Source organism: Oncorhynchus tshawytscha, linkage group LG27, assembly GCF_018296145.1.
Source record: "Oncorhynchus tshawytscha isolate Ot180627B linkage group LG27, Otsh_v2.0, whole genome shotgun sequence".
NCBI lineage: Eukaryota > Metazoa > Chordata > Actinopteri > Salmoniformes > Salmonidae > Oncorhynchus > Oncorhynchus tshawytscha.
This window is the reverse complement of record NC_056455.1, coordinates 2,942,473-3,055,254: the sequence shown is the minus strand read 5'-3', so window position 1 is coordinate 3,055,254 and position 112,782 is coordinate 2,942,473. Positions and strand designations below refer to the sequence as shown.

Sequence of the window (112,782 nt, the reverse complement as noted above, 5' to 3'; positions counted from 1 at the left end):
CAGGGAGTAGAGTCACCATTGTACAGCGCGCCTGGAGCAATTAGGGTTAAGTGCCTTGCTCAAGGGCACTGTGGCAGATTTGTAAAAAAAAATGTTTACCTTGTCGTCTCAGGTATTCAAACCAGCAACCTTTCCGTTACTGGCCCAAACCTCTATGACACCACAACAGTCTATATACCGTTTAACTGCACATAATCGTGACTTTGTGATTTGTGTCTCAGCTAAGTCTAACAGGAAGCAGTCAATCTGTGTACCAAATCTAGACTCAGCCAGCATTACCCCAGTATATGTCCCACTCAGAGCCCCTGGACAAGAGACAGAACCCAGGCTTCCCAGGCCTCTCCTGAAGCTACAGCAATGTGATGGATACCCAGGTGAGTCAACAACACGCTCTTCTCGTGTTTCATTACATCTCGGTTCTTCTAATCAGTTTTCCTGTCAGAACCAGCATAGAAGATGCTGCTGTGCAGAGGCCGGGGCCTCTTCCTCTTTTTCCCCTCTCATTCTTCCCTTTCTAGTCTGGCTCACTTTGTTTTGCAGTTAATGTTCCAATTTGATTGATGAACTGTTTTGACAGACCTCCAATCAGACTGGCTTCCTAACAGACTATCGGAGCCCCGATAGTTTAGCAAAAAATAAGCCTTCCCCTCCTCCTCTCCTATGGCCTGTGAGACCCCCTCGGTCCCCCATGATGTCCCGCTCCTCTTCAGCCTCTTCAGAGTATGAGAGGACGCTACCAGAAATGCACCTACTACAGCCTCAGGTGAGAGAGAGAGTACTTCATATTCATTGCAAAGAAGAAAAGACATCAATGTTCACTGTTTTATCAGTGTAACTTTACTTTCTGTCAATCAGATATCTTTGCTTTCTTTGTATTGGTATAGGATTCCATAGAACGAAAGCACAGTCAGTCCCCTCACCCTGTAGACCACCAGCTCTACCCAAATCTGAACCCCTGTCCTTGTATGGGGTCTAATGACGTCAATAGATCCCAGAGTCCGACGGTAAGCATCACTCAAGTTACTTTTTAGGCCCTAGTATCAATTCACAACTAACATCGCTTCTGGGATTGTACATGTTCAATAGCCCTCAAACACAGACAATGAGAGGTTGCCTCGCCCCTCACAGCCCCCACCATGGTCGGGAGGGCCCCCCTCCCCCCTCCCACACCCGGTCTCATTCCCCCTCAGGGATTGGCCACACAACTCCAACCCCTGCTGCAGGAGAAAGCCGTACATGCCCCTGTCTCCAACTGGTGCTGACAGAAGCACAAACGCAGCTCACGACTATACATACACACATGGTGCCATTCAAAGGATATAGTACACCATTTATTTATTGTGATATGCTTTCATCTGAGGTGAAACAGATACTGCATGTGTGTGACAAAGACAGGGAAGTGTTCACAGTGAAATATAACTACCTCTATTTATGTTCCTTCCTTCCTGAAACTCAAAAAGTCCCCTTATGGTTATTAAATGTACTTGTGTCTTGTTGATTTGTTGTTTTTGTTCACATGTGAAAACATGTGTTCTTGGGACACTTCGCATGTGTAAGTGAAATTTCACGTGAAAAACATGGCCCATCTTGCCTGGCGAGGATTCAGTCTCCTCGCCTCCCAGATGTACTCCAGATTGCGATGGTCAGTCCAGATGAGAAAAGGGTGTTTAGCCCCCTCAAGCCAATGTCTCAACGCCTTCAAGGCCTTGACGACAGCCAACAGCTCCCGGTCCCCCACATCATAGTTTCGCTCCGCCGGGCTGAGCTTCTTCGAAAAGAAGGCACAGGGGCGGAGCTTCAGTGGCGTACCCGAGCGCTGAGAGAGCACTGCTCCTATCCCAGCTTCGGATGCGTCCACCTCCACTATGAACGGCAAAGAGGGATCCGGATGAGCCAACACAGGAACTGAGGTAAACAGATCCTTCAGGTGCCTAAAAGTCCTGTTCGCCTCAGCTGACCACTGCAAGCGCACCGGGCCCCCCTTTAGCAGTGAGGTAATGGGAGCAGCAACCTGACCAAAACCCCTGATAAATCTCCGGTAGTTGTTGGCAAACCCTAAGAATCGCTGCACCTCCTTTACGGTGGTGGGATTCGGCCAATTACGCACGGCTGCAATGCGATCACTCTCCATCTCCACCCCTGACGTGGAAATCCGATGCCCCAGGAAGGATACGGACTGTTGGAAGAACAAGCATTTCTCAGCCTTGACGTACAGGTCATGCTCCAACAGGCGACCAACCACTTTGCGCACCAGGGACACATGCTCGGCGCGTGTAGCGGAGTATATCAGAATGTCGTCGATATACACCACTATACCCTACCCGTGCAGGTCTCTGAAAATCTTGTCCACAAATGATTGGAAGACTGATGGAGCATTCATTAACCCATACGGATTGACTAGGTACTCATAATACCCTGAGGTGGTACTAAATGCAGTCTTCCACTCGTCTCCCTTCTTATTAAAACGCACCTGATGCAGGGATTCAGAGACATATATGTCTCCATAGCCACCGTCTCCGCTTGCGACAGGGGATACACGTGACTCCTGGGAAGTGCAGCGTCTACCAGGAGATCTATCGCACAATTCCCGTCGTCGATGGGGTGGTAATTGAGTAGCATTCTTTTTACAGAAGGCGGGAGCCAAATCGGCATATTCTTGGGGGATGAGCACGGTGGAGACCTGGTCTGGACTTTCCACTGTAGTAGCACCAACGGAAACCCCTAAACACCTACCTGAACACTCTTGCAACCACCCCGTGACAGCCCTCTGTGGCCACAAAACAGTAGGGCTATGACAAGCTAACCAGGGTAGGCCCAGCACCACAGAATACGCAGGAGAATCAATAAGAAAAATACTAATATTTTCCCTGCGACCCCCCCCTGCATTACCATACTCAAAGGAGCGGTGGCCTCCCTGATAAACCCTGACCCTAATGGTGACTATCTAAGGCATGAACGGGGAAAGGCATATTTACAGGAACAGGTCCTATTCTCAGTGCCTAAGCCAAAACCAGGCTTCACATGAGGTTTCCCCTCTTTCTGTTGCTGTTCACCTGCATTATTAGATGATATTAATTTCAATTAAATCTAAAAACCTGTGTGTACCTATTTTTGTTTTTCAGCAGGAATTTGAAAGTCTAATGAGATGGATGAAGACAGTGGGATGTGGGTTAAACATTATTACCACAGATGTACAGTACCAGTCAAAAGTTCGGACACACCTACTCATTTCAGGATTTTTCTTTACTTTGACTATTTTCTACATTGTAGAATAATAGTGAAGACATCATAACTATGAAATGACACATATGGAATCATGTAGTAACCAAAAAAAGTGTTAAACAAATCAAAATATATTATCTTTTAGATTCTTCAAAGTAGCCACCCTTTGCCTTGATGACAGCTTTGCACACTCTTGGCATTCTCTCAACCAGCTTCATGAGGTAGTCACCTGGAATGCATTTCACTTAACAGGTGCGCCTTGAAAAAGATCATTTGTGGAATTTCTTTCTTTCTTAATGTGTTTGAGCCAATCAGTTGTGTTGTGACAAGGTAGGGATGGTATACAGAAGATAGCCCTATTTTATAAAAGACCAAGTCCATATTATGGCAAGAACATCTCAAATAAGCGAAGAGAAATGACAATCCATCATTACTTTAAAACATAAAGGTCAGTCATTTGAAAGTTTCTTCAAGTGCAGTCGCAAAAACCATCAAGCGCTATGATGAAACTGACTCTCATGAGAACCGCCACAGGAAAGGAAGACCCAGAGTTACCTCTGCTGCAGAGGATAACTTCGTTACAGTTACCACCCTCAGAAATTGCAGCCCAAATAAATGCTTTACAGAGTTCAAGTAACAGACAACATCAACTGTTCAGAGGAGAATGCGTGAGTCAGGCCTTCATGGTCGAATTGCTGCAAAGAAACCATTGCTAAAGGACACCGATAAGAAAAAGAGACGCCATCCCATCTGGTTTGCACTTAGTGGGACTGTCATTTGTTTTTCAACAGGACAATGACCCAACACACCTCCAGGCTGTGTAAGGGCTATTTGAGCAAAAATGAGAGTGATGGAGTGCTGCATCAGATGAGTTGGCCTGCACAATCACCCGACCTCAACCCAAATGAGATGGTTTGGGATGAGTTGAACCGCAGAGTGAAGGAAAAGCAGACAAAAAGTGCTCAGCATATGTGGGAACTTCAATCAGTCAATCAATCAAATGTGTTTATGAAGACATTTTTACATCAGCAGATGTCACAAAGTGCTATACAGGAACCCAGCCTAAAACCAGAAACAGCAAGCAACGCAGATGTAGAAGCATGGTGGCTAGGAAAAGACTCATGGGAAAACATTCCAGGTGAAGCTGGTTGAGAGAATGCCAAGAGTGTGCAAAGCTGTCAAAGGCAAAGGGTGGCTACTTTGAAGAATCTAAAATATATTTTGATTTAATATCTTTTAGTTACTACATGATTCTGTATGTGTTATTACATAGTCTTCACCATGTGTGTTATGTCAATGTCTTCACTGTTATTTTACAATGTAGAAAATAGTAAAAATAAAGAATCCTTAAAATGACTAGGTGTGTCCAAACGTATGACTGGTACTGTATATCGCATTATTTGACACTACATTACATTGTATTTAATTCATTTTTAAGGATGAAAGAACGTGCAACTGTTCTTCTGTAAAAAAAATCTACTGTTCTCAGCTGTTAGGATGCAATATGTGACCATAGATTACTGAGGGATAATACATTTGGTTTGTAATTGTGTATGTGTCTCTTTCAGGCTGGGAAAACATGCCTCCTTCATTTTATGGCCTCAGTCTAGAGGATGAAACCAGGTGAGACCTGACTAACCTCTTACTGTACACATGTGGTTAATACACCATTTCAAGGATAGAGCTTTGATCTTACATCCAATACAGGCAGGCATACCATTTAATCGGTCTTTCCATCCCACCAGGGAGTTCAACCAGAGGTGCCTCTATGCGAAAAATGGCCTCTGTCTGTTCAACTGCCTGCTAATGAAGCGTAATGATACCCTGCGAGGCCTTTTCACAGAGCTCAACGACCTCGCCGAGAAGCCGGACAAAGTGCAAAAAACCAAAACCATGGCTATCGCAGGGGGCACCACGGACGCCATGGGAGGGACGGTGGCCGTTGTGGGCATTGTCCTCACCCACATGACCATGGGTTCCTCCCTCATAGCCACAGCCATTGGGCGGGCATGGTGGCGTCGGGTAGCGGGATAGGCATCAAAGCGGCCATGGGCAACATCAAAATCAACTCTGTGGACCGGAAGAGGCTGAAGGAGGTGGTGCAGAAGTACAAAGCCGAGATAGCAGACTTGGAGTTGTGTCTTTGTTTCATCCACAGTGGGATGGCTGAGCTGAGGCAGTACAACTTCCACAGGCTCCATCATGCTGATCCTGAGGCCCTGCGGATAGCCAGGGTGCTGGAGGCAGCGCATCCTGGGTGTAATAAGTCCCAACAGTTGGGCATGATGTCTGAGATGATCCTAAAGGGTTTGCCAGAGACATGGACCTGTATTATACTGACAAGGACAGCCGGTTGCTGAAAAGGGCTCTGAGACTAAGTTTGCAACCAGGATTCGTGGTGTGACCCAAGAGCTAAAGGAGGAGCTCAATGAACTGTACCAAGTGTGGCAGACTTTCTCTCTAGCAGCCAGTAGATTTTGAGGTGTGTGTGTGCTGCCGTTAATGCAGTAAAGGTCTGGCAATGTTTTGGACACATACAAGATATAGTTTTTGGGGGGGAGGCCGGAGGGAGGTGCTCATTTTTGAAGTGGGTTGCCCTATTGAAGCCTACATGAAGCCAGCCTTTGCTGACAAGTTACTGAAATTTCAGCCCCCATGAACAGCCTCGGTTATCAGTGCAAACTTGCAGTGATAATATTTGGGAGTCTCAGCCATGTACATAGGCTGACAGTACGTGGCTTTCAGATTGCTGGCCTGAACAGGACAAAGGCAAAGCAGCGGTACTGCTCTGTGTCCGCTGTTTGGGCAGCCATGGTGCTTTCTGTATCCATAAGTCTCCATATATCCATGAACTTTGAAATGTTTGAATCCTCTCGACTGTAATGTGATATGTAGATTCAAATAAAGTATTTAAAATGTACAAGTATGAATGTGAAATGTTTTACTATGCAGTGTGTACTGCTGAGAATATCCACAGGACATTTTATCTATATCCTATTTGTGAATTATCTGAATACTAAAAAGGACATGCAATAAACTTTATTGAAAAGTTGTTGGCTCACATAAATTATGTGATTAGTATAAGACATCACAGGATGATTTCTAAAACTGGCCCCTGTTAACCCCCAATGTGCGGAATGATACGGTTTCCACTAGCTTCTATAGCCACAAAGTCAGATTCCACAGAATTTTTTTTGCTTTGGTCTTAATTTAAATTTAGGGATTAGTCATAAAGTTAGGAAGAGAATTTAAGATGAATTTGTAGAAATGGGTGGGGTTTATGACTTTGTGGCTATAGAAGCTAGTGAGGACCTGTGGAAGGATATCCTAGGTCTGCGTCAGCGATGTATATAAACCCTTGATTGCTAGGGAATGGCCATATATAGTCTTTGAAGCCACTGGTCGGACATATTGGCACTCCCCAGTAGGCGCAGTCCTCCATAGGAATGAATGGAATTCTATTTCACTTTAATGTTTAAAGGACAAAATTACATGTATTTAAGTATTTGTTACTGTAGTGGGGACAGTAACATCAGTAACCTCAAAGAATCTGACTAAGGAAAGTGTTTTTTATTTTTCTACTTTATATGTTTATCTCACATAATATAATGTCAAAGTATGCATTAAGGTGTTTGTAAAAGTATAAACGTGACAAAAATGAATGTAGACATTAATAAATGCTTTTCTTTAACTTCCAAAATCTGGTTTACAATGGGGGGGGGGGCAAGATGGATGCACGGTGGCTTCAACACAAAGCCTCCTATAAGTATTCTAGTGTGTATATATACATCATTGGTCTTTTTGAGCGTTGTATATTACGCTGCGCCCTCAGCATACGCCATTTCCAACCAGGACCCAACAACATTCAAGTGACACCGCTTTCTTGTGCGAAATGGCAGTTTAAAGGTTCGCGGCGGTCCTAGCAGCAGCAAATTCAACAGTGCATCAATCCAGTGCACTGCTTCAACTTCATATTTGTCAAAATGACGTAAGTATATATTTGTAGGCAAGTGGCTGGCTAACGTGAATCTGTGACATGACAATGCGCTCTAACCTCAATCTGTGAAACTATTAGCCTGCTTATGTTGTGTAAGCGAAGTATTTTTATAAATGCATATACTATATCTTGCCGTAAGGTTGCCATTCTCCAGACAAATCCTTGGAATGACATTGGATACAGACGTCACGAGTCAGATCAGAGAACGTTACATTGTATCTCTTTCTGGTAAACTGGCCAGTGAGCTGTTAACATAACAACCCGCGACATTGTCACCAAATTGGTAAAAATATAGATTTTTTTTAAAATAGAATGTGTGATACGATTTTATTCCAGGAATGCCAACCTGGAACAAAATGGTTCGTGTTCTTTTTCTAACAAAATGGCGATATAATCAATGTTTAAGGCGGGAGGGTGAACACAATCGTGGCTGTTAGGGAGGCGGAAGCAGCCATCTCATTCGCTAGACACACTTCCATCACAGATAGAACCATGTTTAGTTATACAAATCTTTGCTTCTGTTCTGACGATGGTTGCTGTGGAAACTGACTGACCTCATTTGGCGCGTGTGCGAGTCACAAGACAAAGGCAGTGAGGGTATTCAGTGCCAGTGCAAGGAGGTGCGCTATAAAATGGTAGGGGCAGTGTTGTGCACAAAACGCATTACAGATATAAACATAAGTTCAGACTTGCATATTTTTTTTGTCACAAGATATAAACATAAGTTCAGACTTACATATTTTTTTTGCCACAAGATATAAACACAAGTTCAGACGTACATATTTTTTTTGCCACCCAATTAAAAATGTGCGCAGACAAATATTACATTACTCAATCACAACATAACATGACTGACCATGACATAATATAGAATCAACATGAAGGAGAAAAGGCCATTTCTTTAGCCCACATTATGAGCTTCGGTTTACATTATTACATGAACTCACCATGTCATCTCCTATCTCTTTCCCAGGTCCCTTGTGGAAACCCTTAGCACTGCTGTAGTTGACAGCATAAAAGAACCGCTCGACCTCCTACTGCAGTACCTACCGTCTCAGATCCTAGTGACTGTACTACAACAACAGAGCTATGACCATGATGAGCTCACAGTTTGGCCTGGACGATATGGAGGCCATACTCTGGGGGCCTTCCTCTCTCATGGCCGACCCCATGGGGTCGCTGCTCCACCATGATGAAGTTACCTTGATAGAGGAGGGGGCTTCACCCCTCTCGTCATCTTCTCCAATTCTCCTTCTATCCCCTCCTCCCTCTCCACCTTCGCTGCTCCTCCAGGAAGAGAAGGCTGAGGTAGACTTGCTGTCCTTCCCTTGGCTATCTGATGACGAGCTAGGCCACACCCATCACATTGCTGCAGATAATGGGAAAGGTGAGGACCACCACGTCCTAAGTCCTCCACACGTATGTTCATACTGGTCGACAGTGTGTAGAAATCCATAGCAATTTATATTTTATTCCCATGATCTGTTTTTTTTTGCAGTATAGAAAAGGTAATAGGTGTTCAAATCAAATTTTATTTGTCACATGTGCCGAATACAACAGGTGCAGTAGACCTTAGAGTGAAATGCTTTTATCACAAATATGAAAACTTAGACTTCCACTTTGACGTTTATGATCACCGCTTGTAATGCGAATATTTGTATTTTCATATTACTTTGGCTAATTGAGCAGTTGAATAACCCGCTTTCTTTGTCCTCCACAGAAGATGCCTTTTCTGGCATGGACTGGATGGCTAAGAGGGTCGACCTGAGTGAGCTGGACTCCCTTATATGTTCCCCCAGCTCCCCTGAAGACCTCATTACTTCCTTTGAGTGTCCCATGGAGCTAGACTCACTCCCCCTCCCAACTCTCCCTACTCCGACGGATCTCCCCACCACCACTGATCCACTCCTCCCCCAAACCGTCTCACAGCCCCAGGAAGACCCCCAGGGGGAGGTCCATTCACCTCCCCCCTGCGTCCCCGATGCCCAGGAGGAGCTGGAGATCAAATCGGAGCCCCAGTCCCCAGCCCCCTCTCTTCTTCCATCTCCCACCTTCACCTTAGAGTTGGGCAGTGAGGTGGATGCCTCAGCGAGTGTCAGCAAGAAGCTGCTTCACCTGGAGTTACCCCAGTCGGTCCCCAGCATCGTGCTGTCTCTGTCCCCAACCCGCATCGTTGTCCTCCTGGCCCCTAAACACGAGGTTGGCGTGACAACCGTCGCCATCCCAGAGATCCTCTCCTCTGACAGTGACAGCAGCTTAAGCACCTCCGGTCAGCTCAACTGGCCCTCCATCGCCACAACTCGGTCAAGGTTCCAAAATAGGAGAAAACCGTACCCAACAACCCCCAAGTCTAGGCCACAACATCCAGACCAGCCATCTCCCACCACCACATCCACTGGAGGACCCCCGAAGGAGAAGAAGCTCAAGAAGATGGTGCAGAACAAGACGGCAGCCACGCGCTACCGCCAGAAGAAGAAGACTGAGCAGGAGGCCCTGAGCGTGGAGTGCGACAAGCTAGAGCAAAGGAACCACAAGCTGTCGGAGAAAGCAGACTCCATCGCCAATGGGATCCAGTATCTCAAAGACCTCATGGAGGAGGTGCGCCAAGTGAAGAGCAAGAAGGGACTCGGTGACCTCTAACCGTAGTGTAACCCACCAAGTATCCTACTATCTATAATGCTTTTTAAATGCATGTATTGAGACTCTCAAAGCCCATGTTCTATTGACCTTCCTACCTGTCTCTTCCTTTGAGTTTAAAGAGACTGTTCTTGTAACTTGAGTTTGATGTAGTCCCTGATCTCTTGTATTAAAACCTTAAGTATTTTCCGAACAGTATATTGACTTGTGTAATTAGTCTGATCTTCTGTCGTCTCTGTCATTGTTTATTCTTATCAAGACGTGTCTATATTTCTGTAGAGCATGTAGTCTTAAATAGGTTTTGAATCCTATTATACATATGTATTTTTACTGTAGTCTGAATTGTATCTAATTGTATTCCTTTCCTTATCTATTAAAAAGTCAAATCCATTTGTTCTTGTGCAATTCATTTAGCAAACTCTGGGAATATACAGTATGATCATAATACAGTGAAGACAAAGTATATTATTAGGACCAATCTTGCCATTTTACTGCGTCTCAAATTAGTATTGAGATTTCCAAATCGTAATTTCAAAATAGGGTCCTCGGCCTCATTTAGCTAATACCGGTGTGAATGTGTTCAGAAGTGCGAGGCCAGTTGTTTAAATATAGCCCAGATATGACCTGCTCCAGTGCCCTCCTGAGCCATACAAAAACTGGTTCAATGGAGGAACATTATCAGTATGTTCTGGCTCAACATAACCATTTACCCAGACACGGGTCAGGTTTAACAATTGCACCATATCCCCTATATAGTTAATTTACTTCGTTTTAGTTCATTCTGGGATACATCAAAGTTCCAACAAATTTTGTATTTTCTGATCATCTTGTGTTGGACACAGTTTCCAGCTACCTCACTGACCTTCACAGTGACACTCTGTATTCAACCTAAAACTGGGACTAGGGTTCTCACACTTTTTTTGTTGCTCTGGGGCTTTTGTCCAGATAGCTTGGGGGAAATTCTCTATTTGGGATTGTGCCAAACCTCTCGGGTAGGTGGGACCCTTGTCCACATGGCCAATAGCCAGGGAAAATGCAGAGTGCCAAATGCAAATACATTTCTATAAAAATCTAACTTTCATTAAATTGCACATGCAAGATATCAAATTAAAGCTACACTCATTGTGAATCCAGCCAACGTGTCAGATTTCAAAATGTCTTTTCGGGGAAAGCATAAGATGCTATTATCTGATGATCGCACACCCGTAAACAATAAGAGAGTAGCATATTTCAACTCTGCAGGTGTGACACAACACAGAAATAAAATATAAATCATGCCTTACCTTTGACAAGCTTCTTTTGTTGGCACTCATATGTCCCATAAACATCACAAATGGTCCTTTTGTTCGATTAATTCCGTCGATATATATCCAAAATGTCCATTTATTTGGCACATTTGATCCAGAAAAACACCGCTTCCAACTTACAAAATATCTCAAAAGTTACCTGTAAACGTTGCCAAAACATTTCAAACTACTTTTGTAATACAACTTTAGGTATTTCTTAACATATATAATCGATTAAATTGAAGACTGGATGATCTGTGTTCAATACAGGAGCAAAACAAACTGACCCTACTTTTCTGGTTACGCGCCTCTATCAAAGGTACACATGAAGTGACATTTGACATTTGCTAAATACGTTCTGTTTTACTCACAGACATGATTCAAACAGTTTTAGAAACTTCAGAGTGTTTTCTATCCAATACTAATAATAATATGCATATATTAGGATCTGGGACAGAGTAGGAGGCAGTTCAGTTTGGGCACGCTCTTTATCCAAAAGTGAAAATGCTGCCCCCTACCCCAAACAGGTTTTAAGTGGTGAATGAGGCACAATGTATGGCTCTCTGAAACCATTCACAAGCTCCCTAAAGAGGCTGTCTGTTCAGTGAGAAGCACAACCAGTTCCGTAGGAAAATTAAACCTAATTTACCACAACTTCTGTTAACTCTTGATGTTACAACTGGTCTGTCTGATAGCTAATTTTTAATTAAACCCTTATGTTGCATCATTTAATAATGGATAATAACCCTCACCGCAAAGCAGGAAGTGTCCTGGCTCCAGGAGTGTCATGCGACTCAGTCTTCCTTGGGAATCTCATGCAAAATCCATAGTGGACATGTTACTGGCCAATCTTGACCCTTGACTGAGACAGTAGGCTTTAACAAGCTGTGGGTTCTGTTGATTCCTCAGTTGTGGTTGGTGTCAGCAACACTTGAAGTTTATGTTCAGTTCACAGACATCTTTTAAATATGGGAAGACATGCAATAGGCCTACATTGGACATATAGACCTACAAAATATCTTTGGATGGTATTTGAATGGTATTGCAAAAAAACTATGAATGTTTGTAAAATACAGTTCAGTACAATAAGCTCTTCATTTGTTTTTTCTTCTAAGTTAATAAAAGTAAAGTAATTCCTTGATTAGTTCCTTGGATCCCTGTTATGATTTTTTGAAATTAGATTGAATAGGAATGGTCTTAAAACTGTCCCTTAAGGCGCTCCTGTCTTTATGTTGCTTAACTGCAATGTAATGAGGGATGTTGTGTGACAACATTGCTATGTATTACTGGAATGAAACATTCCTTTTTTTATATCGCAACTCTGGACACTCCTAATGCTTTACTGACTGTTTCATCTAATAGTATATTGCAGTACACATACTCAAAAAACTTGCACATTCATATTTGAATGTTCAATTGCAATCAATGAAATTTGTGGAAACAACATGTATTGAATCATTTTATACTGTAGGCCTAAAAGCAGCCAACAAGTATTCAGCATATGCGGGAACTCCTTTGAGACTCTTGGAAAAGTATTCCAGGTGAAGCTGGTTGAGAGAATTGCTAGAGTGTGCAAAGCTGTCATCAAGGCAAATGGTGGCTACTTTGAAGAATCTCAATTCTAAAATGTATTTTGATTTGTTTAACACTTTTGGTTACTACATGATTCCATATGTGTTATTTCATAGTTTTGATGTCTTCACTGTAATTCTACAATGTAGAAAATAGTTTTAAAAAATAGAGAAAAACCCTTGAATTAGTAGGTGTGTCTAATCTTTTGACTGGGACTATTGCATAATTTGCAAATAAATTCATAAAAAATCCTGCAATGTGATTTTCTGGATTTTTTTCTCATTTTGTCTGTCATAGTTGAAGTGTACCTATGATGAAAATTACAGGCCTCTCTCATCTTTTTAAGTGGGAGAACTTGCCCAATTGGTGGCTGACTAAATACTTTTTTGCCCCACTGTATTTGGGTACATCTTCCCATTTCAAATGAACTATTATGGCAGCTGAATGACTTTAAATCATTTATACCATTATGATAGAATTGTGCCACCAGTAGGAGTAGTAACACCAAAGAAGGTAACACCAATGAAGGTAACACCAGTGACACATTTGAGGGTAAATTAGGGTAAGTCTTTAGCACTTTAAAAATGATTTACTAAAGTGATATGATGAATCATTTTGCACACAATGTAATTGTCCTTCATTGAGGCGACCACATCAGGTGAGGCAACCCCATATGACAGTCATTAGTAAGTATGCCACATTACATGCAATTACAGCCAACATGTATGCAAGTATATTTGGAATTTGAGTTGCTACTTGTTTACATAAAAATGGAACTTGAATGTTGGCTGTATGGTATATATGAGGGAGGTGTGCCCCTTCCTGTCCAATGAGGTCATTAATAATGGAAGAAAAAAATCATCAAGTAAAAATACGGTCACACACATATTGAGATATTGAGATACTATGCCCTTATTAGTATCACATTGAGACAGTTTCTTGTGTAACTTGCTATTTATTAACAATAACTATTACTTTATTATAACTTGCACTTATAATGAGGTTATTGAGGATTGGCCAGTATTACATGCCTTATAATGTTTGAATAACAAATCACTTAATTAAGCCTTATATATGGTTAATAACACAATAAAGGCATAAGCTACTTATATACATACTTATAAACTAGAAATTAGTGGCTAATATGTGTACCTTCAAATAAAGTGTTACCCTTGTTTGAATTGTTGTTACTAATTGGCCCAAGGCTGCATCATTCGTGGGGGGACAACATGTTTTACTGTTACCTTGTATAGCTTTGTAATGAGTAATGAGATCAGCTATAATATTGCAGATAGTGTGGCTTCTATCAATGTAATTATCTGCATCATTTCCAATCCCCATATTTTTATTATATACATTATGTTCCTTCTTTAATAGCCTTTGTTTGTTTTCATTGAACTGTACAATCTATTTTGTCTACTTTCTAGCATTCAAAATAATAGATATCCCTTAATGCCCAAAATATGTCACTACAACTCTATACTGGGTCAATGTGCTTGCCCTAAGTATTGCATACAGTATTGCAGTATAAAGGACTTGCATTAAGTTTTACCATTGATAAACAGTTCAATACAAACAAACAAATGAATGATGTGCAATTATTTGTCCTTTAAAATGTTTTTCATGGTTGTAAATGCCACAGAAATTCAAGAATGACCCAACTACTTTGAATACACATACAATGCCTTCAGAAAATCTTCACACCCCTTGACTTTTTCCATTGAAAAAGTCAAGTTGTGTGAATACTTTCTGAAGGCATTGTATGTGTTCTTTCATTTAATTTCCAGTGTAATTCTACACCAGGCCATTTTAAAATGTGAATGTTTTGGCTTGGGGTGTGGGAATGTGTCCGCCTTACAGTGTGTAAGCATGTGCTCTTGGCTACTCTCTCCCTTGTCACTACTGGAGCTGGCATCCTCTGCTTTACAGTCCTCTTCAGGGCTGTTGTTCTCAGGTGACTCAGGGCTTTCTTCATCCACTGTCAAACACAAAAGGTCCCAATTATCTCAGAACTTATCCTGGGGGTGGGGTGGGGGGTGGGGTGGTAGTTTATAAGTATGTATAGAATGTTAAAATTATTTGCAAAAATATTGATTTGGTCCTTTAGTACTGTCACGTTCTGACCATAGTTCTTTTGTGTTTTCTTTGTTTTACTGTTGGTCAGGACATGATCTGAGTGGGCATTCTATGTTGTATGTCTAGTCTGTCTATTTCTATGTTTGGCCTGATATGGTTCTCAAACAGAGACAGGTGTTAGTCATTGTCTCTGATTGGGAACCATATTTAGGTAGCCTGTTTTGTGTTGGGTTTTGTGGGTGATTGTTTCCTGTGTCTGTGTTTGTGCCACACGGGACTGGTTCGTTGCCAGTTCACTTTGTTATGTTGTATTTGTGTTCATGTTGAGTTTTCTTATTAAATAACATGGACACCTACCACGCTGCATATTGGTCCGATCCTTGCTACACCTCCTCTTCAGAGGAAGAGGAGGAAATCTGCCGTGACAAGTACTATAGCCCATAGAAACACATTGAATAACACATTCATGAATGGCAAAAAAGACTGGCAAAAAATAAATCATAAGGAATAAGGTTTTGAAGTCAGGAAATATGTTTGTTTTATCAACATGTACCCCTTTATTTTTGTTGGAACAAAACTACCTCCATACTTCCAATTGTTTGTATGGGTTACCTTCAGACGAGTCCTGTGACACTTGTGGGGGTCGTATAGCAAAACGGAGAACACCATCAGGTTTACAAGAGTCCCCCCTTTCATTCAGTGGTCATAATAGTTAAGCAAAACTGTTCGGATGCCACAGACGTTTATGTGAGAAGACCGATTTTCGGGATGTCTCATGGTCTGACAAACACCGCTGTAGCTCGGCCACCTTCCACCGCAGATGCGGAAGGCTGACATGCGGTGGATTGAGACACATCCATTGCAAACATATTTCTAGCTTAAACTGACAGATTTTGATGGGATTTCTTTATATGGGTATGTCAATAGACTCTTAAGGATTTTAAAGGGCAATTATGCCACTTTTCAACTCCATATTCATTACCTCCAGCAGTGTCAACATATAGTGCTTTTGTAACGTTTTTCAGACCCCTTGACTTTTTCCCCATTTTTGTTACATTACAGCCTTATTCTAAAATCGATTAAATAAATAAACATTCTTGGCAATCTAAACACAGTAAGAGATGGCACCGACATATATGGCAGCTCTGCTTCTAGCTCCTAAGCAACTTTGCAGTATTTTTATCTGTTATAGCATACATTATTAGCCCAGAAAAGGTTTTGTGTTATGACATACAGCCGGAAATAACTTTTGGATATCAGAGCGGCGGTAACTCACCAGCATTACAACCAGGAATACGACTTCCCAAATTGGATCCTTTGTTCATACCCCCCAGGACAATGGAGAAGTATTCGGAGTGGAATTCTAGTCCGACTCAGGAGGCGTGCACACCATCTACCAAGTATATTACTTGCTAATGTTCAGTCTCTGGATAATTAAGTAGACGAGCTAAGGGCGAGGGTCTCCTTCGGGATATACTGTCCCAGTCCATTCAGCCATCTGGGTTCTCAGTGCATCGCGCAGGCAGGAATAAAGAAGAAAGGAGGGGGTGTATGTTTAATGATTAACCACTCATGGTGTGATTGTGATAACATACAGAAACTCAAGTTATTTGGTTCCCTCCGTAAGGCAATCAAACAGGCAAAACATCAGTACAGAGACAAAGTGGAGTCCCAATTCAATGGCTCAGACACAAGACGTATGTGCATGGTCTACAGACAATCACAGACAACAAAGGGAAAACAAGCCACGTCGCAGACAGTCTAAACACTTTCTTCACCTGCTTTGAGGACAACACAGTGCCACCGACGTGTCCCGCTACCAAGGACTGTAGGCTCTCCTTCTCCGTGGCTGACGTGACTAAGACATTTAGGCGTGTTAACCCTTGCAAGGCTGTTGGCCCAGACGGCATCCCCAGCCGCGTCCTCATAGCATGCACAGACCAACTGGCTGGAGTATTTACGGACATATTCCTGTTCCAGTCTGCTGTGCGCACTTGCTTCAAGATGTCCACCATTGTTCCTGTACCCAAGAAAGCAAAGGGAACTGAACAAAATGACTATCGTCCCGTAGCACTCAATTCTGTCATCATAAAGTGCTTTGAGAGGCGAGTCAAGGATCAAATCACCTCTACCTTACCTGACACCCTAGACCCACTTCAATTTGCTTACCACCCCAATAGATCCACAGATGATGCAATCGCCATTGCACTGCATACTGCCCCATCTGGACAAGGGGAATACCTAAGAATGCAACCCTGCACCTTAGAGGCTGCTGCCCTCTATACAGAGACTGGGAATCACTGGCCAAACTGAACAATTGGGTGGGGGGGGGGGGCCTTGGTCAGGGAAGGGACCAAGAATCCGATAGTCACTCTGACAGAGCTCCAGAGTTCCTCTGTGAAGATGGGGGAACCTTCCAGAAGGACAACCATCTCTGCAGCACTCCACCAATCAGGCCTTTATGGTAGTATGGTAGAGTGGCCAGACGGAAGCCACTCCTCAGTAAAAGGCCGCTTCAAGTTTGCCAAAAGGCACCTGAAGGATTCTCAGTTTCTGGTCTGATGAAACCAAGATTGAACTCGTTGGCCTGAATACCAAGCATCACATCTGGAGGAAACATGCCACCATCCCTACGGTGAAGCATGGTGGTGGCAGTGTCATGCTGTGGGGATGTTTTTCAGCAGCAGGGACTGGGAGACAAGTCAGGATTGAGGCAAAGATGAACAGAGCATAGTACATACAGATTATTGATGAAAACCTGCTCCAGAGCACTCAGGACCTCAGACTGGGGTGAAGGCTCACCTAACAACATGACCCAAAGCACACAACCAAGACAACGCAGGAATGGCTTCGTGACAAGTCTCTGATTTTCCTTGAGTGGCTCAGCCAGAGCCCGGACTTGAACCCGATCAAACATCTCTGGAGAGACCTGAAAATAGCTGTGCAGCGACGCTCTCCATCCAACCTGACAGAGCTGGAGAGGATCTGCAGAGAAGAATGGGAGAAACTACCCAAATACAGGTGTGCCAAGCTTGTAGTGTCATACCCAAGAATACTTGAGAGTTACGGACATATTCCTGTTCCAGTCTGCTGTGCGCACTTGCTTCAAGATGTCCACCATTGTTCCTGTACCCAAGAAAGCAAAGGGAACTGAACAAAATGACTATCGTCCCGTAGCACTCAATTCTGTCATCATAAAGTGCTTTGAGAGGCGAGTTGCAGTCTGAGCACCTTTGGCAGTTGCACTTCTTCCCTCAACTGGGGCTCAGTCACCTGGGGCTCAGTCACCTGGGGCCCAGAGAGGGGAGAGGTCAGGCTTGTCTTTCACATGTCCCTGGTGCTATGCAGCATATCAGAAAGGGACAGGTGGAAACATTGTCTTGATATGTGAATGTGTCTTTACCTATTCTAAACCATGTGAAGGGATGGCGTGATTAATGGGGAAGCAATTACTGGTTTCCACAATGTGTGTGCGCCAGTCCCTGCCTCCTTTGGCCTTGGGGGATGTTTGTGGTAGTGTCTGGAGTTGACAATTGATTTATGTCATTGGTCGAGTTGGTGTTTTTGTGCTATGAGTACCAGGAACGAGATCGGAACCTCATCTTAGGGACCAAACTGAACGATAATTTATAGCGAATGCTATCTGGCTACGGGATACTCCTTTCTCATTTAAAAAGTCTCCCCTTGTGACCCATTCTATGTATCTGTTGTTCATCATGTAAGTTGAAAGGGGTGTATCTTGGCTATAAAAGACCTTTTGTACTTTTGTCTCACCACTCTCAACGGACCATTAGAAATGGTGAACCGTTGTCAAGTCATTGCTATTGCAAAGATTTAGTTTGAGTATAACTTTGACTTGTGTGATAAGTTTGTCTCTCCTCATTTGATAGTAAAGAAATGAACCACCACACGCTCCAGATAGTCAACAAGTCTAAAGAAGGCCAGTTTTATTACTTCTTTAATCAGGACAACAGTTTTCCGCTGTGCTAACATAATTTCAAAAGGGTTTTCTCATGATCAATTAGCCTTTTAAAATTATAAACTTGGATTAGCTAACACAATGTGCCATTGGAACACACGAGTGAAGGTTGCTGGTAATGGGCATCTGTACGCCTATGTAGACGTTTCCAGATACAACAGTCATTTACAACATTAACAATGTCTACATTGTATTTCTGATCAATTTGATGTCATTTGAATGGACAAAAAAATGTGATTTTCTTTCAAGAATAAGGACATTTCTAAGCGACCCCAAACTTTTGAACGGTAAGTGTTTGAATTTCATCCAGAAGTGAATTAATGACAGCAGGGAAAGAAGAGTGCAGTTCAGTATCATCTACTGTCTACTCACTCTGTATTGGCAAGAAGGCCTCATCACCGTTCTCTCTGATCATTTCCTCTATTTTGTCCAGCAGATCTGAGATGTTCCTTGTGTCCTTCCCCGGCATCTTGCTGTCCACCATGTGATCATAGTTCCCACAGTATTCCAACAACCTGTGGAGCTCCCGCCCTCCCCTCTGAATGTGCTCCTCGACGGGCGTTCGGCCCAGCCAATCCCTGCAGCTGAACAGCACCATAGTGTGGAGACACGCCCTATCACCAAACAGGCCCTCCAGTTGGGCCTCCAGGGTCCGCCTCTTGCGTGAAGGTGGAGAAGATGGGCAGCACCAGGAGAAGGGTGTGGGGGCCAGGCCGGAGGAGGGTGGCCCCTCGCTTTGGCTCCTGTCTGACGTGTTTCAGGGTGTGTCTTATGGAGAACCAGTCCCAGCTGGGGATGTCAACAATGGTGACCCTGCGTCCGGCCACCTCGGCCTGCCTCCTAAGGCTCTGCTCTGTCTCTGTCCCCGACTCAAAGTCCCGCCGGCCCAGGATGGTGTTCCCTACAGAACTTTTTGTCTGCTTTCAAATGATGCGTTCTTTGTGAGAATCTCGCGCGCCCTCGTCCTTTGGCGGGCTAAAACGTTCGGGTCACGCGAAAATACATGCACTCTATTGCGCGGGTCTGAATTGGAGCGCACTCTTTTTCCATGAAACACCAATTGATGTCGGTTTGTCTGTTCGCGCTGTTCTTTGTTTTACATGATTAAAACATCCTAAAGCTCGATTCTGCACTTAGTTTGACCAGTTTAGTCGACATATAATATGTAATTTTGAAGTTTTGATGCGCAAGAGTGCGGGACCAGAAGTCATTTTGGGTGCATTTCAGCTGAAGCTGTTAGCATATGCTAATACAGAGACACACAACTTGAAACCAAACGATGTATTGGGTAAGTATAACTCCTTCCACGTCTTCTGATCGAAGAACATCAAAGGTAAGGGAATATTTACGTGGTTAATTTTGGGTTTCTGCGCTCTCCAAACGTAGAGGAGACATACTGCTAATCTATGAGCGCCGCCTCATATTGTAGCCTAGTGAACGAATTCTGTAACATTAAAAATAAATGTAACACAGCGGTTGCATTAAGAAGAAGTGTATCTTTGTAACTATATGTAGAACATGTATATTTAGTCATGTGTATTGCTTGTTATCTGACGTTATCTGTCCGAGCTATCATCATTTCTCCGGACATTTGAGTAGCATTTTTTTAAAATGTTGTCATTGTAAACAGAGATTTATGGATATAAATGGCATATTATTGAAAAAAACATAAATGTACTGTGTAACATGTCCTATTACTGTCATCTGATGAAGATTTTCAAAAGGTTAGTGAATGATTTATTTTTTAATCCTGCTTTTATAATTTTATATTTTCTGGGACAAAATGGCTGCCTCTTGTCTTTTGTTTCGGAGGTGGTCTAATATAAATGTGTGGTGTGTTTTCGCTGTAAAACACTTTAGAAATCTGACTTGCTGGGTAGATGAACAAGGTGTTTATCTTTCATTTGAGCTATTGGACTTGTTAATGTGTGGAGGTTAAATATTTCTAAGAATATTTTTTTGCATTTTGCGTTATGCTAATGAGCTTGAGCCTTAGTCACGATCCCGGATCCGGGATGGGTAGCATCAAGATTAACCTGCTCCTCTACCTTCTCCAGCAGCTCCTGACCCCCGACCATCCGCAGCCTCTGCCTCTGCCTCTCCCTCTCCTCCCGCTCCTCTCTCATCCGCCTCTCTTCCACCGCCTTCCTTGCCTGCTCCTCCTCTAGCAGAATCAGTTAGTTTACTGCAAAATACCAGCCATGGTTTTCCTTAACCTGCTCCTCTACCTTCTCCAGCAGCTCCTGAACTTGTGTGTTCACCGTGTTGTCATCCCCACTCTGCTGTGTGTTACTATCCAGGCCATGGTATCTGTTACCACACCTCTCCACCAGCCACTGAAGGGGCTCCCCAGCTGCAATGAACTTCTCTACGAACGTCCCCTCAGGTAGCCGGTCAACCCCAGTGAAGAGCACCATGGTGGACCTCCAGCCTTCCTGTGGCCCTCTGTGAAGGGCTGTGACACGGGGACCACCATCAGGAGCGCGTGGGGCCCTGGGGGACAGAGGGTGGCACCGACACATGGACCCTCCTTGCTAGCCCGCTCTGGCGGGACCCCGGTGGTACCATCCGCTGAGTCATGGGGTATAATCCAGCCTGGGGTGTCAACCACGGTGATACGCCTCCTGCAGACCCCCCCCCCGTGGCCAACAGTCTCTGTCCCAGTCTGGAAGACCTCCTCACCTAGGATGGCATTCCCTGTGGTGCTCTTCCCAGCTCCTGGTCCCCCCAGCAACAGAAGCCTACGATCCGGGAGATGACAGAAGGGTTCAACTGCCGGAGACCGCAACGACTGGCAGATGTTTGGACTCTCCATTTGAGCTCTCCAAGGCAGAAGGGGAGTGAGCGATAGATCATTTCCTGTTTTAATGTTTATGCTGTCAGATGGCCAGAGAAGAGAGAGCTATTACTGACAGTAGCTCCTGTTGGGATTGTCCATGGAAGAGTGCAGATTAATATCTGTAGCAAAACATAGAGGTGCAGAGCTACAGAACTAAACTCACCTACCGGTACCAAATGCAGAGCCAGTGGAGACTGTAGCCATTTTGTCTCTAACCTCTTGTTTTCTTTCTCACCCCTCCACCTTCATGCTTTTTGCCTCCTGCTCCTTCAAGGGATACCAGTCCTCTGTCATATGGTGTATCCTGACCGGTCCACAGAATGCTGGCAGTCAAAAAGGTTTCCTCTTCTAGTCTCTCTCCATCTCATTCTCACTCTCATTCAATCGCAGAACATTTTACTCCATCTTTCCCCATTCTCTCTTTGTCTCTCCTTCTCCCTCTTCCTCCCCCTTTCTTTCTCCCGTTCTCTCTGTAGGTCTTTCTGTCTTGCCCCCCCTCTTCCCTGGAACTACGTTTTTATCTTTTTTTATTTATCTTCTCAAGAGTGAAGATTGTGCAGACAGGAAGTCAACACCATGCAGCTTCGGGGAAAATGACTGGTCATATTGAGGTGAAGCAAACAAGGGAGCTTCTCCTACACCTAGCACGACATACTGCTGCAGACAGAGACAAAGTGAGGAGCAGCGCTGGAGAGAAGTTACCGTGGTTACAGCTGTGGGAAGAATGCCCCCAATGCTGCACTCAATTTATAATACAGACATTGGAGAAACGTGTGAGAGAGGGAGAATATGAGGGAGGAGGGAGAGTGATGATGATCATATTGAAATAGGGTAATAATAAAAAAAGCCAACATTTGTAATGCAGACCAGAAATGTGTGGTTATGTACAGGTGAATTCGGAAGTTTACATACACTTAGGTGTGAGTCATTAAAACTCATTTTTCAACCACTCCACAAATTTCTTGTCAACAAACTATAGTTTTGGCAAGTCGGTTACTACTTTGTGCATGACACAAGTCATTTCTCCAACAATTGTTTACAGACAAATTATTTAATTTATAATTCATTGTAAGCCATAGAATTATACGCGTGAGCAAACATTCCATAATTGCAGGTGGCAGTAAATCGGCAACAGGGAGGATAGTTGCAGCTTTTATTGTTATTGAGTTTAAGGTAGCAGTAACAAAAAGAGCAATGGATCATTTATCCGTATCCACAACGGAGTTGCTGACCCTACTCTTGGCTGCTGGGTGGGTGGAGGAGGTGAGTCTGCTCTGACTCGTGCTCATAAGCTTGAATTCATTTGTGTCACGGAGCAGACAAGATGTATTGTATGAGATTTTGCCGTGCCTGTTTAGGGTGAGAGAGATGGGGGCATTTGTGAGGTTTGTCTGGGTACCAGCTCATGTGGGAGTAAATGGGAATGAGTAGGTGGATATTCTTGCCAAGCAGGCTCTTAAACATCCTAGTGTTGAAATGGAATTCTCAATCAGTAAAGCAGAAGTCAAGGGGTTTAATAAAAAGAGTGGTTGAAAACAAATGGCAAGAGTTGTGGAACAGGGAGGGAAAGGGAAGACACCTGTAGAAGACCCAGGAAAAGGTGGAGGCAAGGAGGTCCTTAGGTCGAGAAAGAAGGGAGGAAAGTGTAATCACAAGGCTGAGGCAGTACATTAAGGCTCAACAGTACATTCAAATTGGTAGTGATCACTGTCAGGATGAGATGGAGACAGTGAAACGTGTTATTCAGTTCCAGCTGAATAACACGGGAGGGAAAGGGAGGGAAAGGAAGGGAAAGGGGAGGGAAATGGGAGGGAAAGGAAGAGATTGTTATCAGATTTAAGAAGTAATTGTGTTGAAGAGCCAAGCGTATAAGTGAATTGCTGAGAAACTCTTCAGGGGATGTAGTATTTAATTGTGTATTTCGTTTCCTTAAGGAGACAAGAATAATGGGTAGGATTTAGACCTCGCCTGTCTCTGGTCCACACTCCAGTCCAGTTGGAAGCAGCAATGCACATTGAAGTTGGTTGAATAGATCATGCGTCCACGGTTAGTTAGTGGCTACCGCCTGGCGAATGATCTAGCTAGCTACATTTCAGTAATTCGTTATCCTCCTAAATGCAGTGGTCAGTGAATAAACCTACCCGAAGAGTTAAAAATGTTTGTTGACCCCCCTCCGTTTTGCCCTCAGAACAGCCTCAATTTGTGTACTCTACAAGGTGTCAAAGTGTTCCACAGGGATGCTGGCCCATGTTGACTCCAATGCTTCCCAAAGTTGTGTCAAGTTACTGGATGTCTATTGGGTGGTGGATCATTCTTGATACACACGGGAAATTGATGAGTGTGAAAAACCCAGCAATGTTGCAGTTCTTGACACAAACCGGTGCGCCTGGCACCTACTACCATACCCCGTTCAAAGGCACTTCAATGGTTTGTCTTGCACATTCACCCTCTGAATGGCTCACATACACAATCCATGTCTCAATTGTCTCAAGGATTAAAAATCTTTCTTTAACCTGTCTCCTCCCCTTCATCTACACTGATTGAAGTGGATTTAACAAGTCACATCAGTAAGGGATCATAGGATTCACTTGGTCAGTCTATGAAATGGAATGAGCAGCTGTCCTTAATGTTTTGTACACTCAGTGTATATTGTCATACCAAAATACTACAATGTAAAATACAAATATCTTATAATCTTCCTTCTCGGGGACACTTTGGAAAAAATACAACATACAATATGTTTATTAAAAAAGTCCAGAGAGATGTAAATACATTTGGTTTAAAAAAGCATGCACAATTCATAACACATATCACAATGAAGGTATTTAATAAAATTTGATCATTCCCTGATATCATATGTGGAAAATCATATGATTTCACATGTAAAATTTCCACATGCTTAGCATTTGAAATCATGTGAAACCATGTGGTTTTGGAACATTTCACATGGGATGATATTTCACATTCAAATTTAAATGTGGATTTTCACATGTGATCACAACCTTTCACATGTGAAATCATGTAGTTTTGGAACACTTTACATGTGATGATATTTCACATGAAGTTTCACGTGGATAACAGTTTTCAAATGTGAATATTTTTCACATGAGATTTAACAGGTGATGAGCCTGAAAACAAAAATGGGTGGTTAGGATGTCACCAGAACATAGTGTTTTCAACTTACATATATGACATAAGTTTATTTATACAATATTATTATTTAATATGTCTTCACGTGGGATTTGAACTCACAACCTCTTGGCCACAGCATTGCAATCTTCTTGCTATGCCGCCACGTCTGTGTCGATTACTAATTTCACCTGTATTATAGGTAATGAATGTGTAGGGGATTTCTGTGTATGCTACAGACTTTGTCAAATAAATAAATGCAGATAAAATAATTGTGTGGGTGGCGTGATTATCAACGACCCACTTTTTTTAAATAATAAAAAACTCATGAGTAATGTTTTATCCACTGTGTGATTGGAGTATTCATACTGTGGAATGACATAATTCTCTGATTCTGAATCAAGTGGTTGTACATCATTGCAATTTGTTTGCCTCTGAGATTCTTGAACTACTTCAAATAAATATATAACCCCTTCTTCCCTTGTGACAACCCCTTCCTTATTCGTGCCAACAGAAATGTCTAAGTCAATTGTCCGTACAGTATCTTAAAAGTGTCCAAATCTAGCTCTGACCAGAAATGCCCCCTCGTACATTTTGTGCCTGAGTGACATATTACAGAGCTCAATCTGTACATCTGTTTCTTGTTGCCAACAACTGGGATTTCAATCGAACTCTATTGAAAAATGGGGTCTCTAATAACTGAACCATTTCCTGCTATACGGGGCACAAAAATAACAAGAATATCCGGTGTGGTGATTCAAACAGTCTGTCTAATCAATACGCCATCACATTGACTGCATTTTGTGGGTGCAGCTCCTTTAGTGATTCATTGCCTGAATAGAATATCAAGCGATGATGTGTGTATTTGGTCAAACCTGAAAAACTGTAACTGAAGTAATGCTCATTGTGTGAGATGCTGTATTTGCAAGTTTCACAGCTATCAGTATGCATAGCACTGACCACTCTTTTGATGCCCAAATCTTGTAACCAGGGGAGTAATGGATATATAAAAATCCAGTGGGTCATTATGCTGACCTATTACCAATGATGGAATGGTCTGGTTTATCTCTATCTAAACCTGCTCCAATTCACAGTGCTTAAAAATGTGTCCAGGCCTCTGAACTGCAGACAACACTGCATTTTTCCTCCCGACTCTGTGTGTTTTGTATCAGTTTGTTTACTGTCTTTGACGGTGTTGCAATGGCTTAAGTTTGTGCTGTCACCCTTATCTCCTATCTCGTAAAACATTGGGGGCAGGCTCAAAGAGTTTGTGAACTCGACCTGTTCCTCAATCGGATTAACAAGACTTTGAATATTCTATTCTAGTTCCACATATTCCTAAGAGTTTTGACACTACAATTAGTGACAATGGTTGTTTCAGTTGGCATTTGGCAAAGTTTTCTCAACTTCCTCCCAAAATTGGAAATCAAATGTTTCATTATGCTGCATGACGGCATGTGTTGCCGTTGAAATAGCATGATAATCCAGACATATATTGTATTTGTCCCCCCAAGTCTTAACTTTTTGGTGTTCTCCAACATCACCACCACCCCCATACAATGTACGTGTTAAATTTGGTGGTTCAACAGTATTTTATAATCTGTTGTGTCATAGATTATTCTGATCTATGCCTTTATCAGTACGGTCACCTCCACAGATAACAAAATCACTAAAGACAACAGCGTCACTATCAACTCCTACTATAGCACTAGTTACAGCCTTTACTACTCCTTCCTGTGACTCAATTCATTCAAGCACCTGATTAACAACAGTGCCCGGCACAGACTCCACCACTGTACATAGTTCTTGCCTCACGACCTAACTATCCCTGCCTTCTCCTTCCTTTAGCAGCATAAAATGAACGCATAGGCCTACAGTACATCACCATTCTCACCTTTCCACAGCCACGTAAGCTGCCTGACACTACTCCTTTCTGTGTTTTTTGTGTAGCAGTTGGCCATTGCAGAATCTGTGCAACATCCTTCCGAAAGATGCATATCTGTATTCCCAGTCATGTGAAATCCAAATATTAGGGCCTAATGAATTGATTTCAATTGACTGATTTCCTCATCTGAACTGTAACTCAGTAAAATCTTTGAAATTGTTGCGTGTTGCGTTTATATTTTTGTTCAGTATAGGTAGATTGATGTATTATCAGGAACATAGCGTTCTCTTAAATCCAAGAAAGAAGGGCATGAGACAAAGGAATGTGTAGCATTGGGGAAGGTAGTGGTATGTGTTAATTGTAGGGGTGCCCATGGGGCTGGAGATCAGAAATGCCCCGTGTGCGAGAGGAAGGTTGAGGTTTCCAGGGTTAGAGTAGTGCATAAGTTGTAATATGCTGAGGCAGTGAAGAATGTAGAGGAAGATGGGCCATGGGGGAGGGTTCCTGAGAGGAGTGGTGTGAGTAGTACCAGTACAGAGGGATAGGCCAACAAGTGATATATGTTTCAGTAAGATTGGATTTTTTTGCATTTATAGCAATGGTTATCAGTCACAGAGAATGGAGGTTGTGGTGGCAGCTGCAGAGAGGTAATTTGGGTGTGCAAGACTTGACATCAGAAGAGTGACAGGGTGTGTTAAGTGGTGGTGTCCCATCCTTTCAGGTTGTCAGCCTTAGTTAGGACTAAATAGATGTAAATAGTCGAGTAGGGTTGTGTTATTTCTTCTTATTATATATATAATTTTTTTGTGAGTGTTGTTAGATGGTAGGGTATTTGTTTATTTATTTATTTTTTCAAGCAAAGTATAAGGGAGTTGTACTCCAGTCGAGTAGATGGCGGTAAATGCAACATTTATTGAATTGCCAACCGCCGTTAAACCTCATCAAAGAAGATGAGGTTAAACCTGCGTGCTGCCTGAGGCTTGTAGCACACGTTTCAGTCATGGACACATTTGGAGACGAATTTAATAAGTATCGTTCGCCGCTGGTGTCACGATATGCCAGCAAGGAAATGGCCTATAACTTCAGTGACAAGAAGAAATTCACAACGTGGAGAAAACTGTGGATTTATTTGGCCAAAGCGGAAAAGGTTTTGCCTCTAATTAGCCACTTAGCCAGCTAGCTGTAATCTTGGGTAGTTATCGTGAATGAGCATGCATGTCATTGTCTGTGTTTCAGTAGCTATTGTTTTCCATATTTTTTTTGCACTTTCTGCTACAAAATGAAGTCTATTTCAAGTTTGCGACCTTGAGAGATCCTTCTCAAGTTCCCTGCTCTAAATATAGGAGGACCTTATAGTAAATGAACAGCTTCAGAATATAACGTTACTGTATTTGCCTTACAAGACAGAAGATGCAAACCAAACAAACTAGCTAGTAGGATGCAGTGTCTTGTGATAAACTGTGGAGTATTGATGCATGGTTGTGGAATGTGGATGTAACAATGCATGTAGTTATTCATCAACAGTACCCAGTTTTTGGCAAAGTCAGGAAAGTGACTGGGATGGTTGGTATAGTAAGTTACGCTAGTCAATCAACCCTGTAGAAGTCCTTCAGATGTATACCCCTATCTTCAATAATCTAGCCTCTCTTTAATTTGACATCAGGGTTCCAAATCACTTTCAGCTAGTTCATTGACACCACTGTTGGCCTACACTATTTGGAAACTGGATATAGATTTCCAGCTATTCCACATGATAAACAAACCTGCAAACAGTGAAACCTAGATAAGAATTGTCCATCAAATACCTTTTTAAGAGAGAAACACTAGGCTATTTTTAAAGACAAAAATGACTTCCACAACTCTTCTAATTTACAGGGAGGCTGTGTGTTTGTAATTAACCTTACTATCAGACCCTCTGTCACATGCAACAGCTCATCTGATCTGTTAGTGGAGGGGAAATGGACTACACAAAGATAAGAGTCTAGGCCCTGCCTATATCATGGGCAAAAAGTACAAAATACAGATACAGTGATCTTTATGATATTTTGTATCAAAATAAATGACAAAATTCTTGGACAAATATATTTGCAAGTAGCTGGCCCAAACAGCAAAAATATTCTCAGTAATGGTTTTACATTGACTGTATTATGTTTTTGTTTACTTACCTTAGTTGAGTAAGTCTACTCTGGTAAGGGTGTCTGCTAAATCACCTACATGTATATGTGAAAATGAACTACAAAGCACACAGTGTATTGTTTCGGGCCAGAGCTATTAGAATAATACTCAGCATGCTTTACAATTGTTACAATTTGTATATTTAGTTAATTTAGCAGCTGCTTTTAGAACACCCATAGTGCTATCAGACTTCTGATACCAAGGTGAAAGGTGGGCCACAATGTGAACCGCTACACAAAAATGGTATAGGAAAGTATTTTGAAAATACAAAATACATTGGAGTGTAATTCAAATGACGAAATACTCAGAAGTAATTAAAATACGTATTTCAAATAGATGTAACAGAAATACTGCCTATGGGGCCTTTTAGAAGCTACACACACAGCAGGGCTATGGTGGTGGAGTCTGTCTCTTCTCACACTCGCTAGTCGCTACTATAGTCTTGTGCCCTCATGAAAATGAATGTACAGACAGTGTTCCCATACAAAATGTTGTTTCGTCAGATTTCAAATAACAAGATTGTTTCCAATGTCTCTCTGAAATCTGCTGGGGTGGGTTTGTGTCAAAAATAGCCAGGCCAAAATGTCATGGTAATAGGACACTAACCCCCTGAGAGTTAGCCTCTTTACGCTCTTCACTCTCCTTCCTTGTCCTTGGCCCTAAATAACCCTTCTATGTTTTCAGATATTTAAGTTGCATGTGATTATTAGTGGAAACTCCACCACTGCACTGCTTCTAGCCTACCTATCCAGATCCAAGTAAAAAAACATTTAAGTGTTACTAACGGCTAAGGGGAAGGAATGTCGCTCACTATTGTCATTAACACAGGGCCAAACTCCTCTGCTCTGCTACTCGAACAACATATTCTATTTTTCAATGGTTTTAAATAGACCTGCTACCATAACGAAGATTGTGCTGGAATAGTTTTCCTAGTTTCTGTGTGAGATATGGAGCGGAGCAAAGCAACCACCTGTAGCTATCTGTTTGAAAGTGATCTGAAAATGTTGACCCACTTTCTGGACAGTTCCACCACACATCCCATTGACACAATTTTTATTATATAGTACCATACAATGTGCAATTACTGCAATGTAGCAACAATGTTTCAGCTTAATAAAAGCCAGAGAACACTTGATAAAGTAGCTAGCGCTTACACTAAATGCATATCCCAGAGTATCAGTTAAAAACCTACAATGACAGGCTGCAGTGCTTTCACTACGCCTCTAGGGTACCAGCTCTAATTTTCTCTGCTCCTCTTGTCCTTCCTGTTGACCTCCAGGCTATTGGTCTGCTCCTTATAACTCCATCTCGTCCTCTTATTCTCCCTTCTCCAGGCTCTTGGCCTGCCCGTCACCGAAGCCCAGGTAGCAGAGATGGAAAGCCACGCTGAGGACATCGACTTTGCCATGGCGGCAGAAGAGGAGAGCAAGCTGAGGCACGATGTCATGGCCCACGTCCACACTTTCGCCCACTGCTGCCCCACCGCTGCTCCCATTATCCACCTGGGTGCCACTTCCTGTTATGTGGGAGACAACACGGTAAGAGAAGCCCAATCCCAAATAGACCTCTAGATCTGAGATGGTTTGACAGGTTTAGGCATTGTTACTTAGCCTCTGGTAGACTAGGTGAAAGTTTCACCATATTGCTTATACCAATCAAATCCTCTTAGATCTCCACAAGGGCACAGGGCTTGGGTGTTAATTTGAGGTTGGGCCATGTATTCTACATGCAACAGACTGCAGACAGTTACTTTTAGACCAAAAGGACCACGTTATTTTGGGATGAGTGTGCTTAATGGTTACGTTTGTTTCTCATGGGTATATCTTAGAGGTCGACCGATTAATCGGAATGGCCGATTTCAAGTTTTCATAACAATCGGTAATCTGCATTTTTGGACACCGATTATGGCCGATAACATTGCACTCCACGAGGAGACTGCGTTGCAGACTGACTACCTGTTATGCGAGTGCAGAAAAGAGCCATGGTAAGGTGCTAGCTAGCATTAAACTTATCTTATAAAAAACAATCAATCTTAACATAATCACTAGTTAACTACACATGGTTGATGATATTACTAGTTTATCTAGCTTGTCCTGCGTTGCATATAATCGATGCGGTGCCTGTTAATTTATCATTGAATCACAGCCTACTTCACCAAACGGGTGATTTTTAACAAGTGCATTTGTGAAAAAAGCACTGTCGTTGCACCAATGTGTACCTAACCATAAACATCAACGCCTTTCTTAAAATCAATACACAAGTATATATTTTTTAACCTGCATATTTAGTTAATATTGCCTGCTAACATTAATTTATTTTAACTAGGGACATTCTGTCACTTCTCTTGCGTTCTGTGCAACAGAGTCAGGGTATATGCAGCAGTTTGGGCCGCCTGGCTCGTTGCAAACTAATTTGCTCGAATTTTCCAAAATTATGACAACATTGAAGGTTGTGCAATGTAACAGCAATATTTAGACTTATGGATGCTACCCGTTAGATAAAATACGGAACGATTCCGTATTTCACTGGAAGAATAAACCTTTTGTTTTCTAAATGATAGTTTCCGGATTTGACCATATTAATGACCTAAGGCTCGTATTTCTCTGTGTTATTATAATTAAGTCTATGATTTGATAGCACAGTCTGACTGAGTGGTGGTAGGCAGCAGCAGGCTCATAAGCATTCAATCAAACCGCACTTTCCTGCGTTTGCCAGCAGCTTTTCGCTGTTTATCACTTCAAGCATATCAACTCCAGAGATTAGGCTGGCAATACTAAAATACCTATTAGAACATTCAATAGTCAAAGGTATATGAAATACAAATGGTATAGAGAAAAATAGTCCTATAAATAACTACAACCTAAAACTTCTTACCTGGGAATATTGAAGACTCATGTTAACAGGAACCACCAGCTTTCATATGTTCTCATGTTCTGAGCAAGGAACTTAAACGTTAGCTTTTTTACATGGCACATATTGCACTTTTACTTTCTTCTTCAACATGGTTTTTGCATTATTTAAACCAAATTGAACATGTTTCATTATTTGAGACTAAATTGATTTTATTGATGTATTATATTAAGTCTTCAATCAGTATTGTTGTAATTGTCATTATTACAAAATAATATATATATAAAAATTGTCCGATTAATCGGTATCAGCTTTTTTTGGTCCTCCAATAATCGGTATCAAAAAATCATAAACGGTTGACCTCTAGTGTGTGTGTGTATATATAGATTTCTATGCATAAAGACTGATATGCCTGCTGTTTTTTTTCCCTTCAGGATTTGATCATGCTTCGTGACGGTTTTGGCATTCTCCTGCCGAAGGTAAGATAGTGGTTATAGACCAGGGAGGATTAGTTGTACTACCCCCAGGCCTGCACTAGATACAGATAGTATGCTGTAAATTTATGTGCAACTTTGTGTGAGAAAGTCAGCCAAGTATGATCCTGTATATCCCTCAAAACAAGTTTCTGTCTTTATAGTTGGCCAGAGTGATCGACAGACTATCAAACTTTGCTGAAAAATACGCTGGTCTCCCCACCCTGGGTTTCACACATTACCAGTAAGTATGAACACCACCGGAGGTTCTAACTGTTAACTCGAAATGACACAACGACAAGGTTCCAGTTCAACAAAGTTTACTATACCGTATGAACACACTATAAGGTAGCCATTCCACTCAAGGCTAGGTCCATCAACAACCAAACTTCCCGCCAAGGCACACTCTTGGCAGAGTGATGGTCCCGTAATAACAATCTTCCTCTGTTCTTTAAAGACAAATAAAACATCAACAGCATAATTAAATGTCCAAGTATTATTCAAGTTCCCCATTACAAATGGGTTGTGTGACAGTTTTTATTTGTATTACTCAAGCTGCCACTTTCCATTACTGAGAGCCTGCTCCTTTTTTAGTCACAGTCAGCAAGCTGTTCCTTCCTGCTTCTGTGGTCGACCACAGAATCCAGCAGATGAAGGAACAGCTTGCTGACAGAGAAAGTGGTATTCCACATACAGCAACCGTCAATGGATGAGTAGAAAAAGGAAAACACCAGAACTGGTCCAACTTGCAGTACTCTGAAACAGCTACACTTTCTGGTACAACAGGGTCAGCTGACCTGTCAACTTGTAGATAATCTCAGAATTAAACCAGTGGAAAATCGAGAAAAACAGAAATATAGGAATACTTAAAACATGAACTTAACAACTTCTATATTAGTCCATGAGCGTAACCCTCAAATTTGGGCTGTCGGGCTCGCTTGGGCTGACGATCTCAGTGATTTTCTTCAAGGTCTATGTCTCTAGAGTTGGAACATGTGTGGGAGCAGTACAGCAATGGTAGCTTTCTGTGTTATCACTCCTTTATTTCATCCCTCCATCCCATACGTTTTCCCAATAGGGATTTTACCCTATGACAAACATTGTCAGTATAGAACAAGTTATTTCTCACGTATAAGCTTTTCAATGATATTTGATTAAAGGCCAGTTTCACAGCTATCCATCAGGTCAGCATTCAACAGTGTTCAACAGAACCTTGACCTTTGACCCCTAGGGTACATATAAGAATTACCTGTGTAAATTGCTTAAAAAAAGGAAACCCTGATACATTTCCATCTTTGTTTGACAAGTGGTTCTGAAATGCCATGAATTTACATTTCAAATGATATCAAATCAAATCAAATTTTATTTGTCACATACACATGGTTAGCAGATGTTAATGCGAGTGTAGCGAAATGCTTGTGCTTCTAGTTCCGACAATGCAGTAATAACGAGCAAGTAATCTAACTAACAATTCAAAAAAAAAAACTACTGTCTTATACACAGTGTAAGGGGATAAAGAATATGTACATAAGGATATATGAATGAGTGATGGTACAGAGCAGCATAGGCAAGATACAGTAGATGATATCGAGTACAGTATATACATATGAGATGAGTATGTAAACCAAGTGGCATAGTTAAAGTGGCTAGTGATACATGTATTACATAAGGATGCAGTCGATGATATAGAGTACAGTATCAACGTATGCATATGAGATGAACAATGTAGGGTAAGTAACATTATATAAGGTAGCATTGTTTAAAGTGGCTAGTGATATATTTACATAATTTCCCATCAATTCCCATGATTAAAGTGGCTGGAGTAGAGTCAGTGTCATTGACAGTGTGTTGGCAGTAGCCACTCAATGTTAGTGGTGGCTGTTTAACAGTCTGATGGCCTTGAGATAGAAGCTGTTTTTCAGTCTCTCGGTCCCAGCTTTGATGCACCTGTACTGACCTCGCCTTCTGGATGACAGCGGGGTGAACAGGCAGTGGCTCGGGTGGTTGATGTCCTTGATGATCTTTATGGCCTTCCTGTAGCATCGGGTGGTGTAGGTGTCCTGGAGGGCAGGTAGTTTGCCCCCGGTGATGCGCAGACCTCACTACCCTCTGGAGAGCCTTACGGTTGAGGGTGGTGCAGTTGCCATACCAGGCGGTGATACAGCCCGCCAGGATGCTCTCGATTGTGCATCTGTAGAAGTTTGTGAGTGCTTTTGGTGACAAGCCGAATTTCTTCAGCCTCCTGAGGTTGAAGAGGCGCTGCTGCGCCTTCCTCACGATGCTGTCTGTGTGAGTGGACCAATTCAGTTTGTCTGTGATGTGTATGCCGAGGAACTTAAAACTTGCTACCCTCTCCACTACTGTTCCATCGATGTGGATGGGGGTGTTCCCTCTGCTGTTTCCTGAAGTCCACAATCATCTCCTTAGTTTTGTTGACGTTGAGTGTGAGGTTATTTTCCTGACACCACACTCCGAGGGCCCTCACCTCCTCCCTGTAGGCCGTCTCGTCGTTGTTGGTAATCAAGCCTACCACTGTTGTGTCGTCCGCAAACTTGATGATTGAGTTGGAGGCGTGCATGGCCACGCAGTCGTGGGTGAACAGGGAGTACAGGAGAGGGCTCAGAACGCACCCTTGTGGGGCCCCAGTGTTGAGGATCAGCGGGGAGGAGATGTTGTTGCCTACCCTCACCACCTGGGGGCGGCCCGTCAGGAAGTCCAGTACCCAGTTGCACAGGGCGGGGTCGAGACCCAGGGTCTCGAGCTTGATGACGAGCTTGGAGGGTACTATGGTGTTGAATGCCGAGCTGTAGTCGATGAACAGCATTCTCACATAGGTATTCCTCTTGTCCAGATGGGTTAGGGCAGTGTGCAGTGTGGTTGAGATTGCATCGTCTGTGGACCTATTTGGGCGGTAAGCAAATTGGAGTGGGTCAAGGGTGTCAGGTAGGGTGGAGGTGATATGGTCCTTGACTAGTCTCTCAAAGCACTTCATGATGACGGATGTGAGTGCTACGGGGCGGTAGTCGTTTAGCTCAGTTACCTTAGCTTTCTTGGGAACAGGAACAATGGTGGCCCTCTTGAAGCATGTGGGAACAGCAGACTGGTATAGGGATTGATTAAATATGTCCGTAAACATATATATAATATAATATATATAATATATATATATATATAATATAACCAACTTTTGAAGCACCAGCTACAACTATTGTTTTAAAAATAGCCCATGTGATGGAGGCACCACATTTCACACACTGCTGGAACAGGCTTTTAAAAAGATTTGTAGTCAGGGACATCACAGGATTCAAGTATTAACTCCACAGAAGCCTTTTTCTAATATGGTCGCCGAATAACTCAATAGGGTCTTATTGGATCAATTTCGCATGATCATATCTGTATGAAATATAATTCTAATATCATAAAATGTTAATTGATGTAGAATACACAACCAAATGAGCCAAGTGTGCAGATATAAAGATTATTCACAGCTTTTCGGGTACATTCTTACCACAATTCTGTCTGAATTGTTGATTTCTGAAGATGTCATGATCAATAATTGCAATATTTTATCTTCAAGCATGTAAAATGGATATGTACAAGTGAATGGTCGTGGATGTGAGCTGATTTTAAAATGATATACAATGTTATCCTATTAACTATTGGTAATGTCCTTTCAGAACCACTTGTCAAACAAAGATGAAAATGTATCAGGGTTTCCTTTTTATTAGCAATTTATACAGGTATTTGTGATATGTACCCTAGAGGTCAAAGGTCAAGGTTATGTTCACCTGGGGGAGATTGGTATCTGTGAATCTGAGCGTTTCAATGATATAATTGAAGGTGAGCATATAACATGTTGTGTACTGACATTGTATACATATATATATATATATATATATATTTACCTTTTATTTAACTAGGCAAGTCAGTTAAGAACATATTCTTATTTACAATGACGGCCTACATGGACTTTCAAGGAAATCAAATCACTTTATTTGTCACATGCGCTGAATAAAACCAGTGTAGACCTTACTGTGAAATGCTTACTTACAAGCCCTTAACCAAGAGTGCAGTTCAAGAAGAGTTAAGAAAATATTTACCAAATAAACTAAAGTAAAAAGTAACACAATAAAATAACAATAATGAGGCTATGTACCGGGGTACTGGCACCTGTGTACGAGGGTACAGGTTAGTTGAGGTCATGTGTACATGTAGGTAGGGGTGAAGTGACTATGCATAGATAATAAACAGCGAGTAGCAGCAGGGTTTGTAATGAAGAGGGCTTCACGACTGTCTTGGTGTGTTTGGACCATGATAGTTCGTTGGTGATGTGGACACCAAGGAACTTAACTCTCCACCTGCTCCACTACAGCTGTTAATGGGGGCCTGTTTGGCCCGCCTTTTCCTGTAGTCCACGATCGTGTCCTTTGTCTTGCTCACATTGAGGGAGAGGTTGTTGTCCTGGCACTACACTGCCAGTTCTCTGACCTCCTTCATATGGGCTGTCTCATCGCTGTCTGTGATCAGGGCAATCACTGTTGTGTCGTCAGCATACTTAATGATGGTGTTGGAGTCATGTTTTGGCCACGCAGTTGTGGGAGTACAGGAGGGGACTAAGTACACACCCCTGAGGGGTGACAGTGTTGAGGATCAGCGTGGTAGACTTTTTGTGGCCTACCCTTACCACCTGGAAGAACAGGATCCAGTTGCAGAGGGAGGTGTTTAGTCCCAGGGACCTTAGCTTAGTGATGAGATTCGTGGGCACTATGCTCAATGAACAGCATTCTCACATAGGTGTTCCTTTTGTCCAGGTGGGAAAGGGCAGTGTGGAGTGCGATTGAGACTGCGTCATCTGTGGATTTGTTGGGGCGGTATGCGAATTACAGTGGGTCTAGGGTATCCAGGAGGATGCTGTTGATGTGAGCCATGGTCAGCCTTTCAAAGTACTTCATGGCTACTGACGTGAGTGCTACTGGGCGTTAATCATTTAGGCAGGTTACCTTCGCTTCCTTGGGCACAGAGACTATGGTGGTCTGCTTGAAACATGTAGGTATTGCAGACTCGGTCAGGGAGAGATTGAAAATGTCAGTGAAGACACTTGCCAGTTGGTCCACGCATGCTTTGAGTAAATGTCCTGGTAATCTGTCTGGCCCTGCGTCTTTGTGAATGGTGACGTGTTTAAAGGTCTTGCTCACATCAGTAACCGAGAGCGTTATCACACAGTCATCCAGGACAGCTGGTGCTCTCATGCATGCTTCAGTCTTACTTGCCTCGAGGCAAGCATAAAAGTCATTTAGCTCGTCTGGTAGGCTTGCGTGACTGGGCAGCTCACATCTGGATTTCCCTTTTGTAGTCCTTAATATTTTATGCCCTGCTACATCCGACGAGTAGGATTCTTAGTGCGATTTTTTTTGTAAGTGTCCTGCTCCTTGAAAGTGGCAGCTCTAGCCTTTAGCTCGATGCGGATGTTGCCTGTAATCTATGGCTTCTGTTTGGGATATATGTACGTACGGTCACTGTGGGGACAACGTCGTTGACACACTTATTGATGAAGGCGATGACTTAGGTGGTATACTCCTCAGTGCCATTGGATGAATCCTGGAACATATTCTAGTCTGTGCTAGCAAAACAGTCCTGTAGTGTAGCATCCGTGTCATCTGACCACTTCCGTATTGAGCGAGTCATTAGTACTTCCTGCTTTAGTTTTTGCTTGTAAGCAGGAATCAGGAGGATAGAATTATGGTCAGATTTTTCCAAATGGAGGGTGGGAGAGAGCTTTGTATACATCTGTGTGTGGAATAAAATCACTATGAGACATTGTCAGCCTAAGTGAGCCTGACCGACCCCCCCCCGGCTCATGGACTATGTGCCATTGTGGATATATCCCATTTGTCTATGAACACTTATGTTCCTCTCAGATTAAAGAGTGATGTATTCAGTGCTTCTGAGTCCACTTTTATCTCTCTGCCTTATATTTCTTTCTGTTTTATTTTTATATGAATCTTTATTTTTCCCCTCCACATTTTATTTGAACTTTTCTTCTCCTCTCACCATTTATATTTTTTTCTACCTCTCTCTCGTTTTCTTTTCATCTTTATTACTCTCATAAATTCATATTACCTACCTCTACCAGGCCGGCCCAGTTGACCACAGTGGGTAAGAGAGCATGTCTGTGGCTCCAGGACCTGGCCATGGACATGCGGAACCTTCAGCGTGCCCGCGAAGACCTGCGTTTCCGGGGTGTGAAGGGTACTACGGGCACCCAGGCCAGCTTTCTGCAGCTCTTCCAGGGGGACCATGATAAGGTGGAGGATCTGGACAGAATGGTCACGGAGATGGCAGGCTTCAAAAAGTGAGTTAAATGTATACTTTTATGTCAACAGTCTCTTGAGTTTCCTATTTGCCACACGTTTTGTCATTTGAGTACAAGCAAATCCCTGAAATACCTTTCTTTTTTTTCTTTAAAAAAAAATATTTGTCTTCAATCCTGTACATTTTTTCCTCCCAGGGCTTACATGGTGACTGGACAGACGTACAGTCGTAAGGTAGACATCGACTCCCTCTCTCCCCTGGCCAGCATGGGAGCCACCATCCACAAGGTTGGGATGATATTTGACTGGACATCAGTTTGTTATTCTTACTACCGTAAATCACAAGTCTGTCTATGGAGAAACAATGCCTCCTGGTGGTCTTTGACAGTAGTGGAATGACCCACAGGTAATATATTATAGTCTCTTCCTCAGATCTGCACTGACATCCGCCTGCTGGCTAACCTTAAAGAGATTGAGGAGCCTTTTGAAAAGGAGCAGATTGGTGAGTCATAAGAAGGAAATTGGTCCACTTCCTACCCAGGTATAAAGGTATCTAATCCCAAAACTAGGGTTGATTTCCTTTGCATGTCCTTGATTCCTCTCTCCTTACCTCTCAAAGCAGATTGGAGCAAAATATCAGAAGAACCTTCACCTCTGATCTTCTGCTCCAATGTACTTTGAGAAAGAGGCAAGGAGAGAGGATGTGAGGAGTCAATAAAATACAATTGAGTTTTAGCCCTAGATTTCACTTTGATTTAAGGCACCAACTGGTAAACCATCCTGATGTTTCAGAGTAAACAGCTAGTTTAAGTTATTTCCTAAATGCCAACCCATTGTTACTTGTCTGGGTCCCTCTGACTGCCTCTCCCCCAGGCTCCAGTGCCATGCCCTACAAGAGGAACCCAATGCGTTGTGAGCGTTGTTGTAGTCTGGCCCGCCACCTGATAGCGCTGCTCGCTGACCCCCTCCAGACCGCCTCTGTCCAGTGGCTGGAAAGAACACTGGATGACAGTGCCAATAGGAGAATCTCTCTCCCTGAGTCTTTCCTTACCGCTGACATCATCCTCAGCACCCTGCAGAACATCACCGAAGGCCTGGTGGTCTACCCCAAGGTAAATTAGTTGAATTTATTAGATAATTAGAAGTAGTAGGCTTGTCCAGGCAGAAATTATTGAGGATAAAAAACACAATAAACCAGGAGGCTTATTTCCATTGTTGTCCTCATAAGGTGTTATCACCACCATTTTAAACCTTGTCATTTCATGAGTAATGCACACACAACTGCACGTATCCCACAGTACGTCTGTTGGCACATCACAGAGGAACAACATTCAACTCAAACGGTCTTGTATGTTATGTAGGGGTGTAACAGTTGTGTGTGTGGGAGAGTGAGTGCTCCTTCTCCTCCATTTAAATCTCCAGTTTGGCAACATTTTGGCTTCCCAGTAGATGCAAAAATGTATTTAACTTCGGAGGAAATCAACTAAATGTATTGAATTTATTAGAACATTAATTCATTTGCCCAAAATGCACAAGTCATTTGTATTTTTCCTTTAACTTTCTGAAGAGGTAATGGCGCGAGAATGCCCCTGTCTGTGTATAGCTGTACACAATGATGCTAATGACAACTGTCTTCTGGTTGACTTTTTCCATATTTTGGTACGTTGCAGCCTTATTCTAAAATGGATTAAATAAAATCCTCAGCAATCCACAACAATACCCCATAATGACAGAGAGAACAGGTTTTGAGAAATGTTTGCATATGTATTAAAATTAAAAACCGCTGCCTTATTTACATAAGTATTCAGACCCTTTGCTATGAGACTCGAAATTGAGCTCAGGTGCATCCTGTTTCCATTGATCATCCTTGAGATGTTTTTACAACTTGATTGGAGGCCACCTGTGGTAAATTCAATTGACTGGACATGATTTCGAAAGGCACACACCTATCAATATAAGGTCCCACAGTTGACAGTGCATGTCAGAGCAAAAATCCAGCCTTGAGGTCGAAGGAATTGTCAATAGAGCTCTGAAACAGGATTGTGTCGAGGCACAAATCTGGGGAAGGGTACCAAAATATTTCTGCAGCATTGAAGGAACACACCCAAGAACACAGTTGCCTCCATCATTCTTAAATGGAATAAGTTTGGAACCACCAAGACTCTTTCTAGAGCTGGCCGCCTGGCCAAACTGAGCAATCGGGGAGAAGGGCCTTGGTCAGGGAGGTGACCAAGAACCATATTGTCACTGACAGAGCTCTAGAGTTCCTCTGTGAAGATGGGAGAACCTTCCAGAAGGACCACCATCTCTGCAGAACTCCACCAATCAGGCCTTTATGGTAGACTGAAGCCATTCCTCAGTAAAAGGCACATGACAGCCCGCTTGGGGTTTGACAAAAGGCACCTAAAGACTCGTTTATCTGAAACACGTTTATCTGAACTCTTTGGCCTGAATGCCAAGCGTCACGTCTAGAGAACCTAGCACCATCCCTACGGTGGCATCATGGTGGTGGCAGGGGCAGACTAGTCAGGTTCGAGGCAAAGATGAACGGAGCGTAGTACAGAGAGATCCTTGACAAGAACCTGCTCCAGAGCTTTCAGGACCTTTAGACTGGGGCGAAGATTCCCTTCTCAACAGGACAACGACCCTCAGCACACAGCCAAGACAACGCAGGAGTGGCTTCGGGACAAGTCTCTGAATGTCCTTGAGTGGCCCAGCCAGTGCCCGGACTTAAACCTGATGTAATATTTCAGTTTATTTTTAATAAGTTAGCAAACATTTCTAAAAACCTGTTTTTGTTTTGTCATTATGGAGTATTGTGTGTAGATTGGGGGGGGAGACAATTTGATACATTTTAGAATAAGGCTGTAACCTAACAATGTGGAAAAAGTCAAGGCGTGAATACTTTCCGAAGATACTGTATACCTGGCAGAATGATATCCTGATTATTTGCATCAATTCAGTGGTGATTAGTTCAGCAAACTCTGCAATCATGTGTGCTACATAAACACTGTTAACCAAACAAGGCACTTGCTGGTGTGCACCTAATGAAAGGGTATCTACACCCAAAAATGAAAATGTCTCCAATGTTGTTTTTTTCTATTAAAGTGATTTTGACAGTGGAAAATCAGAAACCTGGAAAAACGGAATTAGGCAAAAAATAAAGCCATTTTATTGGGCTCTACATTAGGGGCAAGAAAAAGTATGTGAACCCTTTGGAAATACCTGTATTTCTGCATAACTTTGTCATAAAATTGGATCTATTCTTCATCTAGGTCACAATAGACAGTCTGCTTAAACTAATAACACACATGTTTTCATGTCTTTATTGAACACACTGTGTAAACATTCACAATGCAGGGTGGGAAAAGTATATGAACCCTTGAATATAAAAACTGGTTGACCCTCCTTTGGCAGCAATAACCTCAACCAAATGTTTTCTGTAGTTGCGGATCAGACCTGCACAATGGTCTGGAGGAATTCTGGACCACTCCTCTTTACAAAACTGTTTCAGTTCAGCAATATTCTTGGCATGTCTGGTGTGAACTGCTCTCTTGAGGTCATGCCACAGCATCTCAATCGGGTTGAGGTCAGGACTCTGACTGGGCCACTCCAGAAGGTGTATTTTCTTCTGTTGAAGCCATTCTGTTGTTGATTTACTTCTGTGTTTTGGGTCGTTGTCCTGTTGCATCACCCAACTTCTGTTGAGCTTCAATTAGCGGACAGACAGCCTAACATTCTCCTGAAAAGGTCTTGATAAACTTGGGAATTCATTTTTCCGTCATTGATAGCAAGCTGTCCAGGCCCCGAGGTAGCAAAGCCTGCCCCAAACCATGATGCTCCCTCCACCATACTTTACAGTTGGGATTAGGTTTTGATGTTGGTGTGCTGTGCCTTTTTTTTTCTCCACATAGTGTTGTGTGTTCTTTCCAAACAAGTCAACTTTAGTTTCATCTGTCCACAGAATATTTTGTCAGTAGCACTGTGGGACATCCAGGTGCACTTTTGTAAATTTCAGACATGCAGCAATGTTTTTCTTTTCTTTTTTTGGACAGCAGTGGCTTCTTCTGTGGTGTCCTCCCATGAACAACATTCTTGTTTAGTGTTTTACGTATCGTAGACTCGTCAACAGAGATGTTAGCATGTTCCAGAGATTTCTGGATATCTTTAGTTGACACTCTAGGATTCTTTTTAACCTCATTGAGCATTCTTCGCAGTGCTCTTGCAGTCATCGATGCATGACGGCCACTCCTAGGGAGAGTAGCAACAGTGCTGAACTTTCTCCATTTATAGACATTTTGTCTTACCGTGGACTGATAAACATCAAGGCTTTTAGAGATACTTTTTTGACCCTTTCCAACTTTATGCAAGTCAACAATTCTTAATCTTAGGTCTTCTTGATCTATTTCGTTCGAGGCATTTTTCACATCAGGCAATGCTTCTTGTGAATAGAAAACTCAAATTTGGTGATTTAATTTTAATTTTATTTTTTATTATAGGGCAAGGCAGCTCTAACCAACATCTCCAATCTCGTCTCATTGATTGGACTCTAGGTTAGCTGACACCAATTAGCTTTTGGAGAAGTCATTAGCCTAGGGGTTCACATACTTTTTTCCAACCTACACTGAATGTATAAATTATGTATTCAATATAGACAATAAAAATACAATAATTTGTGTGTTATTAGTTTAAGCACACTTTGTCTATTGTTGTGATTTAGATGAAGATCAGATCAAATTTGATGACCAATTTATGTAGAAATCCAGGTAATTCCAAAGGGTTCACATACTTTTTCTTGCCATTGTATATGATCTATTCCTGGGTTAGTTTTGCAAATTTTGCCCAAACTAAAATTAATTACAGTAACTTGGCCATTAATTTTCCTACTGTACCGAAACTAAACTGTGACCGCAATACGTACCGAAACCTGTATTTGGTGAACCGTTACACCCCTAATGATATGTATCCCTTTCTCGTCACTATAATTTTCATCTATCTCTTTCCCGCTCGCTTTCTCTCATCCTCTCGCTCTCTCTGTCAGGTGATCGAGAGACACATCCATCAGGAGCTTCCTTTCATGGCTACAGAGAACATAATCATGGCTATGGTGAAGGCTGGAGGCAACAGACAGGTACGCACCCTTCTAGTACAGCATGACACCACAACTTATTAGAACGGAACGTATTTCTCAGACTCCACGTTGCATAATTAGTCGCACATTGCAAAATTAGTGTAGCACATCTATTCCTCCATCAGTTTTTAAAATATAATTTAGCTGTGGTGGCGAGTGGGGATGCAGACCCCAATGAGTGTTCTGTTACATGTGCATTTTATACATTGGAGCAGGGTGAGCAGAGTTGATACATAGTGTCATTTCATCACCTGTTATAACCAAGAGCACAGGCCAGTCTGAGTAGGCTTTTCAGTTGCAAGTTCGCTGTCATGTAGCCTCTGAGTGACATAGCGGAACAATGAAGCACCATTTCTCGACAGGCATGCTTGCAGCTTTACAGCAAAGAAAATGGCTCGTCTCTAGATTAAAAGATTAATAAAATGACCTTTTTTCTTCCGGTGCGATTTCATGCACATTTGAGAAAAATTCACAAACCATGAGTCCCTTTTTAAATTAATCCTAGGTTGCTAATTATTAGTTTGATAACAAATGATGTTGTTCAGTCATGTTCTTAGGGCTGCAATCCCGTTAACGAGATCGATATGACAACAGCCAGTGAAAGTGCAGGGCACCAAATTCAAAACAACAGAAATCTCATAATTAAAATTCCTCAAACATACATGTATCTTATACCGTTTTAAAGGTAATCTTGTTGTTAATACCACCACAGTGTCCAATTTCAAATAGGCTTTACAGCGAAAGCACCACAAACGATGTTAGGTGACCACCAACTCACAGAAAAACCCAGCCATTTTTCCAGCCAAAGAGAGGAGTCACAAAAAGCACAAATAGAGATAAAATGAATCACTAACCTTTGATCTTCATCAGATGACACTCATAGGACTTCATGTTACACAATACATGTATGTTTTGTTTGATAAAGTGCATATTTATATAAAGCAATCTCAGTATACATTGGCTCGCTACGTTCACTAGTTCCAAAAACATCCAGTGATATTGCAGAGAGCCACATTTTACAGAAATACTCATTATAAATGTCGATGAAAATACAATTCTTAGACATGGAAATATTGATATACCTCTCCTTAATGCAACCGCTGTGTCAGATTTCAAAACAACTTTACGGAAAAAGCAAACCATGCAATAATCTGAGACGGCACTCAAAAAATTAAAAAAAATATCCGCCATGTTGGAGTCAACAGAAATCAGAAATAACATTATAAATATTCCCTTAACTTTGATGATCACTCCCAGGAATAGCAGTTACACAATAAATGCTTGATTTGTTCGATAATGTCCATTATTTATGTCCAAGTAGCTACTTTAGTACACAAATCCAAAAGGTTGTGCAGGTCCAGCCCAACGTCGGATGAAAACTTCAAAAAGTTATATTAAAGGTTGAAGAAACTTGTCAAACTAAGTATAGAATCAATCTTCAGGATGTTATCATAAATCTTCAATAACGTTCCAACCGGAGAATTCCTATGTCTGTAGAGAAGCAATGGAACGCAGGTTGCTATATCATGTGAAATGCGCGTGACCAGGACCTGGCTCTCTGCCAGACCACTGACTCAAAGAGCTCCCATCCGGCTCCACAACACAGTAGAAGCCTCATTCAAGTTTCTAAAGATGGTTGACATCTAGTGGAAGCCCTAGGAAGTGCAACTTGATCCTTATCCCACTGTGTATTCAATAGGGGCTGGGTTGAAAATCGACCAACCTCGGATTTCTTCTCAGGTTTTTGCCTGCCATATGAGTTCTGTTATACTCAGACTGTAAACTCTCCTTCCAGACTCATATCAAACATCTCCAATCGAAAATCAAATCAAGAGTCGGCTTTCTATTCCGCAACAAAGCCTCCTTCACTCACGCCGCCAAACTTACCCTAGTAAAACTGACTATCCTACCGATCCTCAACTTCGGCGATGTCATCTACAAAATTGCTTCCAACACTCTACTCAGCAAACTGGATGCAGTTTATCACAGTGCCATCCGTTTTGTCACTAAAGCACCTTATACCACCCACCACTGCGACTTGTATGCTCTAGTCAGCTGGCCCTCGCTACATATTCGTCGCCAGACCCACTGGCTCCAGGTCAACTACAAGTCCATGCTAGGTAAAGCTCCGCCTTATCTCAGTTCACTGGTCACGATGGCAACACCCATCCGTAGCATGCGCTCCAGCAGGTGTATCTCACTGATCATCCCTAAAGCCAACACCTCATTTGGCCGCCTTTCGTTCCAGTTCTCTGCTGCCTGTGACTGGAACAAATTGCAAAAATCGCTGAAGTTGGAGACTTTTATCTCCCTCACCAACTTCAAACATCTGCTATCTGAGCAGCTAACCGATCGCTGCAGCTGTACATAGTCTATCGGTAAATAGCCCACCCATTTTTACCTACCTCATCCCCATACTGTTTTTATTTATTTACTTTTCTGCTCTTTTGCACACCAATATCTCTACCTGTACATGACCATCTGATCATTTATCACTCCAGTGTTAATCTGCAAAATTGTAATTATTCGCCTACCTCCTCATGCCTTTTGCACACAATGTATATAGACTCCCCTTTTTTTCCTACTGTGTTATTGACTTGTTAATTTTTACTCCATGTGTAACTCTGTGTTGTCTGTTCACACTGCTATGCTTTATCTTGGCCAGGTCGCAGTTGCAAATGAGAACTTGTTCTCAACTAGCCTACCTGGTTAAATAAAGGTGAAATAAAAAATAAAAAACAGTTTTAGAAACTTCAGAGTGTTTTCTATCCAATGCCAATAATAATATGCATATATTAGCAACTGGGACTGAGGAGCAGGCCGTTTACTCTGGGCACCTCTGGGCACCTTTCATCCAAGCTACTCAATACTGCCCCTGCAGCCATAAGAAGTTTTAATTAACTAGCTGGCTAACAACCTGGTGACTTGACAGCAGGTCTAGTCAAATTTGATTGGCACTAGCAGAAAGGAATAGACTGATATGTGCTTCAAAGGTACAGGCCTAATGTAAGCATAAACTATACCAAAAATCAATCTCTTTCTGGTGCTCCTTAAATTCTGTTTGTTGCCTAATGCTTTTAGTTTGGTGCGTAAGTTGTGAACTGTGTGTGTGATAGAGGCTAATGGATACTTGTTACCGTGACAATACTGCTACCTCCTGTATGTGTGCTTATTTTCTTAAACAGTACAGTAACTGAATCAAATGGCATTTTAATCCCCAGATTGCATGTATACTGAACTAAAATATAAACCCAACAAGTGTTGATCCCGTCATTCATGAGCTGAAATAAAATTTCCCAGAAATATTCTATAAGCACAAAAAGCTAATTTCTCTATACTTTTGTGCACAAATTTGTTTACATCCCTGTTATTGAGCATTTCTCCTTTGCCAAGATAATCCATCCAGCTGACAGGTGTGGCATATCAAGAAGCTGATTAAACAGAATTATCATTACACAGGTGTACCTTGTGCTGGGGACAATAAAAGGCCACTCTAAAATGTGTAGTTTTGTCACACAACACAATAACACGTCTCAAGTTTTGAGGGAGCATGCAATTGGCATGCTGACTGCAGGAATGTCCACCAGAGCTGTTGCCAAAAAATGTAATGTTAATTGTTCTACCTAAAGCCGCCTCCAACGTCATTTTAGAGAATTTGGCCGTACGTCGAACCGGTTTCAACCGCTGAACACATGTAACCACGCCAGCCAGGACCTCCACATTCATCTTCTTCACCTGCGGGATCGTCCGAGACCAGCCACCCGGACTGCTGATGAAACTGTGGGTTTGCACAACCGAAGAATTTCTGCACAAACAGTCTTAGGGCTGCTCTATGCGAAGATGTGTTGCGCTGCATGAGGCATATGGTGGTCACACCAGAAACTGACTGGTTTTCTGATCCACTCTACATCTGTGGCCAACAGATGCGTATCTGTATTCCCAGTCAAAGTCTTTCAAATTGTTGCATTTGTAATTTATGTTCAGTTTATTATTGTGTAATCACACAGTAACAGTTTCTCGTATTTGTGTTCTTTCACCAGGACTGCCACGAGAAGATCCGTGTGTTGTCCCAGCAGGCTGCAACTGTGGTCAAACAGGAGGGGGGAGACAATGACCTTTTGGCCAGGGTCCAGGCTGACCCCTACTTCGCCCCTATCCTGGGCCATCTAGACAACATCCTGGACCCCAAGACCTTCATCGGCCGCGCCCCCCAACAGGTACTATACAGAACACCTGTTATCTTTGTTTTTCTCAACTTTGCCTCAGAGTTTTGTAATGTCATTTTAAAATACCTGTAGTTAAACAGAAAATAATATCCAGCACACTGAGGATCTTGGTACAGATTTAATGGTGGCAAAAAGATCCATTCAATCTGTTGAGAATCAGAATCACGTGCTGTTTTGTATTTATTACATTATACAGCTTTTCTCCATGTACCTATAGTTGATGCAACCTAACTCATCAATCTCTCTCTCACTCACTCAGGTGGCGAGGTTTCTCTCTGAGGAGGTACGCCCTCTGCTGGAACCTTACAAGGCCGAGATTCACGTCAAGATCGAGCTGGAGCTCTAAAATGGGGGACAATCCTGACCTGTAAAACGACTAGCCAAAATACTAAAACTGATCCTTAATTTAACCCTGACTTAATTTAAACTAATTCTGAAATATTGTTTAGCAAGTTAGGAGTGGCCTTCTCACTAAAACAAACACATACGGTTACACACGAAAATAAACCTCATGACTGACATTGCATGCTTTACTGTACGGCAATAAAAGACTGAAATCAGAAGTCAGTGAGTTTGTAATGTGAAACTAGCAGTTAGAATATATACATATGAAATCTCTGAAATATTTCCGGCCCTACGTCTATATATTTCATACTGTTCCAAAACTGTATTTTCCTAACTTAATGTATGATTCACTAAGCAAAAAATAAACATTGTTGTTAATGAAATTCCTTGTTACTTATTTGAGGCACAGTAAACCTTTTAGACTAAAGGACCCAGCTTCCTCTTCAAATGGTTGGGATCAAAGGTCCTTTGTCCCACCAGTCTTTATTACCAAGAGTGTCATCATATGAAGTTGATAATATTGGTTCAGTGGAACCATTATTACACTCATTTATTGCTTTGTATTTGAATGATCTAATACTCAACAGCAGACGCCCTGTTACAGCTTTCAGTCTGGAGAGAAAGAAGACTATATGAAGTCCTGTGTTTTGATATACTTTGGTTTCACTATGTTTGTGGATGTACAATATGAATTATGTATGACAGAGTTTATATTTAGAAAATAAGTACCTGAAATGGAAAGAAAGGGTAATGTGGAGTGTGAGAACGAGGTGTGCAGAGGAAGCCCACAGCTTGTACAGTATGTTACTGGCAAGCAAGTAGTTGTAAATAAATAAAAATATTGTTGGCCACGCTGTTACCGTAATGTCTTGCATAGCAAACCCCTTCAAAAATGTACTTCTATGATTCTTCTAAGTAGAATAGTTACACATTCTAAAAAGAATAGGTTTATTGTATATAGCGCTTTTCATTACAAAGAGAATTTCAAATACGCTTTAAAAAATAATACATTTAGGGTTCTGGCAGTGGCAAGTGATGGTGTTCCACTGCTGATGGGGTGTTTAGGCAGTTCAGAAAGGCAGTGGTAGTGGAGGGAGAAGTGTCAGCTCTTCCTCGCACCGTTGCCGTATCCTGCACGATGTTTAAAAAAAAAAAAAAAAATTTATCTACAGATATACACAACACACATGAATAGAAAAAAATCCTATCAAGTACAGTATTACCAAGGAAACTCGCGTATCTGTCTAAACCCCAATTCCCCAGTTCCACTGACTTGGGCATGATCTGATGCTCAAACATGGGCTATGTCCTTACCCTTTTTATTCATGGTGATTCGTGGCAACTTTATTTGAATTAATCAAAACACTGCCATGGTCAAAATCACTATCGGGTCATATCTTCACACCTCAATCAATACCGTCATCCTCGTACCAATCTTCATTATCACCGTTATAATAATATAAAATATCTAAACCCCGGGGCATATTTCTTAATCCAGCCCTGACCCAACGTTATACTTCTACCATACAACCTCTCTGGTAAAGCGAGTGAGAAATAACTTTATACTGGTGTTATTACGGTATATTTGACAATCAAGGCCAAGGGGGAGAGGCATTTCGAATTGAGTTAGAGGCGAAAAAATCTAGAGTTTGTCAGCTTTCCCTCCTTCCTTGTACATACAAGAAAACCTCTGTGAGTTTAAACCACTTTTTTTTACTAAATTTATCTTTCTCTGGCTTAAATATTCTTCTCTTGTATGTTACTATGACATCTTGTCATAGAGCTTTCGGGAAAGGTAATTCACTGTACTTGTGCAAGTGACATTAACTTGTAACGTGAAACTTGTCAATGTATCTTTATTTGTGTAAATTGTGTCTTTTGTCGTTATTGCGGCAGGTAGCCTAGTAGTTAGATCGTTGGACTAGTAACCGAAAGGTTGCTAGATCGAATCCTCCGAGCTGACAAGGTAAAAATCTGTCGTTCTGAATCACTCAGTGATTTCTCAAGTGGGTAGCCTATAGCTTCAAAATGTCCTTTTCACCTCATCAGCTGTGATCATGTAAGATGTGTATGAACAGATAATCAACCGATACTAATGTTACCGGACCTGGGTTCAAATACTATTTCAATTACGTTCACATCCACTTTAAATTAAGAATTAAGATATTTGAAAATACAAGAAGTTGCATATTGGAATGTATTTGGATGTATACTTGGAAAGTATTGGCATGCATTTGAAAATGCTCAAATACAACTAAATACTCCAATGCATTTGATCCCAGGTCCTAGGAGTATTTAAAATAATGAATTTGCATTTTGTATGAAATGATTTGACAATAGATTCAAGTAGTTGATTTGACCACATTATTTGAAAATACTAAAATACACAGAAAATAAGTATTTAAATAAAAAAATAATTAAATACACATGTATTTAAACTTAGGTCGGGATACTACATGGCATTCAAAGAAACTACAAAGGAGTAATTGTGTCTTTCCCAGGTGACCTTAGTGTACCATTATGTGGCTCTGGGCACTGCTTCCGATCTGCTTGGCGGTGTTTGGCACTGTGGGCATATGGGTGGTGTAAGTATTTATCTGACATCCACGTGTGCTCTCCTCTTCAGCCACTTCTTTATTAGTGATAGGCAGAAGAATACTGTGGTCTCATGCTACAATGATATGATGATGAGGAAAATGTTCATGTTTACTTGCTTTCAGTAGAAGTAACAAACATAGAACACTTGTGCTCTGAGTGCAAGAAACAAAACAAACATCAAATGATTGCCTCTGTCTCCCTCCACAGGGTTTGGGCTGAAAGATGCACGGTGCCTTCGGGAAGTATTCAGACCCCTTGACTTTTTGCACATTTTGTTAAGTTACAGCCTTGTTCTAAAATTGATTTTTTTAAATACTAAAATCCAACATTATGGGGTATAATGTGTAGCAATTAACCCCCCAACTCGAAGTTGAGCTCAGGTGCATCCTGTTCCCATTGATCATCCTTGATGCCACATGTGGTAAATTCAATTGATTGGACATGATTTGGGAAGGCTGTCCATATGAGGTCCCACAGTTGACAGTGCATGTCAGAGCAAAGACTAAGCCATGAGGTCAAAGGAATTGTCCATAGAGTTCCAGAACAGGATTATGTTGAGGAACAGATCTGGGGAAGGGTACCAAAAAATGTCTGCAGCATTGAAGGTCCCCAAGAACACAGTTGCCTCCATCATTCTTAAATGGAAGAGGTTTGGAACCACCAAGACTCTGCATAGATCTGGCCGCCTGGGCAAACTGAGCAATCGGGGGAGAAGGGCCTTGGTCAGCGAGGTGACCAAGAACCCAATGGTCACTCTGACAGGGACTGGGAGACTAGTCAGGATCGAGGGAAAGATGAACGAAGCAAAGTACAGAGAGATTCTTGATGAAAACCTGCTCCAGAGCGCTCAGGACCTCAGACTGGGGCAAAGGTTCACCTTCCAATAGGACAACGACCCAAAGCACACAGCCAAGACAACACAGGAGTGGTTTAGGGACAAGTCTCTGAATGTCCTTGAGTGGCCCAGCCAGAGCCCGGACTTGAACCCAATCAAACATCTTTGGAGTGACCTGAAAATAGCTGTGCAGTGACGCTCCCTATCCAACCTGAAAGAGCTTGAGATGATCTGCATAGAAGAATGGGAGAAACTCCCTAAATACAGGTGTGCCACATCTATAGTGTCATACCAAAGAAGACTTGAGGCTGTAATCACTGCCAAAGGTGCTTCACCTAAGTACTGACTAAAGGGTCTGAATTCTTATGTAAATGTGATATTTCCGTATTTTTGTTGTTGAAATTAGCAACAAAAAAAAAATCCTGTTTTTGTTTTGTAATTTAGGGTACTGTGTGTAGATTGATGATGGAAAAAAAACTATTTTATACATTTTAGAATAATGCTGTAACCTACCAAAATGTGGAAAAAGTTCAAGGGTCTGAATACTTTCCGAAGGCATTAAAATACTAACTACAGTTCTTGTTCTTGCCAGGTTTGGTATCGCTGTATCGAATGAGACTGTTAACATCACAGGTAGATTCCCTTACATCAGGTAGGAGTCACACGGGTCTTTCAATCAAGTCAATGTTTCACAGTACTTCTTAAATGTTCCCAAAGGCATGGATCAAAATGAAAAGTGAATCATTGAGGAATCAACACTACATAACTTTAATATTAAGATGATAACATTATTCAATTGTATTAGTCATATGTATCGGATACGCATGGTATACATCGTCCAATTAAAAACACACTTTCAGGTTCCTTCTCGACAACGCAACAACAATAACAAATAATAAAATATAAGAATACCAACATAAAGTAAATGAATAAAATAAACATTTTAGCAAACACAGAACAGCGTCAATTTGTCAGGACATGGACTCTACAATGTCAAGTTGGCTGGATATCTTTTGTGTGGTGGACCATTCTTGATATACAGGAAACTGTTGAGCGTGAAAAACCCAGCAGCCTTGCAGTTTTTGAAACAATTGGTGAGCATGGCAAAGGCACTTAAATCTTTTGTCTTGCCCATTGGCACACATACACAATCCATGTCTCCAAGGCTTAAAAATCTGTCTTTAACCTGTCTCCTCACCTTCATCTATACTGATTGAAATGGATTTAAAAGGTGACATCAATAAGGGATCATAGGTTCACCTGGTCCGTCTATATCATGGAACGAGCAGGTGTTCCTAATGTTTTGTACACTCAGTGTAAGTATAATACAGGAAAGCACAATTTATAGTCCAATATTTACACGTGTATTGGGGAAGGGCCTGACCTTTCCCCAATACACATGTATAAATTGAGCTGTATAAATTGAGCAGTATAATACGAGTCTGGTAACAGCAGCTGTTGTGTGTGTGTGTGTGCTAAGGTGTGGAGAATCAGAGCAGGCGGTCTGTCCAGTACAAGTGTTCAGCAGTCTGATAGCTTGTGGATAGAAACTGTCTCTGAGCCTGTTGGTATCAGACCTCATGCCCCGATACCGTAACTAGCATGGAGCATTAAAGTTCGCCCAAATTACAAAATGACATTGGTTTTCTATGGACAAGGTATGACAGCAATCCATGCTTTAGTTGTGTTTACCTGTCTGCGTGACAATGGTACTTATATTCGCTTTTTTGCGCTTCATGTCCAAATCATGTAGAAGCAACTTCATTGAGTTACATAAAATATTTTTTGTGCTTCAAATCATCCCAAAACAAGACACATTTTTTACATAAAGTATGAGAGGGGAAACAATAAGGTTTGTATTGTTAAATTAACCAATACACATTATGAGGTTGTTACATCTGATGTTGTGTTTCTAATCGTAGAGAATTGAAATGTGAATTTTGTGTTCCACAGTGAGTGTGGCACCTATAATCCACAGAGCTGCATCTTTGCTCAGATCTGCAACGTCTGTGCTGTCTTGGGTAAGTGAATAGATGCACGCGCGCGCAGGTGCGCACACACACACACACTTTTAATACCCCCTTCTCTCTCTGTCAGCCCTGTGGGTTGTGGTGATCCGGTTTCAGCAGGTCAGGGACTATGGTCAGAACAGCAAGGTGAACATCGCCAGTATCGTACTGGGCTTCATCTCCTGTGTGGGCATCTCCCTCATCGGAAACTTCCAGGTATCGTTTAGAATCTCACTTCAGTGTAAACTGAAGTTATCTCAATACTATTATAATATCTCTGTATTATTCTGATACAAGTCCTATTATAAACTGGGTGGTTCGAGCCCTGAATGCTGATTGGCTGACAGCCACTGGTAACCAGTTTATACAGTGCCTAGGCATGATGTGTAAATAAAATGATACAAATCCCCCCAAACATCCATTGATACATTCGCAAGCCACTGTAATAGCAATAAGGCAACTTGGGGGTTTGTGTTATAATGCCAATACATCCCGGCGAAGGGCTGTGTCCAGGCACTCTGCGTTGCGTCGTGTATAAGAACAGCCATATACCACACCTCCTTGGGCCTTATTGCTTAAATATCCTCCACCCCTTGCATGTACACATAGAAAGTTGACATATTGTTATACCCTGATAATTGCTGACAATATCTACTTCATTCCATCTTCTCTCCTATCCCTCCCTCCCTCTCTTTCAGCAATCTGTAGTGATGGGGATCCACTTGTTGGGAGCGTTCTTGGCGTTCTTCGTGGGCCTGGCCTACTTCTGGCTGCAGGTGTGGCTCTGCTACAAAGCCCATCCCTTGAAAGACCGTCACTGGGTTGGACCTCTTCGAGCTACATTCTGTAGCATCTGCACCGTCCTGGTCATCACCAGTATCCTTACAGATATAACATTGAGGCGCTCTCCATTCTCAGAGAATCTCTCTTCATGTAGGAATATATAAAGCATCTATTACTCACTTTTGATGCATGCAAAACAAAATATATTAACTTGAATACCAGTGAAAATATGACACAAATACAGTGGAGGCTGTAGTGTATATTCCCTGGCCAGACTGGCAGAACACTTAGCTGGGAATGAGACTGTATACAAACTGTATCGTTTAGACATTGACAGGTCATCTGCTTGTGTTGTTGCTCCTTGACTGGCCTTTCCCTCCCCAGTGGCTATACTTCATAATACCGGCTACAAATCTGGAGCGGCCATTTGTGAGTGGGCCTTGGTCATGTCCTTCTTTGTACTTTTTGGCCTCTTTGGGTCCGAGTTCCGTCACATCGACTTCCACCAACTTACCGTGCAGAAACAACGTCTGAAGACTCAGAGCACCAACGGAGTGGTCAGAATGAATGATGTTTCATAGTACAGCCAATGAGGCAGGTAGCCTAGTGGTTAGAGTGTTGGACTAGTAACCGAAAGGTTGCAAAATTGAATCCCCGAGCTGACAAGGTAAAAACAATCTGTCGTTCTGCCCCTGAACAACCCACTGTTCCTAGGCCGCCATTGAAAATAAGAATTTGTTCTTAACTGACTTGCCTATAAAGGTTAAAAAATAAATAAAAATGAGACCGTGACCATGCATTGATACACTGTTCATAGCTTAACATCTAAAGACACACACATACACACACGGGGTTATTTTGACCCAGCTAGTTGGGTTGCGTGAATAAGAACTACGAATGGTTAAATTAACCCATGTTTGGGTATTCCAAACAAACAACATGTTGGGTTGTTTGGAATACCCAAACATGGGTTAATTTAACCATTCGTAGTTTTTTAACCGTTCAGTATGGTTGACCCAGCAGCTGGGTCTTTTTTTAATGTAACCCAGGTTATTTTCATGAGGCGTGGCCTATTAGGGGCGTGGCTTTCAGATAATGATTTTTATATCACAAATCTAATTGTCGTCTTCTACTGTTTTTCAGTCAAGCAAATCTAAGATTTTCTCCCTTTTGGCTTTATTTTTGTACCAACAGCAATTATTTAAATTGGCACATCGAGACATGAACACTGTAAACATATCTACACTCTTTATGTAGAAGAAGATGTGATACAGGAATGGATACTTTTTCAAGTCATGAGGGTTTACACAAGTGTCTGATGAGGGTTTACGTAACTGTAAGTGTTTTTCATTTATTTTGCTGATGTTAAATAAAATGTAACTTTAAACATACTGTACAGAGAATATCGAGTCTTCCATCAGTGTCTGTTACGTCAAAAAAATAAAACATGACATGTTTTCTCAGTGCAAACACATTTAAAACATTATTATTATTATTTTTTAAACAGCAGTTATATCAGATTTATTTTTACAAACATTTAAACAATCAATGTGCAGTTGCAAAGGTCCATATTGTTGATATATAGTACCAAATCTGTTTTCAGTGCTATTGTTTCTGAATAAATACGCACATTAGCATTATGTGTCCAAGCCTTTAGGACAAGCAGCCTTGGGTGTGGGTTACCAAAAAACATAAAGAATACCTTTGGGAAACTTACCACTTCCTGATTTACTCTAGGCGAAGGCTGTTTGCAGGGGGTGGCTGTGATCAGCTGTGCTGCCCTTCATTTTCTTCAGAACTACCCAATAAAAGCGTTGCAGATAGAAATACAATTTATAGACGTGGCATGACACCCAATTCTATGTGACATAAGTATAGCTGTTCTACATAACCAATTTCTGTCTGAACGTTTTTTTAACATTGCACCCTCCAGAACACAGCCAGTCCTCCGCCGTTGCAGCCGCACAGACTGATTGACTGCCTGCCAAGGAGAACACTGCCGTTTTTGTCAGTCCATTTAGCCAGGCTCTCGAGCTGAAGGTGAAGACTGACTGATTCACGCTGCATTAGAAAGACAGCATGCTACATGGTGTCTCAAGTCAACCCTGAGCATTACTGCAGAAAATACAGGTCAAGATTTGCTTGGGTGTCTGCAGCATCTATTCACCTAGAGCCTACATCTTTGTTTCTGTTGAAAGGGGAGAATTTGTCTTCAATGTTTTGACTGCTGCAGTGGTGGATGCTATGTTTCGTTCCTCTGTTGTCACATAGTATTGCTTTCACTGTTACAGGAATCTGTGTGTGAGGGTGATGCAGAGGAGCTGTACTGCACTTCATCAATTCTACCACATGGTGGCACCACCAAGCCTATACTCACTTCAACATACAACGATTAACCTTCGTTTTGTTTGACTATTCCACTCCGTTGCCAGGTTACAGGTGCCTCTGACAGTTTCCTGTCTAAGGCTCTGAGGCAGGCGTCTGACATGCCCAATTGTAAGACGGTTTGTTTGTCCCGTCAATACACCTCAAAGATCATTGCAGACATCTGTGTTTCATTTTTCTGGGATAGTCACCATTTGAAGTGGCCTGGGGTAAGATGTTTTTATGAGTTCCTTAGTTGAGGACCTTTGTCCCTTTTTATTGAAATTGGTCTCAAGTGTATCTGGGTGTCTCAGTTGTCTCGTTTCGTCTTTCCCAGGTGACGTAAGTAAACAATAATCTGGGCGCTGCTTCCAATCTGCTTGGCGGTGTTTGGCACTGTGGGAATATGGGTGGTGTGAGTATCTAACAGACTGGTCTGCTCTCCAGCTACTTGTCTAGATAGAATAATAGTGTGGTCTTATGCACAATGAGATGTGTGGATAACAAACAGAAAATCACTGAAGTATTGAAATACTAACGACAGTACTTGTTCTTCCCAGGTTAGGTATCGCTGTATCAAATGAGACTGTTAATATCACAGCGAGATTCCCCTACATCAGGAAGGAGTGACGCTGGTCACTGTAAAGGGTTTACCCCGAATTCCACTGTGTATTTGGACTATGTCAATAGAGGCACTACCACAGTTAAACTGGTATAAACACTAACAAAACATGCTTGGAAATGTTAATGAGCCCACAATACCATATACACACGGGTGGCTCATTGTTTTAAAGTCAATATTTCATTACCAAGTCGTTTCCAGATTTGTAAATAATTCAAATGTGAATTTGTCTTCCAGTGAATGTGACACCTATGATCCACAGAGCTGTATCTTTTCCCTGGTCTGCAACATCTGTTCTGTCTTGAGTAAGTGAATTTATTCAGCACATTATTATTCATTCTTGTCTTTCGTATGTAACCTCAACCTTCTTCTCCCTTCTATCATCCCCACTCTACCTCTCTCTACACCTCTCTCTATACCTCTCTCTCTACACCTATATCTCTCTCTCTCTCTCTCTCTCTCTCTCCCCATATGAAACATACTTAATGTAATTCTTAGCACCTCCAAGACGTATGATACCTACTAAATCAGAAACAAAAGGAGAGAGGGAGGTCAGTTGGGTGGGGGGTGTACCACTACCATCTAGCGATCCAAAGGTTGTGTGTTCGAGTTGAGTAGGGGACAACTGATACATTTGAGTTAACCCGTCTCCTAACCCTTATTCAAAACTTGAAGGAAAACTCCACCCAAAAAAGTATATTTAGGTATTTGTTTTATTAGTACATTGTAGACCCACAATGTTTTGCTTGTCAGGAAATCTTCCCCATGTGATGCATTTTGCATCCTTACAGGGATGATTTATGTATTTTGAAAGTTACATAGCTTGAAAACTAACCTGCTACTTAAATTCACCTAACCTTTGTCATTTTAGTTCTCCTAACCTTCATGTAAATGATCCTAACCTTTTGTAGTTAGTTTCCCATCCAATTCATATGCTATTGTGCGACTGGGACATATGATACTATGCATCCTCTAATTTAGATGATATTGTACAAGCGTTATTCCATTCATAATGTGACCTAACCTAATGAATAACGTAACCTAAATATACCATACTAAATGGAGTGTTTCACATTTGCGAACGTAATCATATGAACTGAGTGGCAAATATTTTTCGGCTTACAATTTTGAACTTTTAAAGTACATTATACTGCAACTTTGTGTTCCAAAACAGAGTAGAGAACATATGCCATATTTAGCCCATAGCTTGTGTCTATATGGGATTAGATATTCATTAGAAGAGCAAAGAGGATCATTTAAATGACTTTAAAATGGGTGTCTAGTTTAATTTATCCCAGGTGACCTAACTGGATCATAATGTGGTCCTGTGTGCTGCTTCCGATCGGCTTGGCGGTGTTATGGACCGGCTGGTTTGCTGTGGTCACCGGTATCTCAAGCTAATGCACAATGAAATGGTGTCTATAATTTTAAAAAAGTACTGTTGGTGCAAAGTAATAGACACAGGAAACGTACGTTCTGAGAGCGAGAAACAAAACACATGAACTGAATAGCTACATTCTGTTGGTGTCAAACTCCACAGTGTGTTCTGAAAAAAGTTTTATTTTCACTGAAGTGTTGGAATACTAAACACAGTTATTGTTCTTGCCGGGTATCGCTGAGACTTCTAATATCACAGAGAGATTCCCCTACATCAGGTAGGAGGCACACTGGTCTTTACAACACTGTAAAGGGTTTAACGACTCCAGAGTAACGCAGACCTACAGTACACAAATCATGTTGCCACAAATAATCCAATTTAAGTGGAGATTAAGTTTATGAATTCTATGACTGGGCATAGAGAAGAAAAGTACAATGGCAATACTTCTATTTTTTAAAATCTTATTTTATGTGGTGTACCAAGTAGTGATACCTCAGACAGAACAAGCTTTTGCGGTCATTTGTCACTGTTTGTCAAATTGATCAGAAACACAGTGTAGACATTGTTAATGATGTAACTGACTATTGTAGCTGGAAAAGGCAGATTTTTTAATGGAATATCTACATAGCAGTGTCTCACAGAGGCCCATTATCAGCAACCATCACTCCTGTGTTCCAATGGCACGATGTGTTAGCTAATCCAAGTTTATCATTTTAAAAGGCTAATTGATCATTAGAAAACCCTTTTGCAATTATGTTAGCACAGTTGAAAACTGTTCTGAATAAAGAAGCAATAAAACTGGCCTTCTTTAGACTAGTTGAGTATCTGGAGCATCGGAAGTTGCGGGTTCGATTACAGGCTCAAAGTTGCCAGAAACAAATAACTTTCTTCTGAAACTCATCAGTATATTCTTGTTCTGAGAAATGAAGGCTATTCCATACAAGAAATTGCCAAGAAACTGAAGATCTCGTACAAAGCTGTGTATTACTCCCTTCACAGAACAGTGCAAACTGGCACTAATTAGAATAGAAAGAGGAGTGGGAGGCCCCGGGGCACAACTGAGCAAGAGGACAAGTACATTAGAGTGTCTAGTTTGCCTCACAAGTCCTCAACTGGCAGCTTCATTAAATAGTACCTGGAAAACACAACTCTCACTGTCAACAGTGAAGAGGTGACTCCGGGATGCTGGCCTTCTAGACAGAGGTCCTCTGTCCAGTGTCTGAGTTCTTTTGCCCATCATAATCTTTTCTTTTTATTGGCCAGTCTGAGATATGGCTTTTTCTTTGCAACTCTGCCTAGAAGGCCAGCATCCCGGAGTCGCCTCTTCACTGTTGACGTTGAGACTGGACAGAGGAACTCTGCCTAGAAGGCCAGCATCCCGGAGTCGCCACTTCACTGTTGACGTTGAGACTGGACAGAGGAACTCTGCCTAGAAGGTCAGCATCCCGGAGTCGCCACTTCCCTGTTGACGTTGAGACTGGACAGAGGAACTCTGCCTAGAAGGCCAGCATCCCGGAGTCGCCACTTCACTATTGAAGTTGAGACTGGTGTTTTGCAGGTACTATTTAATGAAACTGCCAGTTGAGGACTTGTGAGGCGCACGTCCCCATTCTCATCGGGCTGTAGTAGAGCAAGATGAGAGATTCATGTTCCTTGGTGCCCACATCACCAACAAACTATTATGGTCAAAACACACCAAGACAGTCGTGAAGAGGGCACGACAAAGCCTATTCTCCCTCAGGAGACTGAACAGATTTGGCATGGGTCCTCAGATCTTCAAAAGGTTCTACAGCTGCACCATCGAGAGCATCCTGACTGGTTGCATCACTGCCTAGTATGGCAACTGCTCGGCCGCAAGGCACTACAGAGGGTAGTGCGTACAGCCCATTACATCACTGGGGCCAAGCCTCCTGCCATCCAGGACCTCTATACCAGGCGGTGTCAGAGGAAGGCCCTGAAAATGGTCAAAGACTCAAGCCACCCTAGTCATAGACTGTTCTCTGCTACCGCATGGCAAGCGGTACCGGAGCACCATGGCTACCAGGACTATTTGCATTGATCCCCCCCTTTTATACTGCTGCTACTCGCTGTTTATTATCTATGCAAAGTCACTTTACCCCTACCTACATGTACATATTATCTCAATTAACTCGACTAACATGTACCCCCACACATTGACTCAGTACCGGTACCCCCTATATTTAGACTCATTATTGTTATTTTATTGTTGCTCTTTGATTAAATGTTTTCTTTAGTTTATTTAGTAAATATTATTTTTCTTAACTGCTTTGTTGGTTAAGGGCTTGTAAAGTAAACATATTCGGCGCATGTGACAAATAACATTTGATTTGATTCGATTTTCTCAACTGTTTACTCTGTTGAGTTAAACATGCTGTTGCCTAGCTGTTTTGTATGGTGAAGTGCATATGATTCCATGGCAGCACAATCAAATCAGAATCTGTCTATACAGAATGAGGAAGGTCACGTACTGTCAACACGGAAACCAATACCTTGACTGCCCTTTCCCTCCTTTAGTGTCTGTAGGCATACTCTCTCATGTGCCCTTCTGCTCTGGAGCGGCCATTTCTGAGTGGGCTCTGGTCATGTCCTTCTTTGGCCTGTTTGACCTGTTTTGCTCCGAGCTCCGTCACCAGCTCACTATGCAGAAGCAAGGTCTCAGCGAGACCCAGAGCAGCAACGGTCTCATCAGAGTCGCAGGCGGCACCTTAATTGAGGAGGACGTGCTCATTGCTGGAATGGAATTCAATTGAATATTATCAAACACATGGTTTCCCATTCTATTCACTCCATTCTATACACTCTGAGGGGAGGACGCCATTATTATGAGCCATCGTCCCCTCAGCAGCCTCCTGTGGTAGGAATGTATGTTAGAATGTATGGTAGCACAGCTAGCAGGGCGGTTATGGGGAAAATGACCCAATTCATATTCAATATACAATGCATCATGGAGAGTGTCATGTGTAATTGTTATTTATCTACATATTTAATTATGTGAGGATGACGTAGAGGTGCTGGACTGTATTTAGTTAATTCTACCACATGGTGGCGCCACCAAGCCATTTACGTCGACTGACCTACATTCACTTCAGCGTACTGAACACTTTTGAAGCTTCACAGTATACGACATATCTTTCGGTGTCACAAAAATCAAGTAAACTCATTAAATATAACATGCCTTACAGATTGGATGGTTTGGATGTTCTGCAACCTTATTTATGGAGCAATAGTGTGTTTGTCTAATGTTGTGTTACGTGTGTATTGAACCCGTGGCAGTAGCATTTTGTCACCACATCAGGAAAAGTCTGGCCTTTGTCTGTCTCTCCACCTGTCAGCTGGCTAACAATGAGTGAGAGAGAGAAAGAGAGGATGGAGGGAGACTGGAGGGTGGCTTGAGCCTGCAGGAAAGGAAAAGTTCACAATGATGTAATGTGAAATGTCACTGTTAAATAAATGTAATGTCACATTTTCTTTAGCAGCAAGGGACAATTTTGTCATAACGTAGAAATACAGAATGTTGCGTTTATATCAAGTATTACAAAAATTCCAAGGTTAATACAACACGGGAGTTGTGGTCCTATCTCCCATGTCCTTTACAGCCCGACTCTGCCACACAACTTACTTCTGTGGGTACAATATATTCTGTGAGCTATTTCAAGCAGCTAATGAAACGCAACGTTTTTAAAATGTGAGAAAGAGTTGCGCATATCAAATGCGCTCATGATTTTAGGTTGCACCTCCTCGTCTAATGTTAGTTTAGCGCCTTCTACTCCACTCCATAGATGTTCTCTGTCAGCCCTGTAGGGACAGACTTGGCCACCGGAGGCACTGCACTATGGAGCACCATGGAGCTGCATTGCATGATCATACTGATGGGAAAATGTCATTCTGGTGACATGCCAAAACATTTTGGAAGATACCCCTGGTCGAGCCAGACATTTTGGAAGATACCCCTGGTCGAGCCAGACATTTTGGAAGATACCCCTGGTCGAGCCAGACATTTTGGAAGATACCCCTGGTCGAGCCAGACATTTTGGAAGATACCCCTGGTCGAGCCAGACATTTTGCATTCGCAAACAATCTGTTAGGGGTATTTTAAGATGAACTGAGTATCTTGATTACAGGGCCAGCCATGGTGATCGCAGGGGTCCAGTCCTTGACTCATCTCCACGTTTATGCAGTTCAGTCTGTGTGGACAAGAGGATGATATTAAATGACCTTTGATTCTACTTCTTTGTACTTCACAACCTTTATTGCCGCTATAAAATACCTTTGGCGTCCATTTGAATGCGGCGTAATCGGTTTTAGACGGGGAATCTCAAGGCCCCTAGCTCCTTTTGCCCCCCCGTCCCCCTTTGGCATTCTTTCACATACTACACGCTGTGTGATCTCGAGACGGGGCCTTTGACGAGAGGCGAGGGGATCAGACATGCTGGAATTCGATGGGAATTTTCCCCCAAGTACCCGTTTTTTTCTTTTTGGTTTCGTTTCAAACTTGGTTTATTGTTTATAGTGTGCTAAGTAAGACATGGGGGCCACTGCAGGCCTAGTACTGTGAACCATTGCAAGTAGAGTGGGAACATAACTTGGATTAAGTAGCAGAGACTAATAGATATTTTCACGAGACTGGATTGAAATTGTGTACGGTACATCTAATGAGGAGGAATTCCTAAACTAGTCCTGGTGCCACAGAACCTTGGGTCCTGCTGTTTTCATTAAATGGCAAAGGAGGCCCCCTGATAAAGCAATAACACCTAATAAAAAAAACGGAGTTAAAATAGAGAGGTCATCGATGAAAATCTTGCAACGGTTGAGAGTGAGACATTCTCTTCCAGTAAAAGAGAACGGTTGATGAAATGCCTGATTTGTTAGTCTCGACTTTGATTCAATAGGCCGCCGTGCTGCAGCCTACTGTAATCTCAATAAACACCTGCCTCGGCTCAAATGGCTCTTATCCCACTAACAGCTCTTGACCAGCAACAATAGTGCTGCTCCACTATCGCAGAACGGAGTACTCGCCCCAGGCCCTCGGACCATGGTCTCACAGTGTGCCCTAACCCTTATCTTCTGACTCCCAAAATACTGCTCCAGACCCAGCGAAAGGCCAGATCTGTGCAAGAGCAGCGGCACGAACCTGGAACTCGACGGGACAGATAGAGGGGTATACTGTATATATGAAGAGAGAGAGAGAACGAGAGAGAGAAAACAGAATGGGGGGGGTCGGGAGAGTAAGAGAGAGAGAGATACAGAGTGGGCACTACCAGCTGTGATCTCACCCTCCTCTCCTTGGCACAAGGTTCCAGAAAACTGCCCTTTTGCAGAAAAATGCCATGCGCACCACATTCCATCCACCGGCACACAAAAGCCCTCGTCTCTTTCTTCCCCCCGCGACAATCACATAATTATATAATTGCACTAGTGTGCAGACCCAGACACTCAGAAACGGTATATTTGCGTATGTGACGATGGAGGAAGTCTAGCTCAAAAGACTGTGGTCTGTGTAGTTAGGGAGGGAGATTGTCGTGTCGGAGCATGAGGGCGAGGGAGTGACCTTCTGTCTGGTCTGTCCCCCACTGTAATGGGGTGCATTGTGATTCTATGTAACGCGGGTGGGGACTTTTTTTGGGTCAGCGGCCCAATCGGCACTAGCTGCTGGACACGGGGGCCTATGTAATGTACAAAAAGAGAGAAAGGAAGGGATTGAGAGAGACCACATTAGAGACATAAAATACCCACAGATCACACAGACCCACAAAGAATTTGAAAACAAATCAAACATTGATGAACTCCCATATGTTAGGCGAAATCCCACAGTGTGCAATCAAAGCAGAAAGATTTTTGACACATTTGAAACGTCTATATTCTTTAACTTTTGTGTGTGTAATGTTCACTAATGTTTCCCTTGTTTATTTCCATTGTGTTTATTGCCTATTCCATTTGCTTTGGCAATGTAAACATATGTTTCCCATGCCAAAAAATACCTTTGAATTGAACTGAGAGAGTGAGTGAGAGAGAGAAAGGGAGGGATTGAGAAAGAGAAAAACCAAGTCAGTTCACAGTGAATCAAAAATGCCCCATGCTGTAGATGTACTGGGCTGATATGAACAGACTAAGACATAATAATGACACATACACACACACACGCATGCACATAGGCACGCATAAACACACACACTATCTCTCTCGCTCGCTCGCTCGCTCTCTCACTCAAACACACCATGAGAATCAGCATGTGACAGTTAAGACAGACCACCTCCCCCTGTCCCCGCTCCCAGACGAGAATCGAGCCACTGTCCCTGATGACTGGCCAACTCCCAACTCTCTCCCTGCAGCACGGCCTTGGGTGGGGTGTGTCCCTTCTTGCACGGGGCGCCACAGAATAGACTATTGTTAATATGCACAAGACAGGCAGTGGGGGGGAAGGGGGTAGGCTGATGATGGTGGGGAGAGCTGACTGAGTGGAGATCTTAGACAATGCAGAACTTCCCCCTTCTTGTAGTGTGTGCAAAACAAACACAAACACACAGGTTGCACACTAATGCGTTAGGAGGAGAGTGGAAGGCAAGAGTAATGGAGAGACAATGAACGTGCTTGTTCCTTTATATTGGCTTGACTCTCTTCTCTGACACTGTTATTCACATGTCCATCCCTGAAATTGAAGTCCTCGTTCTGTGTCCTTCACTCCTTCACTGCCTCGTCTTCTTGCCAACCTTGCTATTTGGACAATGTACCTCTCCCATCCATCTCTCTGCCTTCTGTCCCCTCCCCTTGTCATCCCACAACCCACTGTCAATGTGCGGGTTTGAGAGGCACAGATTCTTCGCAGGCGTAAGTAGATCGACAAATCTTTCCAATACCTGAGGAAGCATTTAACCCAGTGCTCCTTAGTCCTGGTCCTGGGGACGCAAATGGGTGCACATTTTAGTTTTTGCACTAGCACTACACACCTGATTCCACTACGTAATCAACTCATCATCCTACCTTTGATTAGTGGAATCAGGTGTGCAGTGCCAGGGCAAAATTAACAATCAGGATTAAGAAACACAGACATTTTAATAATCCTATATTCTGCTCTGGTCAGATATCATACTGTATCAATTTCTCTACTTCTCTTCTCATTCACACAAATCTCCGTCTCAGTCTTGACTTAGCTCTGTTGTGACAAGCTGACAGTCAAACAGAGGCTGAATTCCACACCTCACCGTAGTTCACACAAAGACAGTTGTTTGATCTAATGAGAAGCTTGATGAGTGCGTGTGTGCTCGTGAGTGTGTGTGTGTGTGTGTGTGTGTGTACGTGCGTGAGAGAGAGAGATCATGAGAGAAAGAGAGAGAGAAAGAGAGAGAGAGAGATAGACAGAGAGAGATCATGAGAGAGAGAGAGAGAGAGATCATGAGAGAGAGGGAGAGAGAGAGAGAGATCATGAGAGAAAGAAAGGGTGGAGATGAGAAAGATTGGAGCCAATACTTTATCTCCTCCACTGTTCTTATTTTATTCCTCTGGTAATGTGTCATTGTTGTTGTCTTATCACCATGTAATTAGAACTAAAGAGGCTCCAAGATAGAGCGTCTCTGTCTTTAGGTCGGATTTCTCTGAGTGCCAGCCTCCCCACTAGCAGCAGGAGTAGGATCAGTCGTTTTCTGAGGTTCATCAAAAGCGGGCTTTAAAAAAAAAAACACAAAAAAACTATGATAAATTCATAACCACCATTTATAGTTGGGGTTATATTTGTTCTTCTGACTTTTTATTGTGATGCACTGCACACTGTCTTTGTGTGCAATGTGAAATTGCAGTCATTACCCGCGTTCTAAAGAATGCCATCTTCATGGACCTGGAACGTTTCAAACTAACACAGAGGGTAGTTTTACAAATTCTATTGCAGTTATCCTTTAATTACAGATAACCGATGATTGAGATATAATGGTCAACAATGGCCTTATGTCCATACGGCTCACGTTAACAGTTAACCCGTATTATGGTATTGATAAATGAGTGCAATCCATTCGGTGCAGATAAAACATCATTAATGAATCACAGACATAACACCAGGGGGGTAAACAGCCTCCAAAAACGCACCCCCAGTCGTCATCTCTCCACGCTAACCTTTGCCTGATGCCAGTGGTCAGGGACAATACCTTCTTCTTTTTTTCTTTTTTTTTATACCGTGACCTTTTCCGCTGCATTGGGAGTGTTCAGAATGGAGAATGTTAGTTGCATATGTGCCATAATGGAGAACAGAATACAGTGCTGGCTTGTGTAACAGCCGGGGATGACATTTGGATGGGCTGACGTGCTCCTGCTCCCCTCTCCTTTGAGGATAGAGCAGACAGATGCTGCTACATGGCCACTGTTGTCGAGAGGAATTGCTGTCTTTCTCGTTCCGGTCTTACCGAAGTTAAGACGGTTCCTCTCTCTGTGTTCTGTCTATAGGGTGATTCATGACTAGTCTAAAGGGAAAGTTGCACTCCTCTATTTAGGCACCCCTTTTTGGCTCATGAGCACCCCCAGAGGCAAACGCTCCATATATAGTATCTTTATATAGTACCTTGAAAAAGTTGGATTTTGTAATGCACTGTAGCTACTCTAAAACATCGGAGGTTAAAATATGGACACAATCCATGACCTTCTCCTGACATTCAGCATCACCACACAATACATTCTGCTGTGCCGTATTCAGTCTGAATAGTGGAAAACTCCTAAAACACAACCCAAACCTCCAAAACTGCCCCATGCATTGTCCAGTGATGGGTATTGTTCCGTTAGCTGCCCAGACAAAGACATAAGGACTAAGGGCTGTTGACCTGGCAGCTCACCAGCAATCCCAGCAGCAGCAGCCACAGAGCTGAACAACTCACAGGCAACGGGAAGCTCGACGTCAAACACATTCGCCGTCTCTCTTTTTTTTCTGGCCTTGCATTTTCATATTTCATTGGTATTTCCGGATGGTTCCACATTTGCAAAATAAAGACCATCAGAGTAATCATTAGAACGTGAACAATAATAACGTCGGGAACCGAATGAAAGCCTGGGGAGGCTTGTTGACCTTTCAGAGCTAAACTGGTCCTGGCTCTGTGTGAGCTCTGCTGGACCCATTGTGTTCTGAGACCTTATCATTGTGTTGCAGTTTCCTCTCCCTGCCGCGCCGCGAGTGTGTGTGTGTCTTGGTGGGTGTGTGTATGTGCGTGCTGGCATGCGTTTGTGTGTGTGTGTCTGTGCACGTGTGTGTGTGTGTGTGTGTGTGTGTGTGTCTGTGTGTGTGTGTGTGTGTGTGTGTGTGTGTGTGTGTGTGTGTGTGTGTGTGTGTGTGTGTGTGTGTGTGTGTGTGTGTGTCTGTGTTTAAGGGAAGATAGGACAGGGCTAGTGTGACGGCAGAGAGGGAGGGTACTCACACTCACTTAGCACATGTTTCAGACGAGACCCGAGGTACACCTGTTGACAAGACAATCCATCGTTCTCACAACTCAATAAACACTCTGTTTCCTGTATGAGGGCACAGATGGTCATACCGAGGGATGACGTCATTGCCTAACAGAACTGTTACAAAAATAACAAAACAACAAGTAGTAACACATAGTAACACGTAGCAACACTTCGTAACACATGACGATGATAATAGTCCATTATTATTATGACGTCGTCAAAACGTCAAGACATGCGGCCACATCACAGAACAGCTAGTTGTATTTAAGAGTCTGCCAAGGATTCTGATTTCCAAGGCGAATGTTACAGTAGCGGCCTCATACTCCTCAATGTGTACCGTCTGTCAGAATATCTGTTTGTGCAATTATATAGTATATATCCATCAATGCTGTGCAACGTTAATCCTGCTAAATGCTCATGAAATTAAACAATGGAGGGCATTGATCGAGTAAGAGTAGCCTATCGCCGTGGGTACAGTAGAAAGAAAGAACAACACACTAGTTCCCACCTGTGCCCCCCCCACTCCCACCCCAGCCACATAAACCAAAGAGGTGAGTGGGAGATATCCTGTTATGTGATGACATGTCTGCACTCTCTAGAGACAATACACCCACGCCACGGGGTTTCCCCTAACCATCAACAGGGGGTGCTGTTGTGCCCTGCAGGTTGGTATGTGGCATGAGTCATCACCTCCCTCCCATCTCTAACCTTCCCAAACACCCCTCGAAACCACCACTCCCTCCGTCCGTCCACTGTGTGTGTGGACAAAAGGGACAGGGCCTTGGTTGCGGAGGCGGGATGATCAAATTGTTGCCACGGGCAACTCGGAATCCTAACACAAGGATGACCCTGGGAGGACTCGGGCCTAATCGAATAAATGGAGGCATTGATAGATGGAGAGAATGAGTCGGAGGGAGGGAGAGAGAGAGAGAGAGAGAGAGAGAGAGAGAGAGAGAGAAAGAAAGAAAGAAAGATGTTTATGACTAACACATCAGAGAGGCTCAATGAGTGAACTGAGTCCACTGGCTGTCCAGGACCTGTGTCCGAAATGGCACCCTATTCCCTATGTAGTGCACTACTTTTTACCACGGCCCTTAGGGCTTTGGACAAAAGTGGTTCACTGTATAGGGAATAGGGTGCCATTTCAGACACGCATAGCTGTTTTATTAGGTAAAGTCCAGGAGAGGTAATGTCCAGGCTCTAGTGGGACTGAAGGCTGAAGGCACCATATGGCAGAGGGAGAGAGCTGATGCAGTATTCAGTGTTTACACAGTCGTCTCCTGATGCATTTCTTAATGACTACCTATGTCATCTGCAGCACCTGCCTAGCTGCTGTTTGCATCATAACACATACACCTCTTTGTGCTTCGCTGGGGTTTGTTTCATAACACATACACAACTCCAACTAATCTGTACAGCTGTTGTTAGGGCACAGTTTTGGGTTCATCCCTTATACACTGGATATATGTGTTGACTGAATAATAGTGTCTGCTACAGTAAAATGACCACATCATATGAAAAAGACTATTTATTTCAAAGATATTAGGAACATAAGAGCAACCAAGATTGAGTTTGACTCCAGATCTATGACTCAGGTTGTGATTTCAGGGTTGATAAGCCAGCACCTACAACAACCTACCACACGCCATCAAAGCTATCCTACTATTGTTCCCGTTCTGACAGGAAGTGGAGTTTGTTGTGTTATTGTTGGATGCGGGGAAAGAGTGAGGAAGCCAGGAGCAGGGTCCCGGGGCGGATACGGGAGGTGTAGGACCACGGCGGTGAAGGAGGAGAAGAGAAGCGAAGGAGAGGGAGGGGAACCACTTGTACCTGAGTCAGAGGATGACTGGCTTAACCAACTCTTTCCGTTACAGAACGCAGATCCTGAGCCAGCGGAGGAAAACACCTGGGACCTGAACGGAGGACAAACAAACACAGGAGAGGAAGCTGAAGGAGGAGAGGCGAGAGGAGAGGAAGAGGCGAGAGGAGAGCTGATGTGAAAGCCATATGGAGCTGTGAGTAGCGCGGAAGGGTGGGGCAGGATTTGGCTGCTCTGTAATGTATGAAAGCAGACCAACGATGGAAAGAGTTCTTATCATAGCTCAAACGTGTTGATTTGACTATCATCCAGGGATCAAAGGTCAATTTGGAATCAAGCCCATCATGCCTGCATTGATTCATGAACCCAGAACCCCAACCTGAAAATGTTGACTTCACAAATGTTTCCGTTTGTACGGGCTAGCAAAATGCACAAGGTGAGTATGCCATGGTGTTGCATTGACAGCTAACTTTATGGTGAGGTGCTACCACTGTGAAATCTGAGGTTAAATAGCAAGGCCCTACATTATAAAACGTAGTCAGTCCCCTGCTCTGTTGTGCATGCAGTCAAGCATCACATCCTTGACACAGTTCTCTGCTACCCCTGTCAAAGTAGGCCCCTGTCAAAGTAGGCCAAACCTTTTCTTTCCACAATGCCGAGAGCTCACATTGTTTTCCGACACAATTTTCATTGTATTTGGAGTGCCAAGAGGGAGCAACCCAATGGAAAGCCCTGCAGGAGAGGAGAGCAGCTGGCTAGGAATGTAGTCAAGCCTTCTGGCTTCACACCTAACAGGTGGCGCACCCTCTCCCTCTCCTCCTTAGAGGTGAGATGTGGATTTCCCCTCTTTCTCTCTCTCTCTTTCCCTCTCTCCCTCTTTAACCACTAACGCTCACTCCTACCCTCTCATTTCCTTCCCTCGCTGGTAAAACATCATGTGTTTTATTTCATGAGGTTCTTCCTCCTCTTGCTTCTTTACCATTCCTCTGCTCTAGGCAGGGAGGTCACTGGCAGGGAGGTCACCGTTTTACAGTGTAGACACCTGTGTTGTGTGTAAGTGTTTGCGTTCAACTAGTTAAGATGCCCTTGATTGATCTTAGTGCAATGGGACCAATGGAATGGTCCCACAAGCCCAAACACTGGGACTCTGTGGTATCTGCACTCCAGGCAGGCTCAACCAAAACAGAAAGTATTTGAAAAATATTGAATATTATTTGAACCCAGGTCTGGCTTGCCCATGGAACTCACTCAATGATCATCATCATCTCTTTACCGGCAGCTGTCTCCCCAAAACGATTTAATAAACGATCATTTCACTTATATATAATGAGGTGTATATAGACACAGGCGTATAAACATGGCAGATATTCGGATGCGGTTACTGCTTTTTGTCTCTTGTGATTATTCCGCAGTGGCTCAGTGCTGTCTGGGCCTGTCTGATTATTTGCTTTGATTGTTGGGTCCTGAGGTAAACCAGTCAACACCTCCTTCTCCACTGTGTGTTTGCATGGTGTGTGTATACACAGTACGTGTGTGTGTGTTGATGTAAGTGCAGATGCGACTTGCTGTGTATAAATGTCTTTCAAGAATCCCAGTTGATCTGACGTCTTTAATTCATGAGATCCTATAAGGATTTTCACTTTAGTTGTGCAGCTGCATGGCAACACTATAAAGGTTTTGGGTTAGGCATTGGGACAAATTAATTATCTCTGTTTTTCAACCTTCTCTGTCTTGTGTTCCTTACTCTCATACCTGTGTCCATGTTACTTGTTTCTCACTTGACCATGTAATGTAAATGCATACAACCATGCAACACCCAATAACGTGCTTTGGGCTTGAACTTGGGGCCCTAAGATGGCATAGCAGTCAGACGTCCTTTGTCCTCGTCTTGTCGTGTCCCGTGTATTTTCTTCGCACATCTTTTTATATATCTTTTTTTCTAAAAATCTTTTTCTTAAAAATCTTAAGCTTACGTCGATCCCGGAGCAAGCATCAATTATTCCGGAGCTAGCCAGCTGAAGAGTTCCATCAGCCACTCCTGGGCTACAATTACCTATCCGGACCCGTTTTAAAGCCGACGCGGAGCCCCACCGGGCCTTTACGACTGGACTACCGACGTTATCTGCCCGAGGGAGTTATCCAACTGGCCCCTCCGTCACGAAGTTACCTGAACGCCCATCTGCGGCCCGCTAATCGTTAGCTTTCTTATCGGCTGCTATCTGAATAGGTCTAATGGACAATTTTCTTGGGTCACTATAACTATTTTGCCAATTGGATTGGTCCCCTCTACCACACGGAACCCCACTAATCTACCGACAGAAAGGGGGTCTACCGACAAGGTGGCTAAAAACAGACCTTCATCCTATGCTAGCTTGCTACCGATGGCCCGGCTAGCTGTCTGAATCGCCGTGACCCCAACCAACCTCACTACTCACTGGACCCTTTTGATCACTCGGCTAAGCATGCCTCTACTTAATGTCAATATGCCTTGTCCATTGCTGTTCTGGTTAGTGTTTATTGGCTTATGTCACTAGCCCTGCTCATTATACCTTATCCAACCTTTCAGTTCCACCACCCACACATGCGATGACATCACCTGGTTTCAATGATGTTTCTAGAGACAATATCTCTCTCATCATCACTCAATGCCCAGGTTTACCTCCACTGTATTCACATCCTACCATACCTTTGTCTGTACATTATACCTTGAAGCTATTTATATCGCCCCAGAAACCTCCTTTTACTCTCTGTTCCGGACGTCCTAGACGACCAATTCTCAAGCCTTTTAGCCGTACCCTTATCCTACTCCTCCTCTGTTCTTCTGGTGATGTAGAGGTGAATCCAGGCCCTGCAGTGCCTAGCTCCACTCCTATTCCCCAGGAGCTCTCTTTTGATGACTTCTGTAACCGTAATAGCCTTGGTTTCATGCATGTTAACATTAGAAGCCTCCTCCCTAAGTTTTTTATTCACTGCTTTAGCACACTCTGCCAACCCGGATGTTCTAGCCGTGTCTGAATCCTGGCTTAGGAAGACCACCAAAAACTCTGAAATCTCCATCCCTAACTACAACATTTTCAGACAAGATAGAACGGCCAAAGAGGGCAGTGTTGCAATCTACTGCAGAGATAGCCTGCAGAGTTCTGTCCGACTATCCAGGTCTGTACCCAAACAATTTGAACTTCTACTTTTAAAAATCCAACTCTCTAAAAACAAGTCTCTCTGTAGTTATAAGGCTGTAAACTCTCCTTCCAGACTCACATCAAACATCTCCAATCCAAAGTTAAATCTAGTATTGGCTTCCTACTTCGCAACAAAGCATCCTTCACTCATGTTGCCAAACATACCCTCATAAAACTGACCATCCTACCGATCCTCGACTTCGGCGATGTCATTTACAAAATAGCCTCCAATACCCTACTCAATAAATTGGATGCAGTCTATCACAGTGCCATCCGTTTTGTCACCAAAGCCCCATATACTACCCACCACTGCAACCTGTAAGCTCTCGTTGGCTGGCCCTCGCTTCATACTCATCGCCAAACCCACTGGCTCCAGGTCATCTACAAGACCCTGCTAGGTAAAGTCCCCCCTTATCTCAGCTCGCTGGTCACCATAGCAGCACCCACCTGTAGCACGCGCTCCAGCAGGTATATCTCTCTGGTCACCCCGAAAACCAATTCTTCCTTTGGCCGCCTCTCCTTCCAGTTCTCTGCTGCCAATGACTGGAACGAACTACAAAAATCTCTGAAACTGGAAACACTTATCTCCCTCACTAGCTTTAAGCACCAGCTGTCAGAGCAGCTCACATATTACTGCACCTGTTCATAGCCCATCTATAATTTAGCCTAACCATCTACCTCTTCCCCTACTGTATTTATTTATTTTGCTCCTTTGCAACCCCATTATTTTTATTTCTACTTTGCACATTTTTCCACTGCAAATCTACCATTCCAGTGTTTTACTTGATATATTGTATTTACTTCGCTACCATGGCCTTTTTTTTGCCTTTACCTCCCTTATCTCACCTCATTTGCTCACATCGTATATAGACTTATTTTTCTACTGTATTATTAGTATGTTTGTTTTACTCCATTTGTAACTCTGTGTTGTTGTATGTGTCGAACTGCTTTGCTTTATCTTGGTCAGGTCAAAATTGTAAATGAGAACTTGTTCTCAACTTGCCTACATGGTTAAATAAAGGTGAAATAAACAAATAAATAATTTTTTTAAACCCACTTTTCAGCGAAAAATAAAAAACACAACATTCATGTGTGAGAATGCATATGATTATAATGCTAAATAAAAATGAACAATATATTGAAACTTGGTAGGCTTTCAGTTTGAAATTGGTTTCAACGTAATCACAGACCCAGCCTCCAGGAATCTAGACCAATAGAAATAGTATTACCAGTACACCACAGAACATTGACTTAAGTGAGAATGTCCGTTCTAATATTGATATTTCTATGCCTAGACCTCCGGTCTTAGAGTGATCTTTCATCTGAAAGGAATACCAGATGAGGGACTATGACACTGACAGTGTCATCAGGAAGCTGCACTCTAAACAGGAAGGACAGCGGTGGGGAGAGTGGAGGTGGGAAGGGAAGAGCCTTCAGACTGACCAGTAGAATACACACCTGTGACCGTCCCTGTTTCTATTTCTGTGGTGGATGTGGCGGTCCCTCCCAGTCAGGCTGTCTCCTGGTCTCCTCTCCACACTCTCTCTCTTTAACTGTTTGGGTAGTTTTGATTAACATTTACATTTATTGAGGTTTGTGTTTATCTCTCCGACAACGCCTGTATGTTGCTCAGACCTGGGAGGTTGGGTGAAGGTTAATCGTAAGTAGGGGGAAGGTTGGGAGGAGGTCAATGGGAGGTTGAGTGGAGTTTTAGGGAATGTTGAAAAGAAGGTTGATGATAGGATGAAATAATGTTGGAGGGATTTTGTTTGGGAGATGGGGGGGGGGTGCAGTGAGGTAATGTGTTTCCTGTCAAAGGAAAGTCTGTATAGGATATTAATATACTGTGGTACATTGTGGAAGCCCCCCCCCCTCAACCAGGATAGGGAGGAGAGGCAGTCAGAGGATATACTGTACAGTCGTGTCCAAAAGTTTTGAGAATGACAAAATATTAATTTTCACAAAGTCTGCTGCCTCAGTTTGTATGATGGCAATTTGCATATACTCACGAATGTTATGAAGAGTGATCAGATGAATTGAAATTAATTGCAAAGTCCCTCTTTGCCATGCAAATGAACTGAATCCCCCAAAAACATTTCCACTGCATTACAGCCCTGCCACAAAAGGACCAGCTGACATCATGTCAGTGATTCTCTCGTTAACACAGGTGTGAGTGTTGATGAGGACAAGGCTGGAGATCACTCTGTCATGCTGATTTAGTTTGAATAACAGACTGGAAGCTTCAGAAGGAGGGTGGTGCTTGGAATCAGTGTTCTTCCTCTGTCAATCATGGTTACCGACAAGGAAATAAGTGCCGTCATCATTGCTTTGCACAAAAAGGGCTTCACAGGCAAGGATATTGCTGCCAGTAAGATTGCACCTAAATCAACCATTTATCGGATCATCAAGAACTTCAAGGAGAGCGGTTCAATTGTTGTGAAGAAGGCTTCAGGGTGCCCAAGAAAGTCGATTCAGCTGCGGGATCGGGGCACCACCAGTACAGAGCTTGCTCAGGAATGGCAGCAGGCAGGTGTGAGTGCATCTGCACGCACAGTGAGGCGAAAACTTTTGGAGGATGGCCTGGTGTCAAGAAGGGCAGCAAAGAAGCCACTTCTCTCCAGGAAAAACATCAGGGACCGACTGATATTCTGCAAAAAAGTACAGGGATTGGACTGCTGAAGACTGGGGTAAAGTCATTTTCTCTGATGAATCCCCTTTCCGATTGTTTGGGGCATCCGGAAAAAAGCTTGTCCGGAGAAGACAAGGTGAGCGCTACCATCAGTCCTGTGTCATGCCAACAGTAAAGCATCCTGAGACCATTCATGTGTGGGGTTGCTTCTCAGCCAAGGGAGTGGGCTCACTCACAATTTTACCTAAGTACACTTCAAAGAAATAAAGAACGGTACCAACACATCCTCCGAGAGCAACTTCTCCCAACCATCCAGGAACAGTTTGGTGACGAACATGCCTTTTCCAGCTTGATGGAGCACCTTGCCATAAGGCAAAAGTGATAACTAAGTGGTTGGAGGAACAAAACATCAATATTTTGGGTCCATGGCCAGGAAATTCCCCAGACCTTAATCCCGTTGAGAACTTGTGATCAATCCTCAAGAGGCGGGTGGACGAACAAATACCCACAAATTCTGACAAACTCCAAGCGTTCATTATGCAAGAATGGGCTGCCCAGAAGTTAATTGACAGCATGCCAGGGCGGATTGCAGAGGTCTTGAAAAAGAAGGGTCACTACAAATATTGACTCTTTACTTCAACTTCAAGTAAATTGTCAATAAAAGCCTTGACACTTATGAAATGCTTATAATTATACTTCAGTATTCCATAGTAACATCTGACAAAAATATCTAAAGACACTGAAGCAGCAAACTTTGTGGAAATTCATATTTGTGTCATTCTCAAAACTTTTGGCCACGACTGCATACTGTACAAGTACTGAGGACAGGTAGTCAAAGGAGGGCTGATATATGTACAATATAAAATGATTACATTGTTGTGGTCCATTCTGTATTTCTGTATAATTCTGTATTTAGAAACCCAATACAGTAACAGTCCCTATTGCACAGATTAAATGTCAGTCCTTAGTAAAGCATGATCTAATCCAAAACCAGTGTTGACATCAGTATAGGGAGGAAAGTGGACACCATCAGCAAACAGAGCACATTGACATCCTGAGACAGCCATGACTGTCATTTACCCTGCAGATCATTGAGGCTTAATATGTTGAGCAGGAAAATGTGGATAACAAGTATTGGCATCATTTCCTCGTCATTTCCTTCCTTTCCTAAGGACCCAATGATCAGTTCAATGGATGTTGGGTGGAGTACGGGCATGTGCAAGACCACAGGACCCTAGTGCAGGCATACGTGTAGCGTGGGAAAATGCCATTTACAGTGGCACAAAAAAGTATTTAGTCAGCCACCAACTGTGCAAGTTCTCCCACTTAAAAAGATGAGAGAGGCCTGTAATTTTCATCATAGGTACACTTCCAACTATGACAGACAAAATGAGAAAAAAAATCCAGAAAATCACATTGTAGGATTTTTAATGAATTTATTTCCAAATTATGGTGGAAAATAAGTATTTGGTCAATAACAAAAGTTTCTCAATACTTTGTTATATACCCTTTGTTGGCAATGTAAGAGGTCAAACATTTTCTGTAAGTCTTCACAAGGTTTTCACACACTGTTGCTGGTATTTTGTCCCATTCCTCCATGCAGATCTCCTCTAGAGCAGTGATGTTTTGGGGCTGTTGCTGGGCAACACGGACTTTCAACTACCTCCAAAGATTTTCTATGGGGTTGAGATCTGGAGACTGTCTAGGCCACTCCAGGACCTTGAAATGCTTCTTACGAAGCCACTCCTTCGTTGCCCGGGCGGTGTGTTTGGGATCATTGTCATGCTGAAAGACCCAGCCACGTTTCATCTTCAATGCCCTTGCTGATGGAAGGAGGTTTTCACTCAAAATCTCACGATACATGGCCCCATTCATTCTTTCCTTTACACGGATCAGTCGTCCTGGTCCCTTTGCAGAAAAACAGCCCCAAAGCATGATGTTTCCACCCCCATGCTTCACAGTAGGTATGGTGTTCTTTGGATGCAACTCAGCATTCTTTGTCCTCCAAACACGACGAGTTGAGTTTTTACCAAAAAGTTATATTTTGGTTTCATCTGACCATATGACATTCTCCCAGTCTTCTTCTGGATCATCCAAATGCTCTCTAGCAAATTTCAGACGGGCCTGGACATGTACTGGCTTAAGCAGGGGGACACGTCTGGCACTGCAGGATTTGAGTCCCTGGCGGCGTAGTGTGTTACTGATGGTAGGCTTTGTTACTTCGGTCCCAGCTCTCTGCAGGCGATTCACTAGGTCCCCCCGTCTGGTTCTGGGATTTTTGCTCACCGTTCTTGTGATCATTTTGTCCCCACGGGGTGAGATCTTGCGTGGAGCCCCAGATCGAGGGAGATTATCAGTGGTCTTGTATGTCTTCCATTTCCTAATAATTGCTCCCACAGTTGATTTCTTCAAACCAAGCTGCTTACCTATTGCAGATTCAGTCTTCCCAGCCTGGTGCAGGTCTACAATTTTGTTTCTGGTGTCCTTTGACAGCTCTTTGGTCTTGGCCATAGTGGAGTTTGGAGTGTGACTGTTTGAGGTTGTGGATAGAGGTGTCTTTTATACTGATAAGTTCAAACAGGTGCCATTAATACAGGTAACGAGTGGAGGACAGAGGAGCCTCTTAAAGAAGAAGTTACAGGTCTGTGAGAGCCAGAAATCTTGCTTGTTTGTAGGTGACCAAATACTTATTTTCCACCATAATATTAAAATTAATTCATAAAAAATCCTACAATGTGATTTTCTCAATTTTTTTTCTCATTTTGTCTGTCATAGTTGAAGTGACCTATGATGAAAATTACAGGCCTCTCTCATCTTTTTAAGTGGCAGAACTTGCACAATTGGTGGATGACTGAATATGTTTTTGCCCCACTGTACATTAGCCAGCATACAGGGAGACATGAAGATAGAAAAACGTTCAGGAGATTAAAAAGTTGCAAATTACTTTGGGCAATTAAGCCTGCAAATATTAGAGGAGCTTGACAGTTGGTTCGTATCCAGAATAATGAATTTGGAAAGGGGAGACTTGTGTTGAAATAACATGCATACCTTCAGGTCTGTGAGCATCTGTGTGAGTTCCTGTCTCATTTCTGCAAATATATCCTTTACCGTCTCTCTCTCTTTGTCTTTTTTAGTTCTTATTATCCCTCTCTATTTGCCTGTCTGGGTAGCCTAATCCTTCACTCCTTCTCCTCTATGCATTACTACAGACACTGTACATTCCAGTAATGCCTGCCTCTCTTCTCTCTCTCTCTTCCTCCCTCTTTTGCGCTCTTTCTTTCTCACTCTCTTTCTCTTTCTCCCTCTCTTTCCCTTTCTCTATCTCTCACTCCCCTCTCCTAGACTCAGTCGTTCTCTTGGCTCTACTTTACAGTGTTCTGCAGAAACATGACTGCCTGGACGGTCAAAAATGTCATGTGTGCCACATTAACTCGGTAGTCTACCTGCTCCGTCACACTCTTCACATCAGCACACACAGCAACTTCACCTCTCTATCGCTGACCAGGAGAACATACTCAGTCAAATGAATGACTGGTAGACACCCTGAAATCCTTTACTGGTGCTTTTTAAAGAAAAAATAGTATCTGATTGTTTTGCTATTTAGTAGTGCTAAACATTTCTGTAAACTACAGTACATGTAGGTGCATCCATGTTTAACGTAAATGGACAAGTCATGGACAAGTAAATTCACCATAATGTAAAGTTCAGTTTGCAGTGAATTTCAAACACAGATTCACCCACAAAGACCAGAAAGGTTTTTCCAATGCCTCGCAAAGAAAGGTGCCTATAAGTAAATGGGTAAACATTTAAAAAGCAGAAATTTAATATCCCTTTGAGCAGTAATTAACTAGACTTTGGATGGCGTATCAATGCACCTAGTCACTACAAAGATACAGGCATCCTTCCTTACTCAGTTGCCGGTAAGGAAGGAAACAAAGTGAAAGAAAAGGAGGAAGCCTGTACAGAATAAAAAATATTCCAAAACATGCATCCTATTTGCAATAAGGCACTAAAGTAAAGCTGCAAAAAATGTTGGAAACAAATGACCTTTATGTCCTGAATACAAAGCGTTATGTTTGAGGCAAATCCAATGCAACACATCACTGAGTACCACTCTTCAGATATTCAAGCATATTGGTGGCTAAATCATGTTGTGGGAATGCTTGTCATCGGCAAGGACTAGGGAGTTGTTTAAGATAAAAAGGAACGGAATAGAGCTAGTGCATTGGCAATATCCTAGAGGAAAACCTGGTTTAGTCTGCTTTCCAACAGACACTGGGAGACAAATTCCCCTTTCAGCAGGACAATAACCTGAAATACAAGACCTGAAAATGGCTGTCTAGCAATGATCAACAACCAACTTGACAGAGCTTGAAGACTTTTTAAAAGAATAATGTGCAAATATTGCACAATCCAGGTGTGCAATGCTCTTAGAGACTTACCTAAAATGACACACAGCAGTAATCACTGCCAAAAGTGATGCTAACATGTATTGACTCAGTGGTGTGAGTACTTATGTAAATTAGATACAGTGCATTCGGAAAGCATTCAGACCCCTTTAACATTTCCACATTTTGTTACGTTACAGCCTTATTCTAAAATTGATTAAATAGTTTTTTCCCTCATCAATCTACACATTACCCCATAATAACAAAGCAAAAACAGTTTTTTAAATTTTTTTGCAAATGTATAAAAAACTGAAATATCACTAGTACATAAGTATTCAGACCCTTTACTCAGTACTTTGTTGAAGCACCTTTGACAGCGATTACAGCCTTGAGTCATCTTGGGTATGACGGTACAAGTGGGCACACCTGTATTTGGGGAGTTTCTCCTGCGTTGTCTTGGCTGTGTGCTTAGGATCATTGTAGGGGCGGCAGGTAGCCTAGTGGTTAGAGCGTTTGACTAGTAACCAGAAGGTTGCAACATCGAATCCCTGAGCTGACAAGGGAAAAATCTGTCGTTCTGCCCCTGAACAAAGCAGTTAACACACTGTTCCTAGGCTGTCATTGAAAATAAGATTTTGTTCTTAACTGACTTGCCTAGTTAAATAAAGGTGAAATACAAAATTGTCCCAGTCTGAGGTTCTGAGCGCTCTGGAGCAGGTTTTCATTAAGGATCTCTTTGTATTTTGCTCCATTCATCTTTGCTTCAATCCTGACTAGTCTTTCAGTCCCTGCCGCTGAAAAACATCCCCACAGCATGATGCTGCCAGCACCATGCTTCACCGAAGGGATGGTGCCAGGTTTCCTCCAGACGTGACGCTTTGCATTCAGGCCAAAGAGTTGGTTTCATCAGACCAGAGAATCTTGTTTCTGAGAGTCTTTAGGTGCCTTTTGGCAAACTCCAAGCAGGCTGTGCCTTTTACTGAGGAGTGGCTTCTGTCTGTCTGGCCACTCTACCATAAAGGCCTGATTGGTGGAGTGCTGCAGAGATGGTTGTCCTTCTGGAAGGATCTCCCATCTCCACAGAGGAACTCTAGAGCTTTGTCAGTGTGTGTAGATCGCCGAGGAAACATTTTTATTTAATCAATTGATTAAATAATGTGGAAAAAGTCAAGGGGTCTGAATACTTTCCGGATGCACTGTATTTCTGTATTTCATTTTCATTACATTTGCAAAAATGTCTAAAAACATGTTTTCACTTTGTCATTATGGGGTATCGTGTGTAGATGGGTAAGACAAAAAAAATCCAGTTAATCCATTTTGAATTTAGGCTGTAACACAACAAAATGTGGAGTAAATCAAGGGCTATGAATACTTTATGAAGGAACTGTAGTTCTGCTGTTGGCTGCTGTGCAGTAATACTTAATCATATGAGCATTTTGTCTGTTTCATAAGAATCATGCATGTAGACCACATTCGTCTATAGCAGTAGTTAACTCACCTGGGGCGAGACGCAAACTATTGCCTGCCAAAGTAATCTTTGCACTATCCTAAAGACCTCTAGACTTGGAATATTTCTACTTGGATGCAAATAAGGCTTTGGCTTGGGCTCAATTGACAACCTGCCCATCTTCTCTCAACGTATACAGAAAACACATCCACATAAGAATTGGTTTTGTCTCAGCCGGGAATTCTAGCCGAATAATTTTTTATTCTCATTTTTATCAAGATAGCTACATTCCTCCATCCAGCGAGGGAACCTGAGCCATGTGAACGGTAATGGTGGTGCTAACATAAAAGGTTGAGCTAATGAATCCCCGCCTTCCATTTGGTGTATTTGATACCCTGTTATCAGCAGGCTAGGCACGTGCTGTGGTAAACCTAGCCCCAAAACTAATGGAGAATCCGTCTGTGGAGGTCCACAAGGCTCCCCACTGAGACATTCTGTCAGTTGGAGCTGGACTGGTCGTGGATCAAGGGCAAGATGAAACAGCATAAGCATGGAATAGGCCAGATATCACCTAGAATCGATTTTTAAATGCTTTATTTAACCTTTATTTAACTAGGCAAGTCACAAATTCTTATTTACAATGACGGCTTACCACGGCCAAACCCTAACCCGGGCGATGCTGGGCCAATTGTGCGCCGCCGTATGGGACTCCCAATCAAGGACGGTGGTCATAGCCTGGAATCGAACCAGGGTCTGTAGTGACACCTCTAGCACTGAGATGAAGTGCCTGAGACTGCTGTGCCACTCGGGAGCCCCAAAATGAATGATATGGCCTGGAATAGGCATGGAATAAACAAGATATGAACAAGTTTTCCATGTGGATATAGATAACACATGGAACAAGGCGATATCCCAAAGTGGCATTGTAGTCCACATTTCTGAATATATTGAAGGGGTCAGGTGCTGCTGATACTTGTGTCAGTGAACTGCTTCATTTTTTACACCAACATCGAAAATAGGCTCCAATTTGTGAACAGTGCCACAGCCTTCACACCCTGTCCTTTATATTCATCTGAGCTCAGTGCAGCATTTCTAGTGTTGATTCGGGTGTTAAATGAATTCTGTTAATAACAAGTGCTATTATTTCCCAGCATGCTCTATTGCAGTTTGATTTTTAGAATTGTTTGTTTCCGTATCTATGTTTTTGCATGCACATTGATTGATTAATTAATCATATGCTACTCAAATATAAATAACATACATTTTTCTAAACTAATCCAATCTGTTACTTGGACTTATTTTAAATGCTTTAGGTAGTCTCATATATTCAGTCATTCTGAATGCAGGTTGTGGGTGAATACAAATTCCAAATGTTGAATATCCCCACTCTGGAATCCAATAGGAATTATACATCACTTTGCAAGCCAGCATAATGTGACTTGCAGGCCTGATATTGCCTATAAACCATGAGTTTCAGGCAACTGTATTTGGGTAAAACTAGGCCCTTAAAATAAGGCCTAATTAAATATGTGTTTTATTGTATTAAATAATATAATTTTAATGATAACATATTCACTTAGGATCTCAATTGGTGGACACAGGCCTGAAAATTAAAACATTGCCTTTGTCACTAACAAATACAGTCATGGTGTTAAATCTACAGTTTACTCGAAAGGCCAGGCACTCTGGAAAATATGAAAATTAGGCTATACACTAAGCAGTGTGTTAATTTAACAATAACATCGTGGACCTGTATAGACACTGGATCAGTGTTAAATTTGGATAATTTGCTATGTAGAAAGGTACAGTGGGGCACCAATTGTGCAAGTTCTCCCACTTAAAAAGATGAGAGAGGCCTGTAATTTTCACCATAGGTACACTTCAACTATGACCGCCAAAATCAGAGAAAAAAATCCAGAAATCACATTGTAGGATTTTTTATGAATTTATTTGCAAAATATGGTGGAAAATAAGTATTTGGTCAATAACAAAGGTTTACCTCAATACTTTGTTATATACCCTTTGTTGGCAATGACAAAGGTCAAATGTTTTCTGTAAGTCTTCACAAGGTTTTCACACACTGTTGCTGGTATTTTGTCCCATTCCTCCATGCAGATCTCCTCTAGAGCGGTGATGTTTTGGGGCTGTTGCTGGGCAACACAGACTTTCAACTCCCTCCAAAGATTTTCTATGGGGTTTAGATCTGGAGACTGGCTAGGCCACTCCAGGACCTTGAAATGCATCTTACGAAGCCACTCCTTCGTTTCCCGGGCGGTGTGTTTGGGATCATTGTCATGCTGAAAGACCCAGCCACGTTTCATCTTCAATGCCCTTGCTGATGGAAGGAGGTTTTCACTCAAAATCTCACAATACATGGCCCCATTCATTCTTTCCTTTACACGGATCAGTCGTCCTGGTCCCTTTGCAGAAAACAGCCCCAAAGCATGAAGTTTCCACCCCCATGCTTCACAGTAGTTATGGTGTTCTTTGGATGCAACTCAGCATTCTTTGTCCTCCAAACACGACGAGTTGAGTTTTTACCAAAAAGTTATATTTTGGTTTCATCTGACCATATGACATTCTCCCAATCTTCTTCTGGATCATCCAAATGCTCTCTAGCAAACTTCAGACGGGCCTGGACATGTACTGGCTTAAGCAGGGGTACACGTCTGGCACTGCAGGATTTTAGTCCCTGGCGGCGTAGTGTGTTACTGATGTTAGGCTTTGTTACTTTGGTCCCAGCTCTCTGCAGGTCATTCACTAGGTCCCCCTGTGTGGTTCTGGGATTTTTGCTCACCGTTCTTGTGATCATTTTGACCCCACAGGGTGAGATCTTGCATGGAGCCCCAGATCGAGGGAGATTATCAGTGGTCTTGTATGTCTTCCATTTCCTAATAATTACTCCCACAGTTGATTTCTTCAAACCAAGCTGCTTACCTATTGCAGATTCAGTCTTCCCAGCCTGGTGCAGGTCTACAATTTTGTTTCTGGTGTCCTTTGACAGCTCTTTGGTCTTGGCCATAGTGGAGTTTGGAGTGTGACTGTTTGAGGTTGTGGACAGGTGTCTTTTATACTGATAACAAGTTCAAACAGGTGCCATTAATATAGGTAACGAGTGGAAGACAGAGGAGAAGTTACAGGTCTGTGAGAGCCAGAAATCTTGCTTGTTTGTAGGTGACCAAATACTTATTTTCCACCATAATTTGCAAATAAATTCATTAAAAATCCTACAATGTGATTTTCTGGCTTTTTTTCTAATTTTGTCTGTCATAGTTGAAGTGTACCTATGATGAAAATTACAGGCCTGTCTCATCTTTTTAAGTGGGAGAACTTGCACAATTGGTGGCTGACTAAATACTTTTTTGCCCCACTGTATATCTTTCATCTTCCAAGGGGGGAAATTGTAGATGAGGGGGAGTACATAAACTGTAGGCCAGGGTTTAGTAGAATACTTAGTAGATGGCTGCAATGCTGGCAATACAGAAAATAATCATACTGTACAATCCTCATGAGACAAATCTTAAGCTATAGCCTCTCATCTTGCAGCTTGAGTGGAGTGTGTGCCTGTATTTGGTTTCCAGGGAGGGATAGACATGGAAATGGAGGAGCAGGTACAGTATAGTATGCATCTGATGAGAGAGGGATTTCCCCACAGACAAGACCAGCACTCAGATCAAACAGAGGATCCTACATCTGCCCGCGTCACAGAGACACCTGGGACCATAACAACTCACATCAAAACCATGAAGGGGAGAGAGAGGCATAAATCATCCTCTACAGAAGTGACAACTTAATAACCACATCACATTCATACTGTATGGAGCATGGACACACATATTCCTACAAAACACACACACACACGTTCATACCAACATACACGTACAGTACATTCTTATACATCTTGCCACATACAGATACGTAACATACATAACATAAAACAGAAAGGTGAACATTTCATGCACGCATACACACAACGATGGATCGTTTTATAAGAGGGATAGTTTTATACACAGCAGATAAATGAACAGCATTCAGCTACATTAAATCTTCAATGTTGAACACCTTTGCACACTCACACTCACTGGCCTTGTCTAGATCCCATTTCCTCCAGAGAGAGCTTTATCGGCCATTGAGAAATGACAGCACTCGCTAAAATATTTGAGGGCTTTTTCTGAGATCCAAAGGGGGTCAAGGGTTCCCGGGATAACTTTTCATTGCTCTTGGTATTTACTTTGATTCCCTTTTTCCCATTGTGGCTAGAGTGGTTAAATAGCTAGCACACTGTATTAAAACGCCTCAATATAAATGTCCTTAATATCAACATAAATATGAATGTTGCTAAGCATTAAATGCTACCCTGTTTTGGGTTTGTTTACTTTTTTCCGTCAGAGTGGGGAGGTTGGTGTAGATTGTTGTTGGCAGTGGAGCCTCGGGCCAGTTCAGAGTTGAGTTAAGGTCAGTCCTCCTGCCTAATTATGGTCCATTAACCTTTGGTGTTGTTCTTACCTCCAGCCCTAACATAGGCCTCGACTCGTATTCCACTTCAGTCCCCCCATTCCCCTCTTAAACCTCTACTCTGACCCCCCACTAGAACCCAAATACTACTTCTTCCCCGACAGAGACTTTTGAGGGTCAAAGTATGATGTCCTCCCTCTCAGACGAGATGGTCTACACAAACAGATCTTAACAGATGTTACAGCTGTTACTGCATGATACGGTTCAGTAATTAAATGACTATCGTGGTTATCTTGTCTCTTATTTCTCTCTCTAATTTACACTCTTCTTTCTCTCTCTCCCTCACTCGGTCTCTCGAACTCACTCGTCCTTTCTCTTTATCTCTCTCTCTCTTTGTCTTTCGTTCGTTCCGTCATTATCATGACTAATACTTCCACCAGTGACTTGACTCATAATGGATATGCCATACAGCTCATGGCCTTGGATAAATGTGTGAACGTTATGTACATAGGACACACACACACACACACACACACACACACACACACACACACATATATATATATATATAATCTAGCTCAACAGCTCAGTTTCCTCCATCGATTGCAGGCAGAACAGAAACAATGGCATCATATTATTCATCAGGCTTTAATTAGGCACCTTCCGGCAGCAGCCCTACTGGTGGTCATGTGTGGTCAGCAGAGACTATGGAACTAGTCTATATTCTTTCAACGCAACCTCCAAAGCAAATGGAGAACTTGGCCATAACTGCAGGCACCACATATTATGGTGTGTGTTTCCATTGTAATTATGGAGTGTGGTGCTGTGTGGAGTTTGGCATGCTTTCTTTGAGGAAGTATAAGGTGACTCCCTACATACTGTATGAAACTGAATTTAAATATAACATAATTATAAAGCTCATATAAATTTGTCCTGAGCTCATGTTTAAGGACAATGATCACGATGTGATACGAGAGCAAATGTCCATAAAGGCAGAGGCTGGACAGGGAATAGAGTTCAGCCTTGACACAGTTTAGCTCATCCAAACTAGCTCATCCAAACTTCACCTCTGGCCCTCTCTTTAAAACCACAATGTTTCACTGAACAGTTTGTCAATCGGGACCGATTCCTCTAACACCCACACACAGCTTCTATGAGCCTCAGCGCAAAATGCCAAACACAGTCACATCTCTGTCTTTGAGCAATGAACATTTCCTCCCTGACCGCAATGTGGTTTTGTCCCTGGCAATTTACAGCAAAGCACTGTATTATTTTCCCATTATATTAATGACATACTTATCTGTTAACAAGTGATGTGGTGTTTCTCAACCCCGTTGCTGAAGCTCACTCTGTGAGCTAGTTCGTTTGGCTGTGACTTCTTCCTCTCTCCTTTCTCCCTTTTCTTTTTCTCTCCTCTTTTTTCCGCTTTCCCTTTCTACAGTATAACGAAAAATATAAAACAAGTGACACATGTTTTAATTTGCAATAATAGAGATGTATCAACAAATCAAATCAACGTGTAAGCATTGCATCCAGTCCATAATGTTGGCTCGCTATTTTGGGGTTTAAGTCTAAGTGAGTCTACGTTTGCTGAGTCACAGGCAGTATTACCCAGAAATGTTCCATAAACATGAGCAGATACTGTAAGGAAAGGTTATAATATCTGAGACAACCCATAATATAGCCCATAATGTCAAAATGGAGTTGTGCTTTTAGACATTTTTTACAAATTATTTAAAAATGAAAAGATGAAATGTCTTGAGTCAATAAGTATTCAACCCCTTTGTTATAGCAAGCCTAAATAAGTTCAGGAGTAAAAATATACTTAACAATTCACATAATAAGTTGCATGGACTCACTCTGTATGCCATAATAGTGTTTAACATTATTTTTGAATGACTACCTCATCTCTGTACACCACATATACAATTATCTGTAAGGTCCCTTAGTCAAGCAGTGAATTTCAAACACAGATTCAACCACAAAGACCAGGGAGGTTTTCCAATGGCTCACAAAGAATGGCACCTATTGGTAGATGGGAAAAAATAAAATAAAAAGCAGACATTGAATATCCCTTTGAGCATGGTAAAAGTTATTAATTACACTTTGGATTGTGAATCAATACACCCAGTCACTACAAAGATACAGGCGTCCTTCCTAACTCAGTTGCCTGAGAGGAAGGACACTGCTCAGGGATTTCATCATGAGGGCAATGGTGACTTTACTACTCTGTGACAGGATAAAACTGAGGATGTATCAACAACATTGTAGTTACTCCACAATATGAACCGAAATGACAGAGTGAAAAGAAGGAATCCTGTACAGAATAAAAATATTCCAAAACATGCATCCTGTTGCAATAAGGCACTAAAGTAGACCTGCAAAAAATGTGGCAAAGAACTTAACTTTATGTCCTGAATACAAAGCGTTATGTTTGGGGAAAATCCAAAGGCAACACATCCCTGAGTACCACTCTTCATATTTTCAAGCATATTGGATGCTGTATCATGTTATGGATATGCTTGTCATCGACAAGGTCTAGGGAGGATTTTAGGATAAAAATGAACGGAAAAGAGTTAGGCACATGAAAATCCTTGAGGACAACTTTTACCCGTAGAGAACAGGCTACTCAGATTGAATGGTGCTCATTTAATGAAGTTAGACCAAAGTTGAATCAATGTATGCAAGGTCACATAATGATAGTATTCTACATAACATAACCAAATATAATAGCATAGTATAACGTTACTGTAAGACAAAAACACCACCGCAATTTTCTTTCATGTCGCCAAAAGTAGGCTATGCTAAAGTACTTAAGTAAAAATACTTTAGAGTACTACTTAAGTAGTTTTTTTGGGGTATCTGTACTTTACTTTACTATTTATATTTTAGATTACTTTTACTTTAATACATTCATAAAGAAAATAATGTACTTTTTACTCTTCTACACTTTCCCTGACACCCAAAAGTACTCGTTACATTTAGAATGCTTAGCTGGACAGGAAAAGTGTCAAATTCATGCACTTATCAAGAGAACATCCCTGCTCATCCCTACTGCCTCTGATTTGGCGGACTCACTAAACACAAATGCTTAATTTGTAAATTATGCCAGTGTTAGAGTGTGCCTCTGACTATCCGTTAATTTAAAAAACAAGAAAATCATGCACCTGGTTTGTCTAATATATATTTTTTATACCTAAGTATATTTCAAATCAAATATTCAAGTAGCATTTTACTGGGTAACTTTCACTTTTACTTGAGTCATTTTCTGTTAAAGGTATCTTTACTTTTACTCAAGTATGACAATTGGGTAATTTTTCCACCACTGCAGTTCGTTAACACCACCGGCTCTAAAATTCACCCACTGTACAGTACATGATTCCAAACAACATTGTAGGCTACTTTGAAACAACAGTGTATAACTCAAGAAGTTCTAAGTTCATATCCCCATGAAACTGATAGAGATCAAATAATTGGTATGCAGATTCTGCATGGATGTTTAATGGTAAAACTTGAAGAATTATCTTTCACATCTTTTGAATGAGGTGGTGTTTTTGTCTTACGGCAAAGTTATACTGTGCTATTACATTCGGTTCTGTTATGTAGAATACTATCATTATGTGATCGTGCAGACATGGATTCAGCTTTGATCTAACTTTATTAAACAAGCACCATTCGCCTGAGTAGCCTGTTCTCACCGCATAAAGTAGAGAACATTACACATGTGCAGAACATGATCTGCACATGTGCAGAAGCTTCAGGATATTTAGTCTGCCAGAGTTGTACCAATTAACTAAGAATAAATATTGCATTTATAATAATAATTAGAAAAAACGTTCTCTCTTGCTTCAGAGGATTTGCTTTGATTTTGTTGCCTGTATGCTCTAAGTCTGGCCTATTTATTTGTATATTCACAAATACAGTAAGTGAACTGCTACTGTATGTTAATGCAGCATTTTCTACGGTAATATTCCAAAATACACAAAATATTTCCCCGAAGTATACATTTTTCCCACAATGCAATGTAATTTATGGTAATATACTATATTCAGTTTATAAACATGTGACTGCTGATTATACAGTAATTAACCATGACATTAACAGGATTTGTTTTACAGTACTTACAAACATCTGTGCTAACAGGCTATTAAAAGTATGCTGAAATCGCCATTTCCTGGTTGCTAAAATTCTAATAGTTCACCTAATTTCAGTTTATTTGACAAACAAGCAAGTGTAGAGTAGTGTAGAGAATCTTTGTACCATCTAAACCGCTGTGAAACATATTTTCCATAACCACAAATATTATATTTTCAGCTGTTTGAAGCTGGTGTACAAAACCGAAAGTAAAAGATGCAAAAACGAAACTTAAGAACGGAAAGCTTAGAAATGGGGCACGTAGAACATATCTACCGCTTCTTAAACTTGCTTTCAATGAGAATGACAGATCTATAACACACATTTCTGTGTGAATTTGGTTGGGTCGCCCAAAAAAAATACATATTGCAGCTTTTAACACATGATTGCAGACATAACCTCTTGCAATAACTCATACCAGACTTCTCCTTTAAGACATTTCCCTCAAGACGCAGTAGCCCAGTCAGTGCTTTTCATATAGGCCCTGCCTTCAGGGGGCGGGAGAGATACTGTACAAACTCTAGGAAATCAGCTCTCCTGTCCCATGCGGTAGCGGCGTAATCAGGAGGGAACAGGGCTGACGCGCACCGCGCCACAGAGAGCTTTGGCTATTGATAAGCCTGTGACGAAGGAGCGTACAGCAAACTCCCATTGTATGCTACCACACTTGTGCTGCGCTTAGAGGCGCACTGTGCGTTATAAGGAGAGAATAACCTCATGTAAGGCTACAACGCGTGGAAAAGGAACATTAAAAGGGATTTTAATCAACTTGAAAAGTGTTGATGTCTCGAGGGATAACCTAGCATTAGCCTATACTAATGTGTAAATAACATTTGACTGATCTAGTCGATAATATTGTTTGGAAGCTTTGTTTTATGTATGCAAGTCATTTCAATTGGTCAGATGTTTTACTCATTACATTGATTATTTTTTTAGGATAATGTTTGAAGTTTATTTTAAAGCCATCGGCTATAACATTTGATGTTTTCATTTCACACTAGGACTTTTACTGACTCGAATTGTGTGATACCAAACTATCTGAGACTATCATCCCGACCGCAGGAGATTGTGTTTGGAACACACCACCAAAAAGTTCCTTGGGGATTTAATACATCAATTCAAGATGGACCAAATCATCTTTAAAAAAGTCGCCTTACTCCCCTAGTCCCCTGACAGTGGAATTTCGAGCTCGGTGGACGTTCTAAGTGGGAAGCGTATAATTGAGTAGGCAACAATTGCTAATTGACTGGATATACTTTGCTGAGACAAGCGTGGGTGTCCGTCTGCTCGCAACGCCAGGAGTTCCAATTCCACAGAGCGAGCCGCTGTCCCTGCGCTTAGTGCTGAGGGAGAGACTCGTGCTGTTTCCATAAATGCTTGGTCTATCGCGGAGAATCCAGCCTGGGCAGCAAGATGAGCTCGTGGGTTTGGGTTCAGCTGCTCGCGTTGTTTGCGACATGTCTGCGGTCGGGCAGCGCAGAGGTATGTGACGGAGTCAATTAATTAAAAATGTAGGTCTAATTGCCCATTCAACGGTTCGTTGCCAAATATATGTTTTTCTGTTTAGTTCATTTTCTTTGTTTCATTTCACTGTGAATGTTAACATTAGGGACCATTATTGAGCATATTTGATACCAGGGCCCAATTATTGACCATTGTTGAATTTCAGGATCATTGTATTTTAACAACGTTTGCACTGGGGCTTGTGTGCTCTCTAAACAAAAGGCACCAAAGTGTTACATTCAATATTGTTTTGTACAAAATAATTGTGAACCAGGCCCCTCACCCCTCCACTTAGTGTATGGCTGTGGCCAACAACCACATGTGCACTTGTAATTATTGAGTAATTATGAAGTATATAGCAATTAAGCTGCATCTTGTAAGTTAAACTGCACATCATCTAAAAAACACCTTATGCAAGCTCATCTCATGGCTTTAATGCTTCTATATAAAATATATTTTGAAACGGTCCTGAGTTTCACTTCAGGCTGTGAGGGCCTCATGGCGAGGACATCCGATTGGGCCCTGCTTGGCAAGGTAACCATAGAACAGTTACAGCACATGGCAGACCCATCTACAGAACATAAACTTCTTATCGTCCAGAATCCCAAAGTGAAAATAACAATCTTTCTCCATTAATCTGCATTTTCTGTGGTACGCTTGGGGCACATGCTCTGATGATGCGCTCATTCGTTGGGCCCAATAACTCCCCAACGCTTGTCCACATGCTCATGATCAACATGGGCCCCTCTCCAGATGTCTAAACTCATAAACCTGTCGATAAACATCATATGAGTGGAAGGTGGAGGCCATGTAAAATCTCACCAGACCCTCCTGAAGCATGCCTGGGAGCTAAGCAAGACCAAATGTGTGTGTTTGTGTGTGTGTGTCCACAGGATATTCGACAGGCTAGCAATAGGAGGAGCGCTTGTCACAGCAACACAACTATAAATCATTCTAATCATGCTATGGCTGACTATTGTCTTGAGTCATTAAAAAGAATTGGAAAACATTTTTTAACTCAAGGAGAGAGGGGCTTCGTCTCGACTGCTAGAGTCGATTCTATGTACTTTGTATCGTAGCATACACAGCAAGTATCCTACAAGTTCCTTTCCCAGGATACGTCCTGCATTTGACACATGTCAAGTGCATGGTGAATTATACCATGGTGAGTCCGGTCCCCTTATGGTTATCTTTAAGAGAGGCGATATAATTAAAGTATGAGGGTCGCATTTTGATAGGCTTGAGAAGAGGCCAAAGAGGCCATAACTTTAATATAATAATATACACTGAGTGTACAAAACACTAAGGACACCTGCTCTTTCCATGACATAGACTGACCAGGCGAATCCAGGTGAAAGCTATAATCCCTTATTGATGTCACTTTGTTAAATCGATTTCAATCAGTGTCGATGAAGGGGAGGAAACAGGTTAAAGGGGGATTTTTAAGCCTTGAGACAATTGAGACCTGGATTGTATATATGTGCCATTCAGAGGGTGAATGGACAATACAAAATATTTAAGTGAAAAGAACCCCCCTTTGAACGGGGTATGTTAGTAGGTGCCAGGAGCACTGGTTTGTGTCAAGAACTGCAACTCTGCTGAGTTTTTCACAAGTTTAGAGTGTGTATCAATAATGGTCCCCCACCCAAGGACATCCAGCCAACTTCACAACTGTGGGAAGCATTGGAGTCAACATGGGCCATTATCCCCATGGAACGCTTTCAACACATTGTAGAGTCCATGTCCCACCGAATTGAGGCTGTTCTGAGAGCAAAAGATGGGAGGGGGTGAGGGAGTGCAACTCAATGTTAGGAAGGTGTTCTTAATGTTTTGTACACTCAGTATATATGCCATTTTGTGGACACCTTTATCCAAAACAATTTACAGTCATGCGTGCATACATTTGACATACTACTGGTCCCAAGAATTTAACCGACTATCCTGGCATTACAAGCACTATACTCTACAAGCTGAGCTACATTGGACCATCTTTGGGACATTCACAGGAATTGGCAGTAGTGGCTGTGGGAAGGGACTGTAGTGAAACTAAGCTCTAACTATGACAATATACACACACAGTCTTCAGTTATGGGAAATGAATGTTTAAACAGGGTGAAATTCGGCGCACCCCTTCTTTGCTGGGTTTCCTTGAATGCAATTCAGTTGCTTTCATGCTATCAGATCTATGACTTCCTCTAGTGTGTCTTTTTCCCCAGAGCTGCCAGTGGTGTGTGGTGTCCACCACATTTGTCATGTCAAAGACTAGGCTTTTGGAGGCAGCCTCGGAAGGACGCAAAAAAAAACATCCCAAATCATATGAATTGCCCAGAGGACAGGTTGTTGGAGGTGTCAGTAAGGATTGATTAGAAGGTATTGTTACGTATAGTTGAAGTAGTTCTCTGTCATCTATACATCCTCCCATCCAGTAGTGTATTAGTGTACATGCCTATAGCTAGTTATCATATGAGGTGTCTTTGAGGTATACCATCAGGGAATTCCCTCAATCATCTATATCAATCAAATGTATTTATGAAGCCCTTTTTACATCAGCCAATGTCACAAAGTGATATACAGAAACCCAGGCTAAAACCCCAAACAGCAAGCAATGCAGATGTAGAAGCACGGTGGCTAGGAAAAACTCCCTAGGAAGAAACCTAGAGAGGAACCAGGCTCTGAGGGGTGGCCAGTCCTCTTCTGGCTGTGCCGGGTGGAGATTGCAGTACATCGCCAAGATGTTCAAATGTTCATAGATGACCAGCAGGGTCAAATAATAATACTCACAGTGGTTGTAGAGGGTGCAACAGGTCAGCACCTTTTCATAACCGATCATTCAGAGTTAGAGACAGCAGGTGCGGTAGCGAGAGAGAGAGTCGAAAACAGCAGGCCCGGGACATAGTAGCAAGTCCGGTGAACAGGTCAGGGTTCCATAGTCGCAGGCAGAACAGTTGAAACAGGAGCAGCAGCAGGTGGACTGTGGACAGCAAGAAGTCATCAGGCCAGGTAGTCCTGAGGCACTGTCCTCTGAGAGAAGAGAGAGAAAGAGAGAGAGAGAGAGGGAACATACTTAAATTCACACAGGACACTGGATATAACTCCAGATATAACAGACTGATCTTAGCCACCCAACACGAACTATTGCAGCATAAATACTGGAGGCTGAGACAGGTGGGCTCGGGAGAAACTGTGGCCCCGTCCGAAAATACACCCGGACAGGGCCAACCAGACAGGATAAAACCCCACCCACTTTGCCAAAGCACAGCCGCCACACCCCACACCACTAGAGAGATATCTTCAAACCACCAACTTACTACCCTGAGACAAGGGATAGTATAACCCACAAAGATCTCCCCCATGACACAAATTCGAGGGGGGCGCCAACCCGGACACTCAAGTGGGTTGAGTGGGTTACCATCCACCACTCAAGTGGGTACTACCCACCACTGCGACCAGTGTGCTCTCGTTGGCTGGCTCTCATTACATATTCGTCACCAAACCCACTGGCTCCAGGTCATCTATAAGTCTTTGCTAGGTAAAGCCCCGCCTATCTCAGCTCAATGGTCACCATAGCAACACCCACCCGTAGCACGCGCTCCAGCAGGTATATTTCACTGGTCATCCCTAAAGCCAACACTTACTTTGGCCGCCTTTCCTTACAGTTCTCTGCTGCCAATGACTGGAACGAATTGCAAAAATCACTGAAACGGGAGTCTTATATCTCCCTCTAACTTTAAGCATCAGCTGTCAGAGCAGCTTGTACCTGTACACAGCCAATCTGTAAATAGCACACCCAACTACCTCATCCCCATATTGTTATTTATCCTCTTGCTCAGAAATTCTAGGGACAGTAAAGGAGGCCTGCATCTTGTGACTGCAGCGTACATGTAGGTATGTATGGCAGGACCAAATCGGAAAGATAGGTAGGAGCAAGCCCATGTAATGCTTTGTAGGTTAGCAGTAAAATCTTGAAATCAGCCCTAGCCTTAACAGGAAGCCAGTGTAGAGCGACTAGCACTGGAGTAATATAATCACATTTTTGGATTCTAGTCAAGATTCTAGCAGCCGTGTTAAGCACTAACTGAAGGTTATTTAGTGCTTCATCCATGTAGCCGGAAAGTAGAACATTGCAGTAGTCTAATCTAGAAGTGACAAAAGCATGGATGAATTTTTCTGCATAATATTTGGACAGAAAGTTTCAGATTTTTTCAATGTTACGTAGATGGATATGTTCAGATATGTATTGATATGTTCGTCAAAAGAGAGATCAGCGTCCAGAGTAACGCCAAGGTCCTTCACCGTTTCATTTGAGACGCAGCCCCCGTAATATTATTAATTGTCAGATCCAACAGAAGATCTCTTTGTTTCTTGGGACTTAGAACTAGCATCTCTATTTTGTCCGAGTTTAAAAGTAAAACATTTGCCGCATCCACTTCCTTATGTCTGAAACACAGGCTTCCAGGGAGGGCAATTTTGGGGCTTCACCATGTTTCATCAAAATGTACAGCTGTGTATTGCCTGCATAGCAGTGAAAGTTAACATTATGTTTCCGAATGACATCACCAAGAGGTAAAATATATAGTGAAAACAAAAGTGGTCCTAAAACGGAACACCAAAATGTACAGTTGATTTGTCAGAGGACAAACCATCCACAGAGACAAACTGATATCTTTCCGACAGATAAGATCTAAACCAAGCCAGAACTTGTCCGTGTTGACCAATTTGGGTTTCCAATCTTTCCAAAACAATGTGGTGATCAATGGTATCAAAAGCAGCATTAAGGTCTAGGAGCACGAGGACAGATGCATAGCCTTGATCTGACACCATTAAAAGGTCATTTACCACCTTCACGAATGCAGTCTCAGTGCTATGATGGGGTCTAAAACCAGACTGATGCATTCCGTATACATTGTTTGTCTTCAGGAAGGCAGTGACTTGCTGCACAACAGCTTTTTTTTTTTTAATTGAGAGGAATGGAAGATTCGATATAGGCCGATAGTTTTTTATATTTTCTTGGTCAAGATTTGGCTTCTTCAAGAGAGGCTTTATTACTGCCACTTTTAGTGAGTTTGGTACACATCCGGTGGATAGAGAGCCGTTTATTATGTTCAACATAGGAGGGCCAAGCACAGGAATCAGCTCTTTCAGTAGTTTAGTTGGAATAGGGTCCAGTATGCAGGATTTGAGGCCATGACTATTTTCATCAATGTGTCAAGAGATATAATATAAAAAAACTTGAGTGTCTTGTTCCTAGGTCCTGGCAGTGTTGTGCAGACTCAGGACGTTGGAGAAATACGCAAATTTAAAGAGGAGTCCGTAATTTGCTTTCTAATGAACATGATATTTTTGTCAAAGAAGTTCATGAATTTATCACTGCTGAAGTGAAAGCCATCCTCTCTTGGGGAATGCTGCTTTTTAGTTAGCTTTGCAACAGTATCAAAAATACATTTTGGATTGTTATTTTTCTCCTCCATTAAGTTGGAAAAATAGGATGATTGAGCAGCTGTGAAGGCTCTTTTTTGATACTGCACGGTACTCTCTTTCCAAGCTATCGGAAGACTTCCAGTTTGTTGTAGCGCCATTTCCCTTCCAATTTTCTGGAAGCTTGCTTCAGGGCTCGGTATTTTCTGTATACCAGGGAGCTAGTTTCTTATGACAAATGTTTTTTGTTTTTAGGAGTGCGACTGCATCTAGGGTATTACGGAAGGTAAAATTTAGTTCCTCAGTCAGGTGGTTAACCGATTTTTGTACTCCGACGTCCTTGGGTAGGTGGAGGGAGTCTGGAAGGGCATCTAGGAATCTTTGGGTTGTCTGAGAATTTATAGCACGGCTTTTGATGATCCTTGGTTGGGGTCTGAGCAGATTATTTCTTGCGATTGCAAACGTAATAAAATGGTGGTCTGATAGCCCAGGATTACGAGGAACAACATTAAGATCCACAATATATATTCCACGGGACAAAACTAGGTCCAGAGTATGACTGTGGCAGTGAGTAGGTCTCTAGACATGTTGGACAAAACCAAAGCCTTTTGAAGTGGGTCTGTGGACATTTCCACGTGAATAATTAAAGTCACCAAAAATGTAAATGTTATCTGCCATGACTACAAGGTCCGATAGGAATTCAGGGAACTCGGTGAGGAACGCTGTATATGGCCCAGGAACCCTGGAAACAGTAGCTATAAAAAGTGATTGAGTGGGCTGCATAGATTTCATGACTAGAAGCTCAAAAGACAAAAATGCTGTAATTTTGTTTTTGTAAATTGAAATGTACTATCGTAAATGTTAGCATCACCTCAGCATTTGCGGGATGCGCAGGGGATGTGGTCACTAGTGTAACCAGGAGGAGAGGCCTCATTTAACACAGTAAATTCATCAGTTTTAAGCCATGTTTCAGTCAGGCCAATCACATCAAGATTATGATCAGTGATTAGTTCATTGACTATAACTGCCTTGGAAGTGAGGGATCTATTTTGAAATCTGAGATATCACAATCTCTTTCAATAATGAGAGGAATGGAGGAGGTCTTTGTTCCAGTGAGATTGCTAGAGTGAACACTGCCATGTTTAGTTTTGCCCATCCTAGATTGAGGCACAGACACAGTCTCAATGGGGATAGCTAAGCTGACTACACTGACTGTGCTAGTGGCAGACTCCACTAAGCTGGCAGGCTGGCTAACAGTCTGACCTGCACTCTCTCATTGTGGAGCTTGAGGAGTTAGAGCCCTTTCTATGTTCATAGATAAGATGAGAGCACCCCTCCAGCTAGGATGGAGTCCGTCACTCCTCAGCAGGCCAGGCTTGGTCCTGTTTGTGGGTGAGTCCCAGAAAGAGGGCCAATTATCTACAAATTCTATATTTTGGGAGGGGCAGAAAAGTTTTCAACCAGCGATTGAGTTGTGAGACTGCTGTAGAGCGCATCACTCCCCCTAACTGGGAGGGGGCCTGAGACAATTACTCAATGCCAACACATCTTTCTAGCTGATTTACACGCTGAAGCTATGTTGCGCTTGGTGACCTCTGACTGTTTCATCCTAACATCGTTGGTGCCCACGTGAATAACAATATCCCTATACTCTCTACACTCACCAGTTTTAGCCTTAGCAAGCACCATCTTCAGATTAGCCTTAACGTTGGTAGCTCTGCCCCCTGGTAAACAGTGTATGATCGCTGGATGATTATTTTTAAGTCTAATACTGCGGGTAATAATGGAGTCTCCAATGACTAGGGTTTTCAATTTGTCAGAGATACATGGTGGGATGCTTTGGCGTCTCAGAACCTGTAACAGGTGGAGGAGAGACCAGAGAAGGCTCGGCCTATGACTCCGGATCGTTGCTTAATAGGGAGAACCGGTTGAAAGTTTCTGTCGGCTGAATGAGCAACACCGGTTGAGCATTCCTACAGCATTTCCCTCCAGAAGCCATGAGATAATTGTCCAGCTGCAGGGACTGTGCGAGGGGATTTATACTACTGTCTGTACTTATTGGTGGCACAGATGCTGTTTCATCCTTTCCTACACTTAAATTACCCTTGCCTAACGATTGCGTCTGAAGCTGGGCTTGCAGCACGGCTATCCTCACCATAAGGCGATAGTTCTCCCGTATATTATGAGCACAGCGACTACAATTAAAAGGCATAATGTTAATGTTACTACTTAGCTTTGGCTGGTGGAGGTCGTATAGAACCATGTCCAGATAAAGCATCCGGGGTGAAAAAGTTGAATGAAAAAAGTCCAGCTAGGGAAAAAAATGTATATATTAAACAAGAATTAAAAAGTAAAAACAACTAACCGCATAGCAGCATGTAAACAAGTCCACAAGTGTGTCCCGGAAATGAAATAGATTCATGTGTCCTAACTCACTTGCCGGAGATAAAGGAAACCGCTCAGTCATGTATATATATCCCACAGAATGGAGTCTAGCTGTATAATGTAATGTCTGAATATGTTTGTGTGTGTTCCTATAAACATATGCATCAACCATGTGCTCATAGGCATGGTTTTAGGGATTGCATGTGAGAATGTGCAGTGTGCACATGTTCACCCGTATGTGTGTGTGTGTGCGTTTGTGCATTTGTATTTTTTGTGTGTGTATATACACTTGCATGCTGGCAGGCAGAAAAACTAGACCCATAATTATGTATCATTACTCCTTACCTCTCTACTCCTATAGCCTGTACCTGGCATTCCTCAGCTCAACCCACTTCCCATGAAACATCACTAGGGCTTTTCCCAGATGGCACTGTATTCTCTGTTTAGTGCACTACTTAAGTCCGATAGGGGTCTGGTCAAAATTAGTGCACTACAGGATGTATGAAATACGATGCCAGTTGAGATGCAACCTAGGCCTGTCTCTGTTCAGAGAGATGGAGATCTACTGTATGAACGCTCTAAAATAAGTGCCTGTCTGAGCCTGCGTGATCTGCAGAATGACCGTAGATTTTAGAAGACACTGACTGTTCCAGAACTTCCACGTGACTCAGTCAGATGCTTATTTGTGTGTATGTGTGTGCGCGTGTGCGAGCGTGCATGTGATTTAGAGTTTTGATTTAGAGTTCACCAAATTAGGACCAGAGTAACTCCTGGACTCCTATGGTATTATAGGGTAAATGTTATGATTTTCTGTTTACGTCAGGTTTGTTTAGCAGTTGCACGGGGTAAAGTGTTTATTTCATTTTTCCTGCTCAGACACAAATCGCCATGACAGTGGCCACCCTATGAACAAAGGCCCAGACCGTAGTGTGCAGCCAGCACAATTTGAATGCGCCCCAAATGCCACCCTATTCACTTTAGAGGGCACTACTTTTGACCAGGGCCCATATGGCTCTGGTCAAAAGTAGTGCATTAAGGAAGTAGGTGCTTTTAGGGCCTCAGCCTTAGACTGGGGCCAAGGAGAGGAAATCACTGGGATGGCTCCTCAGGGGCATCACTACATAAATAGAGATGTTAATTTAACTCATGGCATTTTCCTTTTGTATGACTTGACTTTGTGCAGTGCCCAACAACAATGGGGAAAAGTCAATGGTATGTACATGAATAGTGTGTGAATGCCATTCACGGATGGCTTCTTCCTCCTCAAAGCGCTCCCCAAAGGGCTTCGGCTTATTCTCACAAGAAACTGAATGAATTAATGCAACAGACAGAGGCTTGTGTTAGCTCCCTGAATTAATGCCTAGACATTAGCTCAACAGGCTAACCCAGTTTTGTGGTGTGCAGGAGACCCAGGATTCGAACCCAATAGGTCAAACAGTGGTAGACCCAGCTAGCAAGAGTTAATATCTCCATCGATGCAACTTCTTCTCCTTTCTTCATCTACCCCTCCATTATTCCCCCTGATGTCCATCTCTCTGTTCTGATCCACCTCTCCTCCTCCTCCTCCTCTCAATCACTCCATCCCCCATTACTTCCTGAACCCTTCCTGACTCCTGTGACCCCTAAGTAGTAGCAGATGAGGTGACAGAGGCCAATAGTCATTCACCCCCTCTTAGTGGCCATTGTGAATCCAAGCAGCCATTTCCTTCATCCTCTTGTTTCATTTATGATTAGGGGGGGTAAGTTGGGTTACCCCCTAACCAGAGAAAATGTATGGAGTAAAAAGCACATTATTTTCTTTAGGAATGTAGTGAAGTAAAAGTAAATCATTTCAGAAATAGTAAAGTAAAATACAGATACCCCCACAAATGACTTAAGTAGTACTTTAAAGTATTTTTACTTTAAAAAAATGTAGAAATAAAAAAAGTACTTATTTAACTAGGCAAGTCAGTTAAGAAACAAATTCTTATTTACAATGACAGCCTACACCGGCCAAACCCGGACGACTATGGGACTCCCAATCACGGCCGGTTGTGATACAGCCTATATTCAAACCAGGGTGTCTGTAGTGACGCCTTTAGCACTTAGATGCAGTGCTTTAGACCGCTGCGCCACTTGGGAGCTTAACCACTGCTGTTGTCCCTTTGCTTCCGTATCTACACAGAATAAATTGGGAAGCTGAGAAAATATCGGATTTGGGAGAATCTAGTTTTATTCCTGTCTTATCTCTTTCTCTCAGGGGGATCCTCTCCCTCCAGGTTTGGTGGAGCTGGTTAGGAGCAACCCTATCTCTTCCATAGAGGACCTGCAGCTGCTGCTGCTCAGTGACTCCGTAGGTAAATATCTCTAACGTTGTACTATACTGATACTCATCAACATGCATATGCCATTTAGCAGAATTTGTTTACAAAGAGACCTACTGTCATAGGTGCATATATTTTAACGTATGGGTTGCCCCGGGATTCAAACCCACATCCTGGTTTCCGAAGCCTAATACTCTATCAACTGAGCCGTACAGGACCACAAGCCAACCAGACACACTGGTCACGCCAAGAGATGGAGGCTCTCTCAGACTAACTAACCCGACCAACAGAGACTGAGGGAAAAATAATGAAAACTTTGTCACATGATGCCCAGATTTCATTCCCAACAGGGACAGGCGAAAATCACACACAGTAAAATACTACAAACAGAATCTCACAGACTGACTAACAGACAAACCGTCAGACCCACAGGGGCACAGAGGGCAGAAAGACTTCTTAAATAGATACACATATTGCCCAGATTTGATTCCCATCATTGAATAGCGAACATCACACACAGTAAACAGTATATACAAACTCAACGAGATAAGAGAAACAAAGAGTGAAGTATTCAACATCTCAAGGTACAAAAACATACAAACATGAGGTTATGACAGAAACAAATTCCCACACAGACATATATTACAGGGAAGTTAAACATAAACAATGCTTCAAACTATCTCATAAACACACACATGCACCATACACAGACGCGTGCGAGCACACACACACACACACACACACACACACACACACACACACACACACACACACACACACACACACACACACACACACACACACACACACACACACACACACACAGAGTAAAAGTCATAACAATAAACAATTGAAGTAATGAGTTGATTCTATCTGTAAACTAATATCGGAGTGTATTTTTTTTCTCAGATGAGGATATTTCGGAACATTTTTTGCCCAGTGGACAACACTCCAACAACACTAGCAACCGACTACCAAGGAGTCTGGGTGAGTTTGCACCTTCCTCATATTTCTCTGACACTAGGCTATAATTCCACATATTTCCGTCACTCATGTTGACTTGGGTGGTTTTGGACAGCTGTATCTAATCCAAACAGAGTTGCGCAATGCATGTTTTGGTAAAGAAACATCTAAAGTATGTCACCGATTCATTAGTTATTTGCTGAACAAACACAAATACGACGTGCAACTCCAAGTTACACTCCAAATAGTTCAGCTGCAGCAAGTACAGTATGGAGACTCATGCATACACTGTTTCAATAGCATGTGATTTCTTTAAACAGCATAAGTAATATAAACAGTGTAAGTATAATTAGTGTAAACTAAATGTTTTCTACATTTTGAGGCCTATGTGCTGGCTGTTTTGTAGGCACTGAGCAGTGTAGAGGGTATGCTTTTAACATTAAGCCTGAGGCTAACTCCAGCACATTTACAATTATGTGTCTGATATGTTGATTAATGTACACTGTCCCATCTTCTGAAACCTTTAAGTTATATGTGACTTTTTAAAAAAAAGACGTTTTAAATGGTCTGTTTGTCTTTGTTGTCTCAGACGCCCAGCCGGCTCAGCAGGCGCTATGTAAGGTGAGGACAGAGGTGATGGAGGTGACCCGTGCCATGTTGGACCGCAGCAACGCCAACTTCATGTTGTGGCCTCCCTGTGTAGAGGTACAGCGATGCTCCGGCTGCTGCAACACCAAGAGCCTGCAGTGTGTCCCCGTGCTGACGCACACCAGGCACCTACAGGTACATATACACCATCCCCCATCTCAACCCATGTCCCCTACCCTGAAACTTTTGCCCAGGTTGTTTCTGTAGAGAATGTTCACAGCTAACTTAGGCCTACCTGGTCAAATAAAAGGTTAGTCATTACATGATTTTTTTTTTTTTAAGCGGTTTAGTCATTTTGAATTCTGCACTTCCGCGGAGCTAATCTCCTACACCTCCTCCGCACTAGGTGATGAAGATCCAGTACGTGGAGAAGCGGCCCAACTACTCCAAGGCCGTCGTCTCGGTCCACGACCATGTGGAGTGTCGCTGCCAGCCCGCCCCTCGCCCCCCGGCCATCCCCAAGAAGAAGTCCACGCCCCGCAGACAGCAGAAAGACAACAAAGGAGAGGGGCATCCAGCCAAGGCCAGATCCAAGGAGGAGCTGCACCGCAGAGATGAGCTGAAGCACAACCAGAGGATCCTGCTGGAAGACCTGCTGGACCAGCACTGGAACCCCAAGGACACCTCCTCAGACGCAGGGGCGGGGAAAGGGGGCAATGGGCTAGACCATGACAAGATGGATTCTCAGTGGGTACTTAATGCCACCAGCCAGCTGGGAGCTAAGGAGTGGACCGAACGTCGACATCACGATGACATGGAGGAGGGGAGAGACAGTAGTAGTGTCAATGTCACTACAACCGCAATGGACATCGACATGGCACAACTTGACCACGAGAAGAAAGACGGGGTCGAGACACGAGGGGACACACTATTTAACATCACTGAGGGTAATGTCAGTAGGGGAGATAGGCAGCAGGGAAGTCTGAGTCTCAGTGAGGTGGGAGACCAGGAGACACATAGACAACCCACACAAACACAGAGTCCCTCACTACGCACCAACACATCAAAGCAACAGCGACATGGGACCAACTCCTCCTCAGAGGAAACCAAAAGCAGAGAGGGAGCCAATCAAAGAATGGAACAGCGATTCTATCCTACGGAGGAAACCAATCAGAGGCCCGAGAGCAGATTCCCTCCCCTTGAGGAAGCCGATCAAAGACGTAAAGACAATGAGACCCCCGATTCAGAGAGGAGGCTCCAGCACGCTCTCCAACTGGAACAGGAGAAGCTGGAGGAGAGGAAGGAGCTGTTGTTACTCCACAGGAGACTGGACGATGAGAAGGTGAGACTGCACCTGAGACGGGAGCAACAGAAACAACAGCAAGAAGAAGAGGAGCAGAAGTACCCTCGGCCTAATCATAAACATCATCAAACTCAAACCACCACACAAAGAACAGGTAGACAGAGAACATTGTGAGCTAGCATGTGTTTTGGACTTATGTTTCTCAGTTTAAATTGTATTCCAAACTGCATTCTTGTTCTCCCAGACACAGTGTCGCCCACTTCAACGCGAGCGCCCTCAGACCTGGCTGGTCCCCGGCCACCTGCTCGGCCCGGCCCACCTAGGAAGAGAATGAGGAAGAACAACCGCAAGCGCATCAGCAAGGCTGCAATGAGAGCAATGCTAATGTAGAACCTACAATCTCTCTGCAGGTAAGAGAGTTTCTATCCGTTCTAACATAAATATTTCCAAACCCATTCAAATACTTTCCAAGTACTTTCAAATACCAACACTTTAAAATACTTTTTGGGGGAAAGTATTTACACACAGTTTTCAAATACTTTCCTAATCCTTTCAAATACTTTCCAAAGAAAAGTGTATATTCATATACAAAAACTACGAGCCTGGTCTAGAATGTGACCATTTAAAAATATATATCTGTTTCTCCTTCTCATCCAGGGAGTGAGGCGCTCGGTCTTTGTTCTGGACAATCCAGTGGCGACGCCGAGCAGTTAATTCCTTTCTTATGAGTTAATATTCATGTGTCAGTAACCTGCCCATCCTGTGACCGTGAGGTATTCCCTAATAGTACTAATGATTGTCTGGTGAACGCAAAACAACCCTTGGACAGAAAGAAATATGGGACAAGAAGAATGGGATGTAAATACATACGAGGCTGAGGTGATCCATCAACATTTGTCTGATTTGTCTGAAAAGATGATCTCCTTTTAACAACAAGATGTTCCCCTAGTCGGATCAAGAACAGTGGAACGTTGGAACAGAACATTCAAACAACATTAGGACTTTGGGAGATATCATTGGAACACTGGAAGAACGTTGGAACGTTCACAAGGATGTCGGACTGTTGCTGGACAGCGCTATTGGACCTCCCTCATGACTTTTCAACAGCGTAGTAAAACCACTCCGGTCCGTAGAGATCAAGTCGGTTAAAAACTCTTTGTATGCTCTTCCGAGGCATGGTTCATTATAACTCCCAAGAAGTGGACTGATCACGCTTGTCAACGAGAGGAGAGAGAGCATTTTTTTTAATGTCCGTCCAAATCTCCCATTTTTCTATGAGCAGGAGATGCTGAAAATACGTGTTTTTGGTTGAAAATATATTTCAAAAGTACATATTTCAAAAATGTTGCTCACTGGGTTCCGACATGGAAGAATACATTTTCTTTTTCCGACTAGAAAGGATACACTGGTAGAGGACCAGGAAAATACCATGGCGGGCAGATATTACAGGGACAATGGGCAAGAAATGATGACATTTATATGAGCTAAGACTGTTGGAATGACTGGTAGTCTTGACTGATGCGAGCAGTATCGCTACATTGTACTTAAGCTGCTCTATATGTTCCAACTACACAGCAAAGATATTACATGTCTCAATAGTTACACAATGTCGAATCTCATTTTCTATAAAGATATTTAATTGTATTTAATTTGATCTGAAACACTGGAACTCCATCAACAATTAATGCACAGGTTTGCATTCTCATGTTCAGCTGAGGCTTCTGCACTTCTTTCGGAGAGTGTGGTTAAAGACGCAAGGTGCTATACAGGGGTTGCGTTACACCTTTATGTCCATCTTTAACATTATTTATTCCTTATATCACATAGGTCTCCTGTGTTCATTATCAATAGGATCACTACATATGAAGCATTTTGGGGGTTGAAATATCGACCGCTCTTCAGGTCTCAATATAATTTGAGCTGTCAGCCTTTGTGCACACAGGCCATAGTCTAGATTCAATCAGATCAAGCATTATCTGACGATAGCAGACAGCCGCATAGCGGATGTTTTGGCGGTTTTAGAGGAGGATTGGCGCCATCAAATTGTCTCAAAGTCAGAAAATAAAGTGTAGTCTATATAGAAATAATTACACTCAAATTAAAAACAAACCATTAGGATTTCTATCATCCTATTCAAAGTGTAGATTATAACTCAGTGTTCCAGGCTGCAAAGCATTTCTGTTAATGAGACTTTCGGTATAATGCCGGGAGCCACTTACGGATTTGACAGCCCTAAATTGAATTGAGCCCAATGTAACTACAATGAAAAGCTTTGAAAAGGGAAAAGGTGTTGTCTGTTGCCTGCCATTCACTGTCTGTATGGTAATGACTTTGTGTCGTTGTATAACTTTGTGTGTCAATGTGGGTGTGCATGTCTGTGCTCAAGCGTGTGTAGAATTTGAGTGTGTATGCCCGTTTGAGTGTTAGAGTAATTGTAAGTATGTGAACAGAATCATATTTATGTGTTTGATCACTAACACTCATGAATCCATAAGTCAGGTAGTCCCTTATTCACAATGCTCATTGCTAACCAGTCCTTGTCTGCATAGGGAACAGTAGAGAATCAGACCTTGTGTATCCCTGAGTCTGTGTGTTACTTTATTTAATAAAGGCAGACAGACACAGCAAGGGTACTGGAATAGGAGCCATTGTCATTTTTAACACAGAGAGTTATGACCTATGCACTCTCTCTGTCAGTTTGTGACAGCACACACAAACATGCCCCAGACTGAGACCGCAGTATCGTGACCCAGCTAAAGCAGGGATTGTGGAGAAATCATACAGTGTGACAGTAATCCTAGTTTTAACACCCCTTTGCTACAAAATGTTGACATTTAATATCGATTAACAGTAAGTTGTCCTAAAAAAAAAGGTTTCGAGCTTTGTTTATTAGTATCCTATGGATTTTACAAGGAAGTTTAGTAAAACTATTTGGTGAACAATCTAACACTACAATTTGTAGAGAAGAAGTTCCCTGATAAAAGTTTCAGATAATAAAATCAGCATGGGTTAGATGTGTCAAGCAAAGAAGCTCAGTGCTTGTATGTGGGCAACTGCAGGTCACCTTGGTATAGTTTGCTCACTTCAAATAACCTAACTACCAGCCAAATATAGAAAATGTGGCATATTCCAGAATGCCTTCTTTCAACTGTAATTAGTTATTGTCTGTTTTGTTTTGAGTTATCAAAAAATGAATGTTGTGATAATTGCCACTTAATTCTATTTTGATATGATTATAAAAAAAACATATGTGAGAAAGTGTACTTGGCTGTGAGCTTATATCCTGCTTTTTGTGTTGTGAAGTAAGAGAAGCTACCCACTGGGCACAGACCTCAGTTCAACGTCTAGTTTTGATTTACATTTTGGTTGAGTTGTCCACTAAGGTGAATTCAAGTTAAAATGTTTAATGTCACGTGCACAAGTACAGTGAAATGCATCTCTTGCAAGCTCCAAGCCCAACAATGCAGTAATCAATATCCATAGCTGTCACGTGTGCTCCCTCTCCGGCCTCTAGGTCACCAGGCTGCTCGTTATGGCGCACACCTGTCATCATTGTTACGTGCCTTATGACACTCACCTGGACTCCATTACGTCCTTGATAACCAGCCCTACATACAGTTGAAGTCAGAAGTTTACATACACCTTAGCCAAATACATTTAAACTCAGTTTCAAAATTCCTGACATTTAATGCTAGTAAATATTCCCTGTTTTAGGTCAGTTAGGATCACCACTTTATTTTAAGAATGTGAAATGTCAGAACAATAGTAGAGAGAATGATTTATTTAATATTTTATTTCTTTCATCACATTCCCAGTGGGTCAGAAGTTTACATACACTCAATTAGTATTTGGTAGCATTGAATTTAAATGGTTTAACTTGGGTCAAACCTTTTGGGTAGCATTCCACAAGCTTCCCACAATAAGTTGGGTGAATTTTAGCCCATTTCTCCTGACAGAGCGGGTGTAACTGAGTCAGGTTTGTAGACCTCCTTGCTCGCACACGCTTTTTCAATTCTACCCACACATTTTCTATCGGGTTGAGGTCAGGGCTTTGTGATGGCCATTCCAATACCTTGACTTTGTTATCCTTAAGCCATTTTGCAACAATTTTGGAAGTATGCTTGGGGTCATTGTCCATTTGGAAGACCCATTTGCGACCAAGCTTTAACTTCCTAGCTGATGTCTTGAGATGTTACTTCAATATATCCACATAATTTTCCTCCCTTATGATGCCATCTATTTTGTAAAGTGTATCAGTCCCTCCTGCAGCAAAGCACCCCCACAACATGATGCTGCCACCTCCATGCTTCACGGTTGGGATGGTATTCTTCGGCTTGCAAGCCGAAGACCTTTTTCCTCCAAACATGATGGTCATTATGGCCAAACAGTTCTATTTTTGTTTCATCAGACCAGAGGATATTTCTCCAAAAGGATATGGCGGTTTTGGAGCAGTGGTGGCGGTTTTGCTGAGTGGCCTTTCAGGTTATGTCGATGTAACACTCATTTTACTGTGGATATAGACACTTCTGTATCATTTTTCCTCCAGCATCTTCACAAGATCCTTTGCTCTTTTTCTGGGACTGATTTGCACATTTCGCATCAAAATATGTTCATCTCTAGGAGACAGAACGCGTCTCCTTCCTGAGAGGTATGACGGCTGTGTGGTCCCATGGTGTTTATACTTGCGTAGTCTTGTTTGTACAGATGAACGTGGTACCTTCAGGCATTTGGAAATTGCTCCCAAGGATGAATCAGACTTGTGGAGTTCTACAAAAAAAATCTCAGGTCTTGGCTGATTTATTTTGATTTTCTCATGATGTCAAGCAAAGAGGCACTGAGTGTGAAGGTAGGCCTTGAAATACATCCATAGGTACACCTCCAAGTGACTCAAATGATGTCAATTAGCCGATCAAAAGCTTCTAAAGCTTTTCCAAGCTGTTTAAAGGCACAGTCAACTAATTGTATATAAACTTCTGAACCACTGGAATTGTGATACAGTGATACAATAAGTGAAATAATCTGTCTGTAAACAATTGTTGGAAAAATTACTAGCGTCAGGCACAAAGTTGATGTCCTAACCGACTTGCCAAAACTATAGTTTGTTAACAAGACATTCGTGGAGTGGTTGAATAACAAGTTTTTAATGACTCCAACATAAGTGTATGTAAACTTCAGACTTCAACTGTATGTCACTCCCTTTGGTTTCTTCCCCAGTAGTCATTGTTCCTATTTCATGTCGGTGCGCTGTTCGTGTTTCTTGTTCTGTTCATTTATTTATTATATGTATTCACTCCCTGAACTTGCTTCCCGACGCTCAGCGCACATCGTTACAATAGCTAGGTTTCCATCCAATTTGGCGACAGATTTTCATGTACTGAATAAAAATGTAAAGTTCAATGTGTTTCCATTACATTTCAACTCTCCCGATAGTTTTGTCACAAAAACTGTTGCGTTAAAATAGCAAATGTGTGCAATCAGGTCTTGGCACGTGCGCTCTAGCTAACAACTTGCAGATACAACGTGGGTAGGCTAGTCTACATGATGAGGTTATTATGGATATGAGCGAGACTATTGAAACATTTTTAAACGGCAGTCAAGCATCAATCCCCATGTCACCAGAATAAGACCGTCGATATTTATTGGAAAGGAGCATCAAAATCACTGTACACTTTCACCACCCTGTGAAGTTCATCATAACTTGTTTCATCTGAAGCCTAATAAACTGCATGGTTTCCCAAGTCGTAGTGGGAGGACCACACACCATATCATCGCGTGACTCCAAGTTCACTTCGATATGATGGTTATTTGATTAATATTAGTGTATAAAGGCGTTTCCACCACCATTTCTCAAATAATTAATTTTACCGACACAAAAAATATCCCACACTATCGAACGGACAAATGATATGTCGATATTTATAAAACTGTACCAAAACGACCTGTTTCCATCACAGCTGTCATGATTATTTTTTTTATATGGTATAACTTTACTCCAGAGGAGGCTGGTGGGAGGAGCTATAGGAGGATGGGCTCATTGTGTGGCTGGAATGGAATAAATGGAAGGCACATCAAACACATCAAACATATCATTGTAAATAAGAATGTGTTCTTAACTGACTTGCCTAGTTAAATAAAGTTTAAATAAGGAAAAAATATAGAAACCATATTCCATTCCAGACATTACAATGAGCTCGTCCTCCTATAGCTCCTAATATAGAAACCACCACTTTACTCATATAGAAACTGTGGATGGAAACGTGGTTAGAAACGTGGTTAGCGTAGCACTAAAAATAACATAAAGTAGAACAAAAACACAGAAGAAATAAGAATAAGAAATAAGATAAGAAGCTATTTACAGGGTCAGTTCCAATACCATATTTACAATGTGCAGGGATACTGGAGTGACAGAGGTACATATGTACAGGGGTAAGGTATGTGAGTGTGTGTGTCTGTGTGTGGAGTCAGTACAACAGTGTGTGCATGTTACGTGTGTGTTGGAGTGTACGTGAGCGTGTAGAGTCCTGTGAGTATGCATAGAGACAAATATTTTTTTATACAAGGGTCAACACAGATAGTCGGTATAGCCATTCTGTTAGCTATATAGCAGTCTTATGGCTTGGGGATCAGCGCCGTGTATTCAGGGAAGCCAGGCTTCCCCCCAAAAAATGGAGGGGGAAAAAAGGTTGTTCTCCGGTTTTGTGAAACAAAGGTGTGGTTGAATTTATACTGCCACTGTGTCTTCTTCTTGTCTCAGCCTTAGGCATATATCACGGTCGCAAGGCATATGAATTAACAGGTTATAGAGAAAACACAATTATCAAATCAAATTTATTTGTCAAATGCGCCGAATACAACAGACCTTACAGTGAAATGCTTACTTACAAGCCCTTAACCAACAATGCAGTTTTAAGAAAAATACCCCACAAAAAAGCAATTAAAGTAACAAATAATTAAAGAGCAGTGGTAAAATACCAATAGCGAGGCTATATACAGGGGGTGCCGGTACAGGGTCAATGTGCAGCGGCACCAGTTAGTCGAGGTTATTGAGGTAATATGTAAATGTTGTGACTATGCATAGATATTAACAGAGAGTAGCAGCAGCATAAATGGGGGTGGGGGCAGTGCAAATAGACTGGGTAGCCATTTGATTAGATGTTCAGGAGTCTTATGGCTTAAGGGTAGATGCTGTTTAGAAGCCTCTTGGACCTAGACTTGGCTCTCCGGTACCGCTTGCCGTGCGGTAGCAAAGAGAACAGTCAATGACTAGAGTGGCCCTAATTTTTAGGGCCTTCCTCTGACACCGCCTGGTATAGAGGTCCTGGATGGCAGGAAGCTTGTCCCCGGTGATGTACTTGGTCGTACTCAGTACCGTCTGTAGTGCCTTGCTGTCGGAAGCTGAGCAGTCACCATACCAGGCAGTGATGCAATCCATCAGGATGCTCTCAATGGTGCGGCTGTAGAACCTTTTGAGGATCTGACGATCCATGACAAATCTTTTCAGTCTCCTGAGGGGGAATAGGTTTTGTTGTGCCCTCTTCACAACTGTCTTGGTGTGCTTGGACCATGTTAGTTTGTTGATGATATGGACACCAAGGAACTTGAAGCTCTCAACCTGCTCCACTACAGCCCCGTCGATGAGATTGAGGGTGTGCTCGGTCCTCCTTTTCCTGTAGTCCCCAATCATCTCCTTTGTCTTGATCACATTGAGGGAGAGGTTGTTGTCCTTGCACCACACGGTCATGTCTCTGACCTCCTCCCTATAGACTGTCTTGTCGTTGTCGTGGATCACTTTTGTGTCATCGTCAAACTTAATGATGGGGTTGGAGTCATGCCTGGCCGTGCAGTCATGAGTTAACAGGGAGTACAGGAGGGGACTGAGCATGCACCCCTGAGGGGCCCCTGTATTGAGGATCAGAGTGGCAGATGTGTTGTTACCTATCCTTACCACCTGAGGGCGGCCCGTCAGAAAGTCCAGTATCTAGTTGCAGAGGGAGGTGTTTAGTCCCAGGGTCCTTAGCTTAGTGATGAGCTTTGAGGGCACTATGGTGTTGAAAGCTGAGCTGTAGTCAATTAATTGCATTGTCACATAGGTGTTCCTTTTGTCCAGGTGT

At 42.4% G+C, this 112,782-nt stretch overlaps 5 protein-coding genes across 9 annotated transcripts; all 5 read left to right on the top strand.

Annotated features, from left to right (window-relative positions):
- The first annotated feature begins 4,715 nt into the window (after positions 1-4,715).
- On the top strand, positions 4,716-6,086 carry LOC121841134 (apolipoprotein L domain-containing protein 1-like). Its single transcript, XM_042307537.1, has 2 exons — positions 4,716-4,845; positions 4,968-6,086. Exons 1-2 carry the CDS (start codon positions 4,802-4,804, stop codon positions 5,254-5,256), a joined length of 333 nt encoding a protein of 110 aa, XP_042163471.1. The 5' UTR covers positions 4,716-4,801; the 3' UTR covers positions 5,257-6,086.
- A 959-nt stretch (positions 6,087-7,045) lies between these two features.
- LOC112225885 (cyclic AMP-dependent transcription factor ATF-4) lies at positions 7,046-10,246 on the top strand. 2 transcript variants are annotated; one of them, XM_024389996.2, is made up of 3 exons: positions 7,046-7,210; positions 8,193-8,606; positions 8,943-10,246. In XM_024389996.2, the coding sequence occupies exons 2-3, from the start codon at positions 8,309-8,311 to the stop codon at positions 9,857-9,859; spliced, it is 1,215 nt and encodes a 404-aa protein (XP_024245764.1). In that variant the 5' UTR covers positions 7,046-7,210; positions 8,193-8,308; the 3' UTR covers positions 9,860-10,246. The 2 variants fall into 2 exon arrangements, with proteins under 2 accessions (XP_024245764.1, XP_024245763.1); XM_024389995.2 differs by having other exon boundaries at positions 8,940-10,246.
- Positions 10,247-27,559: 17,313 nt separating this feature from the next.
- Positions 27,560-48,516, top strand: LOC112225884 (adenylosuccinate lyase). Its single transcript, XM_024389993.2, has 11 exons — positions 27,560-27,769; positions 30,132-30,335; positions 32,082-32,126; positions 32,285-32,364; positions 38,254-38,472; positions 38,629-38,719; positions 38,864-38,933; positions 39,305-39,543; positions 43,473-43,562; positions 47,603-47,779; positions 48,048-48,516. The coding sequence occupies exons 1-11, from the start codon at positions 27,623-27,625 to the stop codon at positions 48,132-48,134; spliced, it is 1,449 nt and encodes a 482-aa protein (XP_024245761.1). The 5' UTR covers positions 27,560-27,622; the 3' UTR covers positions 48,135-48,516.
- A 1,227-nt stretch (positions 48,517-49,743) lies between these two features.
- On the top strand, positions 49,744-55,749 carry tmem150b (transmembrane protein 150B). Of its 2 annotated transcripts, XM_024389991.2 has the most exons (8): positions 49,755-49,825; positions 50,030-50,099; positions 50,635-50,718; positions 52,159-52,218; positions 53,520-53,587; positions 53,664-53,791; positions 54,274-54,451; positions 54,743-55,749. In XM_024389991.2, the coding sequence occupies exons 3-8, from the start codon at positions 50,654-50,656 to the stop codon at positions 54,937-54,939; spliced, it is 696 nt and encodes a 231-aa protein (XP_024245759.1). In that variant the 5' UTR covers positions 49,755-49,825; positions 50,030-50,099; positions 50,635-50,653; the 3' UTR covers positions 54,940-55,749. The 2 variants fall into 2 exon arrangements, with proteins under 2 accessions (XP_024245760.1, XP_024245759.1); XM_024389992.2 differs by lacking the exon at positions 50,030-50,099 and having other exon boundaries at positions 49,744-49,825.
- Positions 55,750-56,571: 822 nt separating this feature from the next.
- On the top strand, positions 56,572-107,934 carry LOC112225881 (stress response protein NST1). 3 transcript variants are annotated; one of them, XM_042307332.1, is made up of 10 exons: positions 56,572-56,952; positions 57,060-57,137; positions 57,283-57,649; positions 70,035-70,175; positions 101,754-101,850; positions 102,727-102,804; positions 103,370-103,563; positions 103,775-104,825; positions 104,916-105,081; positions 105,329-107,934. In XM_042307332.1, exons 7-9 carry the CDS (start codon positions 103,417-103,419, stop codon positions 105,059-105,061), a joined length of 1,344 nt encoding a protein of 447 aa, XP_042163266.1. In that variant the 5' UTR covers positions 56,572-56,952; positions 57,060-57,137; positions 57,283-57,649; positions 70,035-70,175; positions 101,754-101,850; positions 102,727-102,804; positions 103,370-103,416; the 3' UTR covers positions 105,062-105,081; positions 105,329-107,934. The 3 variants fall into 3 exon arrangements, with proteins under 3 accessions (XP_042163266.1, XP_042163265.1, XP_024245756.1); XM_042307331.1 differs by having other exon boundaries at positions 57,060-57,434; positions 57,582-57,649; XM_024389988.1 differs by lacking the exons at positions 56,572-56,952; positions 57,060-57,137; positions 57,283-57,649; positions 70,035-70,175 and adding exons at positions 90,771-90,930; positions 91,213-91,693.
- Positions 107,935-112,782: the final 4,848 nt, after the last annotated feature.

Bases quoted from the DNA above. Each gene is read 5' to 3' on its own strand.
- tmem150b (XM_024389992.2), top strand. From the start codon at position 50,654: ATGTGGCTCTGGGCACTGCTTCCGATCTGCTTGGCGGTGTTTGGCACT. The intron at 52,219-53,519 runs GTAGGAGTCACA...TGTGTTCCACAG, and splicing joins GGTAGATTCCCTTACATCAG to TGAGTGTGGCACCTATAATC. The intron at 53,792-54,273 runs GTATCGTTTAGA...CCTCTCTTTCAG, and splicing joins CCCTCATCGGAAACTTCCAG to CAATCTGTAGTGATGGGGAT.
- LOC112225885 (XM_024389995.2), top strand. From the start codon at position 8,309: ATGACCATGATGAGCTCACAGTTTGGCCTGGACGATATGGAGGCCATA. The intron at 8,607-8,939 runs GTGAGGACCACC...TGTCCTCCACAG, and splicing joins TGCTGCAGATAATGGGAAAG to AAGATGCCTTTTCTGGCATG.
- LOC112225881 (XM_024389988.1), top strand. From the start codon at position 91,625: ATGAGCTCGTGGGTTTGGGTTCAGCTGCTCGCGTTGTTTGCGACATGT. The intron at 91,694-101,753 runs GTATGTGACGGA...TCTTTCTCTCAG, and splicing joins TGCGGTCGGGCAGCGCAGAG to GGGGATCCTCTCCCTCCAGG. The intron at 101,851-102,726 runs GTAAATATCTCT...TTTTTTTCTCAG, and splicing joins GCTGCTCAGTGACTCCGTAG to ATGAGGATATTTCGGAACAT.
- LOC121841134 (XM_042307537.1), top strand. From the start codon at position 4,802: ATGCCTCCTTCATTTTATGGCCTCAGTCTAGAGGATGAAACCAG. The intron at 4,846-4,967 runs GTGAGACCTGAC...CCATCCCACCAG, and splicing joins AGTCTAGAGGATGAAACCAG to GGAGTTCAACCAGAGGTGCC.
- LOC112225884 (XM_024389993.2), top strand. From the start codon at position 27,623: ATGGACACATTTGGAGACGAATTTAATAAGTATCGTTCGCCGCTGGTG. The intron at 30,336-32,081 runs GTAAGAGAAGCC...TTTTCCCTTCAG, and splicing joins GTTATGTGGGAGACAACACG to GATTTGATCATGCTTCGTGA. The intron at 38,720-38,863 runs GTTGGGATGATA...TCTCTTCCTCAG, and splicing joins TGGGAGCCACCATCCACAAG to ATCTGCACTGACATCCGCCT.